The following is a 122,698-nucleotide window of genomic DNA, read 5'->3' as shown; positions in this document are numbered from 1 at the left end:
CATGTAATCACTGGACCAAGATCAAGCTTTCACAGAAATGGAAAATAATAGAAGGAAACAATACATTCCACTTCTATTAAAAATAATAATAATAAAATCTCAGCTTTATACAACAGTGGTTTGTTTGCATTATGTTGCATCTAGAACAACAATCCAAGAGCATAGAATCACAGAATATTCTGGGTTAGAAGGGACAAGGTTAGATGGGTTAGGAGGCACAAGGATCATTGAGTCCAACTCATGACTCCACACAGGACTACCTTAAAGTTAATCCATATGCCAGGTATCTCTCCTTAGATGGAGAGGTTAATAAGGTGTTTACCTCATTTGTGCTCAAGCTGGTAGGCAATCCACTACCTTCAAAGTAGAAATTGCACAATAGTGTTACTGTGGCCTCATCTAATTAATTGGCCACCATCACGCTAATGTAACTACTAAAGTTTCCAATTAGAGCTAATTCTTGTTTAATATAGTGCTGGATTTAGATATAAAATACAAGTGCATAAACAGCACTAGCTGGTGCTAAAGAAGGGAAGTGTAAAAGAGCAGTTTTCACCTCTTAGTGCTATTCCCTTCTCCCCCACTAAATTCACACCTGTCCAGTCAACACACAGCTCACAACGTGCCATGTGTCTCTAAGTAGACTCTGTTTATACATACAACCTGTACTTAGAGACAATTCTCTCCTCAAATGAAATATATTAAAAGTAAAAAAGAATGGGGGGAAGGAGATAGAACTATCATGAGTAAGGATTTTTTTTTTTTTTAAAGAAAAAAAGCAAGAAGAGATATGTATGACATTTTGACATTTCAGACGTGATTTAAGAATGAATCCCATTTACTACAGTAAATGATTGCCTGGAGTCAGTGGGATTTTGGTACCTATGTCCACGATATGCTTTTGCAAATCTTTATAGTCACTCATACAATATGGGGCAGAAATAAAAAAGAATGTCATCTCTGTAAGATTTGCTGCGGAACTATAGATACCAGTCCTCTTTAATACAAGAAAGCACAAAAATTCCTCCCTCGGAGCATGCATATAAAAATGGTTCACTGCTTTTCAGTGGAGTAATACAATGCTTCCTATTACACCAGTCTGCTGTTTATATCATAAATCTGTTGTTTACATTTGATAAATCTGATATGCTACAATCTGTGCTAACACTAGAATTTAGATGCAAGTTGGTCACTGTAAGTGAGGTTCACTCCTTTCTTGTGTGATGTTGTAACTGTTTGAAATCCACTGTCACCATTCCTTTGGCCAGGATATAGTGGTGGAGGTGGGGGAAATAACATATCAAACAGAAAGTAAGGGGAAAAACCCAGTAGTAACTAATTGACTTAAATTCAAACAGCATTTTTTGTTTGTCAGGCAACTTCTGTGCAAAGGAAGCAGGACACTTGTGGTTTTTGTTTGTTTATTTTATTTTATTTTATTTTGTTTTGGTTTATTTTATTTTATTTTATTTTACTTTTTTGCCATTCTAAAATTGCATATAGCATTTTTTTCTTCAGGCATTCATAGCAAGTTAGTAATAGGCAAGGATAAAATCCTTGGGCAACAAAGTTATTAGCTGAGTACAAGCCCAGATAACCTGATAACATATTTATCTTTTTTATTACACTAATAGGAATTTCACTTCAATTAAGAAATGACAGAGACAGGGAAAGGTGAGTAAATGAATAGAGAACTAGATCAATTGATTGATCAATCAGTCTCATTTTTTAGAGCCAGTGATTGTCAGCAATGGGTATGTGATGGGATCAGACAGTGTTTTAAAATCCAGAACTGCATTACTGGACTGGGATCAACAAGTCTCCAGGAAACAATCACAGCCTTTCTACATCTGCTTGAAGGTGAAAAAGGAGGCAACATCCAGTGCAGTCCATTACACTATTTTAAGCCATAAGAATATCCCTGGAAAAGTCTGCATTTCCCTTACCAAAAGGCAGTCAATACATAAGACTTCTCTGTTGGTGTTAGGATCTGGTAATGCAGGAAAATCATGTCAGCACGGACAATAACTAGACAGCATCTATTGTGTGCTCTGTAAAATGCTTGGATGCTTGCATACCGCTCTTCAGTTATTCCTTTGCCACACTTGAAGAAAGATCAATGCAGGAGAAAAATAAAGTGGAGAATATAGCTGAAACAGATGAAAAACCATCTACACTAACATGCAGTCAGCAAAGAATCTACTGAGAAATTACACTCAGTTTTGGAATTGTATTAATCATTTAAAATTCATCTACTTTTCTTAGACATTAATTGGTTTTCTCAAATGAAGTACATCTATTTAATTATACATCATTACAACAGGTATTTATTAATAGATAGGAACACCTGTACAGCAAGTGATGTCATGCTTTTAACACATACTTAAGACAAAGTGTTCAGTGAGTGACTTTAAACAAAATGGAAACACAGTAGAAAAGAAACGCAAAGGGTAAGCATGCTGCTGAAAGAGAAAGATATTGGTTATAACAACACCTTGCAGGTATTTTATATTTCAGGGTTCATTATGCTTTAATTTTTGTGGAATTACAGGGAATATTCTATTCTTAAGTACTAACCTGTTTAATAGCACAGTATTTGAAGTACAGCTTACTATTTTTTATTATATTTGAGCAGCCCTAAGAATTAATTTTCACACAGAGATTTGCAAAGCAGCCTTTGATGTCTTAGAGGTAACAATATGAAACAAATAATAAGCTGTAAGCAGCATGTGATGTTCTCCTTTTATTCAGTATAAGCTTGTTATGTCCTTATGGCCCTTGTGATATCAAAAGGCCTTATAGGCTGCACATGAAGCACAAGATGAAGGACTGCTGCTTTCGCACTGGCTAGTGTAGGCCAAGCTAAGTGATCTGCAGCCGTGATAAGGGGAAGAGCTGGGGGAAAAAAAAAAAAAAGAAAGAAAAAAAAAAAAGTAAAAAAAGCAGTGCTGTTCCTCCTATTTTTCGAGGAAAGGGAAAATTGCCAAAGGTAATGAAAGGCACTTTGAACCTCTCCATCCTTTTGGCAGTATATTGCAAAACCTTGAGGAAGTTGTCAGCATTATGTGGGACTGGCACTAGAACATCTCAAACAATGTCTGAAGTGTCAGGAGGATGATAGCAGATAAAAATTCTTTGCCCTTCCTAATAGTAAGAAACCTGGACATAAAGGTGATGCTTCTTTTTGGCAGAGGAAAAGAAGAAAACAGGTCTTTCTACAGAGACGGCCCAAGACTTGAATGAAACATTCCAGGAAGTCAGAAAACATCATTGCCTTCTGCTCCAAATGCACTTGTCTATAAAGAGCAAACAAACCCCTCCTTCTTTCCCTGCTACTATGCACACACTCCCTTCTCTGGGGAACACAATGTGTGCTATATACAAGCACATTGCTCAGATACCATGCTGTTATCATGGCACTAATGAGAGGACAGTAAAGTAGAGCAGAGGAGTTATTCTTGCGCCTAGCTGTATTGACTATGGCTATGTTTACGTGGTATTTCACAAGCTGGCTTGAACCCCTCTTAAGAGGGCATATAGCTCAGACTTGGCACTGTGCTAACTTCTGCCCTATGACTTCTGATAAGCAGAGCATACAGACCTCTATGTATGAAATACTGTACCGACAGTATTTCAGTTGTACTCTTAGTGGATGTAAGTCAGTACAAAGTACAATCATTATGAAATATACTTCTCTCATCAGCATTTAGTGCTATTTTGGAGAGGAAGGTGGACATGGGTTAAGGTATTCAGGCATATACCTTGAAGAAAAGTGAAGTCACAACAAGTGGCTATTTTGCTTAGTAATTATTATGTATATATTTATTTTGTGCTAAGGCCTAGATACTCAAACTGAGAACATGGCCCTATCTTTTAAGGGATTCCAGGAGTTCATAGTAAGATTCAGTGCCCTGTTATGAAATAGGCACCCTGTTGCATCATTAATAATCTGTCAGAAAATTCCAGGTTCCTGAAGGTTGTGAAAATATATTTCAAATTATGTAATAAGAGCTTCAACACCACCTATGACTGTTAACAAATGAGGTCATACAAGATCTATTTGGAAAGCAAAGATGTTTCACAAATGAACCAGTAAAGCATCCCTCAACTTCTGAAAGTCAAAGGAAATTTCTGAAATGACTTCAGTAGTTGTTTTGTGATATGACATTAGCTCCCGTAAGTTCTGTGAATGTTAGTTTTACTGAAGTCATGTTGCAATAAATGGGACTACAGTATTACCAACCCAAAGTGCTAAAAATTCAGGAGCCTTCACATGTGATGGTTTCTAGCAATTACAGTAGAATAGAGAAAAGAGTGGGACTGCTGGACTGGCAAATCCTCCCTTCTGTTACGTACCAGATAATGGAAAAAAGGTGCTAGGAGGGGCTACCACCCCACTGGCCTTCCTCAGTTCCCAGATGTAACTACTCCAAGAAGTTATTTTTTAAACAAGGTTTTTTGTCTTCTTCTGGTATTGTTTTTAGTGTTCAGGGTGGAGCCAGGTTATGCTCTTCAGATATTCTTTGGAATCACAACAGCCAGAAGCTGTGATTTTAGTAAAAAATGCAGAATTCAGAAAGCTCAGAATTCAATCTCATGTGTTATCATATAAATCTAAACTTTAAGATTAGCTTTAAGATTAAGATTAGTCATGTTAAGAAATAAGTTTCTGTAGAAGTGTGAGAGGTATTAATACTATAATTACAGAAATAATAAGGTTGTTTTGTACTAGTCTAGGAGTAATTAAAACTATGTAATAGTTACAGAGTTTTACGCTAATAAACAGCAAAAGATAAGGCAATCTGTGAGTAGTTCCTGGACCTTCACAGCACACTCTTAAAAGAAAGCTGGAAGAAAAGCCCTTATGTTTTGAATTTATGTTCCCTTCCAGATAGAAGACAAATTTAAATTAATGCAAACTTACACAGTTTGTACAGTGGAAAAATGAATGTTCCAGGCTTAAAGAGAAAAATAGGACAGGTTTAATCCTTCTCCCTCTAATATAACGTGTGCTTCAGCTTAGACTTCAGTGAAAACAGCTTTTGGTCCAGTGTTCACAAAAAAAGCCTCTTGGATACTAAATCTACAATGTTTAGACAGAGAAATTTACTTCAGACATTTCTGAATCTGACCAAGGTTCCTGCATGTGTGCAGGCTTTGGCTGGAAGATGAAGGAACCACTGGACTTGAGGACAGGAAAAAAAAAACCCACTGTTTTAAAATAGTTCTCGATCAGACCCAAGTGTGCTGCCTTGCTTCTCAAAGAGTGGATCAGGAGACCTATAGCTATGTTTTGGCTCATTTAGGGAATGGATGCACGTTAGACCTTTTTAATATATCCTATGGAATGGAGGTTCTTCAAACTGGCCCACAGTCTAAGATGCTTTTAAATGATCTCTTAAAAGAGTAAGTCCACCACAGTAATCTAAAATTCTCAACAGAGATTTGAAATTCCACTGGAAAATTTGAAGAAATATGAAACCCAGGTTTTCAATACCGTCTTGAGTCATACATCACGGAATTTCAAGGACAGAAAGCTAATCTATTCTCTTTTCTTTGCATAATTAGTATTATGTAGTTAGTCATGCAGCAAACCAGTAGGGAGTCCAGCAATGCATGAGTTCAATATGGAAGTACACAACAGAATTTCTGTTCATCTTTGTCCATTAAAAAGGTGTTTAGAGTAGATCTGAACTCTAACAGGGAGACTACAAATATTTCAACAATTGTCAATGTATTTCTTTGTAAATAAAAAATACAGAACCTCAAAAAATAATGTTGTCAATGCCATTTCTTTCAGTACAGAAACACACTTTCTGTAGTCCTGTGCTGTACTATAATTTTGTAATATTTTTTCTCCTTTTTAATTATCCATGAAAATTTGTCCTTTATTACAGTGCTTTTATTTGTAACCATAAACCAGGAAATCTGTATTTATTTTTTCTGTTCTCAACAGTATCAGCTTTCTTTGTTAATTTTGAAACTGAACAGTCATTGTCTGAATGTTTATGATATGAATCAGCTAACACATTAATCTTGTTTTTATTTGAAAGGGGGGAGAAATCTTTTAAAAGTTGCCTTTGCTTCCAGCAATGGTGTCTGCAGCCAAAGTAATTAAGCACAGAGGCAAAGAGACATAAGAAGGGATCTTATCTTTTTAAAATCTGTTTTGTCTCTGCCATTCCCAGCTGTGCTGACATATCAACTGTCCAAGCGTAATAGGATTTAGATTGTTTCATACTTGACCACAGCAACTCAATTTCTTGCCATGGAACATTTCTGACTGAGGTCTTTGCAGAAGGATTCTTGTTCAAGAAACAAGGGGAGGTGTGAGCACCTATATGCCAGCTGTAAGAAGAATGGTTTAATATCGATGATTCGAGTTGTGTTTCTGTGTGGTCCCTGACCTGAGTATTTGCCATCTCCATTCCTGACCAGGAAAATGTTTCTGTTCATGCCAAATGAATGGCAATTTTGTACTGGGTGCAAGTGATTCAGCTGCTGGTTCCAGTCAGCTGCTCTGGGCTTTTTCCCTGTTGCACGCTGAAGGACCTGCTGCTTTCAGTTCAGATTCTGCCCAAACATTCATTACCTCATCTGCACATAGCTTATACAATCTTCAGCTTCCTTTGTATTTTAAAGTAGTAGCTACTTTGGCATGAAGGCAAGCACGTAAAACTGCTATGTTATAAGCATCACAATGAATAATTATGCTACAGGAAAGCTAACTTACAGATTTATAGTACAGCCTGGTACTCACAGAAACAGTTTGCAGCTGATTATGACCAGCTTCTTTAGGGGAAAAGAAAGCCATATCCAAGAAGGAAGAAAGACAGTTTTCTTATTTTTCAAAACTGAGAAAACCCTCAAGAACAGTTTTTGTGATTGGGGAATGCAGAAATGACAGGCTTTTTGAGCCCATATGGACACAACTGCAGTCTTGGTCTCTGTCTCAGTTTCAGATCCTGTGGAAGTTACTCTGGTAACCTGCCTATAGATTGTGTTGTATCATGCAACATTTCTATAACTAACTCATCCTTTTCACTGATACCACCACCTCTACGGCAGTAAAACACAATGAGAAGAAAAGCATATGTTGATTTCAATGGTACCGTTTAACTTGCCAAATGAACAAATCCCGAAATATAAAAGCACAGTACAACATATATTCCTGTGTTTAAATGTTTTTTTTTGTTTGTTTGTTTTTCTAATACACTTTATATATTTGCAGCAAGTTTTGATCCAAGTAAAAAACTTGAACATGGGATCTTTACACTGCTGAATCAAGATTTGCTTGTTTGATACTACAGGCACAATCCCTAGGACAATTTTTATCTTTGTCGCATGGCCGCTGATCATGTACCATTTACCTTGGAAATGCTTGATTGCACTCACAGTCAAAGGCTAGTCAAGATGGGCAGCAAAGAGAAGCAAACAACATGTGGTATCTAATTAATGAAACAACAATCACAGCCTGAACGGCTGTAATTAGTAGCTGCTGAGAAACTGCTAATAGAGCAGGCAGAAAAAGGTGATCTATCTGCTAGTCCATTCCGGCAGATAGGCCTTAGTATCTCCAAATTTCTCTTCTTGAAGGTTTTTCCAGTGTGGTGTTTTGCAGCCAAAAACCCCATCTCAAGAAATACGTGCTTTGGTACAGCAAAGGTCATTATACAAGACTTTAGATTAAGTATTTTATGGCAAAGCACCATGCTACTGCAGATGATTCTCCAGCCAGAAACTATTCCAATTCACTGGCAAGTCTTTCCAAATCTAATTTACCTGCTTTCCTATACAATTTCATACTTAACAGTTCTCATCTCTCCTTAGGTTTATAACTAAGCAAATAAAAAATAGAATAGGAAGCAAAGTATGAGAATGCCTTTCTCCAGATCAGGCCAAAAGCCAGTTGAGCCCAATATCCTGTCTCAAACAGTAGCAGGGAACACAGACTCTTTTTCTGTGATTCCTCTTTTGCAGGGAAGACTTCTAGGTTTGTTAACAACAAGCACACACTGGTCCTAAAGAGTCATTTTGTACTAGTTGCTGACTGATCCATATGCCAGCTAGAATTGTATTTAACAGTCACATATACAAATGCTAGAAATAATAGAAGTATGACTGGCAATAAAGAAACAAAAGAATCATAGAATGGTTTGGGTTGGAAGGGACCTCAAAATCATCAAATTCTCAACCCTCTGCCATGTGCAGGGACTCCTCCTGCTAGATCAGGTTGCTCAAAGCCCCATCCAGCCTGGCCTTGAACAACTCCAGGCATGGGGCATCCACAGCTTCTCTGGTCAACCTGTGCCAGGGCCTCACCACCCTCAGAGTAAAGAATTTCCTCCTTATATCTAACCTCTGTCTACCCTCTTCTATTTTTAAGATTTTACCCCTTGTTCTATCACCAGGCTCCCTGATAAATTACATCTCCAGCTTTCCTGCAGGCCCCCTTTAGGCACTGGAAGGCTGCCTTAAAGTCTCCTCAGAGCCTTCTCTTCTCCAAGCTGAACAACCCCGACTCCCTCAGGCTGTCTTCACAGGAGAGGCGCTCCAGCCCTCTGATCATCTACATCGCCTTCCTCTGGACCCACTCCACTGAATTCATGTCCTTCTTCTGTTGGGGGTCCCAGATTACAAAGACTGTAATACTTTAAGTATTGCTTCTAAGAATTCTGAGAAATACAGCCTTTTATTTCTGATTTCAACCTTGAAAAATCTGGCCACCTAGCTGAACTCAGACACTGGCAGAAAAAAAAAACAAGAGGATAGTTCCGTTGCAGTGTCCCGTGTCTTTGTGACTATGTATGACACAACACACATCAAAGCACACTGTAATGCCTTGTCTTGAGCCTTAACAGCAGTGGGACTAACAGAACTTGTCACACACCCCAGTGTTGTTATTGATACTGTTCTCATTTTCAGGCAATATAACATCAAACAATGTGCTAATAAGATGACCACTCAGCCAGTTTGTAAAGTCCCAAGTGTTCAGATGCAAGGTAGAAACTAGGAGTGTGAAGACATGAAGATCAAGTAGCTTCATCCGAGGAGCAGGTCTCACAGGGTGAGCTATACAGGTTCAGAAGGGTGGGTAGCAGAGAGTGAGCTCACTGTCCTTCAGTTCTTGTTGCCTGCAGCAACGTAATTGGACTGGGACACAAAGAAAGGAAGTCAGGAGAGGAGGTGACTGTTTATATTTCTTTTTGAGCAAAGCAAAGCAGAAGCAGACACATAAGTTTCCATGCCATTATGGGGTGTCTTTTGAGATTCTGGGTGTGAACCTACCTACAGTTCCTTATTCAGGGCAGACTACTGGTTGGTCAATAACTAATTCAGCAAACAATTTAAGTGTCAAGGTGAGGAGAAAGCTTTGTGTGAGGGAACTTCCACAGAGTACTTTCCCAAAAGAATGATGAAACTTCTTTCATGGAGTGACAACATTTTTTTTTCTGCTTACCATCATACCATGGAGTATGAGGATGTGCCTGGAGTTGCTCATATTGGAAATTGTGTTCTCTTGCTCCTCCCTTGGTTCTGACATCATCCTGAGTAAATGCATCACAACAGGTCCATAGAAAAAGTGTCTGTTACACAGATGAAACAGTTGGACAATATTAGTAAATTCCTGGACTTGAACAGGAATAAGATTTTTTAAAGCTGCTTGAGAAGACATAGGTAGAAAAAAGGAAAGAAAATGTGTTATATTTAAAGTGTCGATGGATTTGTACTAAGCCTTTTTTTGGTCAAAAATGTAATCCAATGCCTTTTTTTTTTTGGTGATCATGTACAGAGGGCTCTTCCAAGTTGCACCTGTGGGCTATCAATACTCAATTCATGTTACAGCTGACTGCTATTTGCACATACAAGAGCTCATTCATTCCTGTATTTGAAAGGCAGACCATTTAGAATCTAACCTAGTGAACAGAAGTGGCTGTGCCCATCTCCCCCAGATCCCAAAGAGGATAATCTCTACTAGGTTCTGCTCTTGTCATGAGGCAGAAAGCATAAGGTTAATGAAACCAGAACTTTCTAGGTTACAGGGAGAAGGGGATGTTATCTCGTTTAGCAAAGAATCCCTGCAGCTATCACACACTGTTGACACTCCTTATCACTTCCTAACTCTGTGCTGCCCTGCAGCTTAACCATGGGAGTTTTGAGGGACAGTCTTCACTCTGTGGGCTAGAGAAGAAATAGAAGGGTGCAAATTAGATTCAGCCTCCAACCCCACAGTACAGAGTTGCAGAACAAAGATTCACGGGCTGCCAAAATCCACTCAACTTGAAAGCTTTTGAGTTAAAAGTGTATCACTCAATTTTTTACCTTACAGCTTTAACTGGCTTTGTATATTGCATCTTTCCATAGGCAAAATCCCCTAGTATGCTCCTCAGAGCACTCAAAATGCAAATTCAATTCCTCTGTGCAAAGCTAAATAAAGTTACACAACAGGTATTGACGTAACGAGTGCAATGTGGAGTTGCACCCTACCTCCACTAAACCTTTCCCCAACATTAGAAAGTCAGACAAATGTGGGTTCCAGCCACAAACAACATTACTTCCTTTCCGTGGTAACAGCTAGTGTAAGGAAACACCATGAGAAAACACTACACCTAGTATTTATTGTTTGTCTTACTTCAGATGACTGAGCAAAGAGCTTGCTTGCATTTATGATATTCCAAAATGTAAACTCCTCTAATACGGTGAGCCAACGCTGTGCTATCTGCCAATTAGTTATGGAATTTCTAACTCCAATGAGAAACAGCGGGAGAAAGCCCTGCATTGCAGAATCTCTTCTGTGGTCAGGTGTCACACACACACCTCAAAAGTTAATCATTACTATTCCTATGCAATGCTTGTGTGAATATGTAATAAGAATATCAGTTTTAGATGTTGTGTCAATTCCCTCCACCTATACATTAACATCTGAGAATGAAAATCAGTTCAGAGAACTTTAGTCTGATAATCCTAACAATAAATCCCTTTGACAAAGGAACTGTTGTTTGCCTAAAATAAACAAGATATCTATCATGTTTACACAGTCCAGCAAAAACACCCTTTCAGTACAGACTGCAGTCCAGTATAGCTGACTTAATGGTGTAGATAGATCGGATGAGATAGAAATTTTGCAGTAAAACAGCATCGATCAAATATTATCCTTAGCATGAGAAATGCTGCCTTCTGCTTTTGTGTGTATGTGTTCAACCAGCTGAATTTAGAGGACATAGGACTTAACTATAAGCATCCTCATGGAAGAACACATTGGTCCACAATCCACAGGGAACTTCAAGGCACATTGTAGGTTGTGGTCAGCCTGGCACCGCTCCATGAACCAGCTGGCAGAAACACCACAGACACAGAATGGGGTATGAGACAGCCACATTCCTACAGTCACCACACAGCTTTCTATAGAAGTCAACTCTGCAACAAAGCATGTTGTTTTAAGAAAACAGGAACTTTCTGATCTGTTACAGAGTTACAAATAACTGATGGCAAAGTTTATTCACAACTGCTAGACAGCAGGTGATGGTGCACAGCCAAGCATTTGAGAAAAGAATCAGAATTAAAATCTTTAGCAGTCATGAATTTACCTTGTGACGATACTATAATTACCATTTCATGATGGGGAGATACATTTACACTGCCCTTTCCTTACAGTTAATTGCTCAAGTTTTTCCTTAGGATTGCTTGCAAGCAACTCAGAAATGTAGTAGAAAGAACACAGGTATATTTCCGTTAGTGGCACACAAAAAAAATAAGCAATATAGACAAGGCAATGGTACATAACCTATATACAACTGCATACAGTTATGTACATTGCTTCATTTTTTCAAATACTTAACCACAAGTGTTTGTCCTAGAGGATCTTCAACTCCATTTCACATTTAATATAAAAATATAATAAATCTATTTCATATATTTCACTGAAAACCAGCAGTAGGCAAATAAGTTTAATGCTCTTCACAAATTATTTCAGCACATCTGCATTTAGAAAGGAAAAATTAAAGCCACATCTCTTAAAAAAAAAAAAAAGATTAATTATTGAAAAGGGGATCCTGGTCAAAACTTAAATAAATCCTCTTTACTTCAACTTAAGAAATTGTAATAAATGGTTCTCCTTATAGGAGAAAGCACTGTTCATACAGTATGAAACTACAGTGCCTGCTGGCAACTCCTTCTGTGCCTTTTGTTTGGTAGCTCAGCCCCACGACTGTGTGGGAGGGTTCCTGCAGCAGAGATGTAACAGGAACCCCAGGATGGCACAAGGCACTGCCAGTAACATCTGGCAGCCTTTGACCTTTACTACAAGCTTCAGATCAGAGACTACCTCCTACCCAGGCTTGGCACAGAAGTTCAAGTTTCTGTTGACCTCAGTCATGATGAAAGCCAGCCTAGCTGGAGCTACTGCCTCCCCTTGACATAGCTACTTGCTTATTACGAATCTTCCTCTGAGGTCAAATCAGCTGGCAGAAACTGCCTTTTACAGAAAAGGAAAAGAAACAAAGAAACAAACAAACAACAACAAAAAAACAGTCTTGCATGAGATGAACAGACAGTGGTACTGCAGAGCTGTGCCAGCATGAGTCCCACAGGCTGAGAATCCGACCTAAGTCCCTGTAGGATTTCACTGGCATTGTTCACTGATCAAAGCACATGTATAGGGCACAGGGATAGGTAATATCCCATTAGGAAGCTTAAGCTTCCTGTGATGCTCTGGTTGTTGTGTTTTGCAAGTTTCTACTGACCATCAGCAGGGTGTATGTACTAGCATCTGTGGTGACCCTGTTCTTTATAAATGTTTGTGCCATATAAAAAGTAAAAAGATGCTAAAATGTGTTCAAATCAGTTCAGATTTGGGAAGCTTTGGGGAGCTTAAATGTCCATACAGACAGATTTCTTTGGAATCAGGATAAAGTCATCTTATAATCATTAGGAAAACATCAGCTATTCAGTAAGTTGTCTTGATGGATTCGAGTGGTGGTGGTGGAATGGGAACGATTTCCCTCCATCTTTCATTTACTGGCCATCTTAATGGTGCAGAGTATTCCATGCTTTTCATGGAATATGGGTCTGTATCCCACAATGGAAACAACCACATGACAAAGTGAAACGGCAATTTTTAGGATTCATTTTATCTTTCTTGGAAATTTGTGTTTCAGGAAAAGTTGGCAGTTTTCATTCTGTGATCTCTCTCAGAAAATAAAGGAAGTATTCTCCTTAAGAAGAGGTTATCAAGCCCAATAAAACTGAAGCGTATAAAAAAATTAAAAAAAAATATGATTGTCAGAAGTCTAAAGAGGTTCTACATAAGCAGACAGCAATGCTGGCTGGATGTGCTGTCCGATGTCATTCTTCATCACAGGGTGCATGACAGCTCCAATACTCCTCCTGCTCCAGCTAATTTGTGGGAGTCACAACCTCCTCTGTCCCCTGAAATTACTTTGAGTATTCACTGCAAATTCCTCCAGCAACACAGTCAGGTTTGTGCTGCTCACATACACCTTCTCACTCACCACAAGATAAAATAACTTTACAGACTAAAGCTGGCCATTTTGGACTACCTGCCACTGCAGGGCACTGCATGTTATTTCAAAATAGTGACTTCTTTCTTGTGAATTCACAGTTTCCCCAGTTCTAGTTTTCAATATGTCTGTTTTGAAATACAAAGAATTTTGTTATGTTAAAGACATCACTGTTTCCTTCTGAGAGCAGCCAGAGGTGGAGTACGCAGTCACTAATTTACATATCTTCAGCTTTAGTTCAGCAAAGCTGCCAGTTGCTGATGGGTTATCTAGGGATGTAATAACCAGCTCCAGTCAAAACAACTCTGTGGTTTCATTTACATATTAGGGGAAATAAAACAATACGATGAGTCAGAAGTGGAGCTCTTTTATTATGTAATAAAATAGTAAACCTTTCAAAGAAGACATAAGTCTGTATTTGCTGTAGTACTTCCCCCAGAATGGTCTGTAAGATCTAACTTGACCACAAAACCAAGAAACCTGAAACTGGTTCCTTATTGTCACAGGAAAGTGAGCTGTCTTAACAGTCATATGAGCATTAAGAGCAGCACAGCTGTTACACTTGAAGCAGTGGGTTCACGCATGCGCAGATGGATTCTGCCCCCTCCTCCCCCACACTCCAATATCTCAGTAGCCTCCCAAACTAAAGGGAGAGCTCAGAAAAACTTGGAAATTCTCCTCTTGATGTACCTGCCATGTGTCTCTCAGACAAAAAATTTTTGTTCTATGACAAAAATAAAAATTAAAAAAAAAAAAAGAAATTTACCAGGTGTTCTTTCTTAAGTGATTTCTTCTTCCAAATCATCTCCAAAGCCAGAACTGACAGTCAGTAGGTCATACCCCAAAAGTATGAAAACTGAGTCATGGATATTGCTGTCACAGTGGGCCAGCTGATAGAGCGAAGGGTATCTCTGTGTAGCTACCAGCTGGAGGATGGAGAGAAAGTTTCAAGACCTTTAGATGTAGTAAATAAAAAGAACAAAATACATTATGGTAGGGACAGGTGGGTATTTGATTCAATGAAATATAAAGGCCAGACTGCAAATCAAGCCTGTGATTAATATCTTCATAAGTCACCTGGTAGAAGCATGCCTGCCCACAAGTTGGTGGAGAAGGGTTTCACCAGCTTCTGCTACAGACACAGCTCTGTACAGCATTCCTCTGCACATCAGGGAAAGAGTATGCAGACTGATGCAGTCAGTGCTACTATTTTGTCATCAGCTCCTGCCAGTGGAATAGGATTGTGTGGTATCCTGTTTGTGTTTCTGTACTGGGTCTGAAGGGCAAACTCAAAATTAATCAGAAACACTAAACATTGCATAAGAAAAAAGCACCTTACATATTATTTTAAAACACAAACCCAAGCATCTTCTGACAATATAAAGACATATCATTCTTAAAGTGCAGAATACACGCACATTCTCTATAACTATACCAAGCTGTGTGTGTATCTTGTCCATCTGACCAGTTATTCAGTTGCTCTTTAAAGTTTTATTTATTAAAGTTTTTATTATTTCATTTTAAAGTGATAAAAAGTAAAAAAAGTAATTTTAAATAAAAGTATTTTATTATTTATTTATTAGAGTTTTATATATTTAGTAAAATCTCACACTGGAAATCAGTATCATCTGTACAAAAATGATAAAGCTGGTCTTCTTCATTTTCTGACAAGGACCTTTCAAATATCATTTTTTAATGCTTATCCTAGCGTGTTATACTGGACATAACCTATCAATTCTTGTCACATTTTTCATGTCAATACATGGTCCTATAACTATGGATGGTGACTTTACACTGACTTCTTTGGAGTCAGGATATGGCTGATAGTTTCTAGGTGCTCAAAAACTGAAGTAATATCTCTGGTCCATTTAAATAACAGGATATTTAACTTAATGAAAAAAAAAATGTGTTCATTTCATTGGGTCAGGACTGAACTAGTATCTAGGGATGTTACTTCTGAAATAGCAGTAGAAACTAAAGAGCTTCTGATTGCTCAGTGGAGATTAAGTACCAACAAAGAGGTTCTTAATTTCATACTCCAAGTACTGTCAAATAAAAATAAATGATAAATGAACACTTCTCAAAATTTCTTATCAGTGATCAGCTGCTGGCAAAATAAAACATTGGAATATACCATATGAGTATTTTTAACAGAATTTCTGAATTCACAGAAGAGCACAAATACTCTGATACAAATTTCTTGAACAGCATTCACATCAGCTATGGAGCTGTTTGATTTTCATACCATCCCATATCCATCCCACTGCCCTTCTAATGGAAGTTGTTCTTCTGGGCTTTCATTCGCATCTTAATAACTGACTTGCAATTTCAGTAATTTTTGTGGCTATTCTGTGAGTTCTCTTCGGTACTCATAAAAAACAAAAACAAACTGGAAATACAGAAGTCCTACTGTCCCACACATTGCCACCATATAGGTCAGCAGGAGCCTTCGGATGCCCACAAACAAGGTAAAGGACGACTCAGGGAGAACTAGGGAGGGTGAGTACCTGTGTAAATGGGATGGTGCATGGCACACACAGTAAAGTGCTTTGTCCCTACTTGCTGACTGTGGATTCACACTGATCACCAGAAGCCCCCTGTCCCTTTCTTGTTTCTGACACAAACCTGCTCCAAAAACTGTGGACCATGGTTAGGGTCATTCCCTCTCAGCCTTCTGCTCCTGCCCACCACCATCCCCATCCTCTTTCTTCCCTAGTGGTAGCTCCCCAGCAGCCTCCCTTAGTTGCGAGTCAGCGCCTCTCACTCTCCTCCGCATCTGCCTCATCACGAACAAGACGAGTTTCATCCTCAAGAATTACAGCTGGATTTATGAAGTTCCTCACCACAGTCTTATCCCTTTTCATTCCCTTCCTGCCCACTTCCTTCAAGTGCACTTCAGCAGAACCTTTTCTGCTTTGTAGATTATAAAACACAGTTGAATGAAATGTTTTACTTGAATTGTGTATCCTGAGTGGCTCTTATACAAACCAGTTGTGCATTTTATACCCAATTCTGACCTTTCCCCATGTTTAATTCTAGATTTTGGTTCAATGCCTTTTTAAATCAAGGAATCATCTACAGCATTTAAGATCCCAAATTATCAAAGTGATTTTCAAAAGTTCACCAGAACGCACAATTTATCTGAACTGTCTTTGTGAATGCTTTCACTAAATCCAGATCTCATTAAAATTTGAGACTACTGCTGACATCAGACTACTAGAAGCAAATTCAAATGCATTTGTGACAAACTCAAATTGGGCAATTAATGTATTTTCCGATGTGACTAAAAGTCTCAGTTCTGGTGTGCCAACAAAGCCCATGTGACCAATGCAAGTATACAATGACATAAGATGATATCAAAACCAAATCTTGCCAATGGATTTACAATAAGATCTAATTACAGGAAATGAAGAATTGTTCAAGCTGAAAACTTTAGCACTGGAGAGCTAATGCAAATCGAGTCTAGTATTAAAAAAATCAGGAACTTATGAACAAATTCATTTGCTGTGGACTGGCATACAGTAGTATATATTAAGAGTGTGCTGGTCTCTGCAGCACACTGCCTTTTCACCTACTACCAGTGCTGCCTGCTAGGCAAATTAAATGTGAAGACATTTTTTTATTAGTGAATGCTATTTTCCTGGGAACCAAACCATCACATTGTAAAAACACAATTAGATTTTATCTCACCATTGCATGAGTTTTGAGGAGAAAAAGCTAAAGTGAAGATTGGAAGGGAGAGGAGGGGAGAAGAAAAAGGAAGGGAGAAAAGAAAAGAAAAGAAAAGAAAAGAAAAGAAAAGAAAAGAAAAGAAAAGAAAAGAAAAGAAAAGAAAAGAAAAGAAAAGAAAAGAAAAGAAAAGAAAAGAAAAGAAAAGAAAAGAAAAGAAAAGAAAAGAAAAGAAAAGAAAAGAAAAGAAAAGAAAAGAAAAGAAAAGGAAGAGGACAAACTTGTAAAAAACACCTGGCAGATATTTTGAGTACAAAAAAAAAAAACAACAGCTAATGTGATTTTGAGCTGTGTTAGGTAACATGAAAGCAAATGACAGTAGGAAATATCATATAGTGCTGTAATCCTTATTCTTTAGACACAGAGCATGGCATCCAGGTATGCACAAGGCAAACAGACTGGCAAAGCTCAGTCTGCCAAGAACACCAACACAAGATCCCTGAAAGAAGTATTAGCTAACACAAATTCCCCTTTCAACTTGGCATTTTGCAAGTGCCATCATTTCTTTATAACATAATTTTAAGAATTTTTACCATCCCTCAGATAATTTCACATTTATAGTCTTGACTATTTCTATGGAACTCAAGATCTTTGCATTTGCTATTGAGAAGTTAATATAGTGAATGATTAAGTTACCTGACTGAAGTAACACAAACACATATTCTGCCACATGCTTTAACTACAAGGTCAGTCTTTTGTTTAGAGAAATGATGGAAAAATAGGAGAAAAAAATGCATAAAGAATTTCCAGAGGTTGACAGTGAGTTTTTTACCTATGAATCAGAAATTCAGTTCCAGCCTTAATATCCAGTGCCTGAAAGCCACTGATCTTTAATTGCTAGTTTCACAGAAAATTTGAGTACTTTCAGTCTACTTTCTGCTACATAAATCCCCGTTAAAGACTCATATCATGGGTGATCTCACTTGCAAAACTAATGATCACAATTCATCTCAGAATTAATGAACACTGAAGAGATTCCTAAAAAATGTACAGTCAATTCTTTTTTTTTTTTTTCCAGTCTACTTCCCTTTTGTTATTTCTCCCTATTCCCAGTTCATGTTTTTGGCTGAATCAGACACCTCTGGCCAGCTGTACCCATGTCCCCAGTGCAGTCCTGTGATTTACCACCCTGGCACTCCTCCACAGTGCAGGTCAAAGCCCTATCAAAAAGCTTCTGAGGGCCCCAGGCAGAACATGGGAGACTTTGTTTTTTCCCAGGTGTACTTACAAGCCCTTCTTGCTGGAAATACTGCTCGTCCTTGCTTATCAGCCACCTCCCTTATTTTCAGGGGAGGCAAATAAAACAGAGCACAGCACAAAGAGCATATGTTTGGGAACAAGGACAGAATGTGTCTAGTGTCTACACTGCTAGGGGGGCTGAAGCAGTCTCAAGTTCACACAAAGGTTGCAAAACACAGCAAGGTGGCTCTCCAGCAGAGCCTGACTTGCAGACAGCTTGCAGTCATCTGAACTCCTCACAGTCTTTCTGCTACCCTGCTCAGTAGCGGAGGGGTCCCTCCACTCCACATCCACAGGTCCTCTTCAGCCTGATGCTGTGTCTCACCAAACGCAGAATTTGCAGGGATGAAGCCAATGCCAGAATAACTATGGAAATGAGATCCTCTCAAAGGCAGGGAAAGCAGTGTTTGGGGACACAGTGATGTGAAATGCCATAGCCTCTTTGATGTCTGAGCCCATTTATTCCATGTTGAGTGACTTCATGAGCATCAAAACTCTTGCTTCAGTAACAGAAAAACTATGATGTAATTAAAGAATAGAGTATCTAGATAAGAGAGCAATGTAATCCTTGCACAATGAACTTCCTATACTGTGGGTGAGTGAAAAATGTCCCCAGTAGCTTCAGTCCCATGACCTCAAGAGACCTCCTCCAAGACTAAAAGGGGTATGAGATGGGGAAACTCACTGGGGCAATTTTCTTCCTCTTTCATTTTCCATGGTAGCAGATTCAAGTTAAAAAGGAGACGATACTTTGAAAAGAAAGATGAAGCATTTCAGTAATGGTAAAAGAGCTGGTATGTCCATACTTCTTGCCTCAAGAAACAATCCCTGTAAAAAAAAATAAAATAAAATGGAGAGAGAGAGAGACAGAAACCTGGACCACCAAGATTAATTCCCCATCATCACTGCCACACAGGAGACTTAGGCCAGAGCATCCCCTGAAAAGCCCCTTCCTGAGCTATGGGATGCTCCTCTGAATACCTTTAAATCAAAGTTTACAAAACCAGTGTCTCAGAGTAACACAGCAGGAAAGACCACGGACATTGTAAGGAGCATTCTGCAGTCCCTTTACTTCTAAAGAATTTCTGAGATCAAACATCTGAAAAAAGGGACCACATCTCCTGATGCCAGAAACAAGCAGAAACTACCAAAGTCCTTTACCAAATCTCACTGAAAAGTCCTCTCTGACCCTTATCCCGTTAACTAGCTTAACACCAACTATAAATTCTGAAGTTAGTTTCTCTCACACATCGCTAAGTGGTGCTTTGAAGGGAACAAATTAAGAGATTAGGCATAAGCAGCATCCCAGCATCCTTCCAGAGAATTTCTTCATTAACCGAGATGGTGCATGGACAGAACCTACACAATATTCTCTCCCCAAAACAGAGGTACCAGGGGATGGCTTAAAGCAGGACAGATGTTCTGAGGCCTGAAGTAAACCAGCTGGTAACTGTGTGTGGCTGCTTCCAGGCAGGCTGAGAGCAGCTGGGGTGTTTGGCTGGAAGACTGCTCCTGCAGCAGGTCAGACATCCCCCATGCAGTCCAGGTCCTGGATTTTCATTTCAGCCTCAGACCTTTGAGTTACATCGCTGTTGTGGCAGTCATAACAAGAACGCATCCCATGAATGCAGCATCTTCCCAAAATCTTTGATTTGTTATTTTTCATCTGCAAGGGCTTGTTCTTAACGTACTCAAGTAGTGCACAGTGGAGGGCTCTCCTACATTTCTGCTACCAATTCATAAATTCATGATTCATCCCTTCAGTTAAAAAAAAAAAAAAATCCAAAAAGATTCAGTCTTATTTGCTTTCTAAACCATTTTGTTGTACTCTGTTAGAAGCTTGTTGTTTGTTTTTGTTGCTTTTTTGTTTTGTTTTGTTTTAATTACCCAAATAACAGTAGAAATGTATCACAAACACACTACAATCATATTTCATATTCTACAATCTTACCATGAATCTCAGTCTATCTTTCATCTTGGCAGACATATACCCACAAGTTTCCCTAGAGGTTTCGCTGCTGCTAAAAGAGAACTATTTTGTGGATCCCCTTGTTAAAACACTGTCAGAACACCACTGACATAGTATTCCCAAATCAGATTCTCAGTTCTGCAATGTTCTCTCTGCAGTCTTTGAAAATTAGACAGTTTTGACAACAGCGGTGTGGTCTGAGGAAAAAACACATGCAAACCCATATTTAGAATAGAGGAATGGTATAATCTTGAGGTGAACAAAAATTCCATATTATCTTTTAAGAATTATAAGAAAGGTACCCTTTTCATTGAAAAAGGCTCTCATTTCTCTGGAGCCTTGTTTCAAACACAGATGGTGAAACAAGCTCTTTGTCATGAAATTTGACATCTGTGAGCTAAGAAGCAAACTTTTTCACCTTAGAGATGATACTCCAAAGCACAATGTATCCTGAACCAGTTTTCAGTCTCAACTTTGTTTTCTTTGTAGGTCCCTCAGGGTTCAGACATCAGCATTACACACCCTCCTTGCCCCAGCATTCTTGATTAATAGGTGTAATGACCCAAACGAGCTTTAGAAGTATCAGAATAACAAGGCATTTTGTTAAAGCCGAATTTACTTCACATTACAGACATGACTATCTTGCCATAAAATGTGTAAGGGAGGGAAGGGAAGCATTGCCAGAGTGCAAGTCTGTTCCCTCAAACTTTCTCATGTTTCTTACCATGTTTAAATGAAGCCAAGTTTAAACGTTTGCACATCCCTAATTTGGAATTACGGCCTAAAATTCAAACTGGTGCACTTTCCAAGGGCTGAACCAAACCTTGAATTACACAGACCCTACTATTGCCTTTAGTAGTTTTGTAAGGATTTCATGAAGTGCTGAAGGACATCTCATCTCTAGGCAATATCTTGGTATTCTGTATTTTTCTTAGTAGCTCTGACAATTTAGTTCAAGATTGTCTTAAGCAGAAAGCAGAGTATCATGTTCAAATTACATATCATGTTCAAATTACATATCTCCAAATCTGTCCAACTACCAGCAAGATTAGAAGGCTTGAAATTTATTTTCTAACTTACAAAAATGTTGTTAAGGACTCAACTCTAGAAGTATTTGTACTGTGGTTATATTTCATTAGTCTCTCAGATACAGCAGCTGGTACGGGAGAATATCTCCAAAGCTTCTACAAGCATTGAATTTTGATCAATTTGTCAGGCGGGCATAGGAACTTGAATCTGTCTGAGTTTCTTCAGACACTGTTTCTGAAGCTTCTAAGCATCAAGAAAATTTTTCCACATTCTTATCAAGTAAATGTCTCTGTGCTCAAAAGGCAAGTAATTACTAATGCAGTACCCACACTTCTGAAATAATAGCTCTGGCTCTCCCAAATGAGCAATAATATTACCTTGTTCCACCATTCTGTGGCAACATTTTAATGTGTTTTAGTCTTGCTACCAATACAGCTGAGTCAGAAAAAGCTCTCTATTCTGTTTATCTTTCATTGTTTACTTAGCAGTCACCAACAATCTCTATGTTGTATTTAGCAATGCAGTAGGCCTGCAGAAATAGCATCATACTTTGTGAACCTGGTATGCTGTGGATAGCTGCCTGTAGGAATAAGAACTAAGCAAGACGGTACAAGAATGAATCCCCATCCACAGAAGCTGCAGGGCTGACATGATTGCAATCTACTTGGTATGGATGTGATTATAGCAATAGAAGCATGCTTGTTTCCACATAGAAACAGCAGAGCTATCAGGTAGCCCAGGGCTTCCCAAGATTTTCTTAAGGAATTTTATGGCTAAGAAATTAAGAAACAGTTAAGCAAGGGAACCTGTTTTCTTGAGAGAGACAATGTTCCTTTTTTTTTTTTTTTTCCCCCCTTTCCATTGTATAGGTAGATTGTAATAAATATGTGGTGTTTGTCAAAACAAATGAGGAATTGTGTTGAGGAAAATAACCAAGATCAAGCCTATCAGGAGGACTTAAATTACATGCCCAGTTGTAAACAGTAGCACTTTTTTGGTGTCATCTTTCTGGAGATAACAAACCAGTCCATTCACCCTAGAAACATTTCTAAAATGCTCTTCGCTCCTTACCAACACAAAGCATGGGCAGAAAAATGCAGCTGGGTGTGAGCAAGAGACCCTGCTGGAATACCTGGCACCACAGCTAGGCAGCCTCTGTGGGAAAGCAGGCAACGCTTTGCCTGGCTGTACAGGCATTTCGTATGAAGAATTCCTTCTTACTACAAGAAGTCCTCAAGACTTCTCCAAGATACATTTAATTGGAACTTTCATATTCTTCCTTTTATTTTAACTTTTGATGCTACATTATATTTGCAGAATTAAGGAAAATTGCTCAAATGCTCACTTTTCCAACAACAGAAGAACGAATTCTGTGAAGTAGCACTTGAATCCTTTTTCCCTCCCCTCTGCCTTTGCAACAGACTTGAGCATGAGCAGGAATAGAGATGTCAAACAGGGTTTACATGAACTTTTAAAGAATGAATCAAACTGTCAACTGAACCAGTTTCATTTTCTTCTGCTCTTTTGTATTTGGCACTTAGGTTTATTGCAGTCAAGCGCAGATGGAATCCATTTCAAGCTGAGACAGGCATTCCAGCTATTAAATACCCACAGAACAAGGTCAGATTATTACCTAGACCTTACGGCAATCTGGATGACTGCCAGCACCTCCAGTTCAGGCTCTGAGGCAGAAGCTCCTGACACATAGCAACAAACCAGTACTTTGTTCACACGAATTAAACTTTCTGAATGAAGTAAATCAAGACTTTCTAGCTGGCTCCTGAATTCTGGATGAATTTCCAGCTTCATCAGTACTACTGCTGTTCTGAACTTGGTCTCAGCAGATTTCTGGATGCCTCTGTTGGATTTCTGTTAGGAAACAAAAATCCTAAAAACAATGTGGGAATTTTTCATTTTGAAGACGAAGCAAAAATTCTTTTTAAGGTTATTAAACTGAAGCTATGAGAGATGACCTAGAAATTAAGAGATATTCTATTTGATGAGAAAAATGAAGGGTAGAAAAATATTATTCCATTTTGATGCTGAGAGAAAAGCTGCAGTTTTATTTTGCCAATATTCTTCCTACAAGTTCCAAAAGGAAATCTTCCCTAATTTCTGCGTTTTCTTACAAAGGCATAGTTTTTCTCATTTTGAGGGCTGGATACCATTCACACGTTATTGATCCTGCTGCATCATTAGTTAGAGAAGAGCATCCCTGTTAGAGAAGAGCACAGTTGATGCGATGGGTCTCCCCTCACTCAGCATGACTGTGCTTCAGCTACCCACTGTGTCACGTGTAGGATGCTGGAGCAGGATACTGACTTGAGGTGAAAGAACATGGCACTTGAAATATTCCCTTGCAGATCTTCCCATTGAAGTGGATTCATGGGCTGGACCTTAACCTATTACAGGCAAGGTTTTGAGTAACATAGGAGTAGGTGGCCAGCATACCTATTTAAACAAGCCTAAGTCAGCTTCCTGTGCAGACAGGTTCTGCTTCCAACTGCACCTCTGTATAATTTGGGAAAAGTCCACTGAAATCATCACACATCAGCACAGTCTAGTTCTTGACCCCCTAAAATCTCATCTCAGAGGACAGCAGCCTCTTCTACTTTCCCCTGGGGTAGTAGAGGTCAGACCAAAAGCCACTCTCAAGAGTCTGGCACAAGCTCCCCATGCAACAAATGCCAAGCAGCAGGCCTCCTGGCCACCCTACATGGATGTAGGAATAGACAAGGAAATATCTTCAGATTTGTAGTTCAGCCCACAGACAGGCAGCATTTAGTAAATTGAGTAACTGGCTGCAACCTTACCCTGATATATTAAACACATACCAGAAGAGCCACCATCACAGGTGGCACAAAGCAGGATTCGACTGGCAGTCTTTATATAAAGCTTTAGCTTTTTAGAAGGTATCTGGGACAACATTTTCTTTTACACGTTCACAGTGGTAGACTTGCCTGGGATGGCTGAGATAGCTACTTTCAGAAATGAAGTACTTAGACTTAGGAAGAAAGCACTGTTTGCACTGATGTGCCCAATCTGGCTGCAGCTGACAGGCTGCTAAAGCCAAAACCTAATTGCATTTTAAGTTTGACAGGGCACAAACCATGTGTAAGAGCTTTGATTAAAAATGCCTGACAGATTATTATCTTTGCTCTGTGTTTGGCTAATCAAGGTGATGAGTAGGTCAAAGGTCCACAGAGCACTATGGAGGCATTTCTGAAGTCTCATCTCAAAGACACTTAGCAGCACTCAGCAGAGTGTAGGGACCCAGAAGTGTGACAACCTTCATGACACAATAATGCATCAGTGAACAGACAGGAACACCCATGTTATTCTCTTCTCAGTATTTCCACTCCCCCTTACCTTTGACTAAATTCTGCAGTTTTTAACTATTGAATTTTTTGCCGTTGAAATCATAAGATAACAGAGTTTAATAGCTTGTAGGAACATTTTCAAGGAGTGAAAGTGTTTCATCACATGCTTCTTAACTTAATTATCTGCAGGCTCAAACAACAGTCTTGTTTATCATGTTTTTGTTTGCTACCGTGGCAAACTTCATTAAATATGTATTTTCATAAAAACTATAGGTTGCAAAAGAGTTAACAAAAGAAGTTAGGCTGCCAGGAAACAACTGTTTATTTCTTTAATTAGGTTGGAAAATTAAAGGGAAGTATAATATATTTACACTGTAAGTGTGGTTTGTTGAGGAATAACATTTTGTGAGAACAAGGAACTTGTCTGTGAAGATGTAATAATTGTCACCACCACCTTAGCCAGAAACATTCAGGTGGATATTAGCAATATTCATACATTTATTGAATTCACTTTAAATGATGAGAGCCCCCACTTACACTTGTTCTCTAATCCTCAAATCACTTGCAAATGCAAAAACAAACAAAAAGACATACCATAAGAAAGTTAGATCATTCAGGATATCCAGCATGACTTAAACTTTACAGTTTGGAGATCCATAAGAAAGAAAGATCCACTTCCCTCAAAAATTTATAATCATGAGAAACAACAGATACTTAGATAAGTTCAAGTACACCTCAGCTTATTTGTTTAATTGCTTATTTCCTGAGATTTCTGCTCCATAAGCATTCACGCACTAGGAAGATAGCCAAGCAGAAAGCACTTGCTAGGAAGAGGTAGTTTTAAACATGAATCTAAGGAATTTATCATATTCTTGTCTTACCAGAGAGCATCAGAGTAATAACACCCATAGACTTGGGCATATTTAAGAGTCCCAACAGAGCCAAAACAACACATTCTTATTTTTCAAACTTTCCCTTGATCTACTAAGCTGCTCACCACAGTAATTTATACCTTCCAACAAAAAGGGTGTGTTTAGGAAGATGTTTCAGCTAGGAATTGGTTGTGAGCACCTCTGTCCTGTTATCTCTGAGCCTTGGAAGGAGGCTAACAAAGCAGCCTTCACGTAAGACAAAGCAAGGTAAGGCAAAATACAAGAGATTCAAACAGAATGATTTAACTCAAAAATAATTCAGTTTCTGAGAAATAATAGTCTTTACTGAAGTTACACCAAAGGGGTGAAAGTGGTCTTATGAGCAGAATCTAAACTTGGTGGTCACTAGGACGTTAAGTTTTATGGTTCCAGAGTTTTAGTGGTAATTCCCTCACTGCCCCTAAGGCTCTAAGGCTGAAATCAAAAGGGACAGTAAAAACAGAGTTCAGGGCTCTTCTGTACTAGCACTGACCAGCTTTATTGTGGGTGGAAAAGTTTGAACCTTATGGTGATACTCTCAGCAGTTTCATATTCTCAACAGCCCTGGAATTTTTCCTCCTTTAACATATAAATGTTAAAGATATTCAAATATTCAAAATATCATGTGGTTATTCTTTGCAGTGAGGAATTGAGACAATTTCTTTTCACTCAAGCTGTCACCGGAGTTAAACACCACAGAAAGCCTCATCTACAACCCTAAAGAGGATGTGACTTTATTCTTAACTCAGCAGAACTAATTAATTCCATATGACATGGCAGAAAAGCTAAGAGGTGAGATAGAGACATGTGAGAAGCTCCAACATTTATTAGAATTCTTTACTTAATTTGATCAGGCACCTGGTTAGGCATGAAGAAAGAAAGAAGATACAAAGATGGGGAGCTTTTCATTACTTTTTTTCTACTGCTTTGGCTCTTCCACATAGGCCAAAAAATGAAACTAGCTAAAATGTAAGAAATCTTAAGAACTTACAAATCATAGAGATAAGTACAAACTATGACACATAGGCACCTTGGAAGATTTGAGTCCTTGACATACAATGTATCTCAGGAATCTTGAACTGGCATTCTTTTCTTCAGTGACTTGACTTACAGTGTTCATTTCGGTTCTGCAAGATTAACCCTCACCTATGTGCATACCATAGGATGTGTCATCCCACGTGTTATGAGAGATGGTCTCTGTTTAATACTAGACCAAGCATGGCACAGTCAAGCTTACCCTAATTTCCCAGCACTGTCACTTGTACCTGGGAGGTTTTTTCCTGGTCCCGTTATAAGAGACCTTGGGACTCTTTCTGCACATGTAAGAAGCATAAACTAAGTCTGGAATGATGCCTCCCTTGCTTTCCTCATGTTCAAGTCTTTTGAATCTAGTATTAAGCCTTGTTTTGCCTACATGAGCACTTGTCCTATTATTAATACCATGTCCTGATCACAAAAGGGCTTAGAGAGTACTAATGATAACAGGACCCTTGAAAATGGAAGTAGAACTGCTGCTGTGTAACAAGTTACTGGAAATTCCCCATCTGGTTCCAGAGCACTGTGCTTTTTAGCAATAAGGACAGGACAGGTCACACCAGTGCCCTGTAGAAGCTCCAAAAACACCTTAGCAAAAGCTCTGCTTTTAGGGTGGCGGGGACACACACACACAAGGAACCTCACACTGCCTAGTCTCTGTCAAGCTGCAGATGAACAAGAAAAGTTCCTCTTAAGTAGTTACATGATTCTGAATATCACTACTATTAGCACAAGTGCATACTAATAGCATTAGTATTAGATTCAACTCATCTAGAAGTGATATATTGCTAACTAGGATTGCTCAGATGGAAAAAATGAGTACACAGTATAGCACTTGTCCTTTGAAAAAATAGCTAGAGTTTTCATGTTTGACTAGAAAAATGTGTAGGTAGGAAAATATAATGTGTTTGGGGAAACTCATACATTGTGTTGTCACTACAGGAGTGCACCTTTGTGTGGACAGAAAGAGCAGTTACAAACAAGTATTGATCTGATCATATTTTGGGAGTGGTTTTGTGATCAATTTAATATCCAAATTCTTGGAGCTCCAAGCTCCAGTATATCTTGAATGAATTTTCAATAATATTCAATGTTGTTTTGAAAAGACTTCATCAAGAATGCCTGATGAGTTTGCTTTGATATAATTCTTACGGAAAGATTTGCTAAAAGAGAATAGTGCCATTAAGTATATCACATGGAACATGTAACTCCTAGACAGGTATACAAATTCGATTTGTTTTGGTTAGCTACAACAAACAAGGGAATCATAGTGCAGTGATGTAATTTCAAATCGAATGTTCTGTTCTTATAATCATAATTAGTACCAAGTTGGTTATTTATGTAAATCGTTCTGTCAGAACAGAGATAGTATCATATAACTGATTAACCATGGCAGTGTAAACTACACATCATGAGTACACACTGCAAATTTCTAATGTAACCGAAGATGGAGAAATATACAATTTAATTTAATTGTTCTGAAGGAAATACGCATTTGAGTCTCTGTCCCTCTATTTCTTCCTAACTAAAAGAAGTGTGAAAAGTTACCTGATTGTTCTGAGATCTATTCCCATTGTCTAACTGCAATTAAACTGATGAAAGCCTGCTAATTTGTTAATAGTAATAGACACACTGTTCTGACTGATAAATTTAGAATGATTATTGAGAATGAACAAACTGAACAATGCAAGACATTTTAGTAATTACATTGGCTAATCCCTTGAGATACACATACTGGTCAATTTAGGTTATATAAATCCTTCTAAAACTGTTAAAAGAATTTGAAATTAGAAATAGAAGCTGAAATTTAAACAATTTTATTCCATAGGAACCTTAAATAATTATTCCGTCATGACAAACGTGCAAAAAGGGAAGTTTTTAATACACTCCTCCTTTCCTAAGTTTTTGATATTTAAACTTGTTGCCTTTTTGCCTTTCCTATTCATCACCTAGACCAGAAATCTGTCAGAGAAGAAAAAAAAATAGGACTTTATAAATTTTTAGGGTATGCTTTTATAGAATCATAGAAAAATTAAAGTTGGAAAGGACCTTCCTGATCATCTGGTCCAACTGTCACCCTACCACCAATGTCACCCACCAAACCATGTCCCTAAGCACCACGTACAACCTTGCCTTGAACACCCCCAGGGACGGTGACTCCACCACTTCCCTGGGAAACCCATTCCAATGCCTGACTTCTCTTTCTGAGAAGAAATGTCTCCTAATTGTTTTAACTGTTGAAGAGTAGTGCTTTTTGTTCAATTCTTTGTTTTAATTGTTGAAGAGTAGGGGCATGATGTTTCCGTTTTTCCACTCACCGTGGACATCACCTGACTGCCAGGACTTCTCAGCTGTGAAGGAGAGAGGCCTGGCAATTCCATCAGCCAGTTCCCTCAGGACCCTGGGATTCATGTCATCAGGCCCCATAGACTTGTACCTGTTTAGATTCATCAGGTGGTCTTGAACCTGTTCTTCTCTTACAGTGGGTGGGACTTTGCTCCCCCAGCCTCCATCTATGGGTTCAGGGAAATGAAATACTTGGGAAGCCTGTCTACCAGTGCAGACAGAGGCAAAGAAGCTGCTGAGTACCTCAGCCTTCTCCATGTCTGTCTTTATCAACTACTCAGATATAGAAACTCACCCTTAATATAAGAAACCAGCCACTTATAATCGCTTACACATTACTATTTTCACCCCTCATTTAACAAATGTTAAAGGCTAATGTAACAGGCTCAAGTACTCTCTTCTTCCTTACATGTTGAAGACCATTTTTTCAGCTTTGGCAAGATAATACTTTTCTTCACATTTATTTCCTGCAAAGATTACCTGATTGGTATTGTTTTCACAGTTTTTCTGTTTTGAGGAAAGTTTAAAAAAATAAGTAAGGCATATCTAACGTGTAGTAGTCACCTATGCTCAGATAAAGGACACTGCATGAGAACTCCAGTTAACTTTTCGTCTTTGCTTTAGAAGTTGCTCAAAGACTCAGCCACTAGAGGGTAATATACGATAAGGAAAAATGAAAACCAACTGAGCTATGGCTTTTTTCTACCACAAATTTGGATTTTAGTGACAAAGTTTATTAAGATCAGATAGATGGATTCACATCTCCCATTGTAGTTGTGCATTTCAGTCTTGCATAACCTCTAACACTAATTATAGAACAAATTCTAAGAACATTTCGAAGTACTTTTCTCTCAAATTGCTACTGATGCCCTGTTTAGTTGAACTATAGCAACAATAAGGAGAGAAACCTTATTTGATCTAAAGGAACCTGTAGCCTGCATTCCAAGATTAGAGAGTATTTTTTGAACTCCAGAAAAAAAATATAAAAAATATATTAAAAAATCTAAGATTCTTTGATCACAGTAAGGAGCTGTTGCTGCCCACACTATTGCAATATATAGGAGTCACAGACAAGAACAAAAATGCATTTGTACAACATGATGTGTACTAGGGAGAAGAAGTCTGATCTAGTATTTATATATATGTATAGTTTCTCTATTTAAAAAGCTACATTGACAAAGTAAATGCTTTGCAAACTTTAATGAATGTGGAAGCCCTGAAGACACTGCTGAAAGTGAATTTCAGTGGTGGTTGCAGGCAGGTGAGCCCAAATTTTCCTGAAGATGCTAGAAATAGCACGACCTCATTTTTCCAAATTCAAAGTGAAATTTGGCCTAATGGAAATTTGGCCTTATGAATGAGAAACTCATTTTTCTAATGGAATCACAGAAAGTAGAGTTAGAAAAGACCACCCTAGTCGGGCCTAAACAAACTGAATCAAAAGCACAGGGAACTTAGTGACCTTTACAGGCTGGCTGGAAGGACCACCGAACAGTTTCCAGACACTAAAGACTAGTTCAAGGTTATGGACCACACCATAGAGCATACTTAGAGAGTTTATAATCTCATGTGCTTCATCCTCTTCACTTTCAAGTGATTGAAAAACTCAGGTTTCTGCAAGTTCCTTGGGGATAAATACCTCTGTACTGACTCATACAGGAAATTGCTGAATGACATACAATAACTGCTGCATTCTCAAATCTCTGTGCACAAGGCTAACACAAAATGTTCTAGGCACTATACTATGCAAGCTGTTTGATTTTGCTGGGATTTAATTTCCCCAACTTTTCCTTTATTCCTTTATTCCTTTATTCCTTTATTCCTTTTCTTTTTTTCAATGCAAATGAATTTACAGATATGGCTTACACCAATAGGTTCAGTGATGAAAACTAAGAGTTGATCAAGAATATCTATGAACATAACACCTGACTGGCCTGTATTGGATTCATATCCAAGGCACAGGCAAGAAAAGAGACCTGTATTGTAGCAATACTTTAAGACATTATAAGACATTATGAAAAGAAATGATGTGATCACAATTACAGATAAGTTACTGTTGCCTTTTTTTTTTATTTTTCCCAGACTGAAAGCAATATGTATAATGTGTACAGTGAATATTGCCATACTGTACAGGTAGGCCCAAGACTGGGGTAAGCAGACCCATAGACCCATAACAAATCTTAGCCTGTCATCAGCAGATTTGCTTTTCATCCTTAGGAGTCCATGAACTACTTCTCAAGCCCAAGACAGGTCTGTAGATTATTGGGTGATGGTTTTGCTGTGAGGACGAAAAGAGGTGTGGACCCGCGGAGAAGAAGAAACTATTTCATAGTACCTGTCTTTAGGACCTTAACAAGCTTAATCCCTATGGTGTACCGAGGCAGTGTAGTGAGAGTGGGGACAGAGCCTGCTCCAGATGCAGCCAAATCTCACATCTGCTTTGAACCTTCCCTTATTTTATCTCCACTTGTACTTAGAAATTTGGCACACACTTTTCTTATTCCAGACTGGAGGCACCCACCAAATCCCACTAATGGCCTCCACACCTCAGACTGTGCACATGCTACCTTAACTTGCCATTCCCTGAAATCCAATGAAAATTCCACAGTTTGAGCCTCTGAAGTCTAGTATGTGAAAGCTGCCCAAGATTTTGCAGTAAGGCTGCTATATACTGACAGCATTATTTTGTCTAACAGCTTCTGACATGTTAATCCATCGATCATATGGCTCCTTCCAAGGTAAAATCCTAAAAGATATCCTGAGAGGAAACAGACACAAGTAATGAGCCATTCCTCTTTGGGGAGAATTATGGGCTGATATATGTAAGAGAACGCTCTTACAGTGTGTGATCAAATTATTGTAAGAAATGGATGCTCAAAATGTATAGATTCTGATCTGCTACACTTGTATAAAGAAGTTCAGTCAAATCACTCCCAAATGTAGACTTTAACATGTAAGATGAAGAGATGCCTTCATGATACTAAAATATGCCTAGAAGAGCATTCAGAAGCTCTTAAGTGTAACAAACCTGCATTCTGCAGTAGTCACAGCTCATGCACTTCAGAATTGTTCCACCACATACAACCACTTTAATAAAACTAATTAAAAAATACATGACAATTTGAAAGACACTGGAAGACCAATACCTACCGGGATTTTCAAAGACACTTAATTGTAAAACTCCCCCTGTTCACATTATCTGTCTCTACACCACTCTAACTGCCACTGAAAATCTCTGTATAACTGGAAAGGAAAACTTTTTGTTATTATTCAAACTAAGAAAAATACAGTTGGCACAAGCAGCAGGGTGAAGACTTTTTAAACCTTTAGTTATCATAGAATCATAGAATATCCTGAGTTGGAAGGGACCCTTAAGGATCATCAAGTCCAACTCTTGACACCGCACAGGTCTACCCAAAAGTTCAGACCATGTGACTAAGTGCACAGTCCAATCTCTTCTTAAATTCAGACAGGCTTGGTGCAGTGACTACTTCCCTGGGGAGCCTGTTCCAGTGTGCAACCACCCTCTCTGTGAAGAACCCCCTCCTGATGTCAAGCCTAAATTTCCCCTGCCTCAGCTTAACCCCGTTCCCGCAGGTCCTGTCACTGGTGTTAATGGAGAAAAGGTCTCCTGCCTCTCGACACCCCCTTACGAGGAAGTTGTAGACTGCAATGAGGTCTCCCCTCAGCCTCCTCTTCTCCAGGCTGAACAGGCCCAGTGCCCTCAGCCGTTCCTCGTACGTCTTCCCCTCCAGGCCTTTCACCATCTTCGTAGCCCTCCTCTGGACACTCTCCAACAGTTTCATGTCCTTTTTATACTGTGGTGCCCAGAACTGCACACAGTACTCGAGGTGAGGCCGCACCAGCGCAGAGCAGAGCGGGACAACCACCTCCCTTGACCTACTAGCGATGCTGTGCTTGATGCACCCCAGGACACGGTTGGCCCTCCTGGCTGCCAGGGCACACTGCTGGCTCATATTCAACTTGCTGTCTACCACGACCCCCAGATCCCTCTCTTCTAGGCTGCTCTCCAGCGTCTCATCGCCCAGTCTGTACGTGCAGCCAGGGTTTCCCCGTCCCAGGTGCAGGACCCGGCACTTGCTCTTATTGAACTTCATGCGGTTGGTGATCGCCCATCTCTCCAACCTATCCAGATCCCTCTGCAAGGCCTTTCCACCCTCATTCGAGTCCACAACTCCTCCAAGTTTGGTGTCATCAGCAAACTTGCTCAAAATGCCTTCTATTCCTACATCCAGATCATTTATAAAAATATTGAAAAGTACCGGCCCTAAAATGGAGCCTTGAGGGACCCCACTGGTGACCGCCCGCCAGCCTGACGCAGCCCCATTCACCATAACCCTTTGGGCCCTGCCCGTTAGCCAATTGCTCACCCATCGTACGATGTTTTTATTTAGCTGTATGGTGGACATTTTGTCCAGTAGGATCCTATGGGAAACTGTGTCAAAAGCCTTGCTGAAGTCCAAAAAAATCACATCAGCTGGTTTCCCTTGGTCCACCATACGGGTGATCTTATCATAAAAGGAAATCAGGTTAGTTAGGCAGGACCTGCCCTTCACAAACCCATGCTGGCTGGGACCAATGACTGCTTTGTCCCCCAGGTGCGCCTCAATAAGTTCGAGAACCATCTTCTCCATGATTTTACCAGGCACTGACGTGAGACTGACAGGCCTGTAATTGCTAGGGTCTTCTTTCTGACCCTTCTTGAAAATCGGCACAACATTTGCCAGCTTCCAGTCTACCGGGACCTCTCCAGATTCCCAGGATCGTTGAAAAATAATTGAGAGAGGTTCCGCAATGACATCTGCCAGCTCTTTCAGCACCCGGGGATGAATCCCATCCGGACCCATGGACTTGTAGGGATCCAGGTGGAGTAGCAAATCCCGCACATGTTCAGGGTCGGTTGGGAGTTTGTCATCCTCACCGTCCCGGTCCTCCAGCTCAGGGCACCCTGGGTCCTGAAGCCCATCTTCGGCATTGAAGACAGAGGCAAAGAAGGCGTTAAGCGTCTCTGCTTTGCCTATGTCATTGTCTGTGAGGAGACCTTCCCTGTCAAGGAGCGGCCCTATGTATTCTTTAGTTCTCCTTTTTCCATTCACATATCTAAAAAAACCCTTTTTATTTTCTCTCACAGACACAGCCAGCTTCAACTCTATGTGTGCTTTAGCCACACGAATTTTCTCCCTACAAACACGAACAGCATCCCTGTATTCTTTCCATGACACCTGGCCCTCCTTCCAGTAGCGAAACACTCTCTGTTTCCGCCTAATCTCCATCAGAATGTTCCTGTTCAGCCACGCCGGCCTCCTGCCGCGCCTGCCTGACTTGCGATATTTAGGAATTGCCTGATCTTGTGCTTCTAGGAGGCATCGCTTAAAGAATGACCAGCACTGGTGGACATCGAGGCCTTCAAGAGCAGCTTCCCAGGGGGCCTTGCTGACTAGTTCCCTGAGCAGCCTGAAGTCCGCTTTCCCCATATCTAGGGATGAGGTTTTGGTGGCACTTTTCCTTCTGTCACCGTAAATTTTGAACTCAACCACTTCATGGTCGCTATGACCGAGGCGGCCACCAATCACCACATCTCCCACCAGACCCTCTCTGTTTTCTAGCAACAGGTCTAGGAGGGCACCTTTCCTAGTTGGCTCCGTTAGCACCTGCACCAAGAAGTTATCATCTAGGTGCTTCATGAACCTCCTGGACTTGCTCGTGTCATGTAGTTATGCGTTATTTGGAATTCATAAGAAATGCTACAATTACTTATTTTATTACAGTATAGTCTATGGTATTATATTAATGATTGAATTTTTCCATTCATCCTTTAATTTTGTCCTTTTGGGGGGCATTCCAAGTAAAGGAGAATGTTTTTGTTTTTACTGAGTTATACTGGAGGACAAATTTCTATTGCTGAGTGTTCAGTATTGGCTGTTCATCATAGAGTTAAAAGGGATAAATGCTGCTTAATTAACTGATAATTACAGGTTTCAAAGTCAAGAGTGGCAAGTGGCATACCTCAAATAAAGACCACCTGGTGCAGATATTTTTATATTTATGCTTGCATTTGAATAGCCCTTACAAGCTGTGAATGTGTTCACAAAGAAAGCAGGCATGTCCTGAGTATTCAAACAGTTCTTCTCCATAAACATCAGAGTAGGTTTGTTATGTCCTCCTGCAGGGATTGTGACTTCTTTTAGTATTAAATGGACAAGCAGCTTTACACCCTGCCTATGGGAACAGAAAACCTTAAAATCCTGATAAATCAGTTGGGGACCGGATGAGAGCTGGAAAAAAAATGAAAATACTGTAGGGTCATGAGGCCAAGGGGCTGTAGTCTTTCTGGGGGATGGAGTGGGAGAAGTGCAAAGCCAACTATGGTATCAGGCTCTTGTAAACATTGGTTTTAACTCATTTCAACCTCCTCATACACAAGCTTTTCAAAAAAAAAAAAAAAAAAAGCAAAACATTTGCAAATCAAAAACCTCAAAATTGAAAGCAAGCAACACTATCCTCACTTCCACTGGTTTTCTAAGATTAAAGAGAATCTTCTTGTGCTTAAGTAGCCTGTGAATTATGTAACTGGTGTTTTCTGTTCCAAAGAACAGAAAAGTGATAGTCAAAGCAGTAGATCTTTCGATGCTTTATCTAACTCCCATTGAAGTATCTGTTAGATATCACGTCCACTAAGTAGGCAGTGCTGGAACAGGACCCTTCCATGACTTCTTAGTAGAAGTGTAGAACCCACTGACAGTTTTGCTTCACAAGGAGAACTTACACATCTTCTTCATGGCTATATGCTGCTGAAAATTACCTTACTAAATATCTCAAATTTAATCTGCACCCAAACCATTACTCCTCAGAAACAATGACCTGGAATAATACCTAAGAAAACAGCAACTCATCAGTTAAGCATAAGTAAAATAAATGGAAACAACCTTAAAGCTTTGGAATAACTAATGTTTGTTGTTTTAAACAACATCTAAGCAAAACAAAAAGGCCTTTCCTTGTCAGAAAGTCATTCCCATATCCTCTGATATTACATAGCGATTAGTTAGTCATTGGGTCAGTAGAGGGAATGTTCATCCCACATTATGGGTCTATTTTGCGATACGTTGAATAGCCAGTCTCTTGCCACTTGCAACAGAAGCTGACATAACTTGCATAGCCTAGACTCAGGTTAGATTGGATGGATCTTTCCAAAACACCTTTCAAAAAAAAACTGTATTTTATCATGGCAGCATCAAGCAGTGCAGGGCAAATGGATAGTTTTTAAAATTTTGTTCCTCATGATTCCACTCTGGTCCTCCATTAAACATCAAAGTTACCCTGAGGAAAACAGCCTCAAACATAACAGGGCTGTACTAGGAGTTAACTTGTCCTCAGTCATCCAGTTAGAAAAATTCTTGCAAAAGGTTATTCCTGTCTGTCAGGAATGATGATTTAGGCAATGTAATAAACATACTACTGATCTTGTTTTCAGTGCAAGCAAGAAGAAAAATACATGTATTAACTCATTAGAGCCTAGCTACTTTTTAAACACTGAAAGTAAATGATTGCTGCTGTGGACCAGAAAATTCACATTGAGTTACCTAGTTGGCATAAATGTGTCCTTAAACATCAGAAAGTTAATATTGCTGAGATTAATCATAGAATAACTTAGAAAACCTCTGCTGAGGTCATTTACAAAATTATTGAGTCGGTTTACATACTTAAATTTAAGCACGTAATTACCTTGTTAAACTGAGAACACATAAATACCTTGTTAAACACATTAAAACACATAAATACCTTGTTATTGTGTAAATAACAAAGTGTAAAAACACTTAAAACACATAAGTACCTTGTTAAACTGAGACCCAGCTGTCCCCTTTGGTTAATTTCTAAGTTGTGAGCCAGACATGTCCATGAACATATTTTTCCCCGTTCTCTCTTGTGATTGTCTGTCTCTGCTGATTATTTCCTAATCCTGCCAAGAAAATTAACTTATTACATACTCTAAAGGGTTTTGCTTTTAATGGTATAACCATCCCTGCAAATATGTTACGTCTTACCAGGATCTGGCAAGATCAGCTTAATATGAGTCCTTTCTCAGGACTCAGGACTTTTATTTAAAAGATAAGTCACTCTGAATACTGTCTCTTTCCCTCTAACTTTTCTGCTTTTCCCTTCTTCCTTATTTGTTATTTTGAACTGGCTTTTCAAAGTTTGTCTTGCCTTGATTTTGCTAGTATCTGCAAATCAAAGGGATCATTTTTCCACTTATTTCACTAATTTAGTGGGCCCTGTACTTTTTTTTTTAGGGGAAACCATAACAAAAATGAAATCAAACACAGTGTGTTCTCAAAGAGCCAGAAATGGGAACCATTGTGAACGCCTAAAATTAAAAAAAAAAAAAAAAAAAAGAAAAAAAAAAAAAAAGAGCAGGATATTTAGTCACAGGAGAGCTGACATATCAAAACACTTATTTGACAATCAAATAACTGCTGTTTTTTACCAGACCTTGCAAGGTGGAGGTCATATTGGGGAATGGAACCAGTACATACAGTGTTGGAGAACCACAAGGACCGAACCAAGCCCTGTGCTTAGCAGGGTTCAGCACTGTCAGGTGTAAAGGTGTGGGCCAACCCTATACCATGATACCAGAATGTGTATTTCCACTCATACAGTTGCGGGGTCCTTTGTAGGGACAGAATTACTTACTAGTAACAAGCCTCCTGGGAGATTGTAATATGCATTCTGTACCTCCTTTCTGTGTGAGGCATGTTGCTGACCCCAACCTCCTCCTGCCCATAGGCTTAGAAAAATTTTCATCTCTTACTGGCCACTTCACTTAATTGTCTTAAAGTCCCCATCTCCAAGTTTTAGTCCAAATTGTCCTACTGGTTCAGCTTCCTGAAGATGGCAAGGAAATAAAATACTTGTTCTATATGATCATTTAATAACAAACAAACAAACAAAAAAAAGAAATAGGATGCCTTTTCCCAGCTATTCACATGGGAAGGACAACAATAAACCAAACTCTATAAACTCTAAGGGACTTTCTTCCTCTCTGTGGCATGATTCAGTAAATATCATGTGTAGCATTAAATAACTTTCTTTTACCCTCACTAACAATACTAATCCTGCAGCTTCATGTCACTCATGTTTATTTGCATAACAGCCTTCCAGCTGAATTTGGCACCATTCCTACAGCTCAGACAAAAACCCAAAGAAGGATGTGCTCATCAGGATGCATATATTTGGGATACCTTTAGCACATTTTCCTCCTGTACTGACCACAGTATCAATAGCAATTCCTTTGTTCACAGCATAACACTAATCGGCATTCACTGCAGTTGTACTTTGCCAGAACTGTTGCAAAACACACCCTGTGCCATACATTCGAATATCACAGTTACAACAGAATTAGTGACACAATTAGCAACAGCCTCTGGGAAGTCTGAGTTCACATGAATTTCTCTGCAGCTAGGCCTTTTGTCCCTGCAAGCAGATCACTGACTCACTCCCTCCTTGCCTTTCTGTGCCTCCAGTAGAAGGGCAGAATCCTGCACACAACAAAGCTTTGCTATGCAGCTTATTTATCCCACTGAGTTCACTCTGGGCAGTGGGTGAGACAGGCCCTCCATCAACATACATGTAGTATGTAATCAAGTAATTAAGGATTGTATTACAATGCATATATGTTTGATGTCTGATTTGATGCCCATCAGACAACAGTAGCTGTGGTATTGCCTAGCTTTTGACACCTGCATGAATGATTGGGTAACATGGCTTCCAGTAGTTTCATATAAAATATACGGACCTAGCACAAATGCAAAAAAAAAATCCAGGGTTCTTACAGATCTTCAGAGGCTGCCTTCCATCGCTCTGTAAGGGTGCCCCAGGACACCCATTCCGGCCCTGAAATGTTTTCTGATGGATCACAGATGCCTGTTTCTCCATCTGTTGCACTTCTACAAATGACAGCATGACACGATGATTCACCAATCAGTTAGTAGGTTGCAAAAGATGTGTATTAAAAGCCAGAAGAAAAATGTTATTTTTATATTTATTCAGGATGACATCTTCTGTATCCCATCTTCGGGTCCCTATCTTTTAGGGGAAAAAGGATCCTGGGCCAGGAGCTGGCAGGGCTCATTGAGAGGGCTTTAAACTAGGTAAGAAGGGGGATGGGGCTGAAGCAAGGATTGTTGGAGCTGTGCCAGGGGGAACAATAGCAAGGCCGGGGGATAAGGTAATGGCCCAGCTGAAGTGCATCTACACCAATGCACGCAGCATGGGTAACAAACAGGAGGAGCTGGAAGCCATCGTGCAGCAGGCAGGCAGGCAGGCTACCTGCAGCAGGCAGGCTACGACTTCAGGCTACGACTTAACGAGTCAGTTAAGGAGGAGATAATACCACCTTTTTTAAGTACCACCTGTGATAAACAAAGATATAGGTGAAACACAAGCACATCCATCCAGTCAACACATGCTTCCTTTGGTCTACAATTTTCATTTACACTTCCAAATCATTTAGAAAAAGCAATATATCGTTAACAGCAATATCATCACTGTAATTAAATGGTTTGGCTGGGAGCTGTTCTTTCTTGCAGCAGATCAGTGTGCTTTGGCTTTGATATTTATCTTGCTCTAGATGACTGTCATTGTTCAACTGTGCTGAATTAGATATGCGACATTTTTCACTACCATGAAAATATGCAGCTTTCTGAGTTCTTTTTTTTTTGATGCCAATGTGTGTGCTATTTCTGCATGATTAAGCCTTTTTCAGATTTAATTCCCAGTATTTTGCTCTTGGGTTATGAAAATCTGAGGTCCATGGCTTATTGTAATTACTATTCACTTCTGAAGTGCCTGCTTCCTACATTGTTATCTTTCCAAGCCTCATTAGAACAATAATCCTTGAAATCGCCAGTGGTTCTGCGTTCCAGGTCTCTCAGCAACTCTCAGGGCTGTGCTGGCGTCCCTAGTTGCTACAGTGGTCACAGGGGCTGAGGAACACTGGACTCAGGAAGAGCTCTGAGGTAGCTTCTGCTATTATGGCTCACCCAGGGCTGCTCTCTCAGCAATGGACTAGCCAACAGAAATGTTGTATGTAAGAAACAGATAGCAAGAGGCCTGTTCAGGTTCTCCAAGTTGTCTTTCAGAGGGTCTTTCTTCTACCATAGCCTGTGGAGGGAAACTATTCATAGAATCATAGAATATCCCGAGTTGGAAGGGACCCCTAAGGATCATTGAGTCCAACTCCTAGCACCACATGTCTACCTAAAAATTCAGACTATATGATTAAGTGCACAGTCCAATCGCTTCTTAAACTCTGACAGACTTGGTGTGGTGACTACTTCCCTGGGGAGCCTGTTCCAGTGTGCGACCACCCTCTCAGTGAAGATCTTCCTCCTGATATCCAGCCTGAACCTACCCTGCCACAGCTTGACACCCTTCCCTTGGGTCCTATCACTGGTCACTAAAGAGGACAGATCGGCGCCTGCCCCTCCACTCCCCCTTGTGAGGAAGCTGTAGGCTGTGATGAGGTCTCCCCTCAGCCTCCTCTTTTCCAGGCTGAACAGGCCAAGTGACCTCAGCCGCTCCTCATCGACTTGCGGAAAACAGACTCCACAATTAATAAAATTGTAAAGTAGGTATGTTTATTCAGCGCTGGGTATCACAGGGGGTAGTCCCACCAAAGTCATGCACACCTGATGCAGCAATTTGCCATGGTTATATGCAGTAAAGAGTTACATATGCATGAAGTTTCACAATACACCTATACATATTCATAACTTGTCCACTTCATATTAAAATTAGTTCCAAGGAGTCATTTCCATAAACTCCTCCCATCTGTGCTTGCACAGTGTATTCTGGTGGTGGTCGTCAGGGGTCGTGGGGATGAAGGTTGATGACTCTTCCTCATAAGGTGGGGGTTGGCCTGTTCTCCCACGTGCCTGGTGACAGGATGAGGGAAAATGGGCTAAAGTTGAGCCAGGGGAGTTTTAGGTTAGATGTTAGGAAGAACTGCTTTACTGAAAGGGTTGTGAGGCACTGGAACAGGCTGCCCAGGGAGGTGGTGGAGTCACCATCCCTGGAAGTCTTCAAAAGACGTTTAGATGTGGAGCTTAGGGATATGGTTTAGTGGGGACTGCTAGTGTTAGGTTAGAGGTTGGACTCAATGATCTTGAGGTCTCTTCCAACCTAGAAATTCTGTGATTCTGTGATTCTGTGATAAGCAGTAGTTGACCTCTTGTCTTTGTGCAGACTCAGTTGCTCCTTGGCTCTTGTCCATCCGCAGGACCAGTTTCTACCCGTTTCTTAAGATAGGCTCACACTCTTATTAGGAGACTGACCTTGGTAAGGGGCCCAAGGCTTCTTGCTTTAGTTAATTTGCACAATGCACCATAGTTAGCAAAGACACTAAGTAGCATCCTAGTTTAATGCTGTCAGCGCTCTATCACTACTTGATAGGATTCTCTTAACTCCCTCTCTCAATATGTCTTCCTCTTTAGGCCCTTCACCATCTTTGTAGCCCTTCTCTGGAACCTCTCTAACAGTTTCACATCCTTTTTGTACTGTGGTGCCCAGAACTGCAGATTGCTGAAGAAAGCACGATGCCAGAATTACCCAGGCAGCAGTGTGTGGGCTCAAAATATCTCCTCAGGAAGATTGTTCTGAGTGTGCCACCCCTAAAACAAATATTAAAAAAATCCCTACAACACATTACAGAATTTCTGTTTACTTAATTAGTGCATATAACAAAAACAAAATGAAAACTCATCTTCACTGATGTACTAACTAAACCCCTTAATAGGCACACTGGCTGAGCTGGCTCAGCCCCATCCTTCCCATGTCAGTACTGCACAGGAGAAGAGCACTGTCTTTGCATCCAGTCTTGGGTCTTGAATTTGAGGTCTGGTTGCATACTCTGTTGGTGTGCTGGCTCCCACACTTTTAACTTTTTGCCATGGTGAAGAAGAGAGGGTTGAGAATGGGAAAGCCACAATTTCAGCTCTCCCTTAGTCTCTGCAAGGATGAAGTCCTGACTGAAACTCTGGGCTTGGTGCAGCAAATGATGCTTAGTACCATGCTTAGGGTTGTTAGGCATTGGAACAGGCTGCCCAGGGAAGTGGTGGAGTCACCATCCCTGGAAGTCTTTAAAAGACATTTAGATGTAGAGCTTAGGGATATGGTTTAGTGGGGTCTGTTTGTGTTAGGTTAGAGGTTGGACTCGATGATCTTGAGGTCTCTTCCAACCTAGAAATTCTGTGATTCTGTGTGATACCATACTGAGCCATACCAGAACTTCAGACCTTGTCAGATCTGATCACAGCCTGCATCGCAGACAGCTGCTGTGGCTTACGCCATAGCTAATGCAATCAGAAGGGGAAGGAAGCTGGTATTTTTAGACATTTATACTGACATAAACAATTGCCACTTGCTCAGAATAACTAGAAAGTTTTAAAGACGTCAAAAAGAGCAAGGACTCAATATGTGCTAGGAAACACTCTCATGTTGTCCTTTTAGAAAAGTTAGCCCCTCAGATAGAGAATGGATAACTTGATACTTTGGAGAGTGCTTCCTTCTGGATAACACTCATCTTTCTGGGTAAGAACATATACTACCACTAAGGTAGTAAGTAAGTGGTTTCTTTAAAGTTCTGCAAATCCCTGGGGACAACTGATTAAGGTCAGTATTTCCCAAAGTCTGTCTTCCAGTCATTGACTTCCAGTGCTGCCACCAATGTAGTTTCAACCCCACAGATCTCTGCCTTGTCACATTCTGCACAGTTTAGTCGTTAGCAGGTAAAACTAAGTCAAGTTGTGAGTTGCCTATACATACCCACACTTTCTAACATTATCCTACCGCCTGCAGATATTCTGTGCTGTATTCCTGCTCTTAAAAAATCTATACCACTCAGGTTTCCTAGCAGACAGATATTATTGGTTCAAACAAAATCATAGCCTTCAGCATAGAAGTCCTGACAAATTAAATGCTCAGAAATGGCTTCAGAGAGTCATTTGTTTCTAAGGTCACAATCATTTTAGAAGAAAAATGAGAGAAATGCTGATGGCACTAAAACATCAAATGGGTCATGAAGCTTCATGTCATGCGAATGGTTGGAATGGCAGTGAGGTGGGAATGAAGGCATGGAGTGCCTTTACACGGTGATACATCAGGTAATTTATCTTCCCAGGGACCTGGGCTAGGGCTGATATGTATTTGTTGGGACTGGCTTTGTACCTATCTTCTATAGACATACCACACACATTTAACAAATAGAACTTTAAGCAGCTATGAAGAAAATTGTCCAGATGTGAGCACGGCCTCCATTAGGTCCTTCTGAGCTAACTCCACCAGGAGTGTGTTGGGACAGATAAGAACTCATTTCCATATGTGTGCCATCCAGTCACACTGTGCTGCAGGCAGAAAATTCAACTTAATAAGACTAAAAATATGGTTTCTCTCCTCAAACAAGTTCAATTGGAAGATGAAATTGGTGACTGTAACTGATGACTTTGTTTACGTTAAAAGGGCAGTTCTGAGCTTGTCTTCTTCCTAGAGAACCAGGCGTCAAAGCACTGCAAGGGGTTTGCAACGAGTGAGATCCCCCAGAACTTCTGCCCCGAAAGCCTCAGTGCCAGCACATAGCTGGAAGCACTGCTTAATGAATAATCCTGCTTGCACTGTCAATTAGGATTTTTTTGACCTCTGGGACAACCTTCATTACAAGAATTAAAAATATAAATCTTCAGCAAGAAATTGAAGGTCTGGGGAAATGAGGCATGCTGGATTGCTATTAAGACTCTCTTCTGCTCAGTTGTTTCTCAGTAATCTCAGAGGAGAGCTGCAATAAGACATGCTACCTCAGTTTCATGTCCCAGCAATTAACTTCCTGACTAACAGCAAAGACTATTTCAGCTAAAATAGCTACAACTGGCAAAGCCCCTCAAAATCCACAGACTGCTCTCCATCCCACAGCTTCATGAGCCAGACTGAATTTGAACCATACAGTGTAAATTTCTAAGATGTAATACCACTAGAAGGAACCAGTGTGCTGGGGAGAAATCTGGATATTTTAGTTTTGAAAACATGATCTCACATGCTTTTTTTTTCCCAAAAACATCAAAATGACCTGTGGATGGGAGTTGTGTTAAGATGTTCAAACAATTCTTACAAAAGGAAAGATAAGCTTGTTGTTCAGGGGTTCTGGGCACTATTTTTATTACTGGCATGGCACCTTCAGTTGATACTCAAAACCCATTTTGCTGAAGAAGTGTTTAATGCCTTTATACCCACTTCTTAGAAGGCCAAAATGAAAGAGGCTACTTGAACCTCAGGAAGAAATTGTCTATGTTAGTTGAAAAGAAGTAAGGTATAAATCTTGAGCATAATACCCCCACTGAGGTCAGAAGAAAAAGTTTCTGCACCAAGTTCAAGATCCATCAAGCCCATCCTCAGAGCCCATCCTATCACACGGTAGTACCTCCACAGGGTGGGAATGTTTGGCTAAATATGTTCTGTAGAGAAACCTGGCTAATTTGCCCTTGCTTCTTAGTATGTGAAAGACTTACGACTTCAGCAGAGGCACACCATGCCTCCCTGCTACACTGCTTGTCTTTGTGCTCCGCAGAGTTCATGTCCAGAGGGACTCTTGGGGTGTGATGGGAGTTTCTGCCAGAGCTCTGCACTTTCTAAGAGAAGTGATGTCCAGGAGCAGAGGGACCAGAGGGACCAGAAGGACTAACTTGCAGAAGGAAGGCAAAAAAATATCCAAAACTATGCTACTTACTTCACAACAGTTTTCTCTTTTTGGTCAAACTGTGAGCGATCCATGACTTAACAGAGTGGCCTTGTTTGCTCATGCTTTCTGCCAAAATTGCACAGCCATCTATTTTGTCTGTTTTGGTTTTGGTTGAGTTTTTGCCATCATTGCTCTGTTTTTTGAATTCTCAGGAGTGGAGTGGTGTGTTACAATTTGACTTATCTTTGGTGCTGCCTCTGGGAATATCAGCAAATCTTATGGTGCTCTACGTCTCTGAATTTCAGGGAGAATAAAAATCAAGTTCCCTGAGGTACTGCTAAAACTCAATATAGAACTGCTAGACTTCAATATTGCAGAACTGGTTTCTTTCACTTAATGACAGTTTATGTCTTGGCACTGCCCAACAAATCTTTTCAGAGGTAGTTTGTCCCATTTTCCTTTCCATTCTTCTCCAGAAGTGTAGAAATAAAAGCATGATTCTGTTTCTCTGTGTCCTCATTGCTCTGTGAAGCAGAGCAAGTGACAAGAGCAAGGGTATTTCTTCATGTGGCTCCCTGTATAAGACTGAGCAGCCCTAAAACTGTTCCAGTTAGCAGAAAGCTGGCCAAGAACAGGCAAAATGTGGCCTTGTCCTCTGCACTGTAACACCCTTGAGTAACAAAACATGCTGCAGGGAAGATTTTCTGGCACTATTGTCAGGAGCAGAAAGTTACCTTGTGCTGGGGCACTCCCAGGGAGTAATTTCCAACATGTTAGATGTCTTTTTCATGCAAATGAAGTGGTATAAGGGAAGCAGAGTTTTATATTTCCTCACTAGACTGTTGATAAATGCATAAAGTTATGAAGATGGCATCTGAAAGCATGTGTTTTCTCACTTGCTAATAATGCTCAGTGATTAATTCCCCTGTCAGAAAGAAGCAATGATCCGTTTCCCTAGGAAGCTTACAAATCCCAGAGAAAGTCCTCATCTGGTTAAGCAGCTCCCCATCAGTTGGTTGCTCTCTTCTGTTTTTTGTTTGTTTGTTTTTGTTTTTGTTTTTTGAAAATAGAGAGAAGTAGTTCAGAGTTGGTTGCTGGTTCTGTAGGGAAGGGAGGGACATACAGTAGGAAAGAAATCATTTCTGTTATCTGCACTAGAGTAATTATATCATCTGGATTAGTAAAATTCCGCAGTTGCTATCCCCACAGGGCAGAATTGCTGAAATATCTCTTGCATGCTGGTCCCATGCCAAGGAAGAAAAATACTTTTCACACATTGTAGTTCAGCAAAACTGACAGTGGAGAGTGAGGGAGAGCCAAAGATGAATGATAGTATCACAAGATCTAAGACCCACTTAGAGCTGTTGCATCTCCCACAAGGAAACTGTGAAAAACTGCTTCTTCTTATTCCAGTTGATTTGGTTCTGTTCATCATCTTTTTTTTTTTTTTTTTTTTTTCCCTCAAAATCTGCATTTTACCTTATGGCAAAATTGCAGGAGTTTGAGGTGGTTCCTCTGCAAATCCTCTACACTTCTGCTTGGGCTCATTTCACTTGCCTATTTTTATCTCCCTTAGCTTTGTCATTCTCAAAATGAGCAAATGTATTGTCATTTTTTAATTTCCTCACACGTATACACACGCACACAGGCTCACATTCCTCTTCAAAAACAGCAAAAGCAGCTTGGATTTTAATGAGGAAAAATTGCAATGAACTTACAACAGTAGAAACTGGCTTCCTGCTTGGATACATTCAGGTAGGCTTCCTTGGCAGAGCCCTAGAACGTGTTTTGGGGTTTTGTTTCTGTACCTTCTCTGTGGTGACATTTCTGATTAGGAGCAGTTATTGCATGCTGTAACATTTTCCCTAGCAGCCCCCTCATTCTTCATCAGTTCATCCTATTTTACTGAAAAATCTTTATATTATTCCTAGTCACTTGAGAAAATAGTTGTCTGTGTATTTTGAGCATTGGAGTAAAAAGTGATCTACATTTTCCATCTCCTCATTAACCCATACCCTCATTGTAGGGTCACACAAGGATTTCTGGCTCTGTCCTTCCATCTCTGTTCTTTATGGGGTAGTCTGAAATTGCTGTTTCAGTGCAGGCTGATGATACCACTCAGAAAGCATAACAAATGCATGATTCTTCCCCAGTAGCAGTTCTTGAACTGATCTACCACAGCCCTAGTGGTACTTCTGCAGATCTGCCCCCTTAAAGCCTTTGCACAGACAGGCATGGCGTAGTAAGTGCAGACTGTACTCAGGAAGTTTTACTCATATTTGCATGAGGAGGATCATGAAACTGAAACTTTTGGGGCCTTTTGCATAGTAAAGGAGAGAAGCACGTCTTGTCATGGCAAATGACCAAGGAATAGCCCAGATAAAGGCTTTGTATGATAAGTAAAATTTTAGCTATCTTTGAGACTTTAACCTAGAAAGTCTCCCTCCATAGTAGACCCCAGTGAAACAATTCTAATAGAGTTCTTGTCAATGTATGTAACCTGTTAGGTCTTTTTATGCAGCCTCATGGCCTCTATTTCACCTCCTCAGCATAAACTCCTCATCCATTACAAATCTCCAGAGCTGTCACCCTGAAAGGGAAACTAGCTGTATCAATGCAGCAGATACAAAGTTTTGAAAAGTGCAGGCTCCTGGGATCCAGGGCAGTGTTTATCATTCCTGGGACAGCTGAACAAAAGCACCAAAGGAAGGTAGAGATGAAAAGTCAGTGGCTGAAGGTGGAGAAGGAACTGTCAACGGCTGACAATGCCCATGTGAACTGACAGGCAGGGGATCCAAGGAGGATAATGATGGGAGGTAGTCCACTGAGCATATCTGCCAAGCAACAACCCTTACTGGAAGCGTTTACATACCTAGCATCCTTTGCCATCCTTTGCAGCTGGGGCAAGGTGTACAGCTAGATATCTCCTGGACAGACATACATAGCTATGCAGCTGTGGTTCTGAATAACAGTTTTCTTCACAGCTTTAACAAGAATTTGCAGTCACCTTGGTTAAGTCCATTAGTAACTCTTCCTCTTTCCCAGAACCTCTCCTCTTCTGTTGTTAGCTAACACGCTGCTGCAAAGTTTTGTGAAGCAAATGCTGATTTGGTCTGATGATAAGTTTTATTTGCTCCGTTATTTTAGGCCAAACATAGGCAGTGTTTGTCTCTCTACATAAAATGATTTTTCAAGTTATCTGTTGACTGCCTCACTATTCAACCACAGGTTACTAAATACTTCATGTTCGGGGAACTTTCTGCTTGATGGAATCCCAGTTCCATGTAGCCTTCTCGTGTCATCACCTCCACACACAAGGACCACAGTTTGGCAAAGCCAAGCAAGTGATTTTCTGTTAGGAAATGAAACAGAACTGTAGTTTTTTCAAGCTTACTCAGAACCAGAACATTCTTTTCTTCTAAGTAAAATTGTGTACAAATGATGCTAGAATAATTTATGTTCATCATTACAGTGCTATAAATAACCAGAGCTGTACCCAGGGCCCTGGCCCAAGTCACACGGCTGTGCTCGTGTTATTACAGTTCCTGCTGCCATCAGACTGGAATGGCTGGGATTGCACCATGGGTCAAAGACCACAGTTCAGTATTAATACAGACCATCTATCTACATTGGAGGGCTGCTATTAGGCCTGGTTAGCAGTTTTTCTTTATTAAATGATTCCTGTGGGCTATAAGTCATGCTCAGAGCCACTCAGAAAATGAGGGAAAACATCACATCAAGAGTTTTTACAAAATAATAAATAAAAAAAAAGACTTTGCCTAATATTTTTCTCAAAAAAAGACTGACTTATCTACAGCAAGTGAAAAAATACCGGAATAATTTGATAAACCCTTGCCAGAAGAGTTACTGGGGGCCTCCTTAATGCAGCACTCTCCCGCACAGCTACAGAAATCAGCTTGCAGAGAAGCATGGAACACCCACCTTGGCTCAGCATAGCTGCCCTCGGGAAGAGGAGGCACAGATGGACCTCAGAGTGCCTGTTCATGCTCAAGCACAACTTTCCACAGCAGAATTACCTTCTCTTCACTCCAACACAGCCAATGTCATCCTTCATTCCCCAAACCTGCTTCTGTTTCTCCCAAACCAGAATTAAAAGCAACAATCAAACAAATAGTCATTTTAACAAATATATACACTTAAGCAAGAATTCAAATTCTGCTCATGCTGCCTGAATACTATTACTGTGACCGCTATAAAAGCACTGCTCAGATCTGGTAAAACACACTGAGGTTAAAAGCCAGTGTCAATGTTACAGATTGTTTTACTCTTGTAAAAGTTGTCCATGCTGAAACACAAGTTGGAGCTCTGCTATCACTGCCTTCTGCTGACCTGAAGGTTTGAGGTAGTGAATAACATCCTGACACTGTCAGCTGGCATTACACTGTGTGTGGGGACTAATCTCACACTTCATTACTCTGTCCTACATGGGTGCAGTATTGGCAAAGGCTGAAGGACATGATTGAAAGTGCTGGCTGAACGATCTGGTGCAGTCTGGCAAATCGTGTATTCCTAGGTCAGCATCTAACTAAACTGGCATCTGCACTGGGATCTGGCAAGATTGCCTCCTACTGGTCAGATAAAGTGAGCGACAATTATTGAAGTAGAAAAGGATTTTAAAAGCAGTGTGTTTGTTTTGCATCCTTAGATGAAAGCTGCAGCAGAGAACAAAATGCTCTGATAATGCATTTGTTTCCCATAGCTCGAAATATTGTAGTGCTTCTTTTTCAATGACAGCAAAGTAAGAAAAAATAAATTATACTTTTCTGCTACCTATTCAATGGACTGTTTTCAGTGGATGTTGTACTCTTTCTGTCTGCTTAATTATGGATATGAAATTGCCACTCTGACTAGAATTTATGCAAATGTCCCACCGTGGAATCTGTGTTTCAAAGTAAAAAGTGTGGAAAGTATCTTCATTTTCTTCCACTATGAACTATCTTGTCAAATCCAATATTATGGTTTTCAAATCCAGTATTATGGGGTTTCATCCCATAAAAATAACGTGTGGAAGAAGAAGTGATACATCCCCCTTTATTTCAATTTTCTTGTTCTGTTCTTCCATGTCTTATCAAATATTCATTTACTTACAGTGTGGAGAAGATGAAAAATGCTTTGAAAACTGAAAGATGCTAAGCATTTTTAACCTTTTCTTAAAATCTGCTGAAGGCTGAAGCCTCATAATTCCCAGTGAATTAATAGAAAATGAAGACGCTCAGGAAATTAAGCCCATTTACCTTCCATTTGTTTCTTAACCATTGTCTGTCTGTCAATTCAGAAACAAACAAAAGGTTGAAAAGCTAAAATCACCAGTGGAATGGAAATTCCCCACTTCAACTAAATTTAATCATTCTTAACCATGCAAGCTATATTACCAAAATTCAGTGTGTTCATATATCAAGCCCAACAATGTTTGAATTAAGCCTGTATTTAAATATTCTGCCAGATCAAAGTGTATCTCAGGAGAGCTTGTGGTCAAACTAATTAACTCAGTCACAGTCACTGGAATTCATATGCATAATCCCTCCAAGAGTTCACACCATCCTTCTGAAACTTTAGTGGTCAGCGGCTTTTCCTTCTCATCTTACACAGGCTTCAATTTCTTGAAATAGTATTTAAATGTAATTAAATAATGTCTCCTTTCAGGACAGTATTTTGTGTGGATGAACAGAATATGCAATTGTTCAAAATCAGAGAGTCTGACAAAGAAACTTTTAAAGACTATGTGACTCAGTGTGTGATTAAATCAGGATGCACACTGGACTGACCCTAAGGGCTGTTTACTAACTGCTACTGGGATTTTGAAATGAAGAACACTTGAGGACTGCACAGGACACAGCAGTGCACACAATGTATATGACCCTAGCACATCAAACTCATGTCTGCTGGTGGGAAAGACAGTTTTCCCTCTGCCTTTTCTCATTGCCAACTTGGAAAACCACTTTCTTGATCCTGTATACACTCTGAGTCATGCCTCCACAATACAGATTAACCAAGATGAGAGTCCAGCTACTCTCCTATCTCACAGCTGGTTGGCTGGTGCCTGAGGCCCACTGTAAAATAATGCTATCAGCAACGGGTCAAGAGCAAAATATTTTCTCTTACAAAATTGGGAAGTCACTTGGCCTCTGTGACAGATTCCCGTTCTCACAATTTGTCAATAGCTTGCTATAGCTAAAAATAACAGTCAAAACATGAAAGAAGAATCAGTAAGTAAATGCACATGGCTTCTGCTGCAATGGTGTACAGATCTTAAGTATGGAAAGAAGGACTGCACTGCAGCTCAACGTGTTGTAACTTTTTCTCTTCTACAATGAGAAGTGCAAAGTATTTTCTCACAAGGAAATGACGTATTGCTGTGCTTATACTGGGGCATTCACTGAGTTGTCTGCAGGCTGTTTTTCACAAACAGTGAAGGTTTCAAAGGACTGGATGTATTAAAAGAGGGTGTTCATGGCTGACATACCTGGGGAATTCAGTGCCACCAGCACAACTACAAAAAGGACATGACAAACTTGAAAATTCTGCTGTGATCACTTGGAGCAGTCTTGCATGTAGACAAATGATCTTCAGTCTCCGTTCCATTCACCTGGTAACTATGGTTGCCTGTTTCAATGGAAATTGTGCATAGATCATGTAGGATCATACAAGCACAAAGTAACTTAATTTGAAGGGACTCTCAGGGAGGTCAGTGGTCCAACCTCTGCTGAGCATAGGGCCAACATTCAAGCTAGATCAGTGTGCTTATGGACTTACACAGCTGAATTCTGAGTATCTTCAAGTATGGAGATTACAGTCACTCCAGGCAACCTGCTCCAGTGTTTAACCATGCTGTGAATAATTTTGTCCTTATATCTATCTAGACTACATTCTGCTGCAGCCTGTCTGTTTACTCTTGTTCTTTCACTGTGCACCTTTAAGGAGAGCCTTGCTCTGTCTTCTCTAATACTCCCTTTAGGTTAGCAGTTGTGTGGGAACAGTTAACGAAATAGTTCCTAGAATTATAAACATCTGAAGACCAAGATGAAATCATGCACATTTGGAGCATTTTGGCTTCTGGAATCCATCTTCTCAAACAGTCCATAAGATGGGGCTGCAACCGTAACACAAAACTTTCTGGTCTGAAGGATTTGCCAGACAGTCAAGAGCACATGGTGATAATTTGCTGGCAAGCTGCCTTTTGTGCCAGCATGAGGTATGTGTCTGATTGCTATGATGGAGATCACTTCTGCGAGGAACTTACCATTTAAACAGTTTTTCTGAAAAATACCTGTCTTTTCCCCAGGTGTCTGTTAACAAATAATGAATCATGAAAATAACGAGCAAGCACCATCCTTCTCTTTACAGATCTGTCTTAAGTTAAAAACAAGACACAGAGACTTAAAAGATTTGGGTGCACCTGGCCTTTTGGCTAACCTATGGCAGGACTTACCCTCCCACAGTGCAACACCAAGGCAGAGACACATTTGACATCTGCACAGCACACTGTCCACGTAGAGATGCCAGCTTGGTCCCCCAAAACAGTACCAGCACATGATGTTATAGCTCGTATAATAAGCTAAGAGCCCAGAAAAATGCTCTGTCTGGAGAGTTGATCTGACACAGCTCTGTCACTCAGTTCTGGACCTAACTTATACAGCTACTGAACAAATGCCAGTAAATGGCTAGTGAAGCTTTGCCATCTGAAATCAACTTGCTTATTAAAGAAAGATAAAATAAAAAAATAAGACTACATGTAAAGCCACAAGGCAACTTTTTCACTACAGGTGAAACATAATTTCACATATATAAAATCAAACTAATCTCTCTTTTCTTTTTTTTTTTTTTGATTGACAGCATTCTTCATTTCTGCAAAGAAAACTTACTGTTTCTCATTTTAAAATAGCTGGTAATTTCACAGAGGTCTGGCTGCAAACAAGATTACATCTGAAGATCACTGAAATGACTTATGCACTAGACTGTAAATTAGAAACAGCTCTGAAGTGTTTCTAATACAAAGTAGGGAACACTGGATCATTAGAAATAGTGCAACTTGAGAATACACTGTAGGAATTTTGCTTTGCCTTCTCTTCATGCTGTAAGCTAAAGATTTATTCACTGGCATCGCCCTTTCTATTAGCTTTGCTTGTTTACACACAGCAATTTTGTCAAAAGGGATCTCCAGAGAATCCTTCAGCTAATGAGTCATATTGTTTTAGCAAAGAAAGAAAGTGCTTCAGAGGGAGAAGGCATTGGAGAAAATCTTATGTCTGAAGGAAAGACATGGGAAATTTGCCAGGTTTGGAGACTTCACCAGGAGTTAGCGTTAATATCAAACTTCTTATTCTTCACTAAGAGAGAACAACAGTTGAGGTACTGAAAAGTCTAAGCATCTGAATTTAGAGGTTACTGAGCAAGTTAGGTAGAATGGCACGCCAAGAAACCTGAACCAGAGGCACCTCAAAAAGAAATTTTAAAAATAACAAGAAAAAGCATTAAAGAGAAAAAACATCATTAACAATAAGAAAAGGGCTGTGATGCCATTCAGTCCTCCTGTGGTGCCTTTCCAAGTCTATTATGCAGACTCTCACCTACATGCCCCCAGCCTGTGTCTCTAAGACACAGCCCGTGTCACCTTATAATGCAGCACAGTAGACACACATAACCCTCAGACACACAGTAATGATGAGCATGGTTATTTAAGAGACAGTTTCCTTGCAATTTTCTCAAGGAAAAAGTAATAATCTTACAGGAGCAAAAGAACAGATGTATCGATCCAGCAGCAGTGTCTTGTCCCAGCAATGGGCAATTAGAATATGAGCAACCTGCAAGCTCTGGAGCTATGAGATGCTTAATTACTTCTCTTTATTTTAGGAACTGTCCATATTGGCAATGCACTGACCATTAGCCCTGTCTGAAGGTCACAGCATTAGGAAGCTAGGAGGGTATACAATGGAAGAGTTAGGAAGGAAAACAGTCCTGTCAGTCGCGTTTTGTATGGATGGGGGGAAGAAGGCAGTGTATTCAAAAGGTGACATAGGAGGAAGCAGCCAAGATGTCAGAAGTGTTTTGTCTGCTTGGCATAGAGAAACATACTGATCTCCAAAACATTTTGGAGAAGACTGGAGCAGGTAGTGCTCAAAATAGAAAGGAACTAAAGACTGAGTCAAGAAGTTCACAGAATCACAGAATCACAGAATTTCTAGGTTGGAAGAGACCTCAAGATCATTGAGTCCAACCTCTGACCTAACACTAACAGTCCCCACTAAACCATATCCCTAAGCTCTACATCTAAACGTCTTTTAAAGACTTCCAGGGATGGTGACTCCACCACTTCCCTGGGCAGCCTGTTCCAATGTCTCACAACCCTTTCGGTAAAGAAGTTCTTCCTAAGATCCAACCTAAAACTCCCCTGGCGCAACTTAAGCCCATTCCCCCTCGTCCTGTCACCAGGCACGTGGGAGAATAGACCAACCCCCACCTCGCTACAGCCTCCTTTAAGGTACCTATAGAGAGCAATAAGGTCGCCCCTTAGCTTCCTCTTCTCCAGGCTGAACAAGCCCAGCTCCCTCAGCCGCTCCTCGTAGGACTTGTTCTCCAGGCCCCTCACCAGCTTCGTCACCCTTCTCTGGACCTGCTCAAGCACCTCGATGTCCTTCTTGTAGCGAGGGGCCCAAAACTGAACACAGTACTCGAGGTGCGGCCTCACCAGAGCCGAGTACAGGGGGACGATCACCTCTCTAGCCCTGCTGGTCACACTGTTTCTGATACAAGCCAGGATGCTGTTGGCCTTCTTGGCCACCTGAGCACACTGCTGGCTCATATTCAGCCGACTGTCCACCATCACTCCCAGGTCCTTCTCCGCCAGGCAGCTTTCCAACCATTCCTCTCCCAGCCTGTAGCTCTGCTTGGGGTTGTTGCGCCCCAGGTGCGGGACCCGGCACTTGGCCTTGTTGAACTTCATACAGTTGACCTCAGCCCATTGGTCCAGCCTATCCAGATCCTCCTGCAGAGCCTTCCTACCCTCAAGCAGATCGACAAACGCACCTAACTTGGTGTCATCTGCAAATTTAGGGTACACTCAATGCCCTCATCCAGATCATTGATGAAGATATTAAAGAGGACCGGCCCTAGCACCGAGCCCTGGGGAACGCCACTAGTGACTGGCCTCCAACTGGACTTGACTCCATTTACCATGACTCTTTGGGCCCGGCTATCCAGCCAGTTTCTAACCCAACGAAGCATGCGCCAGTCCAAGCCAAGAGCAGCCAGTTTCTTGAGGAGAATGCTGCGGGAAACGGTGTCAAAAGCCTTGCTGAAGTCAAGGTAGACCACATCCACAGCCTTGCCCTCATCCACCAAGCGCATCACTTTGTCATAGAAGGAGATCAGGTTCATCAAGCAGGACCTGCCTTTCATAAACCCATGCTGACTGGGCCTGATCGCCTGCTGGCCCTGCAAGCGCTGCGTGATGACTCTCAAGATAATCTGCTCCATGAGCTTCCCTGGCACTGAGGTCAAACTGACAGGCCTGTAGTTTCCTGGGTCAGTCCTCCGGCCCTTCTTGTAGATGGGCGTCACGTTTGCTAGCCACCAGTCAACTGGCAACTTCCCCAATAGCCAGGACTGCTAATAAATGATGGACAGTGGCTTGTCCAGCTCCTCTGCCAGTTCTCTCAGTACCCTTGGGTGGATCCCATCCGGCCCCATCGACTTGCATACATCCAAGTGCCGTACCAGGTCACCAACCAGTTCTTCGTGGATAGTGAGGGCCACATCCTGCTCCCCATCCCCTTCCACCAGCTCAGGGTACCGGGTATCCAGAGAACAACTGGTATTGCCGCTAAAGACTGAGGCAAAAAAGGCATTAAGCACCTCCGCCTTTTCCTCATCTTTTGTAATAAGGTTTCCCTCCGCATCCAGTAAAGGATGGAGATTCTCCTTAGTCCTCCTTTTTGTGTTGATGTATTTGTAAAAAGATTTTTTGTTATCTTTAATGGCAGTAGCCAGATTGGGCTCCAGATGAGCTTTGACCTGTCTATTTTTGTCCCTGCACAGCCTCGTTACCTCCTTGTAGTCCTCCTCAGTGGCCCACCCTTTTTTACAAAGATTATAAACCCTCTTTTTTCTCCTAAGCTCAAGCTGCAACTCTCTGTTGAGCCAGGCCAGTCTTCTTCCACGCCAGCTCGTCTTTGGGCACATGGGGATGGACCGCTCCTGTGCCATTAAGATTTCCCTCTTGAAGAACGCCCAGCCTTCCTGGACTCCTCTGCCCTTCAGAACCGCCTCCCAAGGGACTCTACCAACCAGTGTCCTCAGCAGCACAAAGTCAGCCCTCCGAAAGTCCAATACAGCGGTTTTACTGGTCCCCTTCCTGGCCTCGCCAAGAATAGTGAACTTCACCATTTCGTGGTCACTCTGCCCAAGACAGCTCCTGACCACCACATCTCCCACCAGTCCTTCTCTGTGAAGAGAAGGTCTAGCGGGGCGCCGCCCCTGGTATGCTCACTAACCAGCTGTTGAAATTTGTTGAAAGGGTTTTCGATTCTTAGAGTTTGGGAAAAAAAAAAAAAAAAGAAGAAAAAAAACAAACAGTTTTTTAATAGTGATTATTTTGTTTGCTTCCTCTTCTGCTACTGTTCTGTAAATTTTTAATCTCATCTTCTCAGTCCTCTCAGAGCCACAGCTGTTGTCTATGCCCAAAACAGTCTGTTCTGGAAATACCTGTGGCTGGAATAAGGTGTCAGTATAATTTCAGACCAGGGGCAAAGGAAGGACTCTGGAAGGCCCAGTTAATGCATCTGTCAATTCATTGCACTTTCATCTGCTAATTAGCAAGCATGATGGAAAGAAGGAAAGCCAAGCCAACAATAGAGGCCACACCCTTGGTTACTGTAAATCACTTTAAATCATTTCCAGCTGAGGGAGCTATACCAATTTACACCAGCTAGGATTCTGGCCCCTGATACCCCAGTAGAAAAGCTACTTGTTTGCTATTTGGTTCAGAATAGGTAGCAATTACCTTGAGGTTGCTGAGCTGAACTTGAGAGTTATGGGCCAAACTATATGAGCAGGCACATTCTGAATTATCCGTTATGCAATATCCTAGGTGCAGAAGCACAAAGTTATCACTAATTGTGCATTAAAATAATCCCTTTTCTTTTTAGTCATACAGTACTGACTACATACATACCTTTCCCTCTCTTGAAGCTGTTCTGCTTTCCTGCAAGATGGGCATCTCACAAAAATAATCACCAAAATAAACACCAGCCCTGGGTAGGCCAAAAAGCAACATGGATCACTCCTTTATGAGAAAAAAATATGCTAATTTCCAGATAAAATGAGAGCACAGGTCACACACAACTAATAATATCCATGTATTAATAAGGAAATTTTACTCCTGAAATTCAGAGGTGAGGTAATTGGCTCCAGATGACCTCAGTTCCTTCCAAACAGAGCATTTGCTAGGTTGGACAAAATAAGAAAGGCTCTAGTGCGTTTTTTCCCCATAAATTCTCAGTGCTTCATGCAGTATCTGTGAATACCCACTGCACTGCTGAGCCATCTGCATATGTGTTTCAAAATTATCACTACAGAGAAACATTCAAACCCCTTTTGTTTTTCTAAATTTGTCTAGAGCACATCCAAACAGATAAATTTCATGCAAGGAAGGAGGCTGGACTGCACATCAGAACCCTCTTGTTTACTGGTAATCCCACACAAGGACCAATGCAATAAATTAGGTACACATTAATTATTGATGTTTTTATTAAACAGACTGCTTGAAATGTTTTCTTATTCTTATATGGAAGCTGCTCAAAATATTTTTTTTACTTATTAGGTGACAAACTATGTTTTCATACTAATTATTCTGGTAGAATTACTCCTATGCTGTCACTCAGTGAAAAAATATGAAGGTCACTGACTCGAGCTTTTCTTAAAAATGACTATGTCTAGAAAAGGAGAACATTTAAAGAATTAGAAATTGCATGCGATGAACCACATAATTCTGATCATTTTAATCTTCTTTTATGGAATAAAAAAATACAGAGCTGTATCTTGACATTGATGGAATTATACTTATGATGCCATGGCAGAATGTGATTTATGGTTGCATTTTTTATCCTTTCATTCCCACTGTGCTTATTTACTCACATAAAAACATGGACTATCTTAGCTAAAAATGCAGCTGAAACACTTAATGGAGGCAGCAGTCATTTTCTTAAATTCACCAGAAAAGCTATTCCTGAATCTGCTCCATGAAGCTCAACGTCCAGCCAGCACTCAAGATATGACATCAGTCATCAGGAAAGTACTTTTGCCCTTTGGATATGGTCATAAATTGACATATGGGGGATTGTGACTGGATGTAAAAAAGAATAAGTATGAGAATAATTAAAGACTGGATCATCTTGCCCAGAGAGGCTGTAGAGTCTCTGTCCTTGGAAACTTTTTTTGTCCTGTCTGCACAAAAACCCGAGCAACCTGACCAGAAGTCAGTGTTGACCCCCCAGTGAGCAGGAGGCTGGACCAGAGACCTTGTGTAGTCCCTTCCCACCACAATGATTCTCTGATGCTATCAGGCATGAACAATATTTTCTATTTATATTTGTGTATAAAAATAAAGCCAGAGAAAATGGGTAACTCCTCCACAGAGTATTTCGAGTATCTTTATATAGTTCTTAAAATTTCAATTCAACAATTTTGACATTTTACCTAGATGAAAGCAAATTCAGTGAGCCTATCCTACGATTAACCCATTTAGTTGTTTTTTTGTTGTTTTTGTTGTTGTTGTTTTTTTTGTTTTTTTTTTTTTTTTTCTCCCCATAGGCTCTTGCCTCAAGGAAGGAAAAGGAACATCTGTTCTTTTGGCTCCAGTTTAGGGTTTAAGCCTTCCCAGCTTTGAGGAGTACTTCATAAACGGTCTGAGATCACTTGATGTTCCCACAAAACTGTTTGTGTAATCAGGATAAGATGGTTGCAAAGGCAGCAGCACTGAGGCTGCCATGCAGTAGCAGAAAACCTGCAGCAGTATGCAGTTGATCTCTTCAGAGTTTTTCATTTTAGATAATGAAGGGTCAGAGGACATCCAGCATTATAGTAATTTTTTTGTTGTTCTAAAAGTAGATGCTAAATTTCAGACACGCTCACAGGAATATGAGAATTGTCACACTTTAGTCAGCAGTTATCTGGGTAAGAAAAGGGAAGTGCAGACTGGTTGACATTCATATCTCATCCATCCTCTGAGTTTGCCAGGACCAACTTGGTTACTCCAGTGATGATGGGTGACAGCAAAGCTGTGTAAAATCACCTCTTTCCTGTCCCGTGGCAGCTATTGTGGTAGCTGATTGTGCACAGGGGTAAGAGGCCACTGCCCCACCTGCCATCTTCCCATCTGCTGGTACATGCCTGGTAGAGCTGCCCCAGGCCATGGCTCATCTTTACATGCTGAATCTGCTGACTCTTTTTTTTGGAGTGAGACAGTGGGATTTGTAGTGACAGAGACAGTTCCAGCAAACATACATGTTTCCTTCAAATACTGGATGCAGAAAATTCCACAAACTTTTGCTGGATGTCCTATTCTGAAAAGGAAGCTTGAAACAAAACAAAGTTAACGCCCATTGCCTTTTTCCCAGCTTCTCTGGATGCAGGCAGAGGATGGACTATTTTTTCAGTATGCTTTAGGAAGTCAGTGGGGCAGTGCAGAAGAAAGAAATTATCTCTGGAATTTTGGAGGCTTTGCTTTCAGTTGGGAGGCAGCCTGAGTCACTCAGGAGAAAAATATTTACAACTTTCTTTAGCAAGGTTTCCTGGATTTCAATAAAACTCATATATCGTAATGATTATTTGAAATCTCCAGGTTCCTGACAGGACTTTTTTTTTTTTTTTTTTTTTTTTTTTCCTATGCTATTAAACACTTCGTATCTCAGCATATCTGGAAGAGTTTCCAAGCAGCCCACAGCCCACAGTCCAGCACAGGCCCTCAGGGACTGGCCACCCTGGTATGGGGACAACATTTCTGTTCCATGAGATGTCATGAGCACCTTTACAGGAACAAAAATGGGTTTGATGACAGAGGCACTACTCACAAAATGGTACCAACTTTCCCTGCCTTGTTTTGTGATCATAAGAAGCTGTCCCACAAAATGACTGTAAAACCAACAGTCACTGGCACCCACCTCCCACAGAGGTTAAACTGCTGTAGTCCCACCATCCTCTTTCTCCATTTTCAGCTGCCTCATCCTACCACACTGTCACTGCTGCCAGACACCTCTCTCACATCACTGTTCCCTATGTGCCCTTCCTTTTAATACCACTTCTATGACTAATTGCTTAACAACAGCTTTTGTAATCTGTGTTTTAAAAGCTAACTGAGGCTTCCTTGGAAACTCAGAGTTATGAAGCCTGTCAAAGAAGGGAGATGAGACCTTGTCTCCCAGCTTTGCTTTCATTTCCCATTGACTCCAATCAGGCCAGGATACAAGCTTGGGGGCCTGAGAATTAAGTACCTACAGGCCATTTTAAAATCTGTTGTTGACCCTACATGCAGTAAATACATTCATATATAAAAGAAATTCTGTTTGGTCTGAAAATTAATGGTAAAACAGTCATACTTGGAATTCTCTTCCTCATTAAAAAGAATATGCCTTTTTCTACTAGTCTCAGTGAATGCCACAATTTCTAATCCATCTGGTACAAAGTCAGTTTAATCAGCTGTTTTGGGTGGGAAATTAAAATGCTGCCTTTCTTTGCTTCCAAGCTTGTGGGAACAAAAACTAAAAGGATGAGGGAACAATCAGTCCCAGTAATGTGCTTTGCGGACTTCAGAGAAGTGAGAGCAAATACGCTCTCTCATCTCTCCATGAAGCCCTTAGCAGCATGTGGCCAGATATTAAATGAGTAATTCAGGAAGAAAGATAACCATACACATAGATACTAGTTTTAGTGAATTAGAATTCTTCTTTTAAAGTTCCTTACTTCTCAGCATGGGGAGCCAGCTAGATACCTTCAAACACCCAGAAGCCTCCTGAGGCCTTGTTTTGCCTTACACTGAGATCCCAAAAGGGATTTTTGCTCCCACCTTTGGCCTTTGATGCCAGCCTGGAAGGCTCAGCAGTGCAGCTGCCACTGCTGGGACCCCACTGAGCTTGTGGACCCCCATTTGGGCCTGCTGGGCTAGGCTGCGCCAGGATGGCGAAACCTGTGGCCCATGGGGTGCCCCAAGTACTGGCGCTGCCCCGTGCACTTTCCGTGGTGCTCACATGTGGCTACCAACTGGGAACAGCCCATCCGAGCACAGTGTGCAGCATCTGAGGCATGAGCTGGACATTTTCACTTATATTTCTAGTCCAGATACAGGGCCCAAGCACGCCTGTTACAGACTGAGTTACTTTCCCAGCAGCACTGACCTCAGTGTTTACATTTTTGAACAAAATTGTAAATCTCGTTTATTTTCTCCTGAGAAGCACAAAAAAGCATCTCTGATTATTGCACACATATGTTAAAAGATATTCACTACCATTCACACAGGGCTACCAGACCATGGGTTTTCCCATGCATACTGCTATGAACATTTCTTCCCACAGCCCACATGTACTTTGGGGCAGAGGAGAAGGAAGAACCTCATCTTTCTTTCAGCATGCTTCACACTTCCTCTTGCTCTTGTGTTTTCCTGCTCCCCTGAAAATGGAACACCCTTTCCTTTTCACATAGCATAGCCTTCAGTAGACAAGAAGTGTCACTAGCCCTGATCATCCCATGTGTCCATTTATTTCTCTGTAGAATAATCCCTGTCTGAAACACATGAAGAAACTCTCAGGGTGTTCTATGATGTATGTATGATACATAAAACAATTCTTTATCATAGCCATGAAGGTATGAAAAATAGGATAGAATGAATTATTCAAAAGAAAGCACAGGTGGCTTGGGAGAAGATGAGAGGTCTTTTATGAACCCTCATTATCCAGTAAGTAGCTCCAGTTAAACCTGGGCATTTCTCAGTGGAAAATGTTTCATTATTTCAGAAAATACAAACTTTTCTAAACCAAAACATTACACACACAGACACACACACACAAACAAACAAACAACAAAGATAACTGGGATTTTTTTCTCAGAAAAATATTTTTAAAATTTAAACATGAACTATTTTTACTTGCAAAAATCCTATTTGCAAAAAACTCCTGTACTTAAGCTAACAGTAATCATAAAATTAATAAATATCAGGAGGATTTGCACTGGAAGATGAAAGTTTTCTAAAGTTCCAAAAGAAAATAATAGTTTTATTTTTATTTGGGCTTTTTCCATACTTCACTCCAATGTCAGTTAGGAAAATTTTGAACACTTCCAAGTTTTCAAGGGCTAGAAAAATCTATTTCAGCTGCAGCAGCAAATAGACAATTAATTATAAAGAAATTGTTTCCAGAAGAATACACAAGTGCAAGTTCAGTAACCAAAGAGCATAATTTGCTTAGTGTGTGTCAGAATAACACTCCTAGACTTTTTACTCAAAGGACTGTCCAACCTTTCTGAAAAAATAAAAAATGCATCTCACTATGAGTTGGCAAAAAGGAAAGGAGATGATAATTACATGCTTGAGTATAACAGTATTAGGAATTTCACTATTTGTTATTTTAGCACTTTCACTGGGATACTGATCATACAAGCCAGATCCCACCTGGCCCTGGGGACCAGCATGAGCTGGACTTACCACGTTTTGCTGTCTTTCAGATGGTTGGTGGTCCACAGACTGTAGATAGAGGAAGTACTTGCTTGTGTTTTTACTCCTTTATCACAGTTTTCCCCCTCTCTAATACAGGAAGGACGGAAAAACTTACCCTGAGTTACTCCTCCAGAGAAGTGCCTTCCTCTTCCCAGAAGCACTGCACACTGCCTGGCTGTGGTGGAGCTGAGAAAGTCCCTCATTTTGGTGATGATTGCAAGCAATGCTCAGCCACATCCATTAATTCCCCATCATGAGCTAGCAAACTGTCCGTTCTGAGATGCACCTAGTCGATAGGTGAAAGGATAACACAGAATTACCTTGATGTACAGAAAACCCTTTCCTTAAAGTCCTTGGAAATAAAACCAAGCAAAGTTAACAACTTTGGTGACAAACGAAAAAAATCTGTCATTCAATTAAAGAAGAAAAGGAGGGGAGAGAGAGAACATTATTAAACTCTTTTTAAACAGAAATGTTTGAAATTGAGTTAATGATTTTTCTGCTGTTCTAATTTTAAATATTTCCTTTGCACTGAAAAGCATTCAAAACTTGCATTTAGTAACCCCAGTGTGTGAAAGGTCCTGTGGGCTGGTAACAAGACTTTTGAAGCTGCAGAAATCAGTCTGTGAAAAGACATTCACTGGATCTATTAACATGGAGTGTATCTTCAAAAGGGAAGGCTGACTTTACTAGAAAGTAATTCGTTCTTTTACTCAGATGTGACTTTGATCTTTTTTAATCTAATCATGAAGCTTATAAAGCCATTTGCGGTAATTGCAATCTTTGAATAGTACACTGACCTTTCATATTTTAAAGGCATAACCTTAAAAATAACTTCATTTTAGAAGTAACTTAGATTTGCAGTGCTGTGGCACTATCAATGTTTTGTCACTTCTCAGTTTGAAAAGTTTCCAAGTTGGCTTCACTGTGTATAATGAGAAAGGGCTGTTTAATTTTCTCCTCCATAACTACTTCTGTCTACTAACGCATATCTTTCATGTCTATGAACCTATCAAAGGTACTATGATCATTGTTTCCTGCCTTCAGAGCAACCCTAGATCTGCAATTTAGGATAAGCATTAAGTGAAGGCTCTGAGAACAGTTGTTTTAGAATAAAAATAATATATAATGAAATATAATATAATATATATTATATATAATATATAATAAAATAAAAATAATGCATGGAAAAAAAAATACTTAAAAAGCTCAAAGGCAGTAGGTTTCTTTATCCTAATTCAGGAAGTTATTAGATATGTCCTTGCTATTGTTAATAGTGGTAGAAGCTCAATTTGTTCAAAGAGCTCTCAGATAAGCTGGAGACACACCAGAAGGGATGCCACTCTTGTGCTGCCAGTTTCACTGGAGGGACGTACATCTCCTTCACCAACAAAGACTGGTCATGGTGGAGCCGAGCTCCTCCAAAGCTCCTTCTCCCAACTGATTTCCTACACAACCCAATGTGACCTGGGTGGTAAAGACTGAGGTCAAGAGTGTGTCAGCTAAAATAAATTTTACACCCCCTAATTTTATATATTTTCCACAATGTTGTGCAATACCTTATTCCAAGTGAATATCCCTACCATTGGATCATCTTCCTCTCTCCATCCTAGGGGCTGAAGCATTCCCACCAAAGTTCCACGCCTTCTTGCTATATTGACACTTGAGATGAAAACTGACAACAGGCTAGGATAGAAATGTATGATTTTGTTTGAAACTCAGATTAATTTCACTCTTCGGAGTGTTGCTCGGTTTTTAGGAACTGAAAATATATAATTTTACTTATAGATTTATATAGAAATATAAATTTTACTTTACTTTAGGAACTGAAAATATATAATTTTAAAAGTCTAGAACACTTCTGTCAACTCCAATATTCATTAACAATTTGCAAACCTACTCAGATCCTGTTTGAACAGATTATGCTCAGTAAAAGAGGTTTCAAGTATTTTCAGTAAAACTCTGTAGAGTTTCAAAAAGGTGAAAAACATTAATTGCAAATACATTATAGTAATGGAAATGAGCAAATGATAAATTTATTATTGAACAAAAATTTGTATTTCTCAAAGGATTAATGCAGCAATTTTATGTAGTGGCATGCATTTTACATAGCTGATGAAATGAAGTAGTTATATATGGGGAAAATGAGGAGATGCAGTTTCATGCCTTGTGTTACCCTGAGTTTGCTAATGCAAAGCCAAGAGATACTCTGGCAAAAACCTGTGTGTTTGTGTGGAAAACACTTTCATAAAAAGGTACGTATCTCTCAAGTACTTTTTGCCTAGAGCTGATAATGGCTGCATTTATGGCTATTACTGTCAAGAAAACTACTTTCAAAAAAAAACCTTTGAACCTCTGAGGAGAAGGAACTGAACTGATTCCAGATGAAAGGAGGGCTGTTTTCAGCAACATGGCACAGCCGATATCTGCATTGGTAGATTGACACCCTGACAGGATAGAAAGTCTGCAGGGATGTAATAGTGACAAATGAATGCTGAAAGGAGATTTATTCCTCTCAGGCACTTCCAAAACAAAAAGCTTCACAGCACTTGCCACACACCATACGTGTCAGAGCTATTAGTGACCTCCAGCTGTAGTTACTCAGGGAGGCCCCAACACCTTCTGCTGCTGCTGGATCTCTGCCATTGCACACAGCCCGTCTTTTCTCACCCGCTCCCCAAGAAACCTACAAAATGCCCTCAGTTCACTCTTTTTTCTCTTTATAGCACACTTTGATAAGGTCTAGACAACCCCATTAAATATTTGACATAAATACAGCTAGGAAAAACAACTACTGTGTTTCCAAAAGCAGCAAAAAAATTCATGCAGGGATGAGAGGATGAGGGAGGAAGAGGGGAAATTTGAACCCCCAGGTCACCTCCAAACTCAGAGAACTTCTCTATATAGGCCTCTGCCACTCTTTGCACAAGACTCCTACAACACCCTGGCTACCTGCAGGATGAGCAATAAAGCTCAATGCCTTTTTGCTGTGCCCCTCAAGCAGAGGTGCGGCCTGGAATGGCTTTGGCAAGATGCGTCCTCTGCAGGGGGCATGCAGCGGCCTGGCCTGGGCCTCAGGCTTGTACCCCTCTGCCTGAGGCTTCTGACCATAAATAACAGTGCTGCTTCAAGAGGGGATTTAACAAGACAGACAGATGTCACTGTAATCCAAATGCACCTGGGTAAGACCCCATGATCAGAAAAGGAGGACACAAAAGAGGAAAAGAGAGCACAGGCAAAGCCTCTGCGTTAGGTCATTGCTCTGAATGAGAAACAGGAGACAACCAAAATAAGCCATTTGAGGTGCCTTCCTGTGGCTTAAGTAGCTTAAAAAACATTTATAAAAAAAAAAAAAAAAACAAAGAAAGAAAGAAAGAAAGAAAGAAAGAAAAAAGAAAAAAGAGAGAGAAACATAAAGCCTATTGGCCTTGTGGTCCTAAAACCTATGGCACCGTTAAAAAGCTTCCTTTTACTTGGTCTCTTTGGTTGCCCAGCTGTGTCGGAGATGTCCATATGTAAGATGTAAGAAAAGATGCAAACACATCTGGAACAGTCTTTCTTTTTCTCCAGACTAACTAGATACATTTGCTGTTCCATAAACAGCCTATAATTAAGAGATCTGAAGCTCAGCTTTATCAGAATGACAATGTCTGACTTTTCCAGATGTGCTTTCATATCCTCACATTAACTCTACCTAAGCCTTGGTGTAAGAAGATTAAGCCAGATTAAGAAATTACCTGCCTGCCTTCAGGTTAGTTTATTTAGTGACTCTATTGCCAAGAGTCAAGCTAGGCACAGCTTAGTAACGCTTCTGTAGAAGTAGTAATTATAATATTCATCATTAGGATATTTGTTACGCCTGTGTCCCAGTCCCACCTAAGAGTTCAGTTATAAATCACAGCCAGCATACCCACTATATTTTGCAAAGAAACAGCCCTTGCCCCAAATTGTTTTTCAGTTACCACAGTGGAAACAATTACTATTGAATTAACTGGCATTGATAACATGTAATAATGCCTGATCTGTTTGTTCAATGTGCAAAGCCAAAATTCATTTTGTCTTCACCGGGCTTTTTTGTTTTCCTTTGTATGAACCAAATTAGAATCAACAACTCAGAGGCATTTTATATTCTGCCTTCATTCTGCCTCCAATGATAGATGCCCCTGAAGGCTGTGATTTTAGCATACAAAGTCCACCTTAAAGCAAACCTGTGAATTGAAAGAACGTGCATGATTCAAAGAAAAAATTGACTTAGAAAATCAGAGTAGACTAAACTGATTCTATGCAAAATTAAAACAGTTTCCCTTGTGACTACAGCAAAAAGAAAAGTTATGCATGAAAAACAAGTTACAAAAAGATGGAAAAACATTTTATCATGTAGCTGACAACGATATATATTATCCCTAAACAGTGATAATTCACATGGAGACACCAGCCTGTATGAGTCAGAAATGTTTTATCTGAATACGTCTAAAATAGGAAAAACACAATTAAGTAAAACTAACAGGGAACTTAAGAAATGGAGCAAAATCATCTCATCACATCCAAACTGGAGATATTTAAACCAGTTACAAATTTCTGGACTGAGTCCAGTTTCGTATTTACATTATAAATCTTTGCAGGACAAGAGATGAAGAATATGAAGACATTCTGAAATTTTGATACAGAAAATAAAGCAAATTATGTGACCAATTCAAAGGCAAGTTTGGAAACCTTGATCCAAACTGGGAGCCATACAAGAAAATGGTATGGGATAGCAGATAACTGGCAATGATCACAATTCTACGAAGGATATTTCTTAACAGAACTGCAGATACAACCCATTATCCTGGTACCAGAAGAGCTGGATAGTAATTATCAGTGAACTATAACCCTAAAATGACAAAAACACTACAACTGACACAGCTGACACAAGAGAGTGACAAACCCGGCACAGGACAGGTTACAGTGGTACTGAAGTTGCTTTCACCTTTTAAAGTTGTTTTATTGTTTTAAAGTTGTTGGGTTTCCTGTGTGCAGATTCTCAGCTTTGATTTAGGATTGCTAATTCTACACATTGATTCATAATTACCGTCATCTCAAACTGATGCAAATGTTGTATGTCAGTGCAGACAGGCAAGTTGGGTAATATTGAACTGGCAACGAATATTTCCCTATTACTTGCACCTACATAAAACTGCAGCCTTCCTACACACCAGTAAAGAAAACATGTAATAGCCAGGTAGGCTACATGAAATATACTGCAGATATACTACTCCCAAATTCTGATTTTGTTTTGTTTTGTGGGGATTTTTGTCTGATATGCAAGATTTAATGAAATATAACAGAACCTTACTAATGAGGGATCAGCAAACTCCAAATAGTTATCTGAATGTGAGTGTTATTTTCACTTTTTTCAACTTTTTCTTTGATATCTTTGGTATTTTTCCACCTTCTTCAAAGGGTAAGCCTATACACCAGATGCAAAAGGAAAAAAAATATATGGCTTTGTTCATCTACTGTCATGCAAAATATCATAGTCCAAACACTTGCAAGCAGCAGATATGAACTGCGTTCTCTTTGCTGCCATACAAAGCAGAAAGCCCATCTGTCTGCCCAGAGACCACTGAAACATTTGGATCATCTAGTGTCAGGCCTTCAAGAAACTTACAGTGAAGGGATTCCCATGCCAGCACAGCTACATCATTAACCTTCACATCATTAACCTTTCTCTCTCTGCACATTATTCCAGGCCTATAGCCTTGAGGGGAAAGCAGGGAGCAGCAATTCAAGTCAGACTTCTAGTTTCCACACGGAAATCTTGCAGAGAAACCTCTCAATGGTAAAAACAAAAACAAACAAAAAAAAAACTTTCTATCCCTGATCCCATTCTGCTGAAAGGCCTCTTCCTTCAGCAAGCACTGAGCCCTGGCAATGGAAGGGTTTTCCAGGCTGTGGAAGGGAAGCCCTGTTCCCCACCCCATTCTCGTTTCACCTGGTTCAGAGATAGGTTGGAGAACTCTGACCAGAAAATCACAGTTTGGTTTCTATCTCTCAGAAAGTCAAAATTAACCAAAGGAAGCAACAGTTGTTAAATATTGGCTCTGTTCTTTCATTGTCACAGAAGAATCTTTGGAACATAAAGAAGAACAAGTTTGTGGGGTCTGAATTTAATCAAAGAATGTTGTGCAGTGCTGTGACAGAACAGGCAGTTCACTAGTGCACAGCCTCCCATTTGGGTTACTGCAAACCTCTAACTGAAGAGATTACAAAAGCATCAGAAGCACAGTGCCTGGACTGCCTGGAAAGAAGTGAAAGTTTGAGAAAACTCCTGGGAAACAGCCTCTGGTGGTAGCAAACAATTCAATGATGTCAAATTCCTGACTTAGAGTAAAAATCCCAGAGTCCACGGTAAGTACTGCCTACTACAGCAGATGATCTTGTTAAGTGTTGGGAAGCAAGATCTTTTAGATTAAAGGCCCCTATCTCAGTGAATTCTCTGTTTTGCTAGAAAGGGGCACAGATAACCTCATGGCAACATCCCCATGCACATGCATTATGCCAAGCTGGTTAACATAATGTGAAAAAAAGATAAAAATCATTTTGCCTAAACCTCAAATCTACTGAGGCTTGACTATTTGGTAGAATTTTCTTAAAGGAAAACTGAAAGAAAGGGGAAGTGGCCAGAATCCTATTTTAAAATGTCATTTTCATCAAATTTTACCAAGACTGACTCATGCTGTATCAGAAATCACAACAGAGGGAGAGATTTGTGGCCTTATTGCCACCAGATCAAGGCTGGCCCTTGACATCCTCCTGAGAGCTGGAAGTGAGGGAGAAGGATATCAGACCATCAGTTGTTTTACCCTCTGACCCCACTACTAGGTGAAAAACAATGCTGATACCCCCTCATTTGTTACCCCCTCATTTTTATTATATTTTTTTTTTTTGGCCCAATGTCTGTGGCAGGTGGTTCTTATGTCATAGGGTGGTGACATCTCATCCCATCTTTGGCATGACCTCTCCACAGAGCAGCTAACCTGCAGCAGCCAGAGTTTCTGATTAGTCCATAGACATCACTCTGCTAGGCTTCCATCTGAAGCATTTGAGACAATGGGCTCAAGATGCAGGAAACAATTAAAAGGCAAGAACTTCCATCAGAATTTGAACCTAATTCTCAGTGAAACAGCTATTTCATTTATATTTAAAATATTTACTTAACAGAGTTCATTTTCTAATGCCGCTTTCTTCAGTAAAGCAAGCATTTCCCTTCATATTGCTGGAAGATATTTACTTCTGTCTGGTTATGGCACCCACCAACCAAAGCCAGTCACTGCAATTATGCATGCTACAGGCAGAATAGAGGCATCACTTCTTGAGCAAATGGGGCTTCTTTTTACTGCAAACTGCAAGATAACTGAGCAGTGAGGGCTTATATCCACATTACATTTGACTCAAGGAAGGAGTCTACTTCTGCTAGCTGCAGTGGACTTTCCTGAAAGAAAAGAAAAGAAAGGAAAAGAAAGGAAAAGAAAGGAAAAAAGAGGAGAGGAGAGGAGAGGAGAGGAGAGGAGAGGAGAGGAGAGGAGAGGAGAGGAGAGGAGAGGAGAGGAGAGGAGAGGAGAGGAGAGGAGAGGAGAGGAGAGGAGAGGAGAGGAGAGGAGAGGAGAGGAGAGGAAAATAGAGCAATAGAGCAATAGAGCAATTCCCTAAAAGTGCTATAAGAATTTTCCATCTTCACTTTCTAAAACAACACATTAAATGCTATTTCTTCTTATATAAAAATCTCCTCGTACTTCCAGTGAAAATGACTATTTTCTTCCAAGGGGATAAAATAAAACAACACAATTTAAGCTTTCATATGAGCACAGTGTAGGCTGTATTACAGCACATTTACTCAGCTCTCAGATTAAATTATCTGTCCTATAAATTAGTTGAGAAAGAGTGCTTTAAAAGTATAAGGGATAATACAGAGAAAATGAAATCTCAGAAACAATAGCCATTTTTCCACCCTATTAAACCAGGCTGAAAGTCACAGCTTTCTGTCGTCAAGTTGCAGTCAAGTTTCCAAGTCAAGTTTCCAATGCCCAGCACAAGCCTAAGGCAGCAGCGCTTGCTCCTTACCTCAAGCCACGGCTCCGGTCAAAATCTTCTTGCAAAGCAGATATATGCAGGAGCCCCCACTGTGGCCAGCCTAGGAATCAGAGAACAAGATGGTTGATCACAAGCAAGAGTAATGCCTATTTTTATATAATGATCGTCTGATTTTGAACAAGCTAATGGAGGGTACGGGAAGATTTTCTGGTATAACATGGCTTTTTGCAGCCCAAATCCTTGGGCAGGATAGAAAACGGGATGTCTGCTTCATTTCTCACCTTGTTGCTTGTGCCTTTTAACCAAGCCCACAGCTGTCTGGTTACCTTAGAGGTTTGGGGGTGTCCCTGGCCTCATGGGGGGCGTTTGTACAGATACCTCAGCAGGTCTCAGCTCTGCCTTACTTTTAACTCCTTGCTGCCTCTGCATCTGAAAATCTTTTAAAAACTCTGCCCTAAACCTGAACCCTAAACCCAAGGCCAGGGAGGTCAGCAGAGGCAAAACCAGTCCAAAACACAGCCCCATTACAGCGCTGCTGTAAAGGTGTTCACAAATAGCTCAGGCATCCCATGGCACTAATGTTTCTTTGCTAATGCAAACAAAAGTGCACGACTCACAGCGAGATGTCATGCACAAAGATTTAACAATCAAAAATGAATATACTGGCCTCGGGAGAAGAGCTTCCCCACTAAGCACTAATTCATTATCATTAAATGAGCAGACTGGTAGGGTAAGTGCACACACATCCATACTATGACAGTTCAGTAACCTCCTTGCACTTTAAAACAATTTGTACTACAATCCATGCTACCTCTACACTTGAATAGATATAATAAATCTTCTTGACAACAGTGTTGCATATATTTACATGCTGTACAAGTAAAGAATAAAATACACTTATGTAAATTTAGTCAAGCTTTTAGTTTCCATCATAACATTGGCAGAAAAGGAAGAAACAATGTCAAATGGCCTTGCAGAGATTCTGCTATAATCAGGTGTTTTAGCACAAGCTGTTCTATTCCAGTGGAGAGTATTTTCTAAAAGGAAACAGACTGAAAAATCTCACTTATTTCCCAAATTTGCTTAACATAGCACAAAAGACAAATGTTGTAAGAAATGGGTTTTTCAAAAGTTTGAAGCAGAAAGGACTAGTTTAAGACAAGCAAACTAAAAGACAGGGCTCTAACCAGACAGAAAGCACCGAACAGCCTTGAAATTGTAGGCTTATTCAGCTCAGTGCTTCAGTGCCTGTTCATTGCATAGAGGTTTGCCCCCAAAACCTGGACAGGAAGGTAGGCAGGCTGAAGGGAGACCTCAAATCTAAACTGGAATTTTTGGATCCACGGTCTGGACAAGGCCATCTCTGTCCATCTTTGTATCTGATAAATATCTCAGAGTCCATCCTGCACAGCTCTGAGCCACAGTCCTCCTAAGTGCCATACAACACGATCGTAAAAGAAATCACCCTCAATGTCCTCTGTGAGGCAATGCTACAGAATGCATTACTTCTAAGAAAAAGAAATGGCCAGTATGAACATAAAAGCAGATAAAACCTTTCTAGCTGTTTTGGACGACTACGAAAATAGACTAAAAAAGAATTTCAAAATGTTCTTGAAACATACTTATTTTCTTTAGTTCTAATTTAGTAAAAACCTCTCAACAGATTAAAAATAAATAGAGGTTAATGAAATAAGTCAGAGACAAAGAATTCTAGAGACAATATTGATACAAATATCCACTTACTCTAGCCAGAAGAGATGTCCTTGTTTTAGTTTGATTGGTTTTGGATTTTTAAAATTATATTTATTCTTCCTGATAACAATTAGAGTATAAAATATATTAGGATGAAATTAGAATATATTAGCTTGAAGCTTCCATCAGTTCACTTGTCAGTGAATAATATTTTTAGCCAGTTATCCAGATCAATGGTTTCACTGCAGTATTTACAGGAATGATAGAAAAAAGGAAAATAATAAACAATTGAGTTTCATTTTTAAGGAAAAAGAATTTCTTCTAAGTTGCCTAACAGACAATATAGTAATAATTTAAATTGTTCCATAATTTGGAAGTTGTACTTCCTTGGAGCATTATTAAGAAAAATTCATGAAATGCTAAATTGCTTTTAATTTCTAAAGTTTGCATTTGAAGATGTAGTCATAGTAGAACATGTTCAAGATCTCCATTTACAAAAATATTCAGATATCAGGCACTGCCTTGAGCCTTCTTCAATTAACATATCTGAAATAAAAATTATTTGAAAGTGTGTTATCAAGCCAGGTTTTCTTCACGTGGATTCAAAATATTTCATCGTCCCTTACATTTTTTCAGGGGATGAGAAGGGTATGTTGCATATGTCAGATAAACTTCATATTTGCCTTCGTCCACCCAGGGGTCATATCACTTCAGAAGACTAAAAACTCACAAGTTGGCATTTGAAAAATGATGTAAGTGCAAAGAATATTGAAGTTTTTGCATGAATCATCTTCCGTAAGTAAATAGCTTTTCCTCATAAACCACCGGGTTTTCACAGGAAAAGCCGTACGAAAGACTAAAGAGAGGTAAGCAAGACAAACAAAAGAACTGCAGTGAAGTAATTGCTTAACATAAGTATGAAGCTATTAGACCAATATAAAACGTAAGGGGCTTTGAGAGTATTGACTGGCGTCCCTGCACACAGAGCTTTTCCAAGTAGCCTTTTGTGCAAATGCCTTCCCTCTCTCTCAGTCCAAGCTTTGATCTTCTCTGAACTACTTCAGTTAACCCAAGTCTTAGCTTTCTCTGTGGTTGCTCCTGAGGAATAGTATTTATGGCTTTCTTCTTCTCTGATCACACAGTGCAATTTTATTCTATAGTTTTCAACAACACGTGACCTGTTAAGTTTACAAATCGATGGTTTGTTTTCAAACCTCTAAACATTTTCCTTTCCCTTTCCTTTTCCAAACCTATTCCATTCCATTTCAAATTCTTTCTTTGAAAGGTTTCACTAGGAGACTGATTAAGTCTGAATTGTTTACCTTGTAATAAAGGACCATGCAAAATCTAATGCTCAATTAACAGGCCCTGATACTCCTTCCAGTATTTCTTCACATCAGTGCTGGGGGTGCAGCTCCATTTTATTTTGCTTCCTGACTGAAAAAAAATACATTCCCAGCTTTGTTTGTTCCTTTTCTGTTTCCCACATGTGGGACTAATTGGACAGTCATATGTTCATCAGACAGTGAGCAAAGGGCTACAAGCAGGTCAGCAAGCACTGCAGGCTGCTGCTCTCAGTACTGAAGGACCAAAGGAGAGAGACCATCTTGTTGTACTCCATAGTCTATGTACAAACCAAATATCACCCTGAAGGTTGCTAGTATCGCATGGGGTACAAATAAGAAGATAACTGAACATGAGCTGCCCTTATGTTGTCCTTAGCTAGGAAACAGATTTTCTATACCTTGGAAGTTCAGTGAGTTATAATTTGATCACGATTGATAAGTCAGTCTCTTGGTAGTGAACTTGGCTGGTAATCAAGCAGCATGTACTTGGAGTTAACCGCCCATACCAATCAATTTGAGTCTGACAAGACAGCAGCATACCTCAGAATCAGAGAATATGAGAAATATTACTAGTTCAAGAGGAGTAAGAGAAAGAAACTCACAGTAGTTGACCACTTACGCAGTGATGGACCTCCTTCTCCACCACTGCTATTCTGAGATTGAAAGCTATACAACAGCAGTCAGATGAACTCTGTTCCTTCAGGAAAACAGAAATCCCCATGTCTTTTTTTTTTTTTTTCTCCTTTACAAAGAGTACAGCCAAAAAAAAAAAAAAAAGTTTCCATCCAGGTTTGCAAGTTGTCTTAATTAACAGTAGTGTCGATGTGTGAAAAATTGCACTCTGGTTTTATCACATTTTGGCACATCTGCCTCTGTGTGTGTGTGGTGTGACATTTGCAGTATGAAAGCGGCAACGATATCCAGAGAGTACAAGCATGTCAAGCCAGCGCATACAGCTTGATGTCATCATTCATCATCATTCATTTAAAGGGCAAATATTCCTTCCCACACGTAGATAGTCTTATAAATGTTAAATAGTACTTACATTACAGACCATCAAAATACTTAGTCTCTTTCCTTTCTATGTCCTTCACAATGAAGCTGAATCAAAGCACAGAGTGAGAGATCACAGTAGGTGAGGTTTGAATTCACCTTAGATTTAGCAGCTGGAATGCAGCAGACTGAAACCACACTAAGGCAAAGGGTCAGCTGTGAAGATGTTGAAGATATCTGAGTTGATTTCATGAAGATTTAGCCCAGCAAGGAAACCTTGTGATATCAAATATCACTAGATTCTTTACAGTCCAGATAGTTCAGGCCTTTCAATTACTCAGGTATCTAATGACTTGAAAGTCAGCTGTTGGCTTTCCATGTAATTTTCATCTAGAAATCTTAAAGCACTTTCTAAACTGCCACGGTAGAATAAGCAGTGTCTAACCCCTGGGAAGGCAATACTTTGTCTCCTCCTCAAGCTGTTGATTCAGTGGGTCATAGAACCATAGAATCATAGAATATCCTGAGTTGGAAGGGACCCATAAGGATCATCAAGTCCAACTCTTGACACCGCACAGGTCTGCCCAAAAGTTTAGACCATGTGACTAAGTGCACAGTCCGATCACTTCTTAAATTCAGACAGGCTTGGTGCAGTGACTATGTCCCTGGGGAGCCTGTTCCAGTGTGCAACCACCCTCTCGGTGAAGAACCTCTTCCTGGTGTCCAGCCTGAACTTCCCCTGCCTCAGCTTAACACCGCTCCCACGGGTCCTATCACTGGTGTTTACAGAGAATAGGTCACCTGCTTCTCCACTCCCCTTCGCAAGGAAGTTGTAGGCCGCGATGAGGTCCCCTCTCAGCCTCCTCTTCTCCAGGCTGAACAGGCCCTATGACCTCAGCCACTCCTCATACGTCTTCCCCTCTAGGCCCTTCACCATCTTTGTTGCCCTCCTCTGGACACTCTCCAACAGTTCAATGTCTTTTTTGTACTGTGGTGCTCAGAACTGCACACAGTACTCGAGGTGAGGCCGCACCAGCGCAGAGTAGAGCGGGACAATCACCTCCCTCGACTGCCTAGCGATGCTGTTGCTTGATGCATCCCAGGATATGGTTGGCCTTCCTGGCTGCCAGGGCACACAGCTGGCTCATATTCAACTTGCTGTCAACCACAGCCCCCAGTTTCCTCTCTGTGGGGCTGCTCTCCAGCATCTCGTCGCCCAGTAAAGCCAGGGTTGCCCCATCCCAGGTGCAGGAACTGGCACTTGCTTTTGTTAAACTTCATGCAGTTGGTGATCACCCAGCTCTCCAATCTGTCCAGGTCTCTCTGCAAGGCCTTTCCTTGGACCCTCAGAGTCCACAACTCCTCCATGTTTGGTGTCATTGGGAAATTTCCTCAAAACACTTTCTAATCCTACATCTAATTCATTTGTAAAGACATTGAAGAGGACTGACCCTAAAATGGAGCCTTGAGGGACCCCACTAGTGACCATCCGCCAGCCAGATGTGGCCCCACTTACCGCAACCCTTTAAGCCCTGCCCATCAGCCAATTGCTCACCCATTGTACGATGTTTTTGCTAAGCTGTATGCTGGACATTTTGTCCAGTAGGATCTTATGGGAAATCATGTCAAAAGCTTTGCTGAAGTCCAAAAAGATCACATCATCTGGTTTCCCTTGGTCAACTAGATGGGTTTCCTTATCATAAAAGGAAATCAAATTTGTTAGGCAGGACCTACCCCTCATGAACCCATGTTGGCTGAGGCCAGTGACTGCATTGCCCTCAGATGCACCTCAGTAACTTCAAGGATCATCTTCTCCATAATTTTACCAGACACTGACATGAGACTGACAGGCCTGTAATTGCTAGGGTCTTCTTTCTTACCCTTCTTGAAAATTGGGACATTGCCAGCTTTCAGTCTACTGGGACCTCTCCAGATTCCCAAGATCATTGAAAAATAATTGAGAGATGTCCTGCGATGACGTCAGCCAGCTCTTAAAGCACCCTGGGATGAATCCCATCCAGACTCATGGACATGTATGGATTCAAGTGGAGCAGCAAATCCTACACATGTTCAGGGTCAGTTGGGAGTTTATCATTCCCACCGTCATGGTCCTCCAGCTCAGGGCACCCTGGGTCCTGAAACTCAACATCAGTGTTGAAGACAGAGGTGAAGAAGGCATTAAACATCCCTATGCTTTGCCTATGTCATTGTTTGTGAGGAGACCTTCCCCATCAAGTAGCAGACCTATGTTTTCTTTGATTCTCATTTTCTGTTCCCATATCTAAAAAACCTTTTTTATTGTCTCCCACAGACATGAACAGCTTCAACTCTAGTTGGGCTTTGGCCACACAAATTTTCTCCCGACAAACACGAACAGCATCCTTGTATTCCTTCCTCATAATCTGACCCTCCTTCCAAGCAGCCATACACTTTCTTTTTTCGCCTAAGCTCCAGTATCAAACCTTATGGTTTCCTTCTCTCACCATAAATTCTAAACTCAACCACTTCATGGTCACTATGACCAAGATGACTGCCAATTGTCACATCTCCCACAAGACCCTCTCTGTTCTCCAGCAACAGATCTAGGAGGGCACCTTTCCTAGTTGGCTCCCTTAGCACCTGCACCAAGAAGTTATCATCTAGGTGCTTTATGAACCTCCTGCACTTGCTCGTGTCAGCTGTGTGGTGATCCCAGTTAACGTCTGTCAAGTTGAAATCCCCCATATGGACAAGGGGAGTTGATCTTGAGGCATCTCTTAGTTCTGCAAATAATAATTCATCAGCGTTGTCATCCTGGCCAGGTGGTCTGTAATAGATTCCCACAGCGACATCCCCTTTATTTGTTTATCCCTTAATCCTTACCCAGAGGCTCTCAACTTTGCTATCGCCAACTTGAAGTTCCACATAGTCCATCTGATATTTTCTATATATATATTTAAAAAAAAATAATAATAATCTTCCATTGCCTCTGGCAAAGAAAAGCATGTCTGTTAGCTTTTCCTGATGAAAGATGGCCATGATAAGTGGTGGTTAGTGGTGAGAGACCTGGGCACAGCCTTCACATCACTTCTCACTATTAATCTGTGTATGTAATGAAGAGACTTTTACTGCCTAGCCACATATTTGATGAATAAGCTGGCTGAGAGCAGTGCTAATGTGTGACCTGGCTCTGGTTTTGTATCCTGCTTTGTGAAAGGCCACACGCAATTATCGCTGCTTGTAAAGTGCCACAGAAAACTTACAGTTGTAGGAGCCAGGAGTTTTCTCTAGCTGGTCACATCACTCAGGTCACCAGAGTTATGTCATGTTTTGAAAGTATAATCTCCAATCTATGTATCTCCTGGGAAGTGTTAAATGGTACAGTTTCCATTCTCTCACACTAAGTCCTTCTCCTCTGAGAATTTGTGTGCTTTTTGTTATTGTTGCAGTTTTACCCTATTTGGGTTTTGCTTTTTTTTTTTTTTCTTTTCCTTCAAGCAGCAAAGAGAACAATTCCCTACCCAGGAAAGTAGCTACCTAATATACTGAAGAGATTAAGACAGCATATATTTTTCAGTGCATGCCTTCCTTGAATTCTCCTCGGCTCCCTGAAGATGCATTCCCACTGGCATCTGACACATTTGTGCTAAGACATACTTTGAATAATAAGGAAAAGCCCCAGCAGGCTGCTAAGGCACATTAATTCACCCTGCAATTTTTTTCTCTACCATTGAGCCCAGATGTTCCTTTTGAAAGCCAGGTTGAGCCAGGAAAGATGAGGAAGTGTTCAGAGCTGTTGAGGGGGCATGTGACTTAGCAGGCTGACCCTGGTACTGTAATATTTGTGTCATGGCACAACCAGAAAGGAAAGGGCCTTTCACACAAATGGTGAGAAACGTACAGATGTAGCCCTGCATTTGGCATAGCAGCAGAGAAATCCCCATTTGAAATCTTCTCTATCTGAAACTTTGGATCAGGGGACTTCATTCATCTTCCACAGCCTTGCATTTCAATGCATGCAGCAAACAAGGGAAATCTGGGGGTAAAATGACAAAACAGAAGAAACACCTCCTCAGCCACCTTCAGAAAGTCTAAGATCCTATTCAAGAGGCAGAGAAACACCTCCCTCTGTGAGCCAGATGTCCTTCCTTCCAAAGCAGGGAACAAGTAAGGATGTTTTGTGCTGTCCCTCTTAGTTTTGGGGAACAATTCAACTTTAGCTTTATAATACTCAAATCCACCAATACTGTGGTGCTTTGCAGACAGGTGGATTCCCAGACTCCTGCCTCACTTTTTCTGTTAATTACTAAAATAAATCTTCCATTTCTGAAGAAACCTGTGATCTCTCTGAAGACTACTTCTCTCAGCTCAGAAATGTTTCCCAGAGTGTGAGCTGAGCTACAAGAGAGCGCAAAGTGGGCTGTTTGACCATTTCAAAGACAACACAAATCACTTTTCAGCAAGCATCCAGGGTATTGTCAGGGACTAAAAAGCATCTACCTTTGTTAGCAACAAGACAAGTGTGGATAATGCATTAGTCCAACACAGCATGGACAGTTGTGATTTTCTCCCTTTCTGCAGTTTCTCATCCTTCATCAGGAAAATAAGGGTTCAGTGGAAAATATTGATTACAATCTGTAGTCAATGGGACTGAAGCACCCAACTGATCTGGGGAGAGGCTGTTGTTGTAGGACCTCTCACAAGGGAAGGGAGTCAAGGTGGTATTGTACTGCTTATGGAAAGTACAATTTCTGTCCATCCTGTCATTTTTGGCAATCCAGATACTTCTCTCTGTGAAATCAGGTTTGAAGTGATCAGAAACTTTGTTATCAGCATCATGCACTGATGCAGTCAGAAAAAGTTGTCTTTGGCTGGTCCACATAGCATTGTAATATTTGTTCCCTTGCACATCCTTTGTCAAAGACGGATTTCCATCCAACTATCTTTCTTCCCAAGCCTTAAATTACAGCGTTTGGACATTTATCTGAGCCTTCTCCAGCCAACAGAGCACAATAAAGATGACAGCAGTGAAGGGTGTCAACTCTCTAATGCAAGCCTTCCTGGCTCAGTGAGGTATAAAAGAGAAGTTTTCTCCTCTGTACATTTCCTTTAGATTGACTCAGTCACAATGGAAAATAAAAAATAAAATAAAATAAAATAAAATAAAATAAAATAAAATAAAATAAAATAAAATAAAATAAAATAAAATAAAATAAAATAAAATAAAATAAAATAAAATAAAATAAAATAAAATAAAATAAAATAAAGAATGTGCAAACTGATAAAAACTAGAAGACTTTGACCCTGAAACTGCTGTTACAGAAGTAGTCCTGGCAGCACCTCAGCCCTCTCCTTGGTCTCCTGAGCACTCAGACTTTGAGCTAGGCCTCAGAGCTTCTGCTCTCCCCCAACAGCACTCAGCATTTCACTTCCATTTCCCAATCATTTCAAAATATCTCCAGAAACATCCTCTGTTTCTCTCATCCACATTTGTGGGGCAGTAGGTAGTTCCATGTTGATCAAGCAGTTCAACTTTGTTTTGTCCTCGTGGCAAGCAGTGACCAAGGAAACATGTTATAATATATTGTTCTTTTACACAGCAACGTGGGCAAGAATTGAGGATAAATAATGTCTTCTAAACTGACATACAAATTCCATGCAATTCTTTTATTATATAAAAGTTTAGCAGCCCTTGGTAACAAGGCTAGTTAGCCTGACACATGCAGGCCAATTTCAGGGCCCTCAGCTGTGCTCCAGTGCCTGCAGTTCAGTAGACATGAGACATTTTTGTCCATTTATACTTTTACTGGAGGTTTTTGTCACAGAATCACAGAATCGTCTAGGTTGGAAGAGATCTCCAAGATCACCTAGTCCAACCTCTGACCTAACACTAACAAGTCCTCCACTAAACCATATCACTAAGCTCTACATCTAAATTTATTTTAAAGACCTCCAGGGATGGTGACTCCACCACTTCCCTGGGCAGCCCGTTCCAATGCCTAACAACCCTTTCGGTAAAGAAGTTCTTCCTAAGATCCAGCCTAAAACTCCCCTGGCGCGACTTTAGCCCATTCCCCCTTGTCCTGTCACCAGGCACATGGGAGAATAGACCAACCCCCACCTCACTACAGCCTCCTTTAAGGTACCTGTAGAGAGCAATAAGGTCGCCCCTGAGCCTCCCCTTCTCCAGGCTGAACAAGCCCAGCTCCCTCAGCCGCTCCTCATAGAACTTGTTCTCCAGGCCCCTCACCAGCTTCGTCGCCCTTGTCTGGACCCGCTCAAGCACCTCGATGTCCTTCTTGTAGCGAGGGGCCCAAAACTGAACACAGTACTTGAGGTGCGGCCTCACCAGAGCCGAGTACAGGGGGACCATCACCTCCCTAGCCCTGCTGGCCACACTGTTTCTTATGCAAGCCAGGAGTCAGTCTTGAGGCATGGAGTCAACTTCCTCACCCTAGGCATCCTCCTGGGTAGACTTTCTACCTCATCCTTACCTACCGGTCTCTCAAGCTCCAGGGCCTCAAACCTGTTGTGTAAAGGCACCTGGGAAGGTGGGGCCAGTAGTGGGACACATCGCCTGTGAGGTCAAGCAGGGACCTATCTCCATTCCTCCTCAACTCCCAGGTCCCCTCCCTCTGCCCAACTGTGACAGGGCAGGGGGTCCACCCTGTTTGGGGTGTCTCACCCCGGTACCTCTCCTTCAGGCCCTGCAGGGAGTTGTTGCACCAGTCTATCTCCCGCTCACACTCCCTGATGGCTCTCAACCTCTCCATCTCTTCCTTGAGCTCTGCCACCAGGCTGACCAGGTCATCCACCTGCTCACACCTCACACATGGTGTGTCTGCCGCCCTCAGAGGGCAGCAACTGGCTCAGGCACTCCCTGCATCCAGAGACCTGAACTGCAGCATTGTTGAGCGGGCAGTCAGTCTGGGTGGATACAGACTTCCTAGGGAGCGCTCTCTGCCTGGTGTAGACCATTGTGGCCTAGCTAGGGGAATACAGCCATTAAGAGGATTTGTTCTTATGGGCGGGGGCGGGGGCCCTCCCTGCTCACCCTCTCTGCCTGCGTGAACTGTCGTGCAAACTGCTGCACCGCGCCCTGTTTGCCCAGAACAGAGCCTGTTTGCCCTGGCTCCACCTATGCTTCATCAGCCTCCCTCACGAGGGCTGCCAGGCCCTGGTGGCTCCCTTGGTTGCCTCGAGTGGCCTCGATGCCAGAAAAAAAGCCCTGCCCGCCTCGATCCCCTGCTCTGCTGCAGAAAGTGTCTGCCCTGGAGCTGATTGTCTCGGCAAGTCAGATCGCCTCTGTCCCTGCAGAAAGGACCACATGTCCTTGCAAAGTATCACCTCCCGTGCATAGCCAGGGAATGTGGCTTTATTCTTGGTTACCAGACATCCTGAGGATCACCTCTTCTGCCAGCCCTGCTGTGGAGGGGGATGGAGACATTGGCAGAGACAATGGGAAGAAAGCTTCGGCAATTTAAGGCCTATATCACCAGAGCTCCTCTATCAACAGCCTTATGCTCATTCTCCTTGACATACTGGCCTATTTTAAGTCTTTCCCCCTGAGGTTTGGTATTCTTTCCATCCACTTCCTCAAGCAGCACTTTCCTCCTAACAGACATGCCAATGTACGGCATTCATTCATCATTACCGCCTGCTTCCTCCATATGGACAACTGCCTTGGCAGGGAGGAATCCGCAGGAGCTGTACGCACGTGCTGACCAGCAGCACTGGACCAAGGCTATCTCTGCCTTGGCTCCTCACAGAGCTGGGAGCTCACCCACCTTCAGCATCTCTCCTTCATGGGAGACATCTCAGGTAAGGCCTCGTGGGCAGCCCAACGAGGCACAGGAGGCCTTTCTCCTTTAAAACCACTTGGAGGGACAGACATTTCCTTACTCCTAATTACTGTATGTTCCTATGGTATTAATTTTGCAGTTTATGTTATTATATACAGCATATTTCTCTTATTACTACAGCATGATTTTGCTTATTTATAGAACTGTACTCTGCAGCATGGCCCAATAAATATTTGTGGCAGTGAGTTCCCAGAGTTAATCACAAGTTGCGCAACCAGCATTTATTTTTATGTTTCCCTTTTAAATTCAGTTAAGGTTTAATTCCATTGACTGTCCTGTGACTGTCTGACCATTCTTATGTCACTGCTTGTCCTGCTTACTGAAAAAATACATACTTTTATAAGTTTGAATTCCTTCTCCTAAATAAATTTGTTTTCTCTTCTTCTTCCAGCTGCTGTGAAGCTCAGACACGGATGGGAAGAGGGATAGCCCGTGACTAAATGCCAGGGAACAGACCCCTGTCAGATGAGCTGGACACTTTCAGGATACAGTTTCTTAGGGGAAAAAAATCCGAAATGGCTGTGCTGAGCTAACTTTTCTTTTTTTCTTTTTTTTCTTTTTTTTCTTTTTTTTTCTTTTTTTTTCTTTTTTTTCTTTTTTTTTCTTTTTTTTCTTTTTTTTCTCTTTTCTCTTTTTCTTTTTTTTTTCTTTTTTTCGTAAAACATGGTGTAAAAAAGTATCTCTGCAAGTCATATTCCAGGGGTAGGAACTATCTTGTCTGTTTTAACCATTAGGGACTTAGAACTGTGCTCATGTGTTTGCTTTTCTGAAAAATCAATGAGAAAAGCTTTTACTGAAATGAGTGAAAAAACAACCACAGTAACAGCTGTCCCTCTGGCCTGCCATGCCTACAAGGACAAGCAAGAAGTAACTAGAATGTTAATTCTGGACTCTCCTTAATATGGTTTAAAACAAAATCAGAAGGAAGAAGTCTGGATTGTCCTCAGTCATGATTGTAATTCATGCTGCTGCCCAGCTAGTGATCGCAGGTAGATCTTTTTCCAGTCCTTTGTTTTGGTAGAGGGTTTCAAAAGGAGAAAGCAGCACATTATGGTGACTAAGCTTCCCTTCAATAACTTTTCTACCTCTAGTATATTTCAAGCTTTTCTAAGCAAGATATTTCTAGCAAGCTTTTCTACCCCAGATATCACTATGGTGTTGGGAAATGAAGAAAACATTCCCCACGCATGGATTTATAAATAGACTGCACCAGCCTCACAAGTGCTAAAATGCTATAGTCCACTTTCCCCAGGAACTGCTCATAAAATACAATTTTTGGCTCACATGAATGGCTTTCATGGGTTTGTTAGGCACAGTCCACCCAGGGAGCAGTTGCAATAGTGAGTATGAGTTTATTCAGTTCTCCTGTTGCTGCAAGAAAGCCATTCAGAAACAGTCAGGAAAGAGCAGGCTGCAGAGGCTCAGGAATGCAGGTGATGTTAAAGCAGTTTAAAGCCAGTTCTGTTTTCACCTTCTAAATGACACATAGCTTATGTCAATGGCAGAAGTGAAATTTGCCCTAGACACTTCATTTATTAGAAGAGTAAACAAAAATCTTCAAGAGAAGGGGGGTGGGGAGGGGGGAGGGAGGGAAAGAGAGGAAGGGGAGCGGATCTGGTTTACTGGCCCAGCAATTTTCCTCTCAGAGTATACATGTACTTACTAAGCTGAGAAAATTGACAGTTTCTGACTAGTGCTGTCAACACCACTGGAACCCTGCAGTACAGCAAAAAGCTAATGTGCCTTAGTCTGCCAGCAGCATCTGTCCTCAGAACAAATCAAACCAACTATATCAAAACTTATAATGAATAATAGTATAAATAAGTTGAACATCCTAATAAGGCACATGTAAAGACATCTCTGCAACAATGTCTGCTTTGCTTTTCTCTTTGAAAACTAATGCTGCACAATGAAGTGCTTTTTCAATTCCGTGAGCCCTCAGTGCTCCATCCCTATAATATATATAAAGATAGCTTATTATTAACGTCTCCATCACTTATCGTGGACAGTGTGTGGTTCACAAGTAGTACAATAACCACACCATTACCAGATTTGTATTTTCACAATTGAGGGGAAATGTCAAATTTTACAGTATGAAACTTCCCACAGCTTTTTAGACCAGTGCCTAGAAAATCCTGAATGTTGGCTTCACTGCACTAAACTTCATCTACGTATTATTATTTATCCAATTGCTTTTGTCAGTTTTTATCAAGTGCAGTACATGTGGATCTTCTTAAACTGCAGTCAGCAGACTGCAGAGCTTTGTGAGAAGGTGGGCATTGAGGATGGGCTGAAAAATCAAAGAGAAATAGGCTGTATATAGCTGAGAAGATGTCATTTTCCTGCTTCTTGTGAAAAACACCACACAAAGAAAATTCACTAGGTTGAAACAAAAAGCAGGTGGTGGATGGACAGACACAATAAAGCAGATGCTACATTTTCCCTTGGTTTTGCTTCTCATATAGTGCAGCTACTCAAAAAGGTGCATACAAGATGAGTCTTCTGTTCGATGTACTAAAAACAGTATTAATGCCTACAAATTTTGATCCAAGCTAAGCCTAACTCTTGCACAGAAAACTAGGAAAAGCAATTATTTTTATTTATATTCTTCATGTACTGTCCCAGAAAATCTGCCATCACAATTCGCTGATGTATTTATATGTGACAGAGCCAAAAGCAGAATTGCAGAGCCTCAGTAACAATTCATATCACAGATATGATAATTCCTGTTTCTCTGAACACAATGTCTCTTTACAAAAATATTTATATTGATTTGATAATGGCTAAGAATATAACTTCTTCTCCAACCATCATAAATATTTTCCTCACATTACAAAAATGGTTCTTACTTCCAGCAGGAATTTATCGTGCTTCAACTTCTAGATAATGGATCATGGAATAGCTTTGTCTTTCTACAGGTATAGAACATCAAAGTTGTTTTTGTCCATGACTAAAGAGTCTTTTCTTGAATTTGCTGTTTGTAACATATGATCAAGTCATAATTCGACTCACTCACTAATGAATAAGGCTGGAGGGGATGTTTTGTGTTTTTTTTTTGTTTTGTTTTGTTTTGTTTTGTTTTTAGGAATGATAAGGGATGTCTTTTTCAGGCCTTTTTAACTTTTTGCATCAATCGTCTTGGAATTTCTTACTTTGCTAATTTTTCCTGTTTGTTTCTAGAGGTTCCAGGTAGGGCTGTTTCTCAATTTGCCTTAGAATATACGTTTAGGAACTTGCCTGCAGCTTAATAAATGTTTTATGCTTTGAGTCAAATGCTTCTGCCAGTGTGCAGCCTTTAAGGTGATATATGACGAGGCAAAAACAGGAAATGTTAAAGAGCTTTTGAATTCATCAGGGGCTTATACTGCTTATATTTATACAAATGAAAGTACACTTTGACTTAGCAGGACTTTAGTTGCCCTTTGTCTGCAGTTTTTCTGTCAGTGTAAGATGAACATGGTCAGGAACTCAAGCAGTGGGAATTTGTTGACTTGTTCAGAACAGGGATTACTGAGGCAGGTCATGTGTCCTCAGAGAACCTGACTTTTAAGAAAATGTTTGAAGGGCAAAGGACCTTTAAGACCACTTTTTTTTTTTTTCTTTTCAATTTAAAGTCTCCTTTAAATGTAACATTCTCATACTTTTAATAACTTCCTTTAACTAGCTTCTTTTTTTGTGTGTATTTAAAGAAATTCCAACTTGTATAAGAGGAAAGAACTGAGAATAACCCCGCAAGAAAATGTTCCTTACCACAGGCCCGTTAAGCTAAGCCCATGACCACATCTGCTTTGATGACAGCCCCTCTTTCATCACCAGCTGCAGTGGGATCAAGGACTAGATCCAGGAGCTGCTCTTTTGGGCCAGTGCAGCTCTCACAGCTGGCAGCACAAAGACTGCGGGTTTGTATGGCGTGGGAGAGATTCTCAGCTGGCATTAAACTCACCTGATTCCATACTGCTCCATGACCAGGAAATCTGACTGCGCTCATCCTGTAACTGTTAACTATCAAATCTAAGCATGATCTCATCTTAGTTATAGTGTTAGATCTGGAATAGCTTTCAGAACTGCTTCTGATTTATACCCCTGCAGCTGAGATTAGAGGTCCCTTGACAGCCCTTTGATATCAGTCCTTTCACCCAAATATTGTGCCCTTTCTATTATGCGGCAGGCATTCAGGGTTGGCTCTTCACTGCCACTTTTCTCTTGCTTCAAAGCTGATTACCCATTTGTAATATCCCTATGTTCTTTCATCATCCTTAGAACCTCCTTACCAAATCCTCTATTTAATGTTATTCCTACTGCTCATTCACAGTGTTTGCAACATAAAAGCATCAGTCATGTCTCATCTTTACTAAAAGAGTGATCAAAGCCTTTTGCACCCACTGTCACTGTTGCACTTTCCCCAGAACTCAGCTAGATTGGGAAGCAGAACAATTGCATTAGTTGCTGGATAGTCTTGGAAACATTTTCTCCTGCTCTTGACATTACCAGAGAGTGACAACTGTGCTCATCTCTACTTATCCCTCCTGCGATACCTCAGAGAGACAACACTGGGAGCAGCAATACTCTTCTGGGTAACTCATTTCAATCCATGCAACCTACTATAGTCAACCCTGTATTCTTCTAGGTCCCGGGACAACTCTGACCCAGGCGGCTTCAAATTTGACTTTGTAGAAGCTGCTTTGCTACAGTACAGTGAGGGTAAGGGATGAATAACTCCTAGGGGTGAGGTGACACCTCCAGCTGGCTTTCTCTCATGTGCTATCCTTTTTTTCATACAGTTCTGTGGAGCTTTGAGAGTGTTCATTTCACACAATGATATAATTTAATACAGAACTAAAGCTATTGCATAGCTTTTTAGGCTTTTCCTTTAATCCTGCTGGAGAATTGCAAAGTGTTTTTCTGTAGAGGATAAGGCCCTTCTCGGAACTACTGCTTACTGCTGTGCTTTTGCTGCATAACAGTTCTCTGCTTGTTCTGGGGATATACAGGGCTGTTACTGCAGGAGAAATTACTCCTTCAAGAAGAGCCCAGGGCACAGAAAGGACATGGTTAAAACCTGTGCTATTGGAGATCACTTTGTCAATCTGAATTTACTTTATGAAACTGATATACATATGGTATTTCTTTCAGCAAGCTGGCAGCTTCTCCATCTGTTTGGGGTTCAAAAAGCTGATCATGGTTTTGTACAGTACTTAGTGTGTAGTTTTTTTGTGGAATTTCAAAAAAATCAAGCGACATTTCTTTGTGCTGTTCATCAAACAAATGTTTTCCTTGTTTTCTATTATAATTTATGACCTTAGCACGTGGTTGGAAAGGATATACTTGACACCCTACTTTGTCAAGATCCTTTGATCCTTCACCAGAACATGTTATCTGATGAAATTTTACAAGAAACAATAAATGATGGCTCAGTGCAAGTTTTGTTGTTGTTGTTTTGATTTGGTTTGTTTGTGTTTTTTTTTTTGTTTTTGTTTTGTTTTGTTTGTTTGTTGTTGTTGTTGTTTTAATTGGAATAGAAAAAGACACCATTTTACCAGCAAGATGAGAGATGAGTTTCAACAATGACACTTAAACTCCATATATCTCTGAATACAAACCAACTAGAGTTGGTGGGACACTCAACATAAATTTGTATCAAGTTGACGGATCACAGAGGAGAATAAATTTCTACCAGTTCTAGCAAATTATTCATCCTGCTTTCAGTGAACCTGAGTGCTATAATGGCACCTGACAGAAACACAAACATTCGGAAACAGAGGGCCCAGTGCTGTTACTGTGAGCTGGTAGGAGTTCATTTACATAAATCAAGATTCCTCTCAGCGAGAACTGCCAATGAAACAAAGCACAGTCAGAGACTGGCTCAGAAAAGCCTGGCCTGAGCTCCAGCTCCACATGGCTACGCAGTTTACAGCATACTCTGATATTTAGTCACCTCTCCTCACCACTACCAAAACATATCCAAGACTCCTCCTTTGATAGAAGGGGCATAATGGGACAGATGTAAAGGAGAAGGGATGGAATTCCATTCTCTGCAAGTCAAAAATGCTGTTAAATATGACCAAGAAGTGTGAGGTGTTGGAACATATTGAGGTTCAACTGAAACTTCATTAATAATTTGCATCTAGTTGTTTTTCACTTCATGTGTCCTAATTGTCTGATCACAGGACTGGGAACCAGAAATCCCTGAATTCTATTCCTAGGTATGTAATGGTATGCAATATGTAAACCAGAGAGCTTACATAGCCTCTCTGTGCTAATCTCTTCTGAAGATGAATGTTGTGAGGATGTCTGTTCACAAAATGTTGTGAGGATAAATGTATTAATGCCTTTAAAATACTTTGCAATTACAACATACTCCCTGGATAAGACCATTACATTACATATGAATTTCTACAGTCATTACCAGTGTCTTTCAAAACCATCACAAAAACTGTAATGCACCAAAACTGCCCTAGCACCTGGTTCTGTATATACCTGTTTTTATGTACAGCCTAAGTATTAAGGGCAGTTACAACAGAAAAGAAGCAGCAGCACTTTTCTACACTTTATTCTGGTTGCGACACTTAACAATGCCGAGTGTGGTTCATCATATCTTTTATTTCACTTAGCTCTTTCAAGCTATCTTTTAACAGATACAAATAAAAGAATTTTAATTACTGAAGTAAAAAATTGAAGACTATTTCCCTGGGATTATGCTGCTTTGTCTTCTCTGATTCTCCTTTAAATAAGGAGAATTCTGCCAAAACTGGCTGAAGAACTCATCAATCCTTTTGCTTTTTCCTCTGCCCTCCTATTGGATATTAGCATGATCTCCAGCAAAAATAGCATGCCAGAGCTGCATTATACCAATGAAACTGAAAAACTACTTGCCCAAAAGACCAGCCTGCCAAGGTGAGATTGTCAATGTGTTTACATTTTCACAGCCCTGCTGATCTGAACCGAAGTATGTTCTGTATTTCAACACAAAAGCATCAGTAGCATTGCCACAGAACTGATGTTGCCATATAAGCCAAGCTTTACCCTCTGCAAAACACGAGCACTGCAGCACAGCATAAAGGGGCACAGCTGACTACAGCACTCTCTACTCTACAGCACTCTACTACTCTACAGCACTTCCCTCTCTCTTGGCCCCATTGCACAAACTGACTTTTGCATTCAGTCAGGATACACAGATAACCTAATGTGGAATTAAGCCCCCTATTACAGATAATTAGAAGGTAGAAAAACTGTCAGGAACATACCACAGTATGTGAAATTACACAGAACTGCTTCAATCTGAGTTTGTTGAATTGAAGGCAGATCCTTCATGACTAAGAATTTGGAGTTAAAAAGAAAATGCCTGTTCCAGCCAAAGAAAACTCCTCAGCATCACTTTGGCTGTTAACAGCAGTTGAAATCAACCTGAGACCTTCTTTTTGCTATGAGGAAATTATATTACTGCTAATGCATTATAAAATGACAGTAGCAATCACTTGCCTCTTATCTCACCCAATCCTAGCCAGTGTTAACACTACAAAAACTGAAAGTATTAGCACTCCTGAAGTCTAATTTTCTGGGTTCCTAACATTGCTGGTTTATTTCACAAATGGCAGATATTTTGCTTTAGATTTTGATAGTAGGAATGGCAATTCCAGAATCATCTGGATGAGTCTGGCAAAATCTTTCGAAAACACTGAGCTAGCTAAAAAGTCAAAATATTTGGCTCCATCTATTGGGCCAAAGAATGAATCCAAACTTATTTGTTTTTTTTAAACAGTTTATATTTATGCTCCTACCATGTAAAGTTTTGACCTATATATTTTGTAAGTAGAAACTAAAAACTTTTGTAAGTTTAGACTGGCAAACTTATACTGGAATGTTTAAGTATGGATTTTAGAGCCAATTTCAGACATGGTTCAATGAAAAAGCAGACAGAAAACTTCTTGAATTGAATGGAAAACTTCTTGAATGGAGCAGCTTTGCTTGTGGGCAGACAACACCAGAGGCTTGTATGGCCAGTTGTTCCCCTTCACTCCTACCTCTATAATCTCAGGAACCCACTTGTTATTTTGTTAATGAGCAGGCAGGAAGAGTGGAAAAAAATAGTCTAAGCCAAGCAGTAAATGTCTGTTTTGCTTATTGCCTTAGCAATTCTTTCTAATATTATACAGTAACACAGTTCTCAGGAGATTAAGATTTTACATGTTTTGTCTCTTAGTAGTCTCCTATTTTCTACATAAGCACTGTGCTAAAGGGTTAAAGCCTAATAAATAAATCTCTTCTGAATGCAATGATTAATCAGTTATGAGTTACTTGGACCTTTTGGTTTAGCAATATTTGTTGAAGTAGAAGGTCATTAAAATCCTGTGCTGTCTCTGTGCTGACCTCTGCCACAAAACTGTGTTACAAGAGGCTCTTTTGGCAGAATTGTTATTGGCAGATGACAATTTCAACAGCAATAAAGCTGCAAAGCAATTCCTGGCAAAGTCCAGTATTTTTCTTACTCCTCTGCAGAGGGGTTTCAGCATCACCTTGGGGAGCTGAGCTTATAATTTCTATTCAGATTGTGATCGCTTATCAGTAGCTTTCTTCATTTCTACGACACCTGGGACATGATCATGCAAAAGAAAGCTACTTCAGTGTGGGAAGTGTAGTCCTGAGAAGCAAAAGGTGGGAACAAGCTCCTGGCTCCATGCAGGCCAGCTGCCTTGTGAAGACACACCGGGGTCACTAGTGCTCGTGCTGTGGCTGGAGAAGGCTGCAATCAGGTCATGTTGGACCTTTTTGCTTACTCTGGAGTAGCTTGTTAAACATCTCTTCTGCTCTGTCATGAGTCGAGCATGTCTGCAAATCCCTGTAAGCTCTGACCGTCAGCTCAACTACCTCCGCCAGCCCTTCCTGTCCCCATCTATTCTTGGCTGCCTCACAACCTTCTCATGGTGCTGCTGAAAACAGCTGTCGTTATTTTGGGCTAGCAAAATTATATATGAGGAGAGTCAGGCTGTCCCAAAGGCACCACAGAGCAATTCATAAAAATGTACTTGCAATGCCGTAAGCTCAGAAAAATGAGCATCACACACACAACTTCTAAGAGGTCTGGGACCTCTCACAGAACAGCCATTTGGATAGGGGAAGCGCACGACTTGGTTCACTTGTCAAGCCTTACCCAAACATATCCCAAACATTAGGAGGATTTCACATTCACTCATCAGACTCCATCAAACAAACAAGAAAACAAACAAAACAACGATAAAAACAAAACACACACTCAATAAAGCGAGCTAGTTTTCTAAGTTACTGCATTCCTCTTCTGATCAACAGGGAAAGGGACTGATTAAAACTATTGAACCAAACAGATCACACAAATGCTAAGTTCTGCCAAAGGCACAATAATTAACGTGTTACACGTTGGCTCATTCTTATGATTTGTTTTGCAAGATAAACACCCATGACTTGAAGAATTTACCTTGTTTTTTATTCAGCAGACGACTCAGAGTACTTACACATTTTCTATTCCCTGTAGATGGTTTGCCACTAGACAGCTAAGAATATCCACTGAATATAAAAATTACTTTGAACAACAGAAACATTTAATCATGAAAGTCAATAAAATGCAGTTTTCATGAAGTGTTATCTGTCACCCTCCCCTGTGCACAGAAATGAGAGCTGTAAAGAGCTTCTTAGCAATGAGTTTCTGTCCTTTACGTCACTTCATCTAGACTCTTGCCCTTGCAAGATTTTTTTCTACACTATATTTACTACCATTTTATCCAAAATGAGATAAAGACATCATAAATTACAAAGTTCTAGCACTTAGTCTGGTGGCTAATTTCTGGAGTCGCCTATTGTCGGGAAGTTTTTCGCAGATACTCAGCCAAAATGTCTGTATTAGTAATCATTAATTAAAACAGCAAATACTAGAAATAGAAAAATACCAAGCAAGCTTTTTTCCTTCTTTTACTATTTCTGTTGCTATTGTCAAAGAATCAAGACCAAACTATTTTACAGATACTACCTGATTCTTTCATAAATCACTTGGGAGTTAGACCGCAATGCTTCTAATCAGTGTCTTTAAGGCACAGATGAAAGCCAGATTTCTTACTGAAGGGCTTCCAGAGTCCCAGGACAGCTGGCTTTTCAGTTGCCAGGACCTTTAATGCTTTACACAGGTTCATTATCCTTGTCATGTTATGGGTTCACCTACAGAGCACTTACAGCACTGGCACCCAGACGTGTAGGATGGAGCAGGGGGATGTGATGGACATTAGGGACCGAATGGTGTGTGTGCCTCAACACGTCAGTATGTAAAATGGATAAGGGCTGGGTGTGAGACCATTGCTAACAACACAGTGCTCATGGTACAGAATTCAGTGCACCTGGTGCCATCTACGGTGTCAGGGACAGGGACAGATGACAAATGGGTTGTGATGGTTAGAAAGCTGTCTGACATGCTCAGAGCCTGAGACTACATGAACCTGAACATGCATGGTAGCAGCCTCTGAATTATCTCAGTGAGGGCTCCCTGCAACTGCAACTTGGAACAGATTACAGAATGAAAACTTTGGACCAAAGACATCAGTGGGATTTTGGCTCCCAGCTCCCTTTAGATCTGACTATCACCTGCCCAGGATTTCAGCCTTCTCCCCCTTTGAATCAATCCACTGGAACATGCTGACGTTTAATACACTTTACCATTCAATTTATTCTTTTCCCTTTAGTTATTTTCCTTGTTCAACTCTTCACTTAGGTTGAATGCACATTGGTGTGCTTGATTAGGTTCTCATAAACAATTCTGTTTGAGATATTCAAGGACAAAAAAATGAGCTTGTTCCCTGCTATGCACACTAGCCCTGTAATGACAGCAGAAAAACTTCTTTAGTAGCTGAGCAAACAGATGCTGATGTGAACGCTTCCAAATAATTTGAGCGAGAAATTGACATATCAAAACACTTTCAAAGGCAGAATGGCCCTTGAAACTAATTAGTTAATCTTGTAGTTAGTTGCTTCATATTAGCCTTTGCTGCTATTTCTGTAAATCCTCTGGCTTCCTCTGCATGTGTTTGGTCTTTTTTTGAGGATAAATTCTCACTCTTATAATCATCCTTCCCACTTGCCGCTAGCTTTTCCATATGCCCATCAGCAGCAAATATATTAGCTTTCCTTACTGCATACTGAAAACATACAAGCCTAGGATTTTAAAAGACCATCTGATCTCTGTTAACATCCTAATATATGAACACTGTAAGGAAAATCTCACTGTGTGAGAACTCCTTGTTGATCCAATGCAGAGAAAAAAAAAAAGAAAAAAAAAAAAACAGAGATGAATATTTAGCAGAAAATGAAAGTTGGAAAATGACAGAAGACTGGTTTGTGAAAATTACAATGAAGTTTCTTACCATTCTATTTAAAATCTTTGCTTTTTACTAGAAATAAAGGGAGAAATATTTTTTATTTTTTTTTTTTTTTTGGAGAAAGGCAGATGAAGAAGATTTCACAGAAAGCCATATTTATTTATTTATTTTTTAGAAAAATTCAAGCCTGCTGATGAATTTTGTTACCCACCTGAACTGCACTGACAAAGCCACAGGGATTATTCCTTTTCACACCTTTTACTATCTTGTCAGCCTCGTGCTACAATCACAAATGCATTTACTCAGAACACTAAAATCTTACTCCAGCCATTTCAAAACATGAATGATCTTCAGGGCTTTCTTTCACAGTGAATACAAAACCTGCCCCAAAGTGCTACTGCTCTGAACTCGTCTTGTCAGATCCTCAACAGACATGTGGCTTGAGGAATAAGAGGGCCAGTCTTCATCTGAAGACCTACAGCAACTTCAGAAGATTTAACCTGAATGGCAAAGCTATTCCCTGTAGTTCTGCTGGGTCAAATTAACACTAATCTTAACCCTCTGAACTGAGAAGGCTCCCTGTCACATATGTATCCAGATTTCACACGTTTCCTCATTTTACTTTTTGCTAAGCTGCTAAAGCCTTGAGTTTCATCTCTTTCTATTGAAGTAGCAAAGGAGATGCATATCAGACAGAGGAAGAACGGCTGGAAAGCTGGGGCTTGAAAGGGGCCTTGCTGATGGATATTGTTTACAGCCTTCAGCGCAGTTTGGTTTCATCTCACTGAAGCAGGAAACAACTTCTGAGACAAAGACCTCGGTCTCACTGCTGTCCTGGCAACACACACTCTGCACCAGGGCACTGAACAAAGGCCCGTGGAAATGTAACTCTGAAGAAAAAGGCTCATCATAGCACATCATGTGTAATTACATTGCTCTGGAATAAAGCAAATTTTTTTATGAGTGAAATGCCTAATCAATAACCAACAGGTCCTCTCAGCTCATCGCTCTCTGCCCATGCTGTGCTACTGAATAATGAGGATGTTTTGCTGTGATAGCTCCAGGCTATGCTCTGAAATGCAGTTTGTTAACATAAATTCTTCTACTAATCTTAATTTTCTGAGGATTTATATATTTGCAGATTTCCTCAATACTAACCATATTCGTGGTCTCTGCTTAGTTTTCATATATAATGTCTTCCCAAGTGTTAAATCTTGCAACACTTATGCATGGAAAAATAGCAAAAATAGGGCAAAAATTCTAATAAGCACTTGTGCTCTCTTCTACTAAGTAAGATTAGTCATTATTAATTTTCATAAGCCCCAAATTATTTCAAAGGTAGGAAATTTAAACCATCCCTCTAGTTAGTAAAAAAAAAAAATAAAATTATTTACTGATTCTTCAAAATAGTACCTTTTCATCAATAAATGAATCAAAATTTTAGAATTTGATGAGTTATAATCTTGACTATTAAAGCACAGCTAACTGATTGGCATCAAGTGTCTGATGAACTGTTGCACAGCCAAGTTGATTAAATCCTGGATTTAGCATTGATATTAGAGAATGCTTTTTGAAATTCACATTTTGGGTTTTGTCTATTCATTTCTGTAATGCTCTAGGCATAAAAAGATCCATAAAGTGGAATATATAATTAATATGTCACTCTCGTTTTTTATTTTTCTATTTTTATCATTTATATCACACCAAACTAAGAGAAATGGAGCACAGTAAATGGTTTAAAAGTAGTTAGAAGTTGCTGTGTTTATTTTTATTATGTATAAAATAACCTATATGCATAAAAGCATTAACATAAATAATATGCCTGAATAATACACTTGCTCAAATAAATGCAAAACAGTTCTCATATTTGTTTTGCAAATTTCTTCCAGGAACATATACTCCACTGGGTTTCTCAGTTTTTATATACTTGTCCTTGGAGCTCAGGAGAACTCCTGACTTGGTGATTCCACAGCAATTCCTGTGCTGCCTGACTTCTGGGCCCAAGTTGTATGAGCTTGAATATTTTTTACTTTCCATGTGTAATTTCTACATAAACATACTGCTTGTGCAATAAAAGCTCATCAGGGTGCTTGTGCTCTCATAATTTATAACTTGAATATTATTAGTGTTATTTTCACTTCCTGTGAGCATTCACACATGTAAGAAGCTCACTGATAGTGAAGAGATGAGAACAACCACTAAAGGTCAACTGAATCAGATTGTTTTTGTTGTATTGAACCAACACATTGAATTGAGTGATGAAGCTTCCCTTACAAAGACACGACTTGCTGTCACACTATCTGCTCTTATCTTGCTACACCTGCACCACAACCCCACAGAGGGAGTTTTAGCCTAGTCTGCTCCCATGGCCCCTTCCATTTTGTGCTTTAAAGATTTCAAGTTGTAATGCTATATTAAATGTGTGAGAAAATGCTACCAGTTGCAGGGAACAGGTAACCCCACACCCCCAGTAAGCTACAGGGAAAGATCCTAGAAGCAGTTGGGCTCTCAGCAATGGTTTCTGGTCTAATAACTAGTAATAAGATCCATACATATTACCTCTAGGCTGAAATAAGAATCTAATGCATCAGAAAGAAATTACTCTTCTTCTTTAAAGGTGCTGAATATGCACCGTTAATTGAAAAGCAGAAACTGGAAATTATCAGATAATTGATTCTTGCTGTAAATGATTTATTGGGCATTGTAATAAACATAACAGCTCTTTCCACATACAGGCCACAGCTTTCCTCACCTAGCTGCTGCTGCTAAGTTAATTGTCCTTGCTTGGAAATATATTTATATTATACAGCCTTTCCATTAATGCTTCAGGTTTAAATGTCATAAAATTAGATGTGTTTTTCAGTAACACTTGAAAACGTACCTCAATTACAGCAATGGCCACAAAGGTGCAGCTGTAAACATGATACATTGCCCTGAAGAGTCTAGAATTCTTTACCGATCTTAAAAGCTTCCATGTGATTGAAAATCAGTGTTGCAACAGCAAGATTCAGCAAGGAATTTCACTCAATATCACTTCAGCAAGTATAGCCAGTGCCTTCCCAGAAAACTACCGCAGTGTATATGGCTAACTAGACCAAGGTAAAGCACAGAGCACGTACGGGTTTACACACATACATATGCGTGCATATATATGGACACATAACAGCTTTCATTTTTTAAATTGCTGCTCTTAGCTAACTGCTTTGCACCCTCTTAAGAAAACAGATAGGAGAGATGAAATAATATTGTATCTCTAGGATGCATTTAGAAAACATCCTTGCAGCTGAAGTAAATGCAGCATTATCTACTAAATTAAGCTGTCTCTTTCAAGGACAAAGTTAACTTTCAGCTGATGGAGAGAAAGAACATTTATTTACAAGAAGGGTATGGGTGAAATGTTTACTGTATTGTCCAGGGAATTTTTCACTCATCTTCCCAATGTGCTTTTGTGAGATCCCAGCGAACTATGAGGAACAAACACCCAGGAGCCTACCCAGCCCAGAAAGAACATTGGGCCTTAGAGAAAAACGTGAAAGATGAGACTCAGAGTCTCCACTGGACGATATTTCTTGCAGTACTTAATCAGGTTGGTTTTCTTGCTTCATGTTTTATCAAGATCTATGAATATCATCTGCAACAGAAATCATAGTGATTTCCTCGTAAATTGAAGGATCTGAGCTGCCCTGGACCTGGGTGCTGCCTGAACCAGCTCCCCTGTTTACTGCCTGGCCACAGTTCTCCAGACGTTGTTTTCCAATTATACTTTTTGTTGTGTAACTTCAGATACAACAGAAACAGTTAATTTTGGAAAAGGAAAGAGTAGGAAAGTCACAAATGCTATAATGAAACAGTAACTCTGTTAAGAGCAAGCCAAGCATTCAACTTCACCAACCACAAGCCCCAATCAAACCTCTGTTAGAGTACAATCCTGTTTCTTACCTCAGAAAACAGCATTTTTCATCAGCTTAATTCTTTCATAGGAAATATGAATGCAAATACAACATTAGGTGGGGAAGCAGATGCATTTGGTGAGAGCCTTACAGCTGTGAAAGAGTCATGTAAAAGTATTTTTTTCAATTGTTATTCTTATTATTGCTTCCAGATATTGAAAACTGCTGCTTTCCAACTGGAAAACAACCAAAGCTGGAATACATCTCTATTGCTTGAATGCCAAAATAATACTTTTTTTTTTTTTTTAATAGAATAGATGAATAAATTTAAGGATTTAGATAGATCACAGTGGAAATCAAACTCCCATGTGTCCCCCAAAAGCTACACATGTAGTAAATTTACCCAAAGGTACACATGCACCCTGAGTGATTAAAATGATTTACTGTGGTCTGTGAGATCATGCTAATAAGCAAAATCCTTAAGTGAATATAAGAAAAAAATACAAGGACTGGAACAGAACAGAATGCTGGCTCAGAAAACTACAAATCTATGAAAGACAGCACTGTTCAACAGCTGTCCAGATTTAATTTTAGGATAAACAGTAGAATACATCACCTCTTCTTCTGCCTGGCACTGATTAATATTTGCAGTACTAATTTAAATCGTTTAATTTGCAGAATTTTTAGGTCCATCATCTGTTCCCATAATTCAGTCAATATTGTGGTTCAGCTCACACAAGAAATTGATCTGCTGGCCACTCTTTACAAGCCAGATTAATTTTTGTTGATTGATTGATTGGCCTCTGTCCATGATGCATACTAATTTTGGACCGTTTTAAGCTCATAAGGCTTTATATTGAGATCCATTGATTGCAGTTATGAAATGATGAATGGGTTTTCAACCAAAAGCAGACAACTGATGCAAGCTTGAGGAGAGAAAACAAAATAATCCCTATATAGCAGAAAGTGCAGAGCTGCAATGTCCTCTCTGGTTTTGTTCCAATTTTCCCCAGGTGGTTGGTGGTTCAGTCTTCCAAGCCGTACAAACTAAAGCAATACTTAAGGCAACTCCAGGCACTTTTTCCAGGTCTGTGCCTCAGAGGGTGCTTTGGTATCTCCCAGTCCTAATGTCCAGGTAAAGATCTCCTGGTTAAAACACAGCTGGAAGAGCCAGCCTGTCCCTGGCTCCATCAAAGCTGGTGACCATGGATACACATTTTGCAATCTTTGCTTCCACATTTTTCTATTAGTGGGGCATACTGAGGGCTTTGATCACTCTTCATTAATGCTCTAAAACCACATATCCTTCCTGGAAAACAGTTTAAGTGTTATCATTATTGAATTATGATTTCTTATAGAAATGTAATACGTATGCCCAAAGGTACGCAAAACTACATAATTTTATGGTAGAATATCATGTCTTTAAAAGCATTTTCATAATCTATTTCCTTGTAATCCTGGAAAGATTATGCAAAGAAATTAAGATACTTGCTGGTGTTTAAGAAGATTTTGTATCCATTTAGTTATCTCCTAAAATTTCCTAGTTGAAAAATCGATCTCACCATCCAGTTTGCTATAGTCAGCCCTGTCACAACGCAGCTGGGAAACAGAAACCTGAACATTTATTCAGTGTTTTTTCCAGGTAGTGTTTAAGGTGTAAAGAAAATCTCTAGTATATGTAGCCCTGCTGGGGATCTAGTCACTGAGGAATACCAGCTGAGAGCACTTGGCCTTCTGCACTTGCTGTTCAGTTTTCCAGTATGGAAGGAGGAATGTTCTCCAGAGGGGAAGCATCATTTCAATATGGTTTCTCATATCAGTCTATGGTATTCAGGGGCCTTCAGGTTACAAAATATGATGTGTGAATTATGTCTTCAGTTTGGTCTTTGTGGTTTGGCAGTGCGCTGTGTCTTACAAACTGAAATGTATAGCAAAATGATTCTCTCTTCATCATTCCTCAATATTTTAAGTTACAAAATCTGGATACCTAGAAAATAAGCACCATCCCAATTAAGTAATAAACATGTGAATCTGGAACATGATCCAGCACCTGAAAACAAGAAGAATCCTGTCCAGAGGAAAGCCACCAGCAAACCTCTGTTGGAATCCACAGAATTCTTTTGATTGAAGGAACCTGACCCCAGACCTCTTTCTTTTTACAGGTTATAGTGTCAAGATTTATTTCCACAGACTATTCACTACTCTGTATGTTCCCCACAGAATATTGGAAGATTTCCAATCCCCTTCCCCTTGGAAGATTTATCTCGAGAGAGAGAAACATATACTGCTTCAATTTTACATTGCTACTATAGCATATATATTAAAAACTACCACTTCAGTCCACCTTCAGTTCCATCAAATGCCTTTAAAGCAGATGTTAAATGGCCAAAGATGAAAGCATATAAGTGTGGTCTGAGCTACACTTTGTAAATGAACAGTGACATTTTTGATTTCATTGCAATTACTCTAATTTCTTCACCAGCATATCTATGTGTCTCTTCATTTTTCTCTTCCATCAGGGAAATATGTAGACATTTTGCATTTAGAGATTTTGCCATGCTTAAAAATAAATCTTCTACCCAACTTCCTACTAGTTAGAATTAATTTGAAATGGAACTTGTTAATTTGTGTATCGTTGGACTATAGCCTTTCCAATTGCATAATATCTTTAAAACTTCAATAAAACCATTAATTGATGTTACTGCCCTCAAATTACAAGCTTTTTGTACGTACAGATAACAAGGAAAAGAGAGAAAATCCAGAATTAATAAAAAATAGCAGCAGGTTTTAATTTTCAGAGTACTGTTTGTATTCTTTTAAGACAGCTATACTATATTGGCTGAATGCCCCAAGAATAAATGTACTTATTTATTTTATTAATGGTAACATTGGTTTTGTGTGCTCTGAAATTAGGACACCTTCTCAAAGAAAGGCAATACAAGCAAGTATTAACAGTACTCTTGGGCTTGCCTCAGAACCTGGAGCTGGAATTCTTCAAAGCCTGTCCCAAAAGAATGTTTCTCAACCTCTTCCTATAAGAAAAAACATTTTTTGGGGAAAAAAATAACAAAAACGCACAACTATCACTTGCCTTGTGCAGCACCAGCATCATAAACATACTCATTTATAAGCAAGTCAAAATAATTTTTCTGTACATTTCTATACATTTTTGTACCTTTTCATAGTTTTTTTGTGTTTATTTTCACCCTTCTTATTTATTTCTTGTTTGCATGAATAGGAATGCATGAATGCAGTTGTATTTGTACATTGTAAATATCTCACAGGCTGTTTTTTCATTTCTCACAGAAACACAGCCACAGACAGAAGGCACTGAAGATCAAGTGTTATTACACTGTGAGGCAGCTCTGAAGCACAGACCTGGAAGTCTAGCAGCCCCACTATGCAGACCCTCCTTTACATGTACTTGCCAGGAGAGTTGAAGGCAGCTGCTGCTTCTTCCAGCACATTGGGGGATTTCTGAACCCTATTATCATATGCAGCCTCAAGAGAAAAGAGCAGGGGATTTAGGGAAGATCAAGAAGATGGACAGTGAATACGGAGCATAAAAGAAGGTCCAAAATAGTGAAGACTTCTTTAATTGTACATATGTGTTTGTAAGTATAAGTAAAGTTTACAGAATACATTAAAATGAGTTTAGCATATATACTCATGTGTCCAAATAGCTCAGTATCCTGGTGGAAAACTGACTGAAGATATTGGAGCAAAGGCAATACCGTCGTTCTCACTGCAGAGCTTGGAGGAAGCTATGCTATCCCATCCTGGCTTTGCCTCTTGCCCTCTACAGTTGTTTGGATACAATTCCCTAATTTAAAAGGAGGATGTTTAATTATAGCTGGATATTTTAATTTCAGGAGAGAGGAAGGAGGGGAGAAGCAAACAGTTTTAAGGATAAAACAATGCCCCTTTATTTTTTTATATGGGAACTCTACTGCCTTGCTCTTATTTACTCTAACTTAAAGTGACATCTAAGTTTAAAACAAACAAACAAACAAGAATATGTATGTACTACCAAACACTGAGAAAAGAGAAAAGTTGCTGACTAAGAAGACTTTTTCACCATACTGCCACACGGTAGCTGCCTGGGACTTAGAGAGAGTGCATTTACTCGTAGCACTGTTTTGCCACTGGGAGATGTGGAAATGGAGTGGTAATATCAGCCTATTTTGTGAATTGCTTGGAGATCAATGGATGAAAAGCAGATAAGAGGAGGAATATAATTAAAGAAGGGCCCAGGATATTTCTTGTTCTCTTCCCCTTTCCCAGCTCACACCAGTATGATGTGTCATTAGGCTAACAGCTAACTCTAAATCCCTAGTTATACAGAATAAATAACAGCTGCAAGGCATAGGACAAAAACATGTCCCTCTCACAGGTGTTAACCTTGAGACATATGAATATATCTGGCTGGAGGCCCACTGCCTGGAGGCTGGGCAATTCAGAGCACTAGGGGCAGTAATTGCCAGCCCATAGTTTGCAGGGAGCATCCTGGGAGACCCTCCAGGCTTGCTGATGGGAAATACATGTACGTATTGAAGCTGAAGCTGACAGAGAAAAGCACCGTACTGTCTGTGGTGTGCTAGGGGTTAGCTATTGGTGATCAGGCGTGTAGGACACGTGGGATGGGACAGGCACAACAAATGCTCTCCAAGGAAAGCTCTGCCATTCAGTGCCAAAGTGAAGAGCACATGATTCCATGCCACTTGAGTCCCAAAATTTCTGTCCTTCATATTGGTATATGCAGAGAAACCTGTAATGGGGGTGGTGATTTCCTTACAACAGAGAGCAAAGTTCAGCCTCAATTTCAAAATCTGTCACTAAAATCACCATTACTGGGTAATGTTTGTCATAGAGTATGGCCAACGAGTGGAAATTACCCAGAGAAGTTCACCACTTTTTTTTTTTCTTTTTTTTTTTTTTTTTCCAATTAAATCATTGAAAGTAGTTGGCTGTATGAAGCCTTTCTTTATCATTTCAGTAGTACCCCACAACAGACATTACTCTTTTAAAATCCACAGAACTGATTGCAGATTTGGATACTGGTTAATGAATAGCATGACCTGACCTGAAGTTACGTAACTTTCAAAGTGGCAAAAATGTCTTGCATGGGCAGAAACCTGTGGCTTTGGGTAGTTATAGGCTGGGAACATAACATTATTTCACAAGTTTCGTTATATACCTGCTATTGTAGAGTCATAAAAAAATTATGTGGATAGCTTTATTCCACTTTCCCTTCCTCTCACATCTCCTATAAATCTATCAGAAACAGATACATCAACGTCAATACACAAGGAGGAATATTTATCACCTTCATTCCTTTAACATGATCTGGACATCAGCCTTTTCTAATAAAATTAAGATACAATAATAATTAAAATAAAGTGCCAAGATAAAAATGATGGAAATAGTGCAGAAACCCAAAGCTGTCATTAATGAGTGATACTTGCACCCTGCTGCACCAGGTAAGATAGAAAGAACTTAAGGTCTCGGGATTTAAACCTGCATTTTATCCAGAATTAATTCCCTTTAATCACATTCTCAGGAACTGCAGGGCTATTTCTCTATGTTTCTCTACAGGCCTTGTTAGCTAATCTACAAAATGTCTCTTGTATTGAAAGAATGAAAATAGGCAGCTTTGCATACTAATAACTATCAACCAATACTCCCAGGTCCTTCTCTGCCTGGCAGCTTTTTAACCACTCATGTCCCAGCCTGTAGCTCTGCTTGGGGTTATTGCACCCCAGGTGCAGGACCTGGCACTTGGCCTTGTTGAACTTCATGCAGTTGACCTTGGCCCATCAGTCCAGCCTATCCAGATCCTCCTGCAGAGCCTTCCTACCCTCAAGCAGATCGACAAACGCACCTAACTTGGTGTCATCTGCAAACTTACTGAGGGTGCACTCAATGCCCTCGCCCAGATCATTGATGAAGATATTAAAGAGGACCGGCCCCAGTACCGAGCCCTGGGGAACGCCACTAGTGACCAGCCTCCAGCTGGATTTGACTCCATTTACCACGACTCTTTGGGCCCGGCTATCCAGCCAGTTTCTAACCCAACGAAGCGTGCGCCAGTCCAAGCCAAGAGCAGCCAGTTTCTTGAGGAGAATGCTGTGGGAAACGGTGTCAAAAGCCTTGCTGAAGTCAAGGTAGACCACATCCACAGCCTTGCCCTCATCCACCAAGCGCATCACTTTGTCATAGAAGGAGATCAGGTTCATCAAGCAGGACCTGCCTTTCATAAACCCATGCTGACTGGGCCTGATCGCCTGCTTGCCCTGCAAGTGCTGCGTCATGACTCTCAAGTTAATCTGCTCCATGAGCTTCCCTGGCACTGAGGTCAAACTGACAGGCCTATAGTTCCGTGGCTCTGCCCTATGGCCCTTCTTGTAGATGGGCGTCACGTTTGCTAGCCGCCAGTCAACTGGTACCTCCCCCGATAGCCAGGACTGTTGATAAATGATGGTAAGCGGCTTGTCCAGCTCCTCTGCCAGTTCTCTCAGTACCCTTGGGTGGATCCCATCCGGCCCCATTGACTTGCGTACATCCAAGTGCCGTACCAGGTCACCAACGAGTTCTTCGTGGATAGTGAGGGCCACATCCTGCTCCCCATCCCCTTCCACCAGCTCAGGGTACCGGGTATCCAGAGAACAACCGGTATTGCTGCTAAAGACTGAGGCGAAGAAGGCATTAAACACCTCCGCCTTTTCCTCATCTCTTGTAACTAAGTTTCCCCCCGCATCCAGTAAAGGATGGAGATTCTCCTTAGTCCTCCTTTTTGTGTTGATGTATTTATAAAAACGTTTTTTGTTATCTTTAACTGCAGTAGCCAGATTGGGCTCCGGATGAGCTTTGGCCTGTCTAATTTTGTCCCTGCACAGCCTCGCAACATCCTTATAGTCCTCCCTAGTGGCCTGCCCACTTTTCCAAAGATTATAAACCCTCTTTTTTCTCCTAAGCTCAAGCCACAATTCTCTGTTGAGCCAGGCTGGTCTTCTTCCCTGCCAGCTCATCTTTGGGCACATGGGGACAGACCGTTCCTGCACCATTAAGATTTCCCTCTTGAAGAGCGCCCAGCCTTCCTGGACCCCTCTGCCCTTCAGAACCGCCTCCCAAGGGACTCTACCAACCGGTGTCCTGAGCAGCTCAAAGTCAGCCCTCCAAAAGTCCAATACAGCGGTTTTACTGGTCCCCTTCCTGGCCTCGCCAAGAATAGTGAACTCCACCATTTTGTGATCACCATGCCGAAGACAGCTCCCGACAATCACATCCTCCAAGAGTCCTTCTCTGTTTGTGAAGAGAAGGTCTAGCGGGGCGCCATCCCTGGTAGGTTCACTAACCAGCTGTGTCAGGAAGCTATCTTCCACGTTCTCCAAATACAGCCTATAGGATTATAACAGACCTATAGGACTGTAACAGACCAAATTTCAAAGAAGGTTAAATTATTGGGTGCCTAATTCTGCCAGTAACAACTGGCATATCTCCACAGTGAAATCCAGGGAAATCCACAGTGAAATTTACCAGGGAAGCTCATGGAGCAGATCCTCTTGTGGTTGGAAAGCTGCCTGGCAGAGAAGGACCTGGGAGTATTGGTTGATAGTCGGCTGAATATGAGCCAGCAGTGTGCTCAGGTGGCCAAGAAGGCCAACAGCATCCTGGCTTGTATCAGAAGCAGTGTGGCCAGCAGGGCTAGGGAGGTGATCGTCCCCCTGTACTCGGCTCTGCTGAGGCCGCACCTCGAGTACTGTGTTCAGTTTTGGGCCCCTCGCTACAAGAAGGACATCGAGGTGCTTGAGCGGGTCCAGAGAAGGGCGACGAAGCTGGTGAGGGGCCTGGAGAACAAGCCCTACGAGGAGCGGCTGAGGGAGCTGGGCTTGTTCAGCCTGGAGAAGGGGAGGCTCAGGGGCGACCTTATTGCTCTCTACAGGTACCTTAAAGGAGGCTGTAGTGAGGTGGGGGTTGGTCTATTCTCCCATGTGCCTGGTGACAGGACGAGGGGGAATGGGCTTAAGTTGCGCCAGGGGAGTTTTAGGTTGGATCTTAGGAAGAACTTCTTTACCGAAAGGGTTGTGAGACATTGGAACAGGCTGCCCAGGGAAGTGGTGGAGTCACCATCCCTGGAAGTCTTTAAAAGACGTTTAGATGTAGAGCTTAGGGATATGGTTTAGTGGGGACTGTTAGCGTTAGGTCAGAGGTTGGACTCGATGATCTTGAGGTCTCTTCCAACCTAGAAATTCTGTGATTCTGTGATTCTGTGATCCCATTCAGCTGGTCCTTACTTCAAAGCTAACAAATACCAACATCTGGCTAGCTGACTAAACCCCCTTAAGCAACAGAGGGGACAAATAGGCTTTCCTAAATGGCAAATCATTCAATACTTCAGGTTTCTTTAGGAATCATCCCATAAAGGTGCTACTTTCCCATTCCCAGTATGGATAACCTGGGCAAAGGGCTCAGAGCTGATGTGTACGTGAGAGATATCTCAAGTTCTATCATAGCATCTACGTCCAACATTTCCGTTGTACAGAAAGCTCATGAGGAATTCATCTTAAGGAGGGCATTTTCAGCTGGCAAGGAGTCACAGAGTCATACAGTGGTTTGGGTTGGAAGGAACCTTAAAAAACATCTAATTCCACCCCCTGCCATGGGCAGGGAGCACCAACACACAGTGTTTACATTCAAATATTATTCTCCCAGAGAGAGGAAAGTAAGCAGGCCAAAGATCAGCTATGTGCATTAGATATTTCTCTGTACTGGGCTATTGCTATTTCACAAAACTTCTTTCCAGGTCTTCTGGGACTGCAGACTTCATCATGGGCTGAAATAGCTGTTTAATAAAGATAGGAGGCATCTGTGATTCTGAGCAAACATATGTTTTGGCTTAAAGGCACCGAGCAGAGTTGTGGGATGATGAAAAGCAGCATGTCATTGCCTTCAGTAGCAGGCAGGTGTCAATCATGGAGGAAGCTAAAAGAAATGCTGTGAGCCTGCTGGCTTTGACAGGCAGAGGTTCAAAGGTGCAGCAGAGCTGCCTCTTGAATTCTGCTTTCAGGAGGTGACAGACAGTGAAGTGCAGCCTCGAGAAGAGAAGGGCCTCCCTTGGGAAAAGCCTTCTGAGAGAGCTTTATCAACCAAAGCATGGCTCTCCACTATCCCATCTGCAGTTAAACTACATTTCAGTCCCACTGCTTATTATTCTGTGGAACTTTCTTGCCAAAAATAACCATGAAAGGGTCAGAAGCTAAGCCAAAGGTCCATCTATGCATGGACATTTACTTGTTCACAAAGTCTGCAAAAACATGCACATTACCAGCAGGGCTCTGACAGCAGAACTTCAGCATACAGAAAAGAAAATCCACTTTTTCCAACTAAAAATAAACACAAGATGTTCCATTGCTTAATTTAACTAGCAACATTTCTGATTCTTGCCTTTGAATTTCATAAACCCAAATGTTAAAATAAAGGGTGACAGACAACACAAATCAGGCTTGAGAAAAGGGAGGTCCTGCATTTCAGCCTCAACTTTGCCTCACATAGTTTCAGAAAGTAGGCATCAGCCAGTGCTTTTATTGTGAGCAGCCATGGGATGGAGGTAGCACTGAACTGAATATCTGAAGTTCCCTGCACTGTGAGGAGGGAGATTGTGTTGCTCTGGAAAGTGGCAATAAAATGCTGGATGTTTCCTTAGCTTCTCCCCAGTAAAGCCCTGCTTCTGAACACAGCTGAAGACCCTGGATCTTCATAAAACTCATCAAAAATACAAAGGATGAGTATAGTACAAGTCTTTTGTCATAGCTTTTATTGATGCAACATCCGCTTCCAGCAGGAAAAAAAAAATAGGAAGGCAGTAGGAAATACTAAAGATACTGATTTTTAAACAATCTGTATGCAAAAGCACACTTTTCTCAAGCATTACAATTTGTTTCTACCCGGATGGTTATTTTACAGACAGATGCATTCACTGAGCTGGACCACCCAGGAACTCGTGATAGATGGCAGAAGAGAAGCCAAAAGCCATGACTAAGCCACTGACCAGGCATCTCCAGAAAGCAGAGGTAGCAGGTTCCCAAGGAGCAGAGGGTCTTTCCCAAGTGTGCAGCAGTCAGAGTTCCCTCTGGAGGCTGCACAAGTCACACTCCAAGGCACAGTGCACAAGAGGAGCTGAGTACCTTGAACAGGAAGATGAGAGTTTCCACACTACTCTACAACAAAGGACATGGTTGGTTTACATTTTATGTCAACTGACAACTTGGAAGAGGAAAGTAAGTTTTCTGCTAACACTTTGAGTGGAGACATTTTTACCTGATGAGGTGTAGAGCAGCACTGCCCGTCGTGAAATTACAGAATAGGAAAGTTAAGAGATGTGAATTACAATTTCAGTTCAGAATATTCCTCAGACTTCAGCAGAAAAAAAAAAAAAAAAGTAGAAAAAAATAGTGATACTTTAAAAAAACATTGTATATGTTTATAATGGTCATCCCATTTTGGATGGGACTCTGGCCAAAGCATTTTTCATAGCAACTCTTGTTGCCTCAGAGACAGTAACATCAGCAAAGTACAGTGCCATACTCTTAATTACTACTCAGTTTTATGAGCTATGTCCCTGTCATATTCATAAAATTATTCAATTTCTGAGTCCTTTAAAACAATTTTTAACTACTTAACCAGCAAATGTTCCTGAAAATAGCTAGAAAATGGTTGCATATTTAGATTATGTATTTATTATTTATTTATTTATTTATTTATTTATTTATTTATTATTTATTATTAAAAAGGCATCATAAATGATCAGTATCATTATTATTTTAAAAAAAGTATATGTTAAATGAAGAAATTAAATTATTTAAAGCATCATAGTTTTAAGAACATAAATTAAGAAAAATGAAGTATCTAAGAAGTTGTGGAAATATTTTTGGCAATAAAATGACTTATCAGAAGTAATGAAAAACAAAAAAATTGCTTCCTTAATTATCATATATTGCCTTCATCAACTTTAAAGTAAAGCGCCTCTGTTTGTTTAATATAATATTCTATATTAAATGCACATGCACACACACACAACTAATTCCAACATAAAAATGATTTAAATAATTTTAAAATTATTTAAATTATTTAAATTTATTAAAATGTTAATAATTTTAAAATTATTTTTGGCCTTTCTCTGCATGCAGATTAATCCATAATTTCTGCAGAAACACTTGAAGCATCTAAAGAAAAGCAGAACATATTTTGCTTTTATCCAAAACATTTTATAACTGTTTAATGCGAATACTCAAAACCACTCTGAGAGTGGGAGGGGGAAATTTGTTCATTGGCTGTAATGGTGGATGGAAAACGTATGTGCTTCAGGGAAAAGGAACTATTTCTAATATGAACTAAGGCATCTGAGGACAAGGGCAGGGGAGAGCAGGGGGCTGTTTGTTGTTGCACATTTCCTAGAAGACAGCATCTGTAAACATGTTATGTCTACTAATAACTAATAACACAGAAAGTGAAAAGTTGGAAAGAGGGGGAAAAACTCTTTGGCATTCAGATACAGAGTTCATCAGATATTTAGTAAATACAAGCTATTGTGGATCTCCTGCCAACAATATACTTTCTAAAAAATAGTAAATGGAATTGCTTGCAGTGAATCCAGGCTCCCTAAAAGCTGGGAAAGGCCTTTCTTGCAGAACACAAATAAGGCGTTTCAAAGAGAAGACTACCCAGAAGAAAATACATTTTTTTTTCAAACAATGGTGGTTCATTTCGTAACAGTGAGATCCATCTGCCCAGAACAAACACAGGAGTGTCACTGCTAGAGAATTGCTGCTCTGTATAACTCCGGTTCAGCCTCGCCACCCCCACCACCCTGCCCCACCCTTGTTGCAGGAACCATTAGATCTGGCTTCATAGTCAGAACGTGTTGCCCTGGGCTACGCCTCTTCAAGGTGTGAATGTCTCGGAGGATGGAGATTCCCCTTCCTCCCAGAGCAAACAGTTCTAATTTAAATGCCAGTTATATGGAGCTGCATGTGTGTGCACAGCTCAATAACAGAGAAAATACAAGGCTTTTCAAAGAGTGGAGCACTGCCATAGTGGAAGTATAGACAGGGAGAAGCTCAAGTGCTGGGACACCTTGGCAGCATCTGTAAGAAGCTGAATTGACAGCTGTGCCTTACCTTGGCAATGAACATCTCTAGCTTTATTCAACCTTTCCAAAGATTGCTGCATGTTCCAGATGTATCTGTGCTAGGAGACCTGGGAAAAGGAGACATCTATTGGAGCAAACTTAACTCTTAATGACAGGTTTGGTGGGCAGTAACCTTCTGTTAATTAATGCAATATTAATACACAAATTAGCAAACTGCTTAACAAAAGAAAATCCAAGTAAAGCTTATTCTGTTTGTGCATACAAATCATATCATATTATGCAGTCTACTTAGTCCTTGAATGCTAAACAAAGGGATAGATCCCTGCAATATCTCTACACTGGCAGGTGCTTCCAGCTCCAGGTACAACAGATGAGTTGTTATTTTATGCTCCCCTGTGCTGAAAACCAGCAAGGTTAATGTGAAGAGCGAATGGGAAGATTTATGAAGACAAGACAAATAAAAAACCTCCCTCAGAAGATCAGGAAAAGAAATACTTACCATGAGAGGCAAGATTATTTAAACTCAAGTTATATTTTTTAATTGGTTAGACAACAGTGATGTGGAGTAAATGGTGTGGAAATTAAGTACATTTATTTTAGAAAATCAATTAGAAAATCACTTTCAAATGGGGTTATAGGTACGTGGAAGTTATCTGATTGAGATAACTGAGACAAATTAGGTTTAATTAAATTAAGACTGTGAACAAATATGCCAGGAAGAATGTAAAATCCCTGTCCCTGTTATTTTCTTGGGGGCTGTCCTGTAGGGCAATATTTGTGTATCTCTTCTGTTAACTGAACTTTTTCAAAGTCAAGTTTTCTGGTGACCCTGTGTCCAAATATTTACTAGGAAAGAAATAATAAGCTTATATGCAACTGATAAAAGTGATGAAGCGGCCACATTTCATTTTAGAGGGCTACAGAAAATATTTAACCTTGAGAAATGGTGGGAGGATGTAGAAGGGTAAGATTTTTCTGCTTTAGAATGAAAAACATTACGATGCCTCCCTCTTCCACTGCCAATTACCTTTATTCCACCATTTAAGGGTTACTTCTCCTGTGTTGAGAAACATCTCCACTGGTAATTCTGTTAATATGTAAACCTCCTTTGGGTACATATTGCTTCAGAAATGTTAAAAATAGGAAAGACTCTTCAGATCACACACTCAAACCCCAGCCCAGTTAAGGTCATTATATCTCATCCAGTAATTCCTCAACAGAGCTCAACAGACTGCAGCTGAACTTAAGACTGTACCATAGACAGACATCACTCTAATTAATAGCCCTTTAAGATGAAGAAAACACCAGATCTCCCAGAAGCTGTTTCGGGGTCTCATTACTCTCATCAATAACATTATTTGCATTTCTTCACTTCTTGATCTTTTATTTATTATGCAAGTGAGGAAGGGAAAAACATTTTCTTTGAGCCAATGGTTACACAAGTCATTCTGGAATCATTAGCCAAGTTGCATCTCAGTTTTCTGTCACTCTGTAGAGCATGAATCATGGACTGTAAGCCTCCAGTTTTTTCTTTTAAGATAAAACCTACTATCTGACAGAACAATCCAAGAAGTGGTGAGGAAGAATACTTCGTTCTGAAAACATTTTTTAATAATATGTGAGCTGATAAAACTCTCATGTTAACATAGAGAAAGGTGCAAGAAATCTGAAAATGAACAATCACCTTCTTCCCAAGACAATTTATACCATGAAGCATGAGGGTTAACTGCTTTTCAAGATTGTATTAATTTGTTTTTAGTATGATGCTATCATTATTCATATCGAGTATATTAATAAGTCAAACCTTTGGGTGTAGTATCTGATGGTACTGGAGTCCTGAGACAGCTGTATGGGCTGTGGGGAATAAAACAACCCATCTACTCCAACCCTTTTCCATTAGACAACCAGAATAGTATGTGCACAATAGGCTTCCTTTGTCAAGAGCCATGACATGATGATCTTGTTTTTAATTTAGTGCTGACCCAGATGTGAGCACACAATAAAGGATGATATGGAAAACTCCTTATGCTCCCTTTCATGAGCTCAGCTTTGTATTTAATTGAATGATGTCATCCCAGGGGTAATGAAGATACAAACATCATCAGCTATCCTGAAATTCCTAGCATGCAGTTGTTTATTGGATAGTTTATTTTGTTTTTACCAGCTTAAAAAAAAATAGCAGCATCCCTCAACAGGCTGTCCTAACTGTGATTCAGTGAGCTTCAGTTTAAATTAAGAAGAATTAACATTCCCTGGTTTCCAGGTTTATCCTGAAAACAACATTTGAATGAGCAACATATGCAGTTATCTATAATAATGTCAGAAGGACGCTTGGGATATGTATCCTTCGGCAGTGACAAACACCCATTTCTTTTACCCCATGCCTGGCATATGTTCCGTGTGACACCCAAAAAAAAAAAATAAAAATGCCAAACAGTGACCCACAAAAGAGCTCCTGGGGGACTGGAGGAGGTAGAAGAAATGGAGCTGATCTCTGAAATATTTGAGGTGACAGAGGCTTCCTTGGGATCTGTGCAAATTGATAAAAAACACAACAAATAACGTTCAATATGCAAGGCATTTTCATGGAAAGTGGTCAAACTTAAGTACCCTCCCCTGCAACTTTGCCAACAGTTCAGGGTACAACCAGAATAAGGTGACAGCATACGCGTAATTCTGCTTGTGTTCATACAGCAACTTTTGTGCCTTCAAAATGTGCCCTCTCTCTCATCGATTGTTTTAGGGCAGTGCTCTGGAATATTCTCTCAGTCTGTCTTTGTCAGGAAGCTCAGGTTTTATGAACATTCATTTATTCTTTCTCTCCTTCTGTTGATCATTTTCCCGTGTTTGTTCTGTGCTCCCAATAGGAGAATTGCTGGTTTGTAACTTAGGCACAGTGGCACAATGTGGACTCTACATGTTGGCAATCGCACTAAGTTGGCCAGCACAAAGACGGTGTTTTGATCGATACTTTTGTATACGGGGGGTTGGGAAATTAAAGAAGTGAAAATGGGTAGAATTAGACAGGGATTTAATTTGTGCCAGCACCTAATAGTCAAATACAGAACATTTCTATTAGATCAAGACCCTGAGTTCAGGTGAGATTACTATTTCACAAAACAAACCTATTCTTGCCTAGTGACCCCAGTGGATCTAAGAGAAACAGGTTTGTGACTCCAGGCAGGATGGAGGAAAGGAGAAAGTTTCGAAAACAGAGGAACCATGAATCCATTCTACTTCCCCTTCATGCTGCCAGTGAACAGAAGGCATTATGTGTCCCATTCAAGGTCATGGAATCTTTTATACTACAGCCAACACTAGGAAACTGCACTCTGAAGTGGGTTAGAAACATGTAAAACACTTTGATTATGTGGGAAAGTTCACTTGCAGTGCTTTGAGCACAGAACTGGGAAAATCATATTTATCAGGGCCTTTGGAAACAGCCAGTGAATAAGATGGTCTCCACCTGCACGCAGACATGTTTAGCACAAGCAGTTCCTAAATATCAGATTATAGACCATATTTCTGACTCTCTGTAACATTTAGCAGCATAGTGACAACTGAGGCATAAATACAGTCTTCACAATACCTGTTTTCTGTTGTCGCTTTTTAATTCAAAGCCCACATGCACTGTTTAGCTTGTCATAAATCCAATAAAAATTGGTACTTCTGATTTTCCTTAGAAAACATACCATAGGCTCCAATTTACAAGTTTTATGAATTGCTGTAACTACAGCAAAAGACACGTTCAACAAAGCAGTTTTAGGGCTTCATAAAGACCAAGCTGACTTCAACAACCCCTTCCCAGCCACCATTGGAGAACTGAGCTCCAAACATTCAGAAAGCTCTCCATGACAAAGAAAAATGACGTATGCTTTCTTAAGAGCAGTACTTGAGTATTTACTGTTCATGACACCAGATATTTATGATTTGTGAAAGATATGGTGGAAAATAATAGTTGCTGGCCTGAGCAAGTTTCCATGTCAACTGCTTGCATCACTGCAATGCTTCCTGTTTTATATTTTGGTCACTCACTCAACTTTAAATAGAGGGCTGTTCCATAAATCACCAAATTATGCTTGAAGCACTTCAGTAAAGCATTGGAGAAATTGGCTTGACAGGCAGCCTAAGTTTTCTAGAGATACAAAACTGACTGAAGAGGTGTTGAAAGAAACTGATTAATGAGCTAAAAGTAGTATTTGGTACTACGTGTTCACAAGCTGTCAGTGAGCCACTGGGTCAGCAAAGTGAGGTTTACCCAGCACAGAGGGCAGCATATGGCCCCAGCTGTTCCGCAGGATGGAGCACAAGTTCCTGGCTCCACCACTGATTTGTATGAAAACATCATTGTGGAAATAATTAAAAAAAAAAGACATACCAAAAGATCCCAAAATATTTAACTCTCTTTTTGCCTTAGCTCTTCAATTTATTTTAATTGTAAATGATCTTGCTTTAGGAGCAAAGAACCTACTTATCCATCAGTGTTTGAGCACCAGACAATGTGCTGAGATTGCAAATTTTAAAATATTTTATTGACACTATAAAATTTAAATACCCATTACACTGGACTTAGAGTAAAAAAAGCACTTAGCATTATAAAAACATCAGGAATTGGAAGAGTTATTAATTTGCTGTGAAATCAAGATGTTTAATACTTAGCAGTGGTGTTATTTTATTTCTCTGGTTTTCTTTTGCATCTTCTTAATATTGTTTATTTGTATTACTGTAGTTAGTTATAAGACTGTAAGCATTTTTCAGCTAAATATTGGTAAAAATTTATTATTAGAAAAAGATATCTGAAATTTCTAAAGCCACCTCAGTAGCCAAAATGCCTAGTGGCACTAATTTTAATGGAGAGAAATTTCCAGCCTTACAAAACACAAATTTGCAATCTAATTTTGCAAAGAAGCTGTATATATATTTTAAATTAGGTTCTAGTTTAATAAAAATATTAAGAAATTATGGCAATATTTTCTCCTCAACAATTTTTGTTAACAGTACCAGAGCATAGCTGTAGCTAAGGCTCAGCTGGTACTCACATATTAAATCCTCAGGGTATTTAATTTTATGAAGTCATTATATTTAGATTGATATTTTTTTCTGCAAATTTTCCACCAAAATTGATTTTTTAAGCCATTTTGAGGACTGTGTGCTTTAGCAGACCTTTTTTTTTTTTTTTTTTTTTTTTTTTCCTTCTGGTAGACTATGTCACTTTTGCCAGTTATTTCTCAACTGGGAAAATAAAATAAGAACAATGCTCCTGAACTGATATAACTTTAAACTGGAGGTTTGATGAGTGTATGTATTGAAGAATCAGGTGTAAAGATTTTTGCACAGAATCTCAAAACCCTTCCCTTGGCTAGGATTTTGTCATGGACTGTCTTCTTAAGCAATCCCCCTCTTGCCGCTTTGGCAAGACAGCTGCTGCTGAAAGTTATGGATCTACTTCTGCAGAAGGAAAATTTACACAGACAAGGAGCCCCCACTGTGGAAAAGCTCGAGGAATGTGCCACAAGAGCTGGTCACCATGAGTGGCATGGGGCAAGCAAAGCAGGAATGCCCAGGCATTGAATCTTCCAAAATAGTTATGAGGAAGCATCTAGCAAAAACTAGCAGAGAGCAGATTCAAACTAACTGTCCTTATAACTGTTCCTATTGTGAGCTGGAATTCCTCGCCATGGGATGCTGCAGATGCTAGAAGCATGTATGAATTGAAATGTAATTGAAAATCTCCCAGGAGAAAATCCATTAAAGACATATCAGCTGTGAATGCCATGTCTACTATTTTCTCATTTCTTTTCCCCAGGAATGATCCCTAAGCAAAATTAGGCATAATTTTTACTTTCTTTCCTTTACCTTAGTTGTGCATATGTAGCTTTTACACCACTTTGCAGGAGAGCACTTTCTATGCCTTTCCAATGAAAGGGCCTGAAGGCAAGCACAGTGGAAGAGCAAGGACAGGATGCTGAAGAATTGCACGGGAAATTGGATCCTCCTTTTCTCTTTAGAAAACTTAAGGTTGCTCCAAGAATCTAAGTGGACTATCCTCTGGACAAAATCCTACCCTGTGTTTGCTCAGGATCAGACAGCAAAAAGCACCACCACATGAGAAGAAACGCTGGCTACAGAGAAATGGCTTTGAACTGCTGGTTTGCTCGCCAGGACAAAGTGGCACAAGCAGATTTAGCAGGCAGAGCTGATGTGTTTGAACAAGTCAAAAATCAGGAAGTGTAAATGAGGATGGAATCAAAACCTAATGAGCAGCAAAGCAGAATTCATGCGTTATCAAGAAACTGTATTTAATTTGCCTTATAGGAACCAAATATAGCAAGTAACGGTTATGGGTTTACTAGACAAACTTTGTAAGCCTATGAAAATATGATTCATTATCAGACATCTTTTGAAGATGAACCTTGACTTCATTTCTTTTTAATGGCTACTGACCCTGATAACCTGACTGATGCTTTTCTGAGAAAAGGCCTGGGTCTGTAGTTTCCGTGGTACCACCAGGTGGGCACTGAAGGGCCCATGCACTTGCCAGGATTTGCAGTTGTAAAGGAAACACTGCAAAGGTTTAAAAATTGTCGTCATCATCATCCTTATCAGATTTTCTGAAAGACTGTGAAATGTAAATTGAACACAATCTGTGGTGGGCAGGCAATGAGAAAAGCTTGCTAATAAATATCCTTGTTTCTTATGTACAGGATTGTACATTACTTAGTTACTTGGCTACTCAGAAACGTCCATGTGTTTAAGTTCTACTACATGCCCTGTGCTATACCTCTATATCAATGGTATTTCACTTATTATTATTAGTTATGGTACAAGATAAAAACAGGTAGCAAGCGAGGAAGAGGAAGCTTTTCCATATTTGAAATAACATCTGGGACACTTACAGCTTGTCAAGGACACATTTCTCTTCTGAGTCACGGGACTGAAGTAGAGGCCAGTTTGTGCTCTGCAGTGCAGCCAGTCCAGCAAGCCTTCCTCTGAGCAGCCAGGGTCAGGAGCAGACAGAGACCAAAGGGTTACAGCAGGACACAATTGCAGGGCAATTCCTAGTAAAGTCTTTTAAGAACATTTCTTTCTTTCTTCTGTGACCCTAAGGCACTACCTTCCAGAAAGTTTCTTACTTTCACTAAGTGGTAGAGATAGAAAACAGCACAAGCAGAATTCTTAGAAATATTTCATTGATTTGTTATCATGGGTCATACATTATCTGCCATGCAATGTTGCAACCTTTTTCCTTTCAGCAGAAGAGAAGCAATACTGTTTTCCAAAACACTGCCTAACTAAGGAGTTCCTGGAAAAAAAAAAAAAAAAAAAAAAAAGGAGAGCCGTTATGGCTGCAGAGAGATGTTGTGCCACTTGAACTGAAAACAAAATAAAATCAAGCTACTGATCATACTGTCTTGTTGTATGTTATTGTTAATTCAGTTTACTGAGTTCTGCTGCTCAGTATGTAAACTAATCAATTTGGAAGAAGTTATGCTAAATTATGCTATGGGATTTTTCAGTCTACAGTCAACAATGAGCAAATGAACAGGCCTCTTCGAGATGCTTTGTGAATAAGCAGCATTCCTGTTTGCTTGGACTGGATATTTAATAGGTAACAGATTCAACAGTTAAAGCGTAATCCAAATACCACTTCAAACAGCTCGCACCATGCTGTCTCATATTGAAGAGCCACCTTTAAATATCACCTCAGTGCATTCAACTCATGAGGTACCCTTTCTGAACTCCTTAAACTTATCAAAGGCTACCACAGAAAAGCATCTTGGCCCTGGTGGTTGAACTAGTCCATTGTAAAAATACACAGCCTAAGCCTGATCATGTTACTGACTCAGCAGGGGCAAGTTTCAGTCTGTCAGTTACACATCAAAGTATTTCTGCAGTAATGGAATTTTCCAGGTGTCAGGCAGATTAATTATAAAACAGAAAGGAATTACAGTATCCAGGAGTATTTCAGCCACCACATTTCCAATAAGCAACATCCAATTTCATTTCACAAGTCACAAAACTCAATTTTTCCAGGCTTTCCAAACCTGACTCAGACTCCCAGGTATTATGATACAACAAATGTAATAATTACTCATGATGGCACTGTCTTGAAATAAATGTATACGACAAAGGTAGATTTTATTGTTTTCTTTGTTTCTGTGGTTCTAGCACTCACATGCAGAATTGTCTTTTAAATGTATTTGTCGTTACAAGCATCTTAAATATCTGTCCTAAAAATATTGTGGCTTTGACACATAAATACAAGTATTTAATACTTATAACAGAAATGCATTTGCTGGATTCCCTGCAAATGCTTGATAGCTTATGTGTTTCAATTAAGCTGCTTAGCTGAAATTTAGCTGTGTACATGTCCAGAAGTCACTAGCTCTTCTCCAGAAAACGCCAATGTACCTAAAATTCTGCTCTTGAAAAATGTTCAGTGTTTGCGGGCAACTCTGTCAACCATGCCAAAACCACAGAAAGTTGAACTTCCTAGAGCAGAGCCCTGGATGATACATAGTATAAAATAGCATGCAGATACAGTAGAATATTCTATTCTAATTAAGCCATCAAATTATTTCCATTATTAAATATAATCTAGTTATTTCCCTAGCTGATGCTTGAAGGTTTTCAAAATTTCAGTTTGTAAAATTTAATTTTCTGGAGTGAGTTAATTTGATCATTGTCACCTTTATATACATCCTGCTATGGATGTGCACAAACTTTTGTGTTTAATTTTTAAATGACAGTGTTTAAGTAGATTGAAAATATCTGATTTATCATTCCAAAATGCATCTATCTCATGGTTCAGGTGAACTTACTGAAAGGATCATTTCCCAAAATAACATTCAAACTAACTGCAGAAGTATTCCTGAGAGCTCATTTTGAATAAGCATTTCTCCCTATTGACACCAATTCCCAAAGTCCTATCAGCCCTGCACATGCTCTGAACCTTGCCCCCGAGCCGTGCACACCAGGCCTGAAGACAAGCAAGTCCCCAACAAACTCTAGCACACTTCTCCAAGTGCATTCAAAGCTTAGGAGAGAAAGAAAGAAATCAGCCTAACACTCACTTCTTGAGATAAACTTCTAGGGCAGTTAGGGTCAGAAAAAAAAAAAAAAGAAAAAAAAAAAAAAAAAGCAACTGTGAACAGAACCCTTCAGAACCTTTTCATTGTTTTTTTGTTTGTTTGTTTTGTTTTTTACCTCTAAATCGATGGGATTATTTAATAAAATACTTTTACAAAAGCATGCTGGTTTTTGACAGAAGGTAGTGGTGTTTAAGATAGATTACTTAAGATAGATACTAATTACATTTTACTGACTGTAAAAAATATGTTTAAATGTGGTTTCTTTTTAAAATTTTTTGCACTTGTACATAGTAGAAAAATATTACAAACAATATTGAATTAGTTGTTTGTCCATGATCCTCACAAACTTCTGCTATCTTAGATGACATTACACTCCCCGTATCTAATGCTTGCTCAATATGAAATTTTAACAATGTGTCTGTTTACAGTTTATAACATGGTAGAAAATGTTCATTTTCTCTTAGATTTTGGGAGTGAGCATATGTTTTTTCTGAAAGGAGGAGAAAGAAGAGAAGACAGGAAAGTTGCCATTTTTGTATCTGTGTTCAGCCTCTTAAATTCATGTATTATTAAACTTGATATTTGCAAGGTCTTCCATAAGTGCCCTGTAGTTCAGGTGTCCCTTTGCTCTCTCCTGGCCATTGAACTTGCAGCAATAATGTTGCAGTAAATTTTTATTTCTGCTTCCAGGCAGACTCATGGTACCAAAAGAATATTTTTCCTTATAATTTATTTTAGGCCCTGAGTGAAGCTAGTCCTGCAGAACCACAAACAGGAAAGCATAACATGAGGAAAGGGAAGAAATTAATTCACATTTTCAAAAAAAAAAAATGCACTTACTCATCAATAACTATTGTATCTGTACTGTCACTTATGTTCCACACAAACCTGTCCATAAGTTTGAGGAGTGAAAATGAAATTTTGGGGTGGCTATCGTGCACAATTGCTTTAACTGGATGGTTATGCATTACCATTTGAACAGATGGGTGCGCTGACTGATGGCACATTCGGCTATTGCTTCTGACTCTAGGCCAAACTGACATTCAAATTCCCTGCCCAAATACTTCATGGGGTATTTTTCAGCATCCTTGTGTCCATATTCGCACTCTCTCTGCCATGTCCTGCCACCCCGCAGCCTGTGCTTAGCCCCTGTCTATATCCCATAGCTCACGCTGGTGAATGGGCTGGCTCCCAGCTTGGCAGCAGGCTATCACTAAGCAAGCTAATTCCACAGCTGTCTTGTCTCCTTATCCCACTTCCTTTCTGCTCAGCGCCCACAGTGTTTAAAAGGCAAGTAAAAATAATATAGTTGGGCTCCAAATGTTATTGACACAACCAGTCCCGTGCTTACTTGGAATAATGATGTATGTGTCTGCCTTGGTGATGGTGCCAAATCCAGTTATTTTCTTGCAAGTTGCATAGTATGTCCTTAAGGCCCCTGTTGTGCAATTATGTGTTGAAAAGAAAGTTTCTAGGCTACATGTTTGTAGTGAGAAGTTTGAAAACACAAGAAGCCTAAGGTTCCAAAAAAGGCAACTAAAAATTAAAATAAAAACCCTGTGCTGTTTTCTTTTTTCTTCACTGCTTTTAAGTTCATTTCATGAATTTTTGGGGATCTGAACTAACTTTTCAGTGCATGGGTTTGGCATTACTAATGTAAATGTAATGTAATTTGGTAATTAGCACAAAATGTCCCTTTATTTTGGGATCCACTAAGTCACTTAGCTATGAGAAGCATTTCCCAATGTGAAAGAATGTATTATAGCACTAGATGTTACACCAGTATTGTAGACTCTCAAAAAGCAAAATCAATCTTACACATTTACAGTTTGAGCCACAATATTGTAATAAAGTCAAGCTGGACAATACTTTTAGAGATCCACGGTGGCTAAGTTTTTTTGAGATTCCTAGAAACCAGTCTTAAGCACTGATAGACTGTTGGTTTTTTTTTTGTTTGTTTGTTTGTTTTATAAATATTTATATATTTTTTTGCTTGTTATATTGCACTAATAAGGAGGGAAAATGCAATTCATGTTACCATATAATTGTAATTCTAATATATGAACTACTTCTTATTGCAGACTGAGTTGAAATAACTGAATTTATTCTACTTAGAGTGATCCTTTTCAAATTGAAAATAATTGTGTTTTTTTGTTTGTTTGTTTGTTTGTTTGTTTTCCCACTGTATCTTTCATGTTGTGAAGGAGACTTCTGCAGTTATCTGGTACAACAGAGTTTCTGAATCATTCTCTCTTCTTCTGCCTGTTAGTCGATATCATACAAGTAAAGCCTTACAGAGAAATCTTTCCTCCCATTTTATACTTCACATTATCTTATGCCTTCCAATATCAATTATCCTTTCTGGAATTATCCTGAAAAGAAAAAAAAAAAAAAAAAAGAAAAGAGTAATAATTCACATCAACATTTCAGGACTGGCTTTAGGTGCTGGGTACATTATTTTTTACATGCATTTGAGAAAAAAGTTCAACACTGTGCAGAAATGTCTAGAAGTTTCTCTCCAGTTTGTGGACACTGCACTGGCTGGGAATCTAGCAGTTTCCAAATCTGAACCTGCTTTGTTGAATTTGATTGTATCAGCTCCCTTGGACATAACCACCATTCCTGTATCACTGAACTTTGTGCTTAAACACAGCTAGAGATTGAAGTACATTGAGTACTATCAGTACACGGAGCCTTTCTTATCAGAACCATAAACCCTAGTGGTAAGTCAGAACCTACTAAGATGCACCTGAATGACATGAAAAAATACTGCTCTGGCCTGCTTCATTGTTAATCACATGTTTCTGAAATTCCAGAAGTTCAAGGAGGTTAACCATGGCTTTCAAGTTACATCAAAACAGCCTGCTTTGACACATTGGGAGCAGACTTGAAGACACTGGCTAAATTCATTTGAACCCAGTAATTCCCATAGAGCACCTAAGACATGCATCGCTTTGCATCATGTAGCGCATCTTGGCCATGCCCAGGAGCTCTTCATTAAGTTATAACAACAGATTTTAGTATCAACTGCCTTAATTAAACTGTCTTAGCTAATCATTGATTTATTTACTATTTCTCCCCTAAGATACAGCTAAATATGTCTGTAATACAGGCTTTCCTGTAAATTAAATTATTATTTTGAAATGTAAGGGTTGCTGCTGCGACATGACTGATCAACAACAGAAAACAGGCACGGTTTAAAATGAGCCTACACCTATATACTTTGGAAGTCAGATTTATCAATTTAACTTTGGTTATTTCAAGCTATATAATTAGTTCATTGTCTGGGCACCCTCTACAAGCAATGAGGAGATGCACTGTAAAGGACACCTCCACTCCTACAGGTCAGGATGGGATGACTCTCACCCCAGTGAGGTCTCTGAGTATGACTGTTCCCAAGGCAAAGCCTCTGGGTGTAGCATGGGGGGTGACCAGCTGCATTCAGAGGTCACTCTGACTTCAGTTCCACTTTTTGCTTATCACTCCAAAACAAACCGTTACTTTTATGGCAATGTCAATTTCTTACAAACACGCATACACAAAAGCATTTTTAATATGAGAAGTATAAATCCTATCCATTGCATGCAAGACAGTAGTTTGAGTGCAGTACATCACTTCATGCTGTAATTGAAATCACTGCATTTCTACAGATACTGAGTTGAATTATGCACTGCATAATTCATAATTCTCACAAAGGAGATTCCTTTGCACTTATAGGAGCAGTAACA

The 122,698-nt window shown here is 40.1% G+C and overlaps 1 long non-coding RNA gene across 2 annotated transcripts; it reads right to left on the bottom strand.

The window, feature by feature from the left end:
* Positions 1-5,776: 5,776 nt before the first annotated feature.
* Positions 5,777-117,034, bottom strand: LOC113844751 (uncharacterized). Of its 2 annotated transcripts, XR_005269414.2 has the most exons (5): positions 116,775-117,034; positions 109,907-109,985; positions 70,666-70,735; positions 62,678-62,848; positions 5,777-9,587 (listed from the first exon to the last, which is right to left on the bottom strand). It is a non-coding gene; the product is annotated as an uncharacterized lncRNA (long non-coding RNA). The 2 variants fall into 2 exon arrangements; XR_003499598.3 differs by lacking the exons at positions 5,777-9,587; positions 62,678-62,848; positions 70,666-70,735 and adding an exon at positions 107,539-107,914.
* Between the last annotated feature and the right edge of the window lie 5,664 nt (positions 117,035-122,698).

This window comes from Anas platyrhynchos, chromosome 14 (assembly GCF_047663525.1).
Source record: "Anas platyrhynchos isolate ZD024472 breed Pekin duck chromosome 14, IASCAAS_PekinDuck_T2T, whole genome shotgun sequence".
NCBI classification, from domain to species: domain Eukaryota; kingdom Metazoa; phylum Chordata; class Aves; order Anseriformes; family Anatidae; genus Anas; species Anas platyrhynchos.
The sequence above is the reverse complement of the archived record's forward strand: the minus strand, read 5'-3'. Positions and strand labels throughout refer to the sequence as shown.